The following is a 144,179-nucleotide window of genomic DNA, read 5'->3' on the forward strand; positions in this document are numbered from 1 at the left end:
GCAAAGTCATGCTGTTTTTGCTTCGCCACAGGAAGGGGATATTTTAATCACCCCCTCGCTCGCACAGCATGAAAGTGGATGGGGGGGGGGGGGCACTTCTGCAGTTGCGTATGTGTGACTGTGCCCTGTCTTAAATGTCTAAACCTAGTTTCCTTTAATTATGAACCTTCAGTGTTCAGTGCAGGCTAATGTTTTCAATGAGGTAAATCTACTGTACACCACCGGGTCAGTGCCAAATGGTGGATTGGCAAAATTTAGACTCTTGCTTGTGAAATCACTAATCACTAAGGGCCAATGAATGTGATGAAGTGAATGGTTGTTTCTGCCTGTATGTTAGCGACCTGTCCAGGGTGAACCCCCCCCCCCCCCCCCCACACACACACACCTCTCGCCCGATGTCTGCTGATATCTTCTCCAACCTTCCCATGACCGTCAAAAGAAAACTGGTATAGACGATGTATGGATGGATGTGTACAGGAACCCCAAAACTGCACTTCCACATTTCCACCACACTGAGGAGCTCCTGAACTACAAATGCAGTGCAGCCGATCCTCTGGTGCAACCACATCCCATCGCTCATCTCAGACTGAACATCACAAGAAGGAGAATCACACCTCGTGCACCACACAGACGAGATACCATGACATGATTAAGTGATGGTCAATGTCTATTAATGTTATACAATCTCTAAACATGTCTGTCTTGATGGTGCAGTCTATGCTTCATTGGGGGGGGCAGGTCACCACACACTGACCAGTTTGACTCTTCATAAGAAATCATTATTTTAAGCTCTACTTCCGGTGCCTGTCTCTCTTCTTGCTCCGTCTTTTCTCCCGACCTCTCTTGCTCCTTCCTTGGAAGTTTGCCGGGTCGGCCATCACAGCGAGCAAGCCTCAGCTCGTGTGGAATCCCTGAAGATCTGCACTGTATTGAATGGTAGCTGCCTTGAACAAGACCCGATCTCTTCTCTCTCTATCTGTGTGTGTGTGAGAGTGTGACTGTTTCTTGGCCTGGTAAATAATTCAGCCAGGAGAGGTGTGAGCCAAGAGAAAAAAATACGAGTGCAGGGTGATCTATGCCAGATATCAACTGCAGGTTTTTCAGGGAACAGGAGCTTTGGCAGCGTTGTGACACAAACTGATACAAACCAACGTCTCTCCATCTCTCTCTCTCTTGCTGCTCTTAGACATGCACTGGATTCCGCAGATCCTCTGTATGTTTTTGGAGGAGGTGCAGGTGTGAACGCAAATGTTCGAGTGAGATGCACAACAGATTCTATGGACCTTATCCACCTGACCTCCAAATATAAAGTTTGTTGAAATCCTGGAGAAGCTGGGGGGTTGATGATGCTTCTAACACACGACAAATGAAAAAATGAAAAAACAGAGTAAATTAAACTAATTTCTCCTGATGAAAACACACATTGAACACACAGACTTGGCGATGATGGTGCTGGCAACAAAGTCACGTGATCTCCGCAGTGGAGTTAGAACGTCACTTCCTGCCTCTGGCTGCTGCACCCGGCTACTCCACCTCTCGGCTGAATAATGCGGAGGATTTGTTGCTGTTGTGAATGTGTCTGTGTAGAAAACCTCCAGCTGTGTTGTGCATGTGTGAAAAGCAAACTCAGGGTAAACTCCTAAGCGTAAGCAATTCTCCGGATTGTACCTGGAGGTTGTGTCTGAAAACAGGTTATCTCTTTCTCTCTCTCTCACACACAAACACACACACACACTGTTACAATGCATTCCCTCGCCCCTTACTCTATTTCTAACCATAACCATAGCATCATCTTAAACCCTTAAACTGACCTTTGGAAGTTAGTTATAAAGTAGAAAAAACGCCCAAAATGTCCTCACTCCAATGGATTGAAACCCAAATTGGTCCTCACTATGTAAGGCCATACCCACGTACACACACACATGCATGCGCAGGCACACATAGATCCACCGAGGAAGAAGGAGGGAGTAGCCTGGGCCTCATTAGCCATGATGAGGACAGGGAGCTGCCATCGCCTCTCCATCCCCTGCATGTCCCCCATGGCTAGGAACAAATTGGTGACAGCGCTCCCAGCCACTCTGTCGGGCTACCTGCGATCGGGTTCCTCTCCTTCCACACAACTGTGCATTTGTATATTGGAGTGTGTGTGTGTATGTGTATGTGTCAGTGTGTGTGTCTGTGTGTGTAAGTGGGAATTGTAGATGCACACAGCAGAAAGAAGAGGGGGCGGATCAGGATCAGCTCCTTGGCTACATCCCCCCCTCACCTTTCCTTCCTGTGAACACTTCTGCTCGGCCTTGAGCTTGATGAAGGGCCTCCCCCCCCACCCCGTCCTCCCCCCGACCCTTCAGGTTCAAGGGGGTTCAACTTCCTGCCTCAGCTCCTGACTCGTTCTCGCTGCACCTTTTGTTAACGTCAGATACGTCGTCGGCGTCCCCCACTGTCACTGTGGCGCACACTTCACATCCATTATGGACGTACAATATATTCAGACAGGCTGCGTTTCTGATGCAAGAGTTGGGAAAGCGTGTGTGTGTGTGTGTGTGTGTGTGTGTGGTGGGGGGGGGGGGGGGGTAGTTGCAGAAGTGCTGATGCATGCAATGATATGTAAACATAATATGGCAAGAGCACATACTCTCTCTCACACACACACACACACACACACACACCTCCTGACAAGCTGCACCCCCCCCCCCCCCCCCCCCCATGCACCTTCTTTCATTTAATTTCTTCATTCTAATTATTTCGTACCGTTTCCTCTCCATTATTTTCTGCACCGGCTCATTATCCCTCCTTATTACCTTTCTCCCAACTATCTCCCCATCTCCTGACCCGCTCAGTAAACTTGTTAGCCCTCCTGAGTGACAGTGTCTCGACGGAGAGGCGCCTGTTCCCTCAACCTCGCCGCTTCAAAGACACCCCTGGAGTTTCTTTACAGGAGGAGGCTGGCGTAAAGTTTCAAGGTGCATGCATTGGAACACACTGCGTACACAAACAAACACACCCTCCCTCCCTCTCTCTCTCGTCTGCTTGCAACCCCACCGTCTTCCCCCCATCTTTTCCCCCTGTTAACCCCCTTTTCTTTATAGGTTTTGGCCACTCCTCCCTTCCTCCCTTTTTCCAATCGAGCTTCTTTCTCTCCAGCTCTCTTTCTCTCCCTCTCCACCTCTCTCTCTCTCCTCCTCCTCCTCCTCTCCCTGTCTGAGTTAAGTTTAGCAGAAGCACCTGATGGCGGCATCATCCTGGAGCACCTGTCAGCTGTCTGCCTTCATCATGGCTCCTGCGCTGCCACGGGGGCCACGGGGAAGTAAACCTGGAGACAGTCGCTACTATCAACAGCTGCATCTTATTATTTTAAACACCAGTGCCACTCAATTTCCACCAGAGATGCGTGCTTTTATTTATTTAATTTGTGTGTTTGTGTGTCTGCGCGTGTGCCTCCTCCTCCTCATTGCTCCTCAGGATTCAGAAGCTCAGCTGTTAAATGCGAGCAATTATAATTGAGCAGAGGGGGAGACGGAGAGACAGAGTTTATCCAGCCTGTGACGGAGAAGAGGAGGCAGCAGGGATGAGTTGTCAAAGTGCTCTTGGCAGCGCTGGGATGTTTTTGACTGACTGTAACTGTAACTCCAGCTCAGTGTCTGTCACTCGTCTAACAGGCAGCTTGGTCACTCACAGTTTGCTCTTTGTTAATGTGGATACACTTTAGGATACTTCATGTGGTAGACACAAGAGGTGTAATGATACTGAGATTCATCATCCTGTCTCGAGTTCTCTTAATGCCTCGGCTCCCGTCTTCAGTCCAAATGTCCTCAGTGGAGTCGCACACTGCTTTTTTAAATAGTTCAGACACCATGGGCATGAAGCATTGATTTGGCTGGAGGGTGAAAAGGATTTGTTTCTACAAAAGCAAAGATTTACATACACTTAACATAAAATATATACAGTATTAAGATGCCAGCCGGATATAAAAAGAAATACAAGCGCATTTCCTACCCCATGGGGACTTCACGTGGTTGTGTCTCCATACAGATTGGCACAAACCCTGACCCTAAAGTAGCATTGGATCAATGGTAGTCTGGATGCTAGTTATCATATATCTATGATGATAAGTGCATTATGAAAAGATTCTCATCCACATGCAGCTGTTGTGGATGTTTTGCAGTACGGGGCCTGGTTTATCTCACCGCGTGTTGAATAATGTACACACAGCAGGTGACAGGAGATACAGCAGCAGGGAGGCAGAGCCAGGAGAAGATTTTTCCAGCTTGTTCCACCTCTAAAATCTCCGGAGCACAATAAGGATGTTTTTAACAAGGATGGATTGTGATGTATTGTTGGTGGGAGGCAAAAGTCCATACTACTCCCCCCCCCCCCCCCCCCCCCCCTCCCTCCCTCCCTCTCTTTTCCTCTACACTCTTGAGAACAACTGCAAAAACTGTGATTCATGACAGATTTTTCATTGTCTAAAATGTAATTAGTCATTTCTTTACATTACTTTGAGATGTTGCCCTATTACATACTTTACAGGAAACTGCATTTTTTTTGTCAAAGGGCACAGATGGCATTTTAATATCTGATATTTCCCAACTAACTATGCCAAGGCCCAATAGTCCCCTTTTGAAACCACATTTAAATTTGTTATACCCAGATTGATATTTGGATCCAATGCCAAATTGCAATCACTCAAAGATATCAGTCTCTTAAATGTACTAGATTTTTTCATCAAGGTCCATGAATTATTACCTGAGAAATTGGTGGATATATCATATATAAAGGTAGGTCTCGCAATGTGTGTCAAAAGTTGCTGTTTTTTGTTTATACATGTGCATACAACTATATGGCAAGCATGTTAGGTCAAGTTTAAATTAAAAAGTAGGTCTGTAAGATCTAATAGAGGTGCAGTGTGCAGGGGTCACCACATCTTTAGATCTCATCAATAACACTAAATAAACTTTTAGGGTATAAAAGATGTCTGCCTATTCAGATAAGGGTTACTGAACTGGCAGCAACATCAGTGAAAACAGCCTGTGACCCTCAGATTTCAGGACAAAAGTTTACAATTGCCTCTTATTACTTGGACACCATATAATAATGAAGATCAATATACCAACCACAATACAACTTGCAGTAACTTGCAGCTATAATTCCATGTGGACTTTTATGGGAGATCCTGGTGCGGTACCAGAAACAACACTTCAAAATCAAAGTTGCAAGATGATCGGTCATAATCAGCATGTTGCACTCCAGGAGAGGAGCGAACCAAAATAACAACAAGTACAGACACAGCGTTGTAAGCCATTACTGAGCTGCCATTACCGATCGAAGCCTGTTTGCCTCTGCACACTTCATAATGAATGCATCTCATAAATCCTCCCTAAACGATTCCACCTTAAATGATTCCCACAGCTCCGGGTGCCTGCTCAGTGGAGGGCGCTCATGGATCAAACCATTAAACGGGGAACCAGGGCGAGGTGAGGAATGGGGGGCAGCAAGCTCAGGCCCCAGATCATCACCCCGCCCCGAACCACCACCCTTTACAGACCTAATAGAAAGCAAACAGACAGACAATTTCTTTCAATTAGCCCGAACTGGCCGGCCCAATAAATTTTAGTTTGTTCCTCAAGACGTAAGGGCCCTGTTGCATGTCTTGCTGAAAATGAAGACTAATGGGCTATTGTGGAGCTGCTGAGTGCTTGATTTTGTGCCACTACACCACTGCCACTCGGCGGCTCTTCTTTTCACCACCCCCCCCCCACCCCACCAGCACCAACCCCCCGTCTCTCGCCTTCCCTCCTCCTTCCTTCAGCAAACTGGAATCCGTGCTGACCAGGCACAACACAAATGTTTAATACATTTATTCACGACTTGGATTCATTTTCTGTTATAAGCATTATTCCTGAGTAGTTAGGCGGAGCAATTCATCACAGCATGACAACAGGAATGAATGTAACCATTGTTCACCCCCAGTGTCATGCTGACGTGAGGGACTGAAGAACAAGAGTCAGCCACTCAGCTGTTTGCTGAGATACCTCAAATTCAAATAAGTTTCAAAAGTAACAGAGCTCACTAGGCAGATAAATCCCCACAACAGTGTCATATTAATATATATTATAATCTTTAGTCTTTTCTTTATTCAGGTGAATTTAGCATTTTGCTGTTAATAAATCTGTTTCACTGTCTAATCAACAATTAATAAATGAATATCAGGGGTTAATCCTTTTTAGATGTAGACACGGCAAAGCTCCACACAGTCAAGACCAGTGCTCTGATGACATGTACATTATGTAGGTATTCAGAGAGGTGCTGAACACAGGCATATCAGTCTCTCTCTGAACTTATTGAGCAAAGTGTTTTTAAAGTACTTTGAAGTATCCTGAAATGATCACTTCCACTGTGAAAATGTTGGACTTTACTTTGAAAAATACCTTAATCTAAACAGTAAATTTGTTTGATATTCAATATTTAGGTAGTCAGAGAGGTCCTGAACACAGGCATAATAGTCTCTCTCTGAACTTATTGAGCAAAGTGTTTTATAGTAATTTGAAGTATCCTGAAATGATCACTTCCACTGTGAAAATGTTGGACTTTACTTTGAAAAATATCTTAAACTAAACAGTAAAAATGTTGAATATTCAGCATGTAGGTAGTCAGGGAGGTCCTGAACACAAGCATATCAGTCTCTTTCTGGAATTATTGAGCAAAGTGTTTTTTAAAGTACTTTGAAGTATCCTGAAATGATCACTTCCACTGTGAAAATGTTGGACTTTACTTTGAAAAATATCTTAAACTATACAGTAAAAATGTTGAATATTCTGCATGTAGGTAGTCAGGGAGGTCCTGAAAACAAGCATATCAGTCTCTTTCTGGAATCATTGAGCAAAGTGTTTTTACAGTACTTTGAAGTATCCAGAAATTAGCTACTTGAAGCTAAAAATGTGTGACTTTTATTTAGTAAAATCTCTAAATTGATACATTCAAAATGCTATTCATAAAAATGACACGTGAGATGATATATACTTCTTGTGAATATAATCAAATCCATTTCCTTTTCAATTATACATTTTGTATATGCTCCATGTCAACAGTTTATTTTGAAAAAACGCTTTGGATGTGTTTACCATAAATGTCAGTATATGCGCGCAGTAGAATTTCTGTTTCAGCTGATTTTACCACAGAGACGCGAGTGTCGGCTGGTTTGACCGGAGTGCTTTAGTGGAGAACACGTGATTTACCCTCGACACCCGACATTTAACGGAGCAAACAGCGGAGAAGTTTTTGAAGATGGATGACATTGAATTAATAATTGAAGTGGAGAAGTACAATGAGTTGTATGATCCTCAGCACGTGTTGTATAAAGACAACACCAAAAAAGACAAAAGTTGGGATGCTGTTGCAGTTAATGTTTGAGCAACAAGGAAGTATATGATTAAAAAAAATGATTAAATGCCGTTTTTACTGTAGGTTGATAAGAGCAACAGTATGTGTAGTATTAGTAAATCAATTTGATTGATTGATTAGCGCTGCGCGGTGCTTCATCGTCACTTCCGCTTCCGGTGTGAACCCGGCGTTACCCTGTTATCTATTTAGTTTTTCATAAATATTCTATAATTATCATTTGTGCCCTGGCTTTCCTTTACTGTGTTGGTTTTGTCTTTGTTTGTATATTGGTTTTGTTGTTGCTGATGTTTGTCATTTTTATTTGATAAAATTGTTTGTACATAAAGTGAAATAAAAGTATGAGGTGTTGAGTTATGTGTAGATACTATGGTGTTAACTGTGCAGTTTCAGTTAAAGTGAGATTCGATTAATAAAACTACCAGTGGACGGAACTTTTCCTTTGTAATAGAAGTGACATAACAGCGATGCCGATAACAACAATAAAGAGGAATAGTTTAAGTCATATTTGCCATCAAACGCTGATGTGTCTGAGGTCCTCTGGCCACCTCTGCTTGATGAAGGAAGAATCAAAGTTGCTTCGCCATATGGAGAAATATTAACTACAAGTGAAAAGGAGGCGAGGAGACATTGATTTTACAATTCAGGACTCAATCAAAGAGAATTATGGATGGCGATACGACTGTGATTTGCTTGTGTTGCTCATTAAACTTAGTGTGCGTCTCCCTCACTCCCCCGGCAATAAGATTCACCGGGACAGGTTAAATACAGTTCAGTACCGCAGAGAGGTGAAGTCACGTGATGGTTGGTAAAGGTGGGTGAGCTCGAGGAGGTGGTCGGATGTACAGCGCGGGAGAAGGAAGGAAGGGGGAGAAGAGAGGAGCTGAGAGGAAGAGGAAGTGAGACAGAGAGGGAGACGAAAGGAAAAAAGGAAGGATGCACACAAATACAGAGAGGGGGGGGGGAGTCCATTATTGTAGCCTGAACAGAAACTATGCATCAAAGTGGAGCGTTTATTGAAAAAACATTTTCATGTGTGCTTCGAGGGCATGAAAATGAGAGGCCCCGTATTCAAACACATCAATACTACACTGCAGCAACCTATGTATTCTTTTTCTTTTTTCTCTCCCCCCCCCCCCACCCTTCTTCTTTTCCCCGAGATTCCCAATCAGATCTTGTGGCTCCCTGCAGGCTTTTATGCCAGCCACAAATGGTGCGACTGCCAGACTGACAAACACCCAATCACTCAGAGTGGAGAGAGGAGGGGGGGGGGGAAATACAGCGTCTCTCCCTCAGCCTTCTATCACAAAGGACCTTTTAATAAGGCCTCGAAAAGGAGCAAGTGATCCTGCGATTTCATTAAATGCCCTCATCACACCTGCAGATAATTCCATTATGATTGTGGCAATAAAATGAGGTTTTCATCAAGACGCGCAGGCGGACGGAGGAAAAGCTATTATTCCTCTCATACTCAGAGATGACGCGGCCTCTTATGTTGTGATATGAGGCCATTTGGCAGAATTTATGCCACTCAAGACGATCCATAACGTTGGTGGAGAGAGTTTCTGCACCGGCAAAACCAGACACTTGACATGCTTCCTGCTGGATCCGCCGAGGGGAAATCGTTTGTGGTGTTAATGTGCCAAGAACTACAGCAAAACTAGATTCTGTTTCTTTCTCCTTCACCCTTTAATTGTCACATGTCTATTTTTTGCCTCGTCTTAATACGTCTGAAGCGTTTTAAAAGTGTTTAAAAGTGCTGAATTTGCAAGTTGAAGAAACCCAGCATCTGTAAACTAAAGTTGTAAATTCGTACTTATAAAGTGTGTAAGGTTTTTTTTTAGCACTAAGGGATAATAATACATCATTCCAGTTTTAACACAAGCTAAAGGATTGGGTTGGTTTTAAATTAAAGCTGAAAAACACACACACAGACATTAATTCCCTTTGTCAGGTTGTCGATCAGGTCTATTTATTCAAAATCATATTTCTGACCTCCTGCAGGAATATCAGTTAATAATAAGTTATTATTCACTCTCCCTTCAGCAGATATGGATTCACCTGCTGGTCATTGGCCTTTTGGTTCAAGCCTGGAAAACTGATTAAACTATTTGATCCTTTTGAAATTCAGAGGATAGTTTATTGTACAATGGGTTTATTTCTGCTTTTACCTCCCAAAATACAAGTGAGAATCACAGGTTGTGGGTTAATTTCTTTTTTACATAATGAGTTAAAAATGTTAAAAAGCATAAAGTCAGGGAATGATTACCTCTGCGAAGGAGTTTATGCTTTGAGTGTTGTCCCTCAGCAGGATTAGTCAGAAACCGCTGACCTGATTTTCTTGAAAACAAGAATCCATCAAATCTTTTGGATTCAAATAAAGGGGAAGATCCAGGAAGTGTTTTAAATAATTCTCACATTGTGAGATAGGTTTATTTTTCTATTTTTTTCTATTTAGTTTTTTATTTATCAAGAAATAATGTGGAAATCTTCATGAAAAAAGAAGGCGCAGAGTTCTATGAACAGATCGCATTTGATGCATATCCAAGAAAATTATCACAATGTATCTGATCTCAATACATTATATGGAATATGGTGATAAAGTGGCCAATCAGATGTGGCGGATGTATGCGCTCTCCAAGCGCTCTTCTGGGTTCATCATTTCACATTCCACATAGTCTTTTGATCCATTGTCAATATTAAGTTATTGATTTGTTCAGCTTTGAGTAAATCTCCAAAGCAGTGAAGGGAAATGTATTTAAAATGACAATAAATCGAAAATCCATAGTGTTATTAAAATGTTATGTCGGTCATTGAGGTGAGACAATATTTAGATATTCCAGGTTTATGTATCCTTGAGGGTTGAATGAACACAAACCTAGAGAAAATAAGGTCTAACCTACAAAACATTAAGGTAGAAGGATATAAATAGAAGAAGAGGAGAGAGGAGATAAAGAGTTTTATTACAAAGTGTTACCCAGGCAGAACTTCAGCACTGCCACGATTCTGTCGGCTGGCTCTGTGGATGTACAGTATAGGGGCTCTCCACAGAACTTATATTACTGCAACAAAAATTCCAGCACGGCATGGAATATGTGACAAAGGGGACGTGGCGAGGATTCTGTGTGCTGTCTGGAGGAATTGGAAGCTATGTGTTTTTGGCATTCATGTCACATCCCTTTTGAAAAATGCATCAAAGCAATTGCAGAACTCGCGGGACTGGGTTTGGGCACACAGAGTCGTGACCATCATCCAATCCTCACTGGTGCTGAGGGTGGAGGCGAGCTGCTGCTCATGGTGGAGGGTTTGAAACGCGCTATACTGTGCCACTTAATAATAAAAACTAGTGCCCAGCTAGAGCATGCTAACACAGGTTCCTGTCATTTCTGCGGATGTGCCTGTTTAGATTTTGAGAGAGAGTTTGTGTGTGTGTGCGCTCGTGCCTGCATTTGTGATGCCTGTGATTCCAAAAGTTGGAAACAGATTGTGTTGTTTTTCATGTTTACATTCACACATGGCGATTAGCTGGAATGCCTTCTGCTTTAAGAACAGCTCTCTCTCCCACCTTCTGCTCAGAGAAATCACAAAATAACGACGGCCACAGTCTAACCATGGCTTTCTTACATGTGCACTAACTGTTGAGGACTGAATTTAGAACAGTCGCAGATGGGTAATTACCCACAGATGTCGTACTCTCTTCTCATCTTCTACTTTTTTTTAACTCTTAGCCTAGACTATTCTAAAAAAAATAAAAAAAGTTACGCTCTTTGGGTTGTTGAAGAAAAAAGCCTGTTTCTATTACAGCTAGGTATTGTGTTCCTTGTTTAATAACACTACATTACGCAACTATCAAATAAAAAACTATAGGGCTGCAGCTAAATTACTTTCATTATGATTTAAGCCACCAAATATTTTCTCAATTAATCGATTGCTTCTTAAAAATTAGGTCAAAGAATTGTCTTTAAAAATAGATCAGATATACAGATATAGATAATGAACTGTCTCTCAAACGTGTAGTGCTGACATTTTAACCTACCTCCAAAACATCTCTGAGATCGCTCCACAGCAATATCTTATTACTTAGCAACTGACCTATACGCCAATACCAATATATCATAGATAAAAAAAAAATCCCCTGATAATATCAGACGTGCTGCTTTATCAGTCAGGCTCTAATTTATAATGAAGTCGGTTGTGGCAGGTCAGTATTTCACATTACGCGTCTCGGCCCATCACACCACGCTGCACTCGGTGGTCTATTAAAAGGCCTTCACGCTCACAGTCACTCTGTCTTCAGTAACTGCTGCTGCTAACAAAGCCACAAGGTTCTGCTCTGTTTATATCAAAACCTACACACTCTGTTTTCAAGGTAAATTCACTGGAGGATTTCACAATGCACCCTGCATGTTATTTATCATGTTGTCCTTCCACACACGGTATTTCTAACAACGATCCGTCATACGGTGCGTAGTACATTTCCACAACCATTGTATTGCTCCATCCTATATTACCACAGAAATATGCTGAAATTGATATGTATTGTATCCATCATGCTCTGTGGAAGATTATTGACTTCCTTCTAAACATAAATAAAACATGAAGAGCAAAATAAAATGAAAACAATTTTTTTGCATCTGAGGAAATATGATCAGTTATCCCCCAGATGATCACAGATTTTCAAATACATTTTTAAAGAAGTAAGATCTTTGCAACTGAATCTTTTTTGTTGTTATTAATTATAACTTTTGCACATATTTCAAGGGATGCAGTGCATTATTTTTCAGTGTGTTCCTGTCGTGAGTTGAAAGATAAATATTCCTCTGGGGTCTATGGAAGAAGGTGACACTGCATGATGACACCCAATATCCAAAATCTTGAGAACATTCACTCTTTTCATGAGGCAAGAGCCAATAAAAAGTAATTGTCTCTTACTCAGCACCACAAAAAAAATACTTTAAATTCTGCTTTAAGAAAAGATGTTGCAAGGTGGCCCTGATGGTTTTATATATATATACACAGTGTAGATTTTATGCATTAAGGTAGGAGGTCTATCTCACCTTCTCATAAGGACTAGAATTTAATAGTGGCACCCCTGCTCCTGTGTCCAGGCACTGGAAATAGAGGTCAAAATTCTAAATAAACACAGTAACAGTCAATCTCTGGACGATCATGAGCCACAATCTAAGGGAGAGAAATGAGGAACGGAGCCATCTATTATTTGAAAGCCATCCTGGTGGGATCAGATGTCGCAGTCACCATTTATTTGAACACGGGTGAAGATGTTTGATAAGGCTCCTGTATTCCCTGGATGTATCAGACCTGTGTCACTGAGGGGACACATGAGTACTCACTACTCTCTGAGGAATGAAAGGAAAACATGTTGAGAATTTATGGAAGTTGTGTCTGTGTGTGTCTGTGTGTGTCTGAGCGTGGTGGATTTCTGAAACACAACAGGTTTCATGACCTCATTGTAAAGACTTTAAGAAGAAACCAGATGGACACTCAACACATCACTGAATGGTTTGATGCGAATGGGAAATATGACAATTATATGCTATGACCTTCAGAGTCTCCACATCTCCACCCAAGTGAGGAGCTATGTGAGATTTTGACAACTTCATCATCAACACACAAATGTGCGAATGAGGGAATATAAGCTACACATTTAAGTGTTACTACCCTTCCCTTTAATCATTAACCTGCCTACAGTTTTTCAAGGTACTTGGCAGCTTGTTCCCAGCATCTTGGAGAACTTACCACAATTCTTCTGTGAATTTAAATCGTCTCTGGCTTTGTCCGTAATCACACAGTCACTCAGTAATCCTTACTTCAATGAAAGGTGACTTCTATTCAGATGACAATATAGTGAGCTGATCAGGAGAAGAGAAAAACGTTTTTAAACGCACCGGTCATTGTCACAGGACTCTGAAGAACAACAACAACAATGTGGTCTTCCAGTAAAAAGTCCCACAATCAAATTTAAACGTTAATTTTATACTCAGTATAAAAACGTTCAGGTAAAAAACAAGTAGAATGACTGTTTAAATGTAGAAATAAACGTGTTTGCTGCAGTTTGTGACGTGATGTGCTGATCTGCTTGTATTTAGATTGGTACAGAAGATCAGGTGGTTCCTGAGGCCCTCTGTCGGCCGAAATGCATGATGGTATATAGTGGCAGGTCAGGGACTATCGGTTGTATGCTACTTTTCACGATGCATAGTGTAGGAAACAGAGTCCACCGTATAGGGGCTTAAAAAAGTTGACATTCGGGTAGCACTATATAATATGGCGAACTCACTACATAATTGATTCTGCCGTGATTATGAGTGATTTCTGACAGCCTCTGTGTTTTCTGTACCTTCCTGTAATCTGAGTAGATGGAGGTTGAGATAGTGGCTCTGTGGAGACCACTTGTTCTTCTCCTGGTTCTTTGGAACTGGGGTTTTAAATTTTAAGTAGCTGTCATGTTGCAGAATCGATTAAGTCCGATGCCTCTGTGATGATTTGCATCTTTGATAAACATCATCTGGACATCTTGAGTACCTAAAACTTTTGATCTATACTACAAACTGTATGTGCAATATTGATATAGCTGCTTTAAGAATGAAACAGATGTACATACATATGTGTAGACAGCATGCAAGTGTAGCAACGTTATGGTGCATTGTTCGGAGGTCGGGTCAAGTCTAGACTACTGTATTCATACATACCAAAGAAATCTGATTAAAGCCACATTTGGACATTGCACTCACTGTATTTTCTTTTAAACACTTGGCCAGTTATCTGTTACGGGGAACAATGGAGGAGACTCATGAGGGAGGGGGAGGGGGTGGACATATTGACTTTTTCTCTCCCCTCTTTCGTCTTAATGCATCTCATTTCCCCCCATCCTCTTTTGTTGAAAACCCTTCCCCTCCCATCAACCTTCATCAATCTCTCTATCCTTGCTGGGTGAAGAATTGCACCCATTACCCTTGTCATGTGGTATACAGAAATAGCAATCTTTCCACTGACAAATGTCAGGTAAAACAACTTAGGGTGACTCACAAGACTGCAGGACGCGGGCCGCGCAGCATAAATCACCTCCAAATATTAGACAACTTTGGTACAGTAAACACGTTAAAGTTGATGAAATTGATGCACATCCAAAAATATTGTAGGTTGTGCAGAATGAGCCTCTGCACATGGATGAATGGTTTTATATCCTCCTCATACCCTGAAATATTGATCTCACAAACTGCTAAATAAAAAATAGGTTTTGTATTTGGCCAGTTACACGAGGGGAAACCTACAGTTACAGCAGGGCTCTGTCTTGTGGTCTTGAACCTCTTTAGAAGGTAGGGTTGGGCCAATGCCTGTCAAGCACTTTTATCATACTTGTTCAAATCCTTTCTACATTCCAATAGCCATCAATAAAAATAATAAATAATAAAAAGATGAACATTTTGACCTGCTGCTAGAGGAAAATTCAGGCCATCACCTGAGCTCTTAATAGTCATCCTGCAAGGATCAATAAAATAAAAATCTAAATTCATGCGATTCTTTCTGATTTTCATTGAGAAATTCTATTCAAAACACAGTTTCAAAGTCAGGTTGTACAAAATAGTGAACTAGAGTGAAAACATTGACCCTTTCGGTGGTGTCTGACTGTTTATCAAGATGGATGACATGACAGCTCCCCGGAAGTGAAGCCAAATCATCTGGATAATTCACAAAAAGAACATTCCAGATATTTCAGTCTGGATCAGAGTAAAAGTTGTGGCCCATCAGACTAGGGTTGCCTTCCCTAGAGCCATGACATCAGCATTATTAAAAAATGAAACCACTCTGCCTCGTCCACATAAGCATGATGAATGGTGCAACCAGTACTGTAAGTAAGGAATAGTAATGACCTGTGCCATTTTGCCCAGCGTAGCATTTTGGTGTTAATTACATTAGGTTGCAAACTGTTGTTAAGGAACCTGAAAGGTCTGCAGCTGCTGCACCACAGACCAATCAATTGTCATTACTGGAGACAAAGGTCTCAACCCAAGGGACATGTTGGACACCGCCATTACTTCTCTGCTCTTTACACTGAACGAGATCGGCAGCAACATTGAGTGGCTGCTGGGGGATGATTTAAAGTATCAGAGTGATGTCCATAAAAACAGTCATTTTAGAAATAACAATACAACATGGAACTATCCAACACAATAGCTGCAGTGTGGGTGTGAGGTTTGAATATGAACCCATTATTGGAGCTGGCGGCTCTATTGCTGCAGCACCAGGAGAAAATGTTCGGGGGAAATATCTGTGTGTATCTGTTGTGTCAGTAAAAATGGGACTTTCAGTACCTGCAGTTTTGTTGCTGTCTAACAAAACACTTTAGAGAACCCAGTGAGCCTCAGTGGAAACTTAGTGTCCTCAGCTGACATGATTATAGGGATTAGGACTGTCTCTCCCTCTCTCCCCCCTCCTTCCTCTCGCCTCTGACCCTCTGGTTTATCCGATGGGAGGGAGGGAGCGGTGGCAGAGCAGAGGAGAGAGATTGTCAACAGGTTTCTGGGCACTGGCACGGGCACTGTTCCACATCTAACAATCAGCTCTCTCTCTAAAGCTGCACAGAGTCACTCACTCACATGGAGACATTTGTCAGACTTTAGCTCAGTTTTTGTTTTCATTTGGTGGATTGTATTTTCCGTTGAAGAACAGTCAAAGATGATTAAGACCATGATCCAACAAGTGAAGAAACACCCAGGGGTAGGTTGTGTCACATGTATATTGCTATAATTCTTTGACTATTTATTATAGTTATGTAGGTCTAATAAACTGATGGTATAGTAATAAATGCTATGCTACATTTTACTTTGTGAATAGGTTTTCCGGGACTTTTGGCATAATTTTTTAACCATTTTTCTTTTTCAGTTGTATTAAATTAACGGAGGAAGAACACCTGAGCCCATTCTTATTACTCAAAGTCAATCTTTGAGCTTCTTTTAGATTATAAACAATTAAAATTTCATAAGCACTGTGAAAGCACATCCTTATTTTGGCATGTTAATTTGCTATAATACTTTGTTTGTGATGAAATACGACAGAATGAAAGACACAGAATCTGTCTGTGTTTGTTTTTTTCCCCTCACTGTTGCCTCTGAGCTTTTCTGAGGGTGACCCAAATTTGAGGATTGACAGGGTTGGCTTGGCAGTGCACCAGAAAAGTAATAAGGGCAGCAACAGTGTCGAACTAAGTATACAACACTTTCTAAAGCAGTCAGGCTGAATGGTGAAAAGGTGAAAGCCTCACTTTTGTGTAGGATATGAAGATATCAGCACTGGGGAATGGACAGCTCCCCTCACGCAGGCCTGGGTGTGTTTGTTTGTTTGTGTGTTTGTGTGTTTGTGTGTGAGAGTGAGTGATCAAAGCTGACCTGCTTTTGTGCGGTAGTGTGTGTGTGTGTGGTGGGTTGTGTTTGCCTCGATGATCGAATCTGATCATCTGCAGTCAGTCCACAGTATATGTGCACTTGTGCATGTTTTCACGTTCGTGTGGATGTGAAAGAGAAAGAAAACTTGTATTTTTTTCCATTGGTTTACTTGGAGAAGTTGAGAAGTTTATAGTAAACCTGCACAGAGAAGAACTGAGCAATCATAAACCCCATGCTGGGTGAGCTCAGGGTACGAGACATGACTGAGCAGCTCTGTGTCCTAGAAAGCAACTGGGAATATGGTTTGTATTAACTTGATCTGGTTTGTTAAGTTTTCTGTTAATGTAACGAGAATGACACTTTCATTTATTTGACACTAGATAAATCAGTAAAATAGTCACTATTATTATTATTATATGTAGGTTTTCCACAAATATAACTATGTATAATATCCATTTGTACTGATTGCAGCTTTAATTAAATGTTTTTATGGTTAAGGAATGAAAGTGGTCTGGTTTAATGCAGAAAAGTTCACAGAGACTTAACACACAACCTGCTTCAACAAAAATCACAATCTGTCACTATGACTTTAACCAATCATGAATGTGGATGTGAACAGTTAAACTGTATGTGGTTAGATGAATATCTAAAAGATAGAATTATAATTTATCAATTAATTAGTCAATTAGTTATTCAGAAAAAAAAAATCGGTAACTAGAAAGATACTTGGTTAATAATTTCAGTGATTGCTTCGCCGAGTTCCAAAGCAACACCAACGTCTCAAATTATATATTATTCTGCTGTAAACTGAAAAACCTTTTGAAGTTGTTACACAGTTGTGTCCCGAGTGGTTTTAAGTGTGTGGCAGAGGGAGGGGGGGGGGGGGGTGTTTTCTTTAAGGGAGTGAGTTTTGTCAGCAGACATTCTGCTAATCAAGAAGACGGCAAGTGACAAGGAAATCAGACAGAAGACAGATGTCTAGATACAGCTGAGTAGAGACATCCTTCAGTTCAACCTGATCAAACTGTCATCTCTCCATAGCTCGACTAGATCTGTGTGGGCTGAGAACATCTGTTCACCAGCGGTGTGACTCTGTCTGCCGCTCTGCCGCTCTGCCTCCGTCTCAGACATGAGAGTCTCACAAGGCGGAGCAGGGAGGAAATGTATGGCAATGTGTTGTTGATGAATAGATGCTGCACCGCAAGAGGATTTTCACACTTAAGCCTTGGGTGTTTAAGACGACATATCACATTATCCCCCTGTCCCCCTAATGTGCTTTTCTATTTTAATTCCTGTCATCATCACAACTCAGAACATCAAATTAAACTGTGTCTGCATGTGTGCACACATTGAGCATGCAGCCTAGGTGTGTAGGCTCATTTCTGTGTGTATTTATGCGAGTCTCTCACTCTCAGTGCGTGTGTGTGTGTGTGTGTGTGTGTGTGTGTGTGTAATGCGGTCGCTCAGTCTGACAGGTATACTGTAGTGTTGAGGAGGTAAGGCTGGCACACACTGACATGCGGCAGCTCTCTCTTCCACCGCGTCCTTGCCCGTTCAACCCAGGCTGACAGTGAGCTGCCTTACACATGGCCTGGGCCTCATGCATATGGAGGAGGGCAGCGAGAGGGAAAACAAGAATAACAACTACCCATGTTTGTGTGTGTGTATGTGTGTGTGAATTTCACACAAGTTTGTCTTCCCATATCACAGTCAACCACTTAAAAGAAAATGGTTGTTTACCTTCATATGACTCTTTTTCTGAGATTAATTTGTTCTTGCTCTTCTCTCTCCTCCTCTCTACTCTCCTCTATCCTCTATCATCTATCATCTATCCTCTATCATCTATCATCTATCCTCCTTTCATCTCCTCTCCTTTCCTCTCCTCTCCTCAGTTAATCCCTCAATTTGTCTTCACGACTCTGGGCATCACCGGGGCCATCCTCTATCTGATCCGTCTGTCAAGAGGGCCTCATGTCACGTAAGTCTTTCTGATGTGTAGTTTAGTAATCTTCCACCTATCCTATGGAAATATGTGCATTTACAGAATGTGAGCTGAATCTAAACTCTGGATTATTGTCGTTTGATATTAACATTTTCAATATGGCCCATAGGGTTGGGTCCTGTTAGTCCCATGCTGGACTGCCATGAGTTTAGAGGTAAATTAACTCTTAGAGAATCCCTCTTTTTTTATGTTATTATTAGCAAAGAGCAGCACAAACAATATTAGGGTACAGGAGTTTTACTTTTAGTGAGTATTGTCTATTGTCTATATTTTTCACCAGAAGAAAGGAAATATCAACAGTAAAAGATTATCAGCTGCAAATTTTTAACGTATATTGGGATATTGTCTCTGCAAAATAGTTTGTAATTTTAGAGATGTGCTCTACTTTCTCTTACAAATAAGAAAACCACACCTTCTCATTCAACGTGTCAAGTTTTCATATAATCAACTTTTCATATGATTTAATCGTTGGACTCATTGTAACAAATGTTGAAAGTGAAACTCAGGTGTGATAAAATACTCTCCATCCATACCTGCGCACTGAATTTGATACGAATATCACAACAAAGCTTTTCATGAAGGCTGCATGTTAAATTAAAGTTAACAACTAACGCAGATGGCTGGATTAACCTGTCATGTTTCCGAATGACAATGTGCACCAACCACGGTGAACTCAGCGACTTATTACATGAGGTGTATGTGCACGCTCATGTCCTATTTTGAGCCACACACAACCACTTGTTCTGAGGGTCAGCCATAAAGCCTGACCTCATCATCAGCTGGTGATGAGTGCTGTGGCCAGCCTCTGCTTCCCTCTCTCTCTGAGCCTGTCTAATGTTTGTGATAATGGAGGGGGGGGGGGGGGGGGGTGCTCGCTCTGCCATCAGTCTCTCAGTGTCTTTGTTTGTGCTTTGGCGGTGTGACATGCTACAGCAGGGGGAAGAGGAGGAGGGAAGGGGACAGTCGCTGTGATATCCAGACTTTGGTTAATGAACAGAGGAGCGATGCCAAGTCACTGGGCTGAGTTCACCTCATCTCATAATCAACTCTCTTTTTTCATCATTTGTCTCCATCCGCCATCTACATCTTTATCCCTTTTGTCTCTGACCTCCTGCTCTTTTTTTGCCGTCCTATTTGTTTAAATTTCGGACGGTTTCTCCACATCTCTTCTTTATTCTCCGCGTTCCCTCCTTGCCACGATCAAGTATACCTCTCTCATAATCCTCCTGTCTCTTCTCTTCCCTCTTTCACACCTCTTTTTTCTCCATACCCTGAATCTTTCCACTTTCGCAGCCTCTGGAACAAGAACAAGAACCCAGAGCCCTGGAACGGGCTTGACCCGACCTACCAGTACAAGGTGACCCTTCCCATCACACTCTCATGGCCTCCTGGCTCAAACCAATCAAGTTGGTCAGAAACCTATCTATGCAAACATCTTTTCATTTCATCAACTTAAAAACCTCCCCAAAATAGATTTAAACAAACCAGTGATGGCAAAATGATGTCAGACCAATATAGTTGCTTCCTGGCTTTCAGCACATCTGTTCAAATAAAAGAAAACAACGAAGGAAAACATGTCTTACAAAAGTAAATGAAAGCAAATGGAACAAGGAGCTTTTAGTGGTTGGCTGTAATTTCCCTTACCTCCTGAACTAGGCCTGACCAACTGATGAAAATATTAACAACCCCGACAGAGTAGAAAAACAACCAGCTGACAGAGGACGCGATCTGGATGATGTGTTTTTCAGAGAAAAGAACGTTTTCTGAGGGTTTCAAGGCTGCGTTGCTTGCCAGTGGAATGAAAGACTCTGCAGACAAAAGGTCAAGACATGGCATGTTTAATTCTCCACAGCAAGGCAAAGGTCTCACATCGAAATTCCACTGAAGTCCAAACAACGATCGTAATGAGGACGGGGAAGCGAGAGAGAGGGAAAGGAGAAGGGGATAGGCGAGAGTTTTAATGGCAGTCAGAATAAAGAAAAATACACGGGGAGGAAATAATCACTGCCAGTGGAGAAATGTGTCTTTTTCTTGGTTGGAGAGCTGTAATGTATGCTGACATCCAAGCAGTCACACAATGCATATTATCCATGACCCAAGTATTCATGTTTTCCTAAAAGACTTAGCAAGATAAACATCTGTAAAAAAGCTAGAAAGAATCTTTGATGAGCAAATGCAGGCTTCCGAATCCATATCTGCTCTGTAGATGAGAAGGAAAAACCTTAAGCTCAGTATTTTTTGGCCATTGAAATCTCCAAAAGACAACACTGATTCATTTAATTTAAGCAAAGCAGATTTAAATGTATTCCTCCCGCCTTCCGCAGTTTGTGGCCATTGACACAGACTACAAGAACCTGAAGAAAGAGGGCCCTGACTTCTAAAGGTCCTCCAGCAGGCTCCGGCTGCTCGAGGTTTGGCAGGACCCCCCGCTGGCCCCTCACTGATGTGAAACGTCTTCCTCTACATTTCCTCAGTCCCACACCGTGCTCTGAATTAACACTGTTACCTTGTGAATAAAAATGTTTAAAAACAACACAAGACAGAGAACTGGGTCTTCTGCGTATGAGCATATACATTGTTTAAATGCAACTTGTTTTCATGTCGGGTATTAATCATCACAAAATAATCTACTTTGGGTTTCAGTGAAACAGTATAAATGATGATAATCTGTTGAAGAGCTTTCTTGTGTGAACCATTAACTGTAAATAAAGATGGACAAGACATCTTTACTTCCACCTATTGTCAAAAAACGAAGCTGATTCCAGATATGGGTGCCACCATTTTGTATTTTTTAACATCATTTGGAGCCAGAGTCTGTGCAATAGTTATTGTGGAGTCATGGTTTCAATGTCCCATCGATACACACACACTCAAAAAACATGAATCATGTCAACCGTGACATTACACTTGTTTGTTTAGCATCAAATTACCAATTTTAAACCAAAGTTAACGGACAAACTGACACTTGCATCAATATGATAAGAAAACCGGACATAAAGGTATACCATCTTTGAGAAAAACTATATTGATGGTTACTTTCACTATTTTGTTCCATGTCCCACCCAATAACATGGAGGAGGTGGGGTTTATGACCCACACTCCAGCAAGCCACCACGGAGCAAATGAGATTTATTTGACTTCACTTTGGAGAAACCGTTATGGACGGACATGGAAAAGCAACTTTACAGCTAGTACAGTGACCCTTAGCTTCTCTATTAAAAGGTGCAATAATCAATCTATTTTATAATCGCACAGGATCAAGCCAGAGTATTATTACCAGACTCAGCTGATCCTCTGAGCTATAGATCTATCTACCGTCTTCAAGCTCATTGTATTGTTTTTCGAAACTGACACTATGCTGTTTGGGTTCATGGTCATTCATTTGCAGCAGACAGCTGTTTTCAGACAAAAACAAAACATCTCCATGTAAACTACCTGATGACCAGTAAGTGGCTCACGAACATTAGCTGGTAAACCATAGTGGATCCTTTCACGGCTTGGTTGAGCACAGTGTGTAATCACATCACTTCAAAATATAGAGGACAACAAAAAAAGAGGACAAATAAGAATAACTACCACATCTGCAACAACAAGAGATGGCTTCGTAATATTTTGAAGAGCTGGTGATGCACCACATGTCAAAGTAAAACATAGATCATGAACAAAATAATAGAATAAGGACAACACACAGAGGAAACTAAAGAAAAGAGTTTCCAATCACTTCATATTGTGGCAGAAGAGACAGCAGAGGACACTTTTTCCAGGGACGCCAGGTGAAGGACAACCTCTCTACTTATTATGCCATCCGTGCTGCTAAATTAATAAGCGTGTGACATTATTATGCACACCATGAAAAGCCAATATTTGTGCTTGACTGTGTTAATGAACCCACGCAGCTCCACAAAACCAGACTTTTGCTTTTAATTTCCAAGGGAGAGACATTATTTACTGAGCTCATCACTTCACAAATCCAGCACCGCGGTGACAGGTAAGTCACACATGCACTCACGCTGCGATATGAAGTTGCAGATGAAGAGGACCAAAATAGAAATTAACAATGAGAGATGAATATTCGTGTGGGTCACAGAGCTCTTTTTCAACCAGATATGAGTCCTAGAAAGATGCAGTCCGAGGAGACGACTCGCTCGACTGTTTGATCACTGCCCGTCTGGAAAGAGCAAAACATTTTCACTTTGCTGAGGAGCAGGAAAACGACGAGCTCGGAAAGTGTGCCTCCTACTGGCATAATCTCCCCATGTCGGAGTGCTCATTGAATGATGAATGTTGGGTGTTTGTGCACACCTGTGTGTCTATGTATCCGCTTTCATTCAGTATCACTGTACACCCGACAGCTTAATATCCAGCACTAATGGCACACAAACTGTCTGGATGTCGGACCCCTGAGTTCCCCTAATATACTACTTAATAGACAATCTATGTTCCAGGCCCCCGCATGGGTCCATTTATGTGTGTGCGTGCGCGTCTGCTCCCTTTAAACAGCAATATGCTTCCTGAAGCAGCGTGGTGACCTGCCCAGTGGGTATTGTCTGTTGCTGGGAGGTGATTTGTGTGTGTGTGTTTCAAATGCACGAAACCCGCTGACAGGTAATCAGCCGGGCCAAAGCATCACACTGGGGCATAATCACAAGGTCACACACACACACACACACACAAACACACGCACACAAAGAGGAGGGATAGTTATTATAGAACCTAAACGGCTTTGTTGAGATTGGACTGGCTCGGTGTGTTATATTATCGGTACAAAACTTTAAAGCCGAGAGCGACTCACAGCAGCAAATCGCTGCCAAACAATTTACCAATTAGGATAAATGCTTGTAGAATATGTCAAGATTCTGTTTGTGTTTTTCGGGGTCTCTTTTTTTTTTCATTCCATTCGCATTCTCCCCTTTCATTTTCCAACACTTCGAAACACAATGTGCCTTTTCAGATGTCTAGTCTGAGCTTTCTTTATTCAATAATATGTTGTCCATGCCTGCTTTTAGTCATTTTTCTCAACTCAGGTTACCAATAAAATAGGTCCATAGAGATAAATTACAACATTCGCATGGCTTCGGCTGTTAGAGACTGTGTCAACAAACCCATGCAGTGCTCCTCTATAACAGCAAACACTAAGGCAGACATGCATCCCAATCAGGCCTAAGTAGCATGGCGCTGTGTGATTAAGATCTCCGTTTTACAAACACAGGTCGCGTTTGTTAGTTTTCTACTTCAGAAGTTGAAGTGAGAGCACTTTCTCGACATGCAGACACTTCAGCACTCGTCAGTTAAGAGGCAGAGTGAGGGAGATCGAGAGGGAGAGAGACCATCTCCCCCTAGATTACATCCTCTCTGACGAGCAAGAGCAGATATTTTTAGATGAGGATTAATTTTAATGGGTGAGATAAGGAGTGAGTCGTGGGTGGAGGAAGGGACGAATAAATAAGTAAATAGGACATGCCGCAAAACAGGAGGCAGCGGTGGCAGCGCTCGGGTAGAGTGGCTGTTGTTGCGAGGCCCTGGGCAGATCCACTGATCCAGTGGAGATAGTGAGGCCTTTCATCCTTGAATGTTTTCTCCCACAGCTTGAAAAACAAAATCAAAAGAGTAAACCGGCGCTTGTCCATATCTACAAATGGAGCGACCTTTCACAACAGAGAGGCTGCTAGGTTAGATGGTGCAGGAAAAAAAAGCCTGCTAAGAAAAACTGCTATGATAGTTTTGAAGTTTAACAAAAAAAGACATCTTGGTTAGACATGTTTCAGAACTGAAGACAGAAGCTTTAAGAGTTTATTTGTCAAAAATGGCGGGGGGGATGGTGGGGGGGTTGTACTGACGCAACGGCCCACTGGCATTTGTCTCCGTATGGCTGATGTATAAAACATTATGTATCTATCTGTTTGCATATACTGGATTTTTTCTCATTTCAGCAGATGTAGCCATAATGAAGCATGGTTTAGTATTCACATTTTTCTGTATTTTAAGTTTTACTTAGAAAAGTATACTGCTGGGACCAATACAGATTGTGTTTACAAGTGAACCACTGGTAAGCAGCTGAAGAAAACAAACAGCAGATCCCGCTAAAAATATGACAATGTACAAGGCAACATTCTTCCTCCATATATACACACAGACACTGTATATCTATATATGAGTCCCTAAAAATGCCAGCGGCGAGTTTATGATATACAGCATGAGAATAGCTCATACCGTGTTAAAAGCAGGACAAAGAATTATGCTGCATTGGCAGTCTTGTTGCTTGAATCCCTCCTCGCTTCAGGAGTGAGGAGACTTTCCATTGAGTTAGACCAGGTTGAAAAAAAACAGGTTTCATTCATTATTGGCTGCCTGCTGCAGGTTTGCTGCAGGAGTGGAGGAAATGTTTGTTTGCTGAAGGTATTCTGGTAAAAATAAGAAAATCTGTGTAGAAGAGGTATAAGCGACTCTTTCAGACACAATCTCACAGACCTCATTAACACAGATACAGACACATGCTGGTACACAGTTTCCTGGATTGGAGATCAGGGGCACTTTCTGGACGATTATTTGAGGATGGAAAGATTTCTTTGTCCTCCTGAGTATCATCTGAGTGTCATTAATGCAGCCAATAGCCTGGATACAAAGAGACAAACACTAAAAAGTCTGTTCTGCTTTAGGAGCTCAGAGATAGTGTTTCTGTTTCTTGAAGAAAGTGAAATTTATAATTGAAGTAATCCATTACAGTGACCCAACCCTAATACATTAAAAGTTATAGCCAAAGTTTCCAAAGAGGCCTTTTTCACAGCAGACATTTAACTTTTTTCATTGATGACTCTTCTATTCAAGGGTCAAGGCCATAGCAGAGTGACAGTGAGTCAGCATGAACAACAACTAGGAATCTCAAACATGGAATTCAGCCATCATCTTTTTATTTACACCTTTGACCTACTGAAAACATGTGTTTCATTGTATGGCCACAGTCTCCTGTTTGATTGGTTGATATGCTCTTGTCCAATCAAACCCTCAACAGGAAGTTAACCAGATTTACAATCACAAGGGGAAAAGCGACCACATCACTATCTTTCCAGGATTATCACATTGTTTTTGCGGCAGGAGAAACAGACTACCTGAATCTTTTCATGGAAGAAGATTAAAAAGTTGAATAATAAATTCCTGTTTTTCTGAAACAGATTTACTGGTCTGGTATCCCTACCACTTGTAGGCAGCATTACATTTTCAACAATAACAATTATCTCCTAATTGTCACTTGTGGTCACAGTCAGCGATGTTGAAATTAAGTGACATATTCTACATTTAAATCCCTCTGATCACCTGTGCTAGTCCAGGATATGTGATTTAAATATTGGCAGACAGGTCCTTATTGACATTTCCCCCGAATATTCAGTTAACTTTGTTGTTAGGAATGTATTTGTATTTGCTACATTAGTAGCCACAGCAAGGTGGGTATAAAGGATTAGGAGTATGATCAGGATTATTGTACAGAGGCAATACCTGTGTTTCATTACAGGGTAACTGCAGTCAGTGCATTATAATGGGTTGGATGTCTAATTAAGACTTGGTACATCACTACAGACAGACAGAATCCCCTGTCCTGTGTTTTGGTATCACATAACTTCTGTCAGGACAGGTACATGACAAAAGGACATGAACATTTTATACACACACAAACACACACAAGGGCACTCACACACAAACCAGTTAGGCAGACTGAAGATACTTTTTCTAATTAATTGCTGGCATTGTCATTTATCCCTCTCTTCATTAAACAGACGTGATTTATTGTCAGATCATCTACGATGGGGACTGAATTGTATCATCTTTTTCATTTGTGTGTGTGTGTGTGTGTGTGTGTGTGCGTGTGTGTTCCTGCAAAAACAAGGGGAGGATCAGAGGGGAGTTTGTAAGGCTTTGATATATGACCAGCGTTACGAGGAAATGTACCAGATGGGTAAAACTGTGTACAATTATTACAATTAGAACTGAGGAGTACTTTTTCATCACACTTTTTCTTGCTTACGGACCTATTTATTTTTACAGAATGATTTTACAATCTGCTCTGCTGCTAAAAGATATCGTTCATATGGACAGCTGGTGTAAGACTGGTTGGTCTTGGCAGAGCTATGCGTTCTACTGCGTGTTCGTTACGCTAATAGCACAGTGAGAAGCTGAATCATTCCATAGAAGGCAACACCTCGACCCAGACACCATTAGTCAATTTAAACTTGTCTCTTTAGCTATGGCCTTGTGATACAGTTTTGAATGGTCCATACATTTAAGGCATACAATTTTGACATCATTTCTACAACGGAAACGGCATGTGTTTAATGGAGTCAATTTTTGGTATCGCGGCACAGATTTATTTTTCAACCCCGCTAGCATACACCTACCTGAACAGATCAGGGATTGTTACAGAGCTGGAATGAAAACATGCAAGAATGCCAATAATAAACAGGCATTAGCAATAAGGCCAAATGTCTGCGACCATGTACTACTACCAGTACTACGACAACTAAAACTACAAATCCTACTGCACCAACTCACATGTGGGGAATCTTCAGTATACATAGTATTTATGTGGATACACATATATAAACACATTATTACACCTGATATGTCAATCACAGGTAAAAATCATTGCGGCGGATATTCAATTATTATTAATATGAGTAACATTGATTATAGCTGCAAACCTCTTTAAGAAATGTGATGGAGTGATGAGCAGAGAGAAACAGCAGTGAACTGATCTATGGCTTAAGTTGAGAATGAATGCAGGTGACGCAGCAGCATTAAACTGCAGAGAAATAAGCATCAGATTCAACTACAATTAAAAAAAAAAGAAAAAGAAAATCAGACAATCACATCAACACATAATTGCTTCCAGTTTAAATATTTCTCTAAAGTGTCCCACTAAGGTAGTAGTACAGAGGAATAGTGTATGAATGGGCCATTGCAAAGACAGCATGGGAATTACAGGATAATGTCAGCACCATCCAACCAAAGCAAACAACCATGACAGCAGATCACCATCGATAAAAAGGACGACAGCAAATGAAACCCGGCAGACAAACCCAAACAAAACGGCTAACAGCTTCCCTGGTATCTGACTGGACATTAAATGCTTTGGGAAAAATTAACACAAGTTGTCGAGTGCAGCTATTCCAAATGTTTGTTGAATCAAATAAGCCACGTAAAAATCAGCAGGTGGCCAAAGATAAGAGAAGCTAGCAGACGTTAGCAACAGTTAGCAGAGGTTAAGCTAGCAGCAGATAGCAGCTGGTGGCAGAAGTTTAGAGAAGCTAGAAGCAGTGAGCAAAAGTTAGCAGCAGGTAGCAGAAATTAAGATAAGTTAGCAACAAGTAGTAGAAGCTAGCAGCAGAAGAAGCTAGCAGCAGGGGGCAGAAGTTAAGAGAAGCTAGCAGAAGTAAGTAACAGTTAGCAGAAGTTAGCAACAGTTAGCAGAAGTTAGCAGCAGGTGGCAGAAGTTAGCAGCAGGTGGCAGTAGTTAAGAGAAGCTAGAAACAGCTAGCAGAAGTTATCAGCAGGAAGCAGAAGATAAGAGAAGTTAGCAATAGTTAGCAGAAGTAAAGAGAAGCTAGGAGAAGTTAGCAGCAGGTAACATAAGTTAAGATAAGCTAGCAGCAAGTAGTAGAAGCTAGCAGCAGAAGAAGCTAGCAGCAGGGGGCAGCAGTGTTACACATCCTACACAAAGTCTTTTTTCAACGTTAGACTTTGTTATCAGAATGTTGACGGGTTAGCTTGATTCTAAAATAGTTAATGTGCAGCTAATAGGCATCTGTAGAGCTTCACTGCAGGAGGACAGATGCAGACAGCATGTGGGACCCTGTTTGGGACCACAGAGAGTATATGTGTGGGACACAGGTTTATGTAGCCTGCCAGTGTCAGTGAGGGTTTGTTAGATTTGTGTTACAGCTGATAGAGGAGATCACAACATGTGAGTGAAGGTGTTTCTACTCAGAGCCACAGCAGCTCTGAGCCATAGACTGTATATAAAGAACCTGCTCAGGACACAGATCACTGTTTGGTTCATATATTCACGCTTTATGACCCGATAAGGAAACATAACCTTTAATAGTGGTGTAATAAACCTCTAACCCCTGTCCCTCAAACCATTACTAAATCATCTAAACAGCAGAGGAGGAAATAAAATTTCTTATAATTTTGTTAAAGCCTTTTGATAGTTAAATGTGTAATTAGTACAATGTTTCAAAAATAAAAGTAATTGGTGTATTATACACTGATTATGTTGTTTGTATGTAAAATTGTACTTGTAAAGATACTTGTAAGGTAATGTTAAATAAATATAGTGGAGTAAAAGTTATGTGTTTTATATTAGCATCATAAATGTTAAGTACTTCAAAGTTAATCATACAGTGCTTGAGTGCAGTAAAAAAAGTACTTTGCAACACTTCAGAGCTGAAACCAGGTCTCAGGCTCTAGATCAAACAATTTATAGAAAACTTTCTATGGTTATTATTTCCCTGTATGATTTTCATTTCCAAACTTTAACCAGATGAATCATCAATGAGAAGAACAACCTCATTAAGTGATCCAATTAATCACTTTCACAATTTCAAACAATCTCTAGATAAAGACATATAGGAATGATGGCCTTGTAGTGTAAGTGTATGACAAGAAATGAATAATAACATCACTGAGACATCAGTTACATTTGCGTTATTCGATTTTTATTCGATTTGAACTATTAACATAAAAAGGTTCTGTAAAAGGCAGTTCAAACTTAATGTAGAATCGCTGGCAACACATCAGAGATGAAAACAAACAAATAGTGCATTTATGAACACTAGTAAAATACTTGTTGGTGCATTTTGGCAACATCTACTGTATTGGCTGTCCAGAAAATATCCAGTGATGTTGATAATTCCTTAATTCCGTTGACTTTAGAATCTGGGTTCTGTGCAAAGTAAGAAAGAAACACCCTGTTTCTAATGGCCTCTTTTCAGTTGTGCTGTGAGACCATTGCACAGACAGAAATCTCGCTTCCTCACTGATGCAGTGATAATGACAGCAGTGCCAATCTGAGAACCAGAGACACAACAAAGTACCGTGAAAATCTTTTATCAAATCCAGCTGCTTCACAGTTTTCATGTGGTAAAGTAAATTACACTCAGATCAGAGACTGCACAACAAATCACTTTTCCCTCTGAATCCACAAATCATATTAATACTCAAGGTGAAAAGATAGTTACACAGTTAATTCTATTTAAACAATATATACAAAAGTATATACTCTTTGTAAATGCACTTGAAGGAAATGATCCAGGATGACATCTGTGTTTCATTTGGTTGTTTATGACATAACTAATACATAGAGCAATTATAATCTGACAACTATTATATGAGTGCAGAGAAAAAAGAAGCGTAAAAAAAGTACCTGGTTATTTTCACACCAAGGAGATGTTTCCAAGGCGGGCTTATTATATTGTAACGCAATCTGATACAAACAGAGAACTTTTTTTTTTAACTGTTGGCATTAAATGTATCATAAAATAAACGTGACTAAGTTTGTTGTGATGCTCTATATTAATATTTCATATGAAGATAGGTCCACCTCCTGTGCACTCAGACCTAGACCCTTGAGAGACGGGGGGCTAGACAAATCTTTACAGAGTTAAAGGGCTGTATTTCAGATTTCAAGAAATGTAAACAGTAAATTAGTTAAAAAAAACATGCATGCATCTCCCTGTGAATATAGCAATTTACATTATTGATTTTAGTTAGAACTCCTTACAGCATTAAGACTCTTTAGTATACTTTATTATATTAACCAATTATACATTACTCAGGCCACAGAGGCTGTGTGACCAATAACTGTTGGTTTTATTTGATTCAACATGTTTCTTTAATCCTCGCTCTCACCAATGTTACAGAAATGTGTGTAAAAACAAGTGATAAAGATCTTCTACATATACAATAGAAAATATTTTCTTTGCCCCTAAAAAAACAATAACCCTTCTATAATATTGTATTTTTGTCTTTGCCTCAATATGAAGGCCAGGTCCCCCCCCCCACCCCCCCCACCCCCCCCACCCCCCCAAAGAAATAGTAAAATGATGACTGCAAAGAAGTATAAAAATGAAGTTTCCCAAATCTGACTGATTACAAGGAAACTTACGTTTCATCCCACTTTACTGGCACCAAGCACATTTGACTACCACATGACATTTTCCCCGTCTCAGACATTTCTGCTCAGCCAGCTTTCTATCACCTGGCTCTCAGCATGCTGAGTCCGCACAGACTGGCCTAATGATCGTGGAAGCCTGGCATGGGGAAGGGCCTGGCAAAAGCTTCAACGCGGTGGCGTAGATCAGCGATGCGAGCCACAGTCTCTGGGTCCTGCAGAAGAAAGTTCTTGAAGTCCTGGAGCTTTCCTGGAAAAGACAACAGAAAACGAATGTTCATCTTTTTTGTAAGTAACCTCAGAGCATTCTTTACTCTCATGTTTCTGTATTCAAATATTTAATATGGCATAATATCACTGTATCATGTAATCTTTCTCCCTCCTCACATACGGCTTACCTGTCTTTTTCTTAACATCCAACGCAATCTTAAAGCCCTCGTCCATGAACTCCACCACTTGTACAAAGTCTCCTTCTTTGAACTGCCTGGATGTCAAAGCTGGAGCACCTGGAACAGAGAAGATTCCATATTTAATTTATTTGTCTTTTAATTTAGCCTTTATTTAACTAGGGAGGTCTCATTGAGAAACAATTATCTATTTGGCCAAGTAGTCCTGTTCAAGATGGGCAGCAAATGAATAAAAATAAGTTTCATACATACATACAAGCAGAGACAGATAAAAAAATAAATAAATAAATAAATAAATAAATTTAAAAAAAAAATCACACTAACAAATCCTGCAGTTTGAAATAAAAAGTGAAGACTAGTAATTTCTTCCTTCTACTTTTACAGTTAAACGGTCTGTTTTTCCTTTTTTTTTTAAACTGAGGAGCCATATGGTCTTTGGCAAAGAAAAAAAAAAAAAGAAACCTTGAGCTTCTGGAAATTTTTTAATAGCAGATTCTAGATGTGTAAAAACCAAACAGATGCTGATAATCAATGGGCCACAAAGGTGCAGTCCAAGTTTAAATAATAACAGCAGAGCTTTGGGCTGCTGGTGAAGTATTTGCCTTAAGATGATGCTAAATATGTGACAGTGTAGAAGTGGAGCTCTTGAACTTCCTGGAAGATGATTAAAAAGCCAAACATGCTTAATTAATTATGTTTTGCTCAGTGCTTGTGGCTTAATTGGTGGCTGACTAATTTCCATATGCAAAACTACATTTTAGAAAACTAAGCAAAACAGACCAAGTGGAGTCGACTGCAAAGTTACCATGACAAAAATAAACTCTCTCCGTCTCAGTGTGTTGGTCAGAACAACTGACCACCACAACAGCACTAATTACCTTGAGTAGGAATATCATTTACCGTCTTTTGAGCTATAAAACTTTCTGTTTACACAAATCAGAGCAGTTATTTTTGTTTGCTAATAAGTATGGCATGAACTTGTCTGAGTGGAGCTAAATGTGGTGATGTCTGAAGCTGTCCCTTACCTAGCCTGAGGCCACCAGGTGTCAGGGCGCTCTTGTCCCCAGGGCAGGTGTTCTTATTGGCAGTGATGGAGGCGAGCTCCAGCACCCGTTCGGCTCGAGCTCCGTCAATGCCCTTAGGCCGCAGGTCCACGAGGACCAGGTGGTTCTCGGTCCCGCCTGAAATATTCAGCATTACGAGTTAAAACTTTTGAGGAGGCCATAAGTCCAAAGCTTCATGGTCACATACTTCACCTTAAAGCTTTTGATCAAAACCTCTCAACTTTGAATTAATGTTAATGAGGTAATGTTTCTAGATTTATTAACCTGAGGATATGTAATTGATGAAACCAAATTACTGTCAATGCCCCAAATGTTTTACATCTTCACTTTTCTTATGCATTTGTCTACTCAACGGATCACCGTGTTTCACTTCATCAATGAAAAAATGAGTCTGCTTTTCTTTGGGAGCTCCGACAAGTGAGTAATTGCCAATTCTATTAAAACTACACTTTAATCAACTTTACTGAGAGTAAAGTTGATTGGTATTGTTATTACGAGCAAAGCAAGAAATTCACTACTAAGATATTAAAATTAAAACCATGATCATTTGTAACTGTTTCATATATATACACTTAGTTGACAGCCTCCTGAGAGCACAGGGGTACATTTTGTCCACCCTTTCTCTATCAGTGAGGCTGGGCTAAATAACAGAAACAATCAAGTTTAACAACAGGCCAACTACAGCCTCTGCAAAGACCAAACATTTCAATCTACAGCTCTCTAACAGTTTTATTAAAACGTAAACATGACAACCTTCATGAAGGTAGCATTAAGTGCAGTACTTCTGCATTAGTTTAAAATGGGTGTACCCTAATAAAAGGACATAGCTTAAAATGTCTAAATCATAAGTAAACAGCTTACTTGAGAAAGAGCACAAATTTTTTTTTTTTTAAGTTTCTAATTTAATCAGTAGAAAACACTGCTTTCCTTTTTTTTTTCTTTTCGAAGCGACATCTACAAAAGGGATTAAAAATAAAAAGAGTATGCAGATAATGCAGTGTAAGCACAGGACGAGTCACTGTTTGTTAGGTTTCAAATGAAGTCTTCACATAAAAAAAGAAGCTGAGGCCAGCGTATCGAGTGCAGTACAAGAATCAACTTTTCACTCACAACCACAAATTGACCACTTTCTGGTTTCATTTTCTTGACTGACGAGGTAGTTACTCTGACATAAGTCCATTTGCACATCATGAATTTAAATGCATTTCTGTTTGTTTTTTTTAACAATGTAATTTCGATGCGGTGACAGGACATTTCTCTTTATTGACCTGTGTTTTGGATTTTTCTTTATCGTGTTTGCTGAGCCAGTGTTTAAAAGTAAGAGAATGCTTAAATATAAATTACATTACCTGATACCAGGGTGTAGCCTTTACTGAGAAGAGCTGTGGCCATTGACTTAGCATTCTTCAACACCTGGTCAATATACTCCTTGAACATGGGAGAATTAGCCTGGTCACACAGAAAAGATAAGGCATTAATATATACATGACATAGTATTTTTCTTTATTTTTTTTTAAACTCAAAAGTCTTTCTTATTTGTGTCTTGAGAGATAAACACAGGATACCTTCCTAACATTATCTAATCTAAGTGATAAAAACATGTTGGCAACTTTGGAGAAAGTTCCCTCCAGTGGTTAAAGTAAAATATGCAGCCTGTCTTTCCTCTTTAACATATTCAATTTCAATAACCGTTTATCACATCATTAATGACCACACAGTTCACACTTGGATAAAGAGAACAGACAGATGTCTGCCTGTAGCTCAGGGAACAAGCTCCTGAGGCAGGTGGTGTCAAGCATCTCAGGGGTAAGATTTTGTTTCACTGTAAAATTTGATTCAACAGTTATCAGTGTCTTATTACGAGATAACAGAGCAGCGTAATAAAGCGCTACATCAATACAAAGTTCGTTATGAAACAGGGCATGTGTGTGCAGTACTGACCTGTCTGAGTGCCACAGCCACACCAGCGATAGCGTGGTTGTGAGGTCCACCCTGCAGCGAGGGGAAGACAGAGAAGTTGACCTTGTCCTCGAGGTCATACATGATCTCCTTCCCCTTCTTGTCCACTGAGCGGACGCCCTTACGGTAGAAGATGAGGCCAGCCCTGGACAATACAGAGCAATTTACTAACTGGGCATGTTTAGCATTTTATCTTTCTCAAATCCCAAGTCAAGATTTATCCCTGCTAATGCTCGTGCCTGCCGGTGCGTCCTCTAGCACATTGGCTGTGCTTCTTACCTGGCTCCACGGAGGGATTTGTGTGTGGTAGACGAGACCAGGTCAGCGTATTCAAAGGGAGAGGGGATGGCTCTGGCTGCTACCAGACCGCTGATGTGGGCCATGTCAGCAAGCATGTAGGCCTTGATGTCAGTACACAGCTGAAAGAGAACGGGTGTAAAAGACGAAACAAAGACCAAATTAGGTTTCAAATTTATACCCCACTGCAGGAAATATTCAGTTTTCATCTTTGTTTGTTTGTAAGATAGCTCTACACTTCAGGGAGTTTTCCAGTCTGATCATCAGGATCTCAGGACAAAAACTGCCTGTCAGGTGCCTGACTTGCTTAGCTGACAGTATTCCACTGTTTAGCAAAATAAACATCTTTAATCTTCTTTTCAGTTTAATTTGCCAAATTGGGAGATTAACTACCAAAACGGGTTAGTCGTCTTACCCAAGAGTACAGACTGTTCTCTGTACTGTTTGTTGAAATGTGAGATAAAGAGATATAATCTCTGGGCTCTAATACATTTAAACTCCCCCCCATGGTTAAGATATGATAACGCTACATCTGTTAGCAGTTCCTACCTACTCAAATGGCAGATATTTCAAATGGGAGCTGGTATAATTACACTCTTCAGTTGTCTTCAGAGGCCAGAAATATTACAGTATAATTCAATAAATCCTGGCTGTCTCTTGCCAGTATTTATTGAAAAAGAGACAAACAATAAATAGCTCGCTAACATGCAAATTACTTGCTGGCGAATGATCAGAGTAGTAAACAATCTTTTAGTGCTCCAATTAATATGCATTATCATGACATCCTCCCTTCCCTCATATCTAAACTGGATCAGCGCATGTTTATTAGATTAAAAGGCATGGGAGATGGCAGGGTTACTGGAGGGGGTAAAGAACACAAGAGGGTGATGTGCAGTAGCTGATGAACACAGATAGTGAATCAAATTTTAGATGTGTGTGGTGTGTGTGTGTGTGGGGGGGGGCTGCTTCAATCTAGGTAACAACACTGAAAGTCTGGAGAGGAGCCCGGCCCAGCCGATTCAGTCATAAAACGGAGAACAGTTCCAGAGAGACATGCCAGGGGGGAAATATGGCCTCACTTCAGGCCTAGTGGCAAAGTAGTTATGGTGCTTAATAAAAACACAGCTCTGTAATGGTGGGACACTCTATCTGATGGTGCAGGCTAGAGTGGAGCTCTGCAACAAAAGGGGAGCAGTCATGGAGTGAATGAAGTGAGTCAGCGAGTGGGTATAACAAAACAGATGAAGGGGCCTCTTGTGCACTGTCAAAGAGCAGTGAAGTGTGCGGCTAGAAGTTGCTGCTGCGTATGCGCGAGGCGGTGCCATGTTTAGTTTGGTCGAGTAGGCAAGAGAGGAAGACAGCATCTGTGTTGGTGTGCAAAAGGTTAAAAGAGCCTCAATATCAGTTTGTGTTTGGAAGTCAAAAGTTAAAAAGTGAATATTTAGACCAGTCTCCGTCTCTTTCTCCTCTAGTTTTTAGAACAGACAGAAATATGTTTAGAAATAATCCTAGCCGGGTTTCACAAAGGGAATCAGGTGACAAAGTGACAGGTGAGTTTAAAATAAGATGTCGTTCTTCAGGCAGGATGAGAAGTGGAATAAACAGGCTGCTGGTAGAGGGAAACACAAAAATAGAGAGATGGATGGGGTAAAAGCTGGGGGACTTTCGAATATACAGAGTTCTCCGTGCACCTTCTTGATGCGGGAGTAGTCAATGAGGCGGGCATAGGCGCTGGTGCCAGCGATGATGAGCTTGGGTCGGAACAGCTTGGCCGTCATCTCCAACTGCTCGTAGTCTATGAGTCCTGTTGCAATCTGCAGAGAAACAGAGAGAGAAAGACGGCGTGAGAGGAAAGAATAAAGAGGACGTGGAAGAGGAATATGACAATATTAGAGGGAGAGTAAGGGTAAGGAGAACAAAAAATTAGCCGGAGAGATATCTTGAGGATCCAGAGACAAGATATCAACACAGAGATATTTTTTTTTTCATTTGAAGATTATTTGAAGCAGCAGCAATTGAGGGTACTTTGGCTACCTTAAAAGGGGAAGAAATCTATCTAAGGGAGACATTTCCACCCATCATATCATGGAGGAAGATGGGGCAATTGCAGTAATCCCCTCCTACTTATCCTAATTCAACCTTTCAGGGACCTACTCAACTGGTGTAATGAGGCTGAACAGATTGGAGGTTGGTTTGGAGACTTTTCCTGCTTTTTTCACTGAACTGAGCAATAAAGAGGCATGTTAGACAGTCTATTGTTCAGTGGGTGTACTTCAGAGTCACATGAAATGGAGTCAGGAGCACTCAACTGACCAGTTTGTCTTGTGTCAGAATCTGAGGTTTTAGCCCCAAGCCTTCCCTCCAAGAACCAGAAAAGATAGAAGGGGCAAGATGGAGGAGAGAAACAAAGTGAGAGACAAAAAGGATTGAGAAGAAGGGAGACAAGAAAAAAGAGAGAAAAGAAGAAGGGAAAGCTTTATTTAGACAACCTGATAATCTCCCATCTCCAGAGCACATCTATGGATGCCCCCTCACTCCATCAAGCTGCTCATTGTGAAGACAGAGCCAGTGGTGCTGGCCAGCCTGTCGATTTCCCATTATCTCTCTCGCAGAGGGGTCCTGCCAGCCCATACATCAGCAGGTCTGGACATGCAGACTTGCATGGCTATCCATCAGCCGCTAGCAACACTACCACACAACTATGTCCCAAGGAAATAAAATGCTGCACACTAACACATGATGATGATCTTATCTACATGTTAACTTGAAAAATTACTGGTCACATCTGAGTGGGCCTGTTAGTACAGATCCTCATGGAGGTGGAAAGCAGCACTCCAGTTGTTTTATGTTGTATGCTAATAGGATTGAATGGCTAGATTGGGGAAAGACTGGCCACACATCAAACAACACTCGAGTTTAAGTTGCTCTGTCTGGCAAGCACCAGTGAGTGAGCGAATGTCTGATGGGATAATGATTCCCTGAGTTAGATACTGAGGCTACATCCACACTTACGTTTTTTTTTTTTTTTTTTTTTTAAATAAAACAATCTCCGTTCAGGCCAAATTTCCAGTTCATATAACAAACGCTAATTCCATTCAAATCCCAAACTTGTACAAAGTAATTTACAGAATAACAGGAAGGTAAATCAGGGGTAGCAGTTTTCAATGACTACCAAACTGAGAATATCTGCCTTCTGAGGTGTCTCACTCAGAGCCCAGACCATAACCCAGTGAGGGCAGATGCTGTAGTGTGACCCCAAGAGAGCCGTTCACACCAGACATCCTAAAAATATCACTGAACTAGTTCTATAGATACATTTTTTCCACCAGCAATGTAAGTTTCATGTCTGTGTTGTTATTAGTTATGCTAGGCGTCCATAAATGTGAGTAAGATAAAAGCTCAGATCACATTTTATGACATTTCATTCCAGATGTTTCACATACATTTTCTTGTCTCACGGTCCATTAAATTATTTAGCAAAATAACCACATTAAGTGCAGTTTATCATTAAATACCTTCACAATTTAATAATTAGCAGAGATTACCATGTACAAAGTGCTGCTGCAGAACAAGTCTAGCTTTGCACTGGCAAGTCCAGACATCTGACAAGTCTGTGGCAGCTCTGATAAACTGTACACGTGCTGGTTTATGAGTCAGTCATAGAAAACAACTGTTCCTGAAATCCTGCACACGACTGTCTGCACTTTAAAGGACCAAATTATAGGAATTAAAGTCTTTTCATCTGACAATCCAACATGATCATACATCACATTTATTAATTAATTTAAATATGGTTCATTATAAGCTGTATCAGCTGCACAGCTGTCATGATACTATAACGTGCTTTTATCACCGTTTTATCAATTTGTTTAGCCAAACTTCTTCACCATTTTTAGGAATCTTGTTTATCACTAGTAGAAAACTCCACTTGTTTGTTACTTGATACCAGTAGTAGGGATCTCTACTTACGTTTAGCTTGTATGGCATGGACTCAAAATAGATCGAGGTTGCTGAGATCCTCTTCACGTCAGACATGTAGCCATGGGTCAGACTTGAGTTACAAAAACAAACGTGTAGACAGACAGAAAAACAGACAAACACATCAGTTACAATACTTTGCAAACAACCCGATTTAAGTTTAACAAAAGTTAAACAATTTGCAGCTAAATAAAAATAAATAAAATTCATTCCTCTGGTCCTAAATGTGACGCTGTAGCATTGACATAGAAAATGGGGCAACTTCGAGTGTTGGTAGAGGAGAGAATAAGTGACAGGGTTGTGATATAGTGTGAAAAGGAAACCACAGTAACTACTCACTGTCCTCCGTCGGGCAGGTCCAGGCCCATGATGCGGTCGTGGGGGTTGAGGACGGCCGTGTAGACAGCAAAGTTAGCGGGTGAGCCTGAGTATGGCTGGACGTTCACACCCCACATAGCTGGGTCCAGGTCAAAAGCCTCCAGGGCTCGCTTCTGACACAGAAGCTCAATTTGGTCGACCACTTCTGCTCCGCCATAGTATCTTTGAATGTATGGTCACAGGCGTTTGAGAGAAAGACAGAAAAAGAAACATGATTTGCTTTGAATGAAAAACACACCCTGTACAAACAGATCCTGGAAATCACTTACTAAATGAAGTTAAGATACAAATTCAGTTTAAGCCAATCTACAACAATCCCTGTTACATTCAATGAGTTTGTGACAAATAACAGTGTTGGTCAGCAAATGGTGTCCTGACATTAGATCTGGGACATACCAGGTGAAATTACAGAGAGACACAAATTTGACCTTTTAGCTTCATTCATTTAAATAAGTTAGGAGGGAGATTTACTTTAGGCAAAAGAAAAAATCTAATTAGGAACATTTCAACAGTTCTGTTTGTTGCTGTTAAATGTGAATTATCCAAGGGAAATAATAGAAAACAGAAAATAGAAAACATCCAACTATCCGCCTGGCACCAAATTCTTCCAATGTATCCCCTTAGGAATCTATTTTGGCAAAGCAGAGGCTGTGGATTATTCGCTGTGTGGCTGGCACAGTAATAAGGGGAGAACGCACAGTATAAATCAGTGCGTGCCTATACGTGTGTTTGTGTGCGTGTCTGTGACAAATATCCCGAAGCGAATATCAACGGCGTTAATAATCTGGGGTGTGGCTGGATAAATGCTCACCTTCTCCCTGGGTAGCCTTCAGAGTATTTGTTGTTCAGACAGGAGCCCTGAGCTTCCAGAGCTGCTCGGCTGCAGAAATTCTGTGGTGGTGACACAAGCACAAACACACACAGTCAGATCAATGACGCCATTGGACAAAAGGGACAAGGATGGCAAATTAAAGTCTGTTAAGTGATAGTGAGAAATCCCCCTCCAGCTAAAGGCAATCATTACAATATTGAACCTCTGGCCTTCCATAGACTAACACTCTGCACTTCACAATGCTGCTTGAGGACACAAGATAATGTGAAAAATACTTTTATTTCAGTGAGTGTGGTTTGCAAAGGACAATTATTCCACACACGTATAAAGCATAGTGTCCATGTGCTTGAACATAAGATATGATAAATAAGATTAGTTTAATATACCATTACCAATAACTGATACAGAACTCATTAGATGATATTTATTAACCCAAATTCAGTAAACTCATTCCATTGATTTATTTTACTAAATTACTCTTGAAACATTAAATTGGACAAATAATGATCTTACACCAGAATCATGATCATAATTAGATACAACTTTAGTTTATTAATTAGATCATACTTAGAGGTATTGTGACAAATATTTTAGAAACCTTTGGTTTAAGCCTTGTTTTTAGAAAACCATTCCCACATTTGAGCTTCTCAAAAGGTGAGGATTATCTATCATGATGGAGGGCTTATGATTCAATATGTTGAGATATACAACAATACTGAAAAGGTGATATTTCAATCTAATCTTTTAAAACATAGTTTAAAGAATAAACCACCATATAAATCAAATAATTGTTATTTTTTCCTTTATACAACAGTGGGATCTGCATTTGCATTCATCACAGTCCATGTCACATCCAATATCCTTGAACTAGTTTTTATGTAATCAGCAAAGCAAGAATCTTTTCATAAACATATTATGTAAATAGACTAAATGTGAACTGACAGTTTTACATAGAGTAGTTGAGAGAGATCCACTCATTCCATTTGCTGTGCTCTCAATTTAGTTGTGTCCCCAAAGTGTTTGATGTTGGCACAGTACATTTTGCAGCTTGCAAGGCTCTTGTCAAACGGCTCCTTGATTGTGGAAGCCGACACTTCAGCTCCGTACTCCACGGGAGCATGTATCACTATTTGGTTTCTGCCATTAGTGGTAACATTCGTCACCACCCATCATTAACGCATACCACTTCCTGTCTCGGTTTATGTGGTTGGATATGATGAGTAGAATAGGTTAGTATTACAAATTTAGCTATTGAGGATTTAAATTAAACAACTTTTGTCCTGCCACTACTTCACAAAGGGGCTTCGGCCCTGCTCTGTATGCACGTAACCACCCACAGCTTTTATTGCAACCTCGGTATAAAAAAGTTTCTCCCGTTTGATTTTCCTCCACCGAGTTTTCTTTCTTTTCTTTTTTGGGGATTAAAATGTTTCTGTTGGTTGACATATTATTGGTATTTCAGAGGATGCATTTGTGAATATGTATTCTGGAGATCAGGAGTACTTCCCCAAATCCTGTCAAACCCTTCCTGCCACACAGACACTCTTCCCTCTTATTTATTTCATAAAGTTAAAAGAACAATCTACAAAAATGTTAAACTAAAGCATCAGAGGTATTTATATTAAGTTGCTTTAAACCTTTTTACTATAAGCTTAGCCCTGGCAAAGTGTTGAGCTGCATGTTTATGGGCAAATGCATTATGTAGGAAACTGTCAATTTTATAAAAACAACACATTGCCGTTTTATTCAAGCTGGCCAGTAATACGCTCAAACACAAAGCACACACAAACACCTACAGTCTCCACCTGCTCCGGCGGTGCTCGTGTTGTGTGTGGTTATGCTAATGTTTCACCTGGGAGCCAAGAGAAGATCAAGGGAGATAAGAGCTCCAGTACCAGCTTTCTGCCGCGTCCTTCTGTCATGCTGACAACTGTGCATATATTAGAAAAATAAATTCAGTTGATTTTTGGGGACTTGAATGTGTGCTAGTGCGGCTGTTGTTACATCCCGATGGCGAGTTCAACCTGAATACACAAATCCATAGAGTCCATATAGTCCAGCCCACATTATACAACGGTATTTTTTTTTATAAACGCCACATTTTGGAGGCTCAAGCTAATGACAAGTACTCTAACTGCATTGAAGTAAAAGGCCAATAGGTACCTTATCAGATCAGCTGTTCGTAGAAAGATACTATTTTTTCACAAGACTTGGTTTTAGGGTCAGGGTAGTGTAAGGGTTAGGGTAACAGTTAGCGCTGCAGCATTTAATTAGTTAATGTCAGGGTAAAGGGTTATGGAATGCATTTTGTGTATGAGTGTGTGTGTGGTACTGAGATGCGCCTTTAGAGAAAAGGGTGGGAAAGAGGCAGAATGAAGATATCAGCTTTATCTCACACTTGAGTGGTCAGGCTTTGTGCTGAGAGGGAGCTGATATACTCCACTGAACAACTACTGTGGCAAAGAGACAGGAGCAGAGAGAAAAAGAGCAACGCGGGATAAAACCTAGCCTGCTTTTCTGAAGTAAAACATTTTACATTTCACACCCTGCAGCTTTGGAGTGAAAACAAAAGTGTTACACAAATTTGCTGCGAGTTATTCAAGCCACGTTTGAATGAAGAACAGCAAACTGTGCACAGCTGGTCAGTGGGTGAATAATGAATGAATAGTGAGGTCATTTTGAACTGCACATGTCAAAGTTCATGATATCTGTTTTGTGTATGCCTGAGTAAGAAGGTCACCAATATGCTTGAGAAGCAGTTCACTAAAACGTTTCATTTAGAAGAAAATCGCAGAATCTTGATCACTAAATTGAATCTTAATGTCTGACTCATTCAGCAGACAAACAAACTCATGCATTTCTTTGAAATATTGTGAAATATTAGTTGTGAAATATTATCTGTGGAAATGTATTCCCAACACTGTTGCAGAAGCTCCCACAAATGTTCTGCACTTTGCATTTTCACTTTCTGTCCAGTTCATACCAAACCAGTAGGATCGGGTTTAAGTCCGGACACTGTGCTGCTCTTCCATTATGGGATTCCAGTGAGACAACCAGTGTGTCTTTGTTTTTTGCCTTTTTCTCACTATTCTGATAACAATAGGCACTAACAGTTCCTCCAGGGCAACATTGTCCTGATATTAGAGGTGAAGTAACACAGTTTGTTCTCACACTAAGTTTTTTACACCAAGTTTCTAACCTTGGTTTTCTTGCTTATATTAGCAAGGCTATTTAAGGTTATTCACTTAACATGAACCTATTAAGACTCAATAAAACCAGAAGAATGTGTCTCTTTAAATGTTCTTAACTGTTGTGTGTATATTAGAAAGTTGCCTTACCTCAGACGCAATGAGCTCCAAGCCTCGGCACTGCCTGTCCTTCTCTTTCTGCAGAAGATTCCACATCTCAGGGTCGTCCTGGGCCAGGCTATCCTGGCCTGTCCATGGTGGATCTTCATTCGCGGTATGGGTGGCAGCGTGAGACTGCTGCCCACGTACACTGGCAAGAAGAGGGGCTCTGTGGCACAGAGGCTGTGGACAGAGACAAACGGTTAGGGGCTTTAATAAAAAAAGCGGTGATACAAAGAAAGGAAGAACAATCAACTGACATTATATTAACTTAGTACATATATTATCGATATTGTTCACCAATTTATAAACACTGTCATTGCACAGAAACTGGAGTCCTTAGGACTGTTATTAACTGCTGAATTTTTTTCAAAGAATCCACACTACATCCATGCCTGTCCAGACACATATACAAATATACGGAAAACTGATCAAATTTTATGAAATGTAGTTAGAGTATATTGTCATATTTAGTACAAGAATTATTAGGTGATGACTCATGACCAAATTTGTGTTTTGTGAGGTCACAGTAACATTGACCTTTTACCACTGAGTTCTAATCAGGCCATCCTCCAATCAAAGTTGCCGTTTGTTCCAGATGTAAAGAAGTTCACTCAAGGCCTTCAAAACCATGATGTCCTTAGTGAGGGTGTTGTTGGCACTGAGGTTTAATTTGGACAACTGTAGGGTTTTTGGTGATTACGAAACATTAATCAAGATAAATTATCTTTCTAAAAAATGTGGCCCTGATAAAGGAGGGAAGAATCGATAACAATGTCTCCGATGAGAATGTGCTGATAAAGGGTAGCTGGGGCTCTTCTCTTAAACAGGCACCAACAAATAAGAAGAGACACAGAAACAATTTCTCTGCAGAATGTATCAGATAATTTTACATACTTGAAGTGACACTTTGATTTGTCCTACATAAATACAGAGACATTTGAAGTCTCTAGCCCTCCTCTATTTCTCACAGTCTAATATGTAGCCTGGTATAATTAGAAGCTGGCGTGTTTGCATGATATCAATTATCAGCATGGTTGTTCAATTATGCCTTTATCAGCAGTTCTACAAACCGAAGGACTGACTTTTACAGCCTCAGTGTACCAAAGGAGGCATATAGAGAACAGATTCAGCACTTCCTGCTTATCTAATCTGGACTGGAACTGGCGAGTTTTTCCTCTGCTGCTGCAGCAATGCCTGATCATGTGAGTGAGCACAGTCCATACAATTTTCACTGGCTCTATATCTTTTTTTTAAGTTTCACACGAATACCACTATTTTCTGGGCTAAGTCCTGGTTCTTCCATGTGCTATCCCTGGCTGGATATCACATACTGTAGATGCTTGACTAGATAATAATACAATCTTAAAGCTACATGTGTGTGCCCTTCAGTGCACAGGTCTCCTTTATAAACCATTAAACAACAGGGAAAGCACCGAGTGGAAGAACTCTGAGGTTAACAAAAATCCCAGACAGGTTGATTGCCCTCTGAAAAAATTTGCTCTCTCCTGTCATTTAATCAACAACATGATGATGACTCTGTGATGAGATCAATCCCACCACAACCAACCTATAGTTATCATTTGTGCAGGTGTGCTGGGGTGTGAGGGACAACCTCTCTTTAATAGCAACATTAAAAAGCAATTAACACAATGCTCAGGACTGACTGAGGACCCCCATAAGACAAAAGAAATGGTTGAGCGCTTAATCTTTTGTAGGGGTTGTAGTACACCGTAAATCTAACAAAGACACTAACTATGAGATTTTATACTTAAAAAGAATGAATATTTGTCCAAGGCAGAATGATAAATGCTACGTAAACCAAATGAGGTAAACTTCTCTGCAGGCAAAATGACCAACCATTAGTTTTAAATGGTTTCTAGTGTAGTTTATATTGGATTTTAATAATTGTTATTAAAAAAAGACTATGCACAAATGTCATGTGTACCAACTATGTACTACAACTATATAAACATGTATGCATTTGTGGATACATTTGTACACGTGAAACTGGCTCTGCACTGTTGTCAATCGCTTCCTCTCAGTTTGTGGACAACATGATATTTGGAACCTCCGGCTCATTGGAGAGGCGGTGGACTAGTGGCAGAAACTTGGACTATGGGCAGAAAAGGTCTCTGGTTCATCTCTGGTTCGACTCCACGGAGAAACAACAAAAAGACGAACCTGGATTGATCTGTCCAAAAATCCAAGAGGATTCTCCCTACCCTGTCTAGTGCCCCTGAGCAAGGCACCTTACTCCCCCAACATCTGCTCCCCATGCGCTGTACATGGTTGCTCACTGCTCTGTGTGTCCTTCACCAGATGGGTCTCAAGCATGTTTAATAACCCACTGTTCATATTTCAGGATAGAGTTCATCGTTGTGTGCTGTGCTCATGTATCCTGCATTATCTTCAGTTTTCGAACTGTTATTTTTGTGTTGATAGGAAACTTGGGCTCAAAGCAAAAGGTAATATTTTTTTAGATTTAGCCCAAATGCAAAAACATTAATGAGGCATTCAACACACTTGATGGAGGCTGCAGCTTCTGGAGGAAACATTGGTAATCTCCTGACACACCTCCAAGTGCAGTGCAAGAGTTCAGTCACAACATGGCATCCCTTTCATAACTCTCACACAAACTGACAGGAAGCCACCCACAAATGTGCAAAACCCAATTCATAAATACAAATGGATCCAAAAACATGAAGATGTGCACAGAATAAGTTCAGTGAATTTGCCAAGATTTCAGTATGGAATGATTTTTACACAACAAAAATAAAAAATATATGTGAGTTACAACTATTCAAGTCCAATAAACCATCGTCTTGGAAAACTTTACAAGAGCCCTATTCTCAGAAGCAGCTTGAAGATCGGCTCTTATCTAATCCCTCGCTGTTTGTACAATCCTCTCTACTCCGCTGCTTCCTCTGCTCCCCGGGGTGGCAGAGGGGACACTGGTGACACACCAGGGGAGGCGACAGCCACATTAATGGACGATTTCTAACAATCTCTACCTTGGCCTTCTGTCACCAGTAGCAGTGGTGATGGTGATGGTGGGGAAGGGGAGAGGGCCCCCCCCGGGGGTTCTGGCTGAGATGAGGGCCTGGGGAGACAGGTCAGGCTGCCTCTGAGGACACGTCTCTAGCAGAGAAATCACACGGGTCATTAAATCTTGACGGGAACTGTCCTTTGCTGTCTGGGTTTCTGCTGGTACACACCAGGGCCAGGGTAAGCAGCCAAAGAAAAACCCAACACAAGGCAAAGCTGCCATAGTTATAGCGTAACTGACGACTGCAAAACAGACAAGGGTGCCTCTCCCTCCCCCTCTGCACCTCCACACTTCTCTCTGCTTTCCTTTTCCCCTCCTTCTGTCCCCATCATGTCACCCTACACTGCTAAGCACACTCCCAGTTGCACTCGTGTGGCATTTTTATTAGTTCCTCATGTCAACCGTATCACTGTCATGGTGTCCAAACTGGACAGCTCTGGGCTTACACAAACACACAGGTCAGTCCCAATGGTCTTCCTCTGTGCCTTCCCGCCTCATTTCGCAGTGATGATCATTACAGGAGATTAATTAATAAACACAAGAAACTGATCCAAGAAGTGTGAGATCCAGGAACAAGCACCCATATGTCACAGAAGAACTATTTTTGGCGACAGATTATGCTGTCGTTTGAAGGTGAACTTGATAAACTCTGCTGTGAGTGGAGGGGCAGGATAGGCCACATCAACCTGGGCGTTGAGCACAAAATAATGGCAGAGTCACAGATGTGCTGCATCTGCATGACAATGATAAGGTAATTGTCAGCAGTTTGCCTTTCCTCTCAAACATCTGTGGCCAGATGACAATGGCAGAGGAGGAGTAACAGGAAGACGGAAAATCATTTCTTTCATTAATCCTACTTCTGTGTTATTTTTACCCATTTCCTGATGCAGCCTCCAAAGCAAGGCAATTTTACAGATGACTGCTGTCTATCAGTGGCTGTACCAAACAGCATGGTAACACAAGTAAAACAGAGGGAACTAAAGAGAAGGGGGGAAAAAAAGGTATGTACGGTCAGAGAGTAGAAGTGTCAACAGGGCAACAGCATCCGTCAGTCTGACAAGCAGTTGCTTCTTTCCCTGTCACTGACTAATAGTGGCGCTGTCCGTTACAAATTGCCCTGTGATTCAGTCTAGATGACACCAGACGGAGAGATCGGGATGGGGTGAAGTAGCGTGAAGGGACAAAGGCAGAGTCTGAAGCGACTCCACTCTATTTGGGTCAAAGGGTTGTAAGGGTGACAATCACAGATTTAAGCGATGCCAGAACGACTCAGTTTTGGTGTAATTCTTCCATAACGCTTTGTGCTGTGAAGAAGATGATGGTGAAAGCTCTTCACGGGGCTTCCTGATGCCTTATTGAGTCAAGATACATGTGCATGGCCTTTCTTGAACCTGTGCCCTGTTGAGGAATACCAATACAGACATGTCCTTCTTTGACAAGGAATAAACTTGCTTTGCTTTGCTGTTGACATTTGTCTAGGGGTTCAGATGTGCTTTCATAGGGTGGGTTAGTCGGGCAATACACTACATACATAGTTCTGCAAGTGATTCTGGTCTTACTGAGGAACTTTTGTTACCAGTTTGAGGGATGTAAAAATGGGCACAGTAAGGCCGAAAAATAAGTACCTCCAGTTCATATAAAGTATACTAGTTTAAAAGACAGTTTCTGATGAGTGAACAGATATAGCTGGACAGCAGTCAGTAGCATACACTAACTCAAACCCTGTTTCTTTTTTCCCCTGCATTACATGATCAACGTGTCCTTTTAAATTCAGATGTTATAAGGTTTAAGCTTTTGTCATCAATATGCTGTAGATTGGATCTAAGACTAAGAAACTTCAAAAGCCCTTTTTTGTACCTATGAAATTCAAACATCATCTGTAACAGAAAAGAGAGTATGTTAAAGTCGTACGTTGAAGTCTGAGGTTGTACTTGAGCTCAGCATCGCAATATGAAGGAAAGTTAATCTTATTCAAGCATAGCTCTGACACTGATGTAATGTGAAGCCCCAAGATGTCTCACCCAGTACGATTTGTTGGAAGTGCAGAAACACTCAGTTCGCTCATGGTTGTGCAGTAGTGTTACAGAGTGATGGCTCTTCTAACACAAAATATCCCTGACAAGTACCGACTAAGGTGTGCAGAGACAAACAAGTTTAATTCGAGGACCCATCAGCACCAGGTAAAAATGAAAAGCTGCAGCTGAATGTTTCCTACACTGCATTCATTGCTTATGTTAATGATGTTTCGCAGATTTGAATTGGAGCTTGCTAATCCTGTACAGTCTGAACTGGAATCTAATACCTTCAGCAACTAGCCCAATTCAGAACAAACATGCCGGTGATGAACAATAAACTCTGTTTGTCAGAGAAAATAATATCAACAAAGTTTCCCTGGTAACAAGTAATCTTCATGTGATCAATCCTTAATCTGTTCCCTAAAGAAATCGAGCTGAACCGCAACAAGAAAAAACTGCACCGTGACCTATGAGGACACCACATGATTTCACTTAAAAGGAAGACGGTCTTGTGAGTCCTTCCAAAATTCAATGAAGAGTCACATTTAACCACTTAGCATCAATAGGAAATGTGTGCAAGCATGTGAACCACTTAGTTTAATAGCAACCGTCCAACGATGGTGACTAATAAAATCTAGGTTTGAGTTGGAGCCTTCTCCTGTAAGACATTTCTTGTGAGTGATGGCAATGTGTACCATAGAAAAACAACACTGGTAAAACAAGACTTGTAGCGAATGGATCTGAACTTCAATTTTCTCCCCCCCATAACCATCTGACACTGTAACAGCGTTTGGCCGCTTTCAAAAATCCCTGTTTGACTGGACGTTTGTAGACGGCTCCCGTTTCCAGTGAACGGCTCTACAACCGTATAGTGAAGCAACAGCACAAAACACTCATCTTATGTGCTATTGTGGGAAGTGTAAGAAAACGTCAGATCATTAAGAAACATGGGTGACCACCACAGTCTGGGTAATTAAGGGGACTCTCTCCAGCGTGGTAGAGTACCCAACAATTACTGTCACAGTGAAAAAAGGGATTTAAAAAGGGATTTTTATGGTAGGAATCGCACTGCATATTGTCCGAGGATAATATCCTGTCATTAAATAACAACTTCATGAAGCTTATAACCAACAGTGACAGATGTCGATAGAGTAAATTCCAAAAGGGAGAGAGGAGCTGCTTCACTATTCCAGATATAAAAAAAAACAGGTGAACTCTGGATCCTAAAACAAATCATGACACTAAGAATTGAGAAATCGTGTACTTTGCCTTGTGATAAACAAGGCACAACAAAAAGCATGGTACGCTGCTTTGCAAAAATCTAAAGATCTACGTGTTTCAACTCAAATTCTTCATCACAATGTAAAAACAAGTGGAAGCTAATTATTTAAGGCTAAGTTTGTATTAGGTCAGTGGACCTTGGAGCTTAGACTCTCCATATGAGGATAATATCTATATTGTATCATAATCAAAAATAAGATTACAATACCATGGCAGATACAATGCAGTTATAAATATTCCAGCAGTCAAGAAACTGCTGACACTGCTGAAACGGTAGATATTACTTCCCTTATATGACAAAAAAAGGACTGTGTTATCTGTTTCATAATTTTTTTCAAAGTTGGCAGTTAATATTTGCTTGAAGCTTGCAGAGTACATTTCAGACCTTTATTGAACTTTGGACGTTGTTAGGACCAGCACAACTGATTTCTAGTTAATATATCAGTGTGTGACGCTTCTCTTATATCTGCATTGAGTAACACAGACTGAGGCTTTTAACCCGAGGTGCACTTCAGTTCAAAAACAGCACATGTAATGCTGTAAAATGGCAAAGTGCAGTTCTAGTGTTTTCATAACTGAGACCAAGTTGTAATTGCCGAGAACAAAGTAAAAGATCAAAGTGGCATTTCAGGAACGATTTATGTGGCAATGAATATGTGCAGAGTCAGTTCTGGTAACTGTACGAACAAAGTCAACAAGTAAACAAATGTTAAAATAGCACTTTTTAAAAACAGCCTGTGCTCCACTTTACACAGCAGCAAAAAAGTTTCAGGTGGCATATGATGCAATCAGATTTTTGCTTACGTTTTCCAGGATTGTGTGTGTGGATACCAGCAATGTCTCCAACTGAGGGATTTTATGTATGAATTTATGTTTTGATAAAATGGTGATCTATAGGACTGTAAACTCCTGGTTTCTGAGACACTGGAATAAAATTCTGTAATCTTTTTTAATTTGTATATCTCGGTGGACTTGCAACGTGTGATCATTTTGTTTCTATATTTTTGCTCTCTATTTTGTCATTTATTTATTTCCTTTTCTTTCTTTCTGTATTAGGATCCCCATTAGCACCAGTATAACCTCTTCCTTCTGGGGTCCACCTCACACACAGTCATACACATAACTTAAACATAAGACACAAACACATAAACAATACAAGTTCACAAAAAATGTACAGCTCATCTCATTAAGCTTTTTAAGTTTAGAGAAGAGAAACAAAAGGATCTTTATAAATATTGGGCAAAACACCAGATTTGAGATAATTTTTAATTATTTTAAAACACATGTTCCCTTGTCCTTCACACAGTTTAGTAACACTTCTTAACAAAGACTGATATCTTTATAATAACTTTAAAGTTTTGTTATACCCATCCTGCACAGTTCCAAGGAAACAAGGTTATAATACTTCTACTTTCACTAGAATCCATACATTATCTTACTGATGAGGACCTGTGAGTCTGAAACAAAGTTTAACTCAGTTAGATAAACGTCAGAAACGTGTCCGTCGTGTTGCTGCTGACTTTCCCCCACATGATGAAACTGAGCAGTCGCTGTTGCATCATTACGTGGACTCAGCTGAGCTCTGTACCACGCAGGCACGACTAGCCTGCTAGCTTAGCAGCTAGCTTAAAACTGACAGCGGTTACATTGAGAAACAAGCACAACAACAACAACACGAGCAGAAACACAACTAGCAGCCATGGTCGTTAATGATTCTTCTAGAAGGTGACTGAGCTTACTCAAGCAGAAGTGGACAACTGAACCCCCCCTCACCCCATGGCTGTAGTATTAAGTAACACTGACGTTCATCTTGCTAACAGGTCACAGAGAGCCGCTTACTCCCCCCACCTGGGTAACACCGTGAGAGAGAAGCTGTGTTTATCGATGCACGTACCCGTGTGAGCCGCCTCAGCGTGAAGGAGAGCATGTTCCCAGGTCTCTGTCCAGAGGAAGAAGCAGCGCCGACTGGTTCAGGAAGGACTGCGAGGATGTCACCGTTGAGATTGCCGCGAGGGCTGATGGGAGTTGTAGGCCCCTGAGAGGAAGCCGCCTACACGATCAGATGTCTGTCACACGTTGCGTATACGTGGAAAAGGCTCGTGGGGATTCTGCGCACATGATAGCTAATACCGATATTTATCACAACACACATCACATAATTATTTTATTTAAAAAAGGCTGGTGCTTGCTATAAAGTCATGGTTTTCTTCGATGTCATTGAATGACATCACAGATACTTGATAATCAGCAACAAAATGAACAGGACAATTGATCTTGTCTTATAGCTCCTCACTATACTTACACAATGCATATATATGAATATATATATATTAATGAAGCCTTGTTATATTGCTATTGATTAACATTTTAATTGCCATATATGATTTATATAGTTGTGTTGCCCAGATGTGCATTGGTTGTGCATTTCTAAGGAAAAGGGAAGTGGTCTGAGAACCTACATTTATTTGTCATAAAACATGGTTAAAGAAAAACCAAATACTGGATCCATCCCTTGATCTGCGTCCGCAACAGAATTCAATGACTTCATCCCAGGACCAGGCCCCATCTCTTCCACAGGTTTGGGTTGTGGGCCGTGTAGCTTTCTTTAATAATTGTATTATATAGTATAATCCGGCTAACAAATAAACCCACAAACACAGCAGTGAAAGAACAATATTCCTTGCAGAGGTAATGAGTGGAGGCAGCTTTCAGTGGTTTTATCATCTCATGGAGATGCTGAATAGAAACTGGTTCAATCAAGATAGATTTGTAATCCCACTGAATTGTGCGTAGTCAGGATTGTAGAAGTTAACTAATAAGCAGTTTGAAATGTGGAGATTCAACAATTTTGCAAAAATGTTCACATATTAGGGCTTGGATCTTCTAACTTTTATTATACTCCAGGGTAAACAAACTGCAGGATTTGTACATCATGATCAAAGTGTCAAGAGATCCTAAGTAAGCATCTGAGCATTCGGTTGCTATTGTGTACTTCTTTTTCTCAGTTTATTTATAGGTATGCAAAAAGATTGTGAGGCTCACACCTGCCTACGCAGACATGTAATCACATCTGGTGTCACACACAGAGGCGCACACAAGGATCCACAACAACTTGCCTGGTGGTTCGCCACCTAACGATCGTAGCAGGTCTGTGGGGAGGGGAAGAGAATCTGGGTTGCAGTGACTCCCATCAATCTCTGGGCCCGGACTGTCCTCGCCAACTTGTGTAAGATACATGGACCTCCCCGGACCTCCAGCTCCATGCCATCGATCATGGGCATAATAGGGTATTGAGCCTCAGTGAGATGAAGATTCAATTAGCATTGACTGTGTGTTACCTAATGAAATTCTGAGCACCATTAATGTCGAATCAGAAGTGTTGCAAGCACTCTGTGCCGGGGGAGACATAAAGTAAGTGTGAGATGGGCTGAAGGAAGGTGGGAGTTTCAAGTCGAGTTTCTTTATTTCAATCAACCAGAAGGTGGTGAGCTAATCGAATTGATCGAATATATATTTTTTAAATAGTAGAATTATCCCACAGAGCCCATGTAGGGTTACAGCCAGAAATTTTGAGGATTACTTTGATTTACCTCACAATTCTTTTCTTCTATTCTTTGTGAGCCACATGTAGTAGAGGGCCGCTCTGCACTTTTCTGTCTGAACCCGTCCAAGGCAAGGTTCTGCTTCATTGTCTCCGGACCCGACCCTAATCCTGATGAAGTTAATGTAAAGCTGCACTGACCTTGTTACCTTGCCCCGCCGCCTGTCACATGATTATTGCTTGTTTTTTCCCAAATTACAGACGTGCAGTGTAAAAAATCTACCCAGCCAAAGTAAGAGATAAAACCAGAATTTTCTTCCTTTTTGTCCGTACCCCGCCCGGCCATCTGGTCCCGATGGTTCCCCATACACTCGACTTATGCATGCACACTCTAACATGTGACTCTTTTCTGCTCATCTCCTCCCAATGCAATCCTTCAGTATGGATCAGCTTATTGAATTTTACTCAGTCATTGTTATGTGATCAGTGAAATTAACAAATTCTTAGATCAAGAGGCCTCTCTGAGAGAACCCAGTACAGTGATCTGCAGGATGCTGTCAGATTCATTTGGATCCAGATACTGTTCTTTAGACATGAATACAGACAGACTTGTGTACTTTTAATGAAATGACAATGTGATAACATTTTGCCTGTAACACAAAAGTAATCCTCCAAAATATTCTTGCTGTGACCCTTCAGGGGCTCCGTACTCTCCGGCTTTGGCTTTCCATCAGCTCATATTTTCAGCATAAAGAAAACTAAGGTTTAACTGTATCTGTAATAAAATGTGTGGAAACCAACTGGAGGCTTACGTACACCTGAACATTTTTTTGATCAGGTGTGAACTACTTGATTTGCTTGCATAATCACACAAACAGAAATCTGTCAGTAACATAACTTGCAATATAATTCTTCTTTTTTTTTTCTTCAGTTAGAGAGTGTGCGTAATTAAAAAACCATATCAGATACCTCCCTTGAATTCTATTAGTGCAAATACCAACTCAACCCCAAAAGGAGACACACATTATTGTCGTCATAAGAATGTCTCACAGTTGGTTTTTCATGTTAGAATTAATTCAATATATTTGAGAAAATTAAAATTGCATATCTTCACAGAAGGCTCGGGCGTGCATTTCTAATCAGAGTGAAATGTAACTTAATTTAAAATAGTGTCCTCGCTGAGTTCAGATAATGTGAACACGCGGCTCAGCTTGTGTCCTGCAATTTTTGCTTCTGGCTCAGACAGAACACACTCACTCAGGGAGAGACAGACAGTTTAAGAGATTTTAATGTGCTTTTTCATACAGTATATTGTATGCATATCCAGCATAGCATTTCTCATACATATAACTCTCTTATATCCAGGTTTTGAAACATAGAGCTGAGAGGATGATTAACAGTCAGTCTACCATAACGTTACGCCTGCCATACGGTGACGGCACAACACAGCCGCCTCAGAGGCTCACTCTGTACTCCGAGGGCATAATACTGATTCCAGCTGTTTTCAACCCGAAGTTCTCCAACTGCAAAAAGTAATAACACCTAGAAACAAATATCTAAAAACAATAAGTGTGCTGAGTTTGAGTACATTATTTACAGGGAGGGAGAAAAAAACTAATAAAAACCAAAGTTAACAAATACAAAGTTGGAAAATAATTCAGGGAAATCATCCATATACCAACCATCCATAGCTCTGATTATACGTGTTTTAAATCCACAAGTCACGGCAGTTCAGAGGCAAAAAAACTGTCCCCTGCATCTTCACTGTAATCAATATGACTATCATATCCATCATTATCATTCTTATCATCATCTTTGACATTAACATTGTCTCTTTATGCTCCTCTCAGTTCAGTCTCACTTACTTATCCTAAGTAAGGGTGCTCACTTTGGAAGTTGTAGTCCGGACACACTTTCTGAACCAGCTTGTAGTCGATGCTGAAGAAGGAGATGAAAATGCAGATGACCTTGAAGGGTTTGGCACAGAGCCAGGCAGCGTGGGACTGGGTGTGCTCTGTGAAACAGGTCTGAGACGGGTCGTACAGGCAGGGTTTGGGCTTCTTGGATCTGTTGGTTTTCTCGTACTCCACCCGACAGTTAAAGGTCTTTGTCTCTTTGGGGTCGACGGTGGACTGCCGGGTCTCCTGGAGCTGGACGTTATGCTGGGTGTGAGGATGCAGCTGCTGAGGCTGGAGGACCTCGAACTCCACCACTTTGGATGGCGGCACGATACTGACCGAAACATTCCCCAGGCTGGAAGAGTTGTGGCGGAAGTAAACGGTGAACGTCCCGTTGATGTGGTCCACGATCTTCCCCGTCACCAACAAGCTGAACTTCATGGTCTTTACGTTGAAGTAGAAGTCGCCCCAACCGAAGATCTTCTTGGTCTTGGATGTCTTTAGAGAGGGCTTGCGTTTGGAGCGGTAGCCTGTCTGGTCCAGGAGCAGGGACTGGTTCCGGTTCGGGTCGTACGGGTTGAAGAAACTGTAAGTGGGGGGCTTGGATTTCATGGGTGTCTGGTCGATGGAAGTGGAGAAGATACGGGTTTGGTACGGAGGCTTAACCACCCCTCCTGTCGTTCCTCCAACTGCACCTCCACCCATGCCATATGGAACAGTCTTCATCACAGACCCAACTGGGCCCAGGTCTGAGAAGTCCACTTGCTTCTCCAACCCTTGGACCTGAAGAAAGAAAAAAACAAGCAAAAGAAGAAGAAAACGTTATTGACAATGTCACAAAGGCTATACTTTTTTTTCCTACATATTCTTCAAGTAGTCCATAGTCTGAGTATAAGGATGGTTGACATGACATCTCCCATTAATATGACACATCAGATCAGAAAACGCTTCTATCTGTCATTCTGGAGGGCTTCATTTGGAGGACTACCAACTCAACTCTTTTTAGGGATGAAAACACAAAGTAAAGCTTGGTACTATATTTATATTGATCTATTATTAATCTAATGTGCAATGTATGTACTCATCAAACTCTCTGGAAAAACTAAAGTTGCCTTGTCAAGACTAAAGCCGCAACACATGAAATGGGGCATAATATTAAAACCAAGTCAGTATAGATAAAAATAGATATTCAAACTGTTAGAATTACAACCAACATTTCTGACAAAAATCCACCATTTTGGAGTGTCCAAAATCCATATTATAGATCACATCATTTGGATCCTGCTCAGACTCGAAAACAGCGAGTGGTGGAAATTCTGCCTAATTCAAAAATTAGTTGAGTGTAACCAGTAAAAAGCTGTCTCAATCTGAACAGTGTCTGTCCTGCATCAGCCACAGAGCAGCAACAATGAAGCAATTGTAAGGTTTCAGCACTTTGCTTAAGATCACTTAACAAAATAGCTGTCACCCAACAACAGTAGATTTAATACAAAACATCCAATGCGGATACTGTGGAAGTAGTGCCACCAGTTTGTGGCTGGTTTCTCTAGCTCTAATTATCTGTACTCCAAATACAAGTCTGGACAAACCCAAACATTCGTAAACATTTCCATTATGTCCCTTTAATTTCACACACACGTTTTTTTAATCTCAGATGCTGTATTGTTGATTCTTCTGCCTCAGATTTTTTTGCCTGGCTTACACTTTTTTTTTATCTAAGTGAGCATCCAACTTTTTAGATATTGCAATGATTCATCTCCTGAATCGGAGAAAACAGACCCATCTATTTTTATTAGCACACTTAAATTTTGTTGTCAATGTTGCTCCAGAGAGAACAAAACAACCACTCTGCATGTAAGGTAGTGGATGTGAGCCTTTGTCTGTTCGTCTGACATCTCTCTGCCTCTAATCCGCAGCCTTGGCGGTTATTCACACGGCTGATTGACTGGAGATCTTCCTCTGCTTTCCTTCATGTGTCATCAATCACATTACTGCCACGCTGCCATACATACGCATTCAAACAAACACACACGTTCACACACATGCAAGACTTCACGCTCGAAGCTGTCATGAGGTGACAGGAAGAAGTATTGGGAGAGGTTACATGTGCTTCCCCTGAGGATGCTTTCGGGTGTGGTTTAAAACTGTTCTTCTGGTGAGTAGACAAACCAAACAAAATATTAAAAAATAAATGAAAAAAAAGCCTTTCAAAAACAAGAAGGATCAGACTTTTGATCATGCAAGGACCGTTTCTGTCTCTATTCACTCCTATCCAGGGCAGTGGAACAGACAGGTTTGTGCCAAAGCTCTCCTCTTCGCTCATCAATCACCGCACCTAATAACGACTCCACATCGCTATTTGCAGAGGCAACAGTGCAGCGCTCAATACAGCTCCTAATGTATTCAGTCATTCAATTAACATATCTATTTCTGTCGGCCATTCATTAACATGGCAGCAGTGTTGACTTCTAAGTAGATTGATTGAGGAGAAAATAACTGAAAATGTATTGACCACTGAAGAAATGAATTACCGAAAAGAAAAAAAGAAAAGAAAAAGAAAGGTGTTGATAAATGACCAGTGACTGGGATAATGAACCACTGAAGGTGTTTTTTTTTTTACCCAGACACTGACTCCCTTTGTGGCCGTGGCAGAAGGGTTGTGCAGTGGTCTTGCAATTTTGAGTGGGTGAATCGGTGATGTGATCTGATTCTGACAGGTAGGAATAATATACGGTGGATGGTAGGGAGAGAAAAAAAACACATCAGGATACATACGGCAACAAACAAAGTGTAGAGAGCATGCAGGATGGGGACTTCCTGTGAATGCGCTGTCAGCACTGCTGTCAGCTAGCTCCGTGTGTTGCCATCTGTCAGGCTAACACTCGGCTGGTGCAGTCCTAATCACTTCTCGAGCTGATGGCACAGAGCTCGAACCAGCACCATCATCATAATGCTCATCCCATCTTCAGCAGCAGCATCGCAACACGAACCACAACCCAACCTTCAGGGTCAACTGCATGAAGCTCAAAGATGATTTCATGTTGGGGCCTGAGGTCGGTCTCTCTAAGTGTACACAGTCAGCACCTTTGCCAAACATCGACTGATTGGAAAGAGATGAGTGTGTGGAGAGGGCTTCTTCTTCTGTGGCATGAAAGTAATAAAAAAATGCCAACAGAAACCAATAAATAGATGGACTTTCTATTAGCATAAATATGACTTTTTTTTTGGTGCTTGACAGTAAATCCATTTAAAGGGTGAGGATTTGTTAGAAGAAATATCAGATATTTTCTCTTGACATGAAATCCATAAGCTATAGACTTTTTTGCAAAACAGCGGATGTTTGCTATAAGGTCATATCAGGCTGCCGCAAACCGGCGTCAGGTTGACGGATTGGAAAACACAGCTTCAGCCGTTTTTCTCTCCTCCTCAGCCTCCATTCGGTTCGGTTACAATGAGTGAGAAGTAAGTTTCATAGCAGCAGCCGGAGGGATGTTACTGGGGTGACGAGGAGGTGATAAAGTTAACAAAGGTGCCTTCACACATTCAAACACTGAGTCAATTACAGACGCTCTGGCTCGTGTTTGTTCAGAACTATAACATGCAAAACGAGATGTCATTCGACAGTGAGCCATGAATAAATATTTGTTACTACCAAGAACAGCAGGGATTAACAAGAATAAATACAAGGCTTTTGGTGTATAATGTTTCCTAGTATATTTAAATCCGATACAGGTACTTTAGTTCATATCAGTTACTTTAGTGTAGGTTAAAAGGACTTTGGTCTTATGTTTCATAGTCTTTATATAATAATACACACGTTCACACTGAGGAATAGAGCAGGACTCAGGAGTTTGTAACCTTTGCAGGGACAGTGCTCTGACAGATGAGTAATGCCTTAGACTTTAAGAATGCAAGCCTAATGAAAACAAGTGAGGCCTACTTGCCAAATAGTGTATGAAGTACCCATTTGTCCAGTCTGGAGTCTACAGCCATGCTACAAACTGAATGGGGCTTCACACAGGAACAGCTGTGTTGTGGGCCTGAATGATAATAACATGCTCACACTGACATGCTGATGGTTCACTGTTTGAATTTCTACTATGACCACGTTTGGCGCGATGCAAATATCATTAGTTTCGTGAAGATTTCTCACAAACCAAGCATAACGTTTATCACGTTGTTATTTTAAAAGTCAGGAAAGAGTGTTTGTGCCAAATTTCACCATAATAACCAAAATCTGCAAAATATATCAACATCTGTACAGAAAATTGTACCAGTAATCTAGTTGACGGAGAAGATAGTTGAGATAAATAAAAATGCTGACGGCTCGAAAGAATAGTCATTAGGGTTCATCCCAGAGGGACCATGAACGTCTTTATAAAATTGAGTGCAATCCATCATGGACCAACCAACCGACCTTTCCCGGCCTAAAACCAGTATGCAGTATGGCTAAAAATCTGACTGTGAATATCACAAGGTGAAATTAGCTTTGTGGGAAATCACTGGTAAAAAGACGTACTTGCAGTAAACATGTCATTTTTCATGTTCCACTGAGGTTAGACACCTTTACCTTTCCACTGTTTACGCAGAAAACAAAATTGAATACGTCTTTTCCAACCCGTTCAGCTCACTAGAAATGACCTAACAGTAAATGTCAGTAGAAACCTGACCTGAGGGGCCAGTTTGAGTTTTCACTTGCGGCCAGTTTGGGCTCCCAGCCTGACCACGTTCCCCACAGCGGAGCTTTACACGTGTCAACACAGCATTAATGTTTCCTCCCTTTAGGTATGAGATTCCTGTTTATAGAGGAGGAAATTATAGAGGGAGATGGAATAAGTATTGTGGTGGACTTATACATATGTATGATACAGACAATTCAATAACAGCACAATCACAGAAAGAACAATCAGATTACAGAGCTTGGGAGATAGAGGGAGATAGTGAAGAAAATGTTATTAGTGGAGAAGTGAGACGAGGAGAGGAGAGAGTAAGGAGATCTTGTACATTTTCCAGGAACGGGGAACATTAATCATCTTTAACTTCATTTTGAGGTTTATATGAGCAAAAAGCATCCTTAGATGGAAGGCCCTATAACTATATACCTGGAAGTACATGCAAGTATGAAATGCAGGGATTGTTCAGTGAGTAGAGAGAAGTGACAGAAATAAAAACGACGAGACGCACATGCAGGCGGACGGAAAAGACTTCAGAGAGGGAGTGAGCCTGTGCAGTGAGGGGGCTTCACACTAACTTATTAAGCGAGAGAAGGTCAGATGAGCTGCAGCATTGACTGCTGAAACCTGATATATATCACATGCCACCACAATTAAGATCTCTTTTCATCATTAAGGAATTGGATCAATGGCAGCCCCTCTGCATCTGCTCTCTGTCTTCCACACTCTGTCTATCGGGTGTCCAGCCCTCCGTCTGCAGTTCACTCACTCTCATATTCATCCATAACTTCCACACCTCCTTGATAGCGCGAGTATTCAGAGGAAATGGACCTTGTGCTCCGGCCCACTCCTGCCCCCCCTCCTTTTCCTTCCCCTGGAGGACTGATGAGAAGATGAGAGCCGCTTGTGGAGCTCTCTCCCAGGCTTGTTCCTTTGTTTAATTGGAGTTTTATCGGTGACAATCAATTCATTTCTATCTGCGCTGCAGGCTGCATTGATCTGCTGTCACAGAGAAGAGTCAAATGTACAGTTCCACTCCCCCCGCACTACAAAAGCCACCGGCTTCGACGCCGGCTACAGAGCTTTTTTTCTTCTTTGACTTTCTCTTTCTGCTGCTTTAGAGCTTGTTTTGATTAGAAGTAGTTCAGGCTAACCTGTTTCCTGAGGAAGGATGAGAGTGAAGGATTTGTGAGGAGTCACAGGGTGAGATGTTGTGCAGTTGAATTCACATTATTATGCCCCTTTTCCACTGGTCCAAAAAAACATCACTAACAACCTCTAACATCTGGCTTTTGTTAGGGATGAGAATGGAAGCAATCACCACCATAGTCAAATGACGTGACACCCGGGTGAATGTGCTGATGTCTTCTACCTCTTTATTTGGCCAGTTTAGATGCCGATGCTGCACATTTTCCAGCACAAGGTTATGACGTGCAATGTATTTGTGGGTGTTGCTGTTAAAATGGCCATGAAGGTTATTTTTTATAACATGAACGATTATGTGCTTATTATTTTCTACATCTTTGGAAAAACATGCAACATCAAGTTTTTCTTGCAGATATGATGCAAGCGATTTCAAATTGTTCCTGGATTTCTACAGACATGATACCAGGAGGCCAGGAGCAGAAACTTTTCACACATGCACCTCATCCGGTGAAAATAATAGTTCAGTGTATTTCTGAAAGCAGATTTGGTGTGACATGGATGTGATGAGGGTCACAGCAGTTTGCAGCTAGAAAACAATGGAGCTCAGGTTTGGAGAACGACAGGATCTCGGAGAGCAAGATGTTGACTGAGGTGTTTGTAGTGGAGCAGGGCCTGAGGGTGATTCTATCAGTTCGTCAGGTGAACTACACGTCTGCCCTCACGTGGTTGTTCAGCTCCATAGGCTCTGAATAAGAGGAGAATTTAATTGTCGGTTGTAAAAGTTGTGATAGACAAAGTGCAGACACAGCACACAGAGCAGGTAGTTTTAAGAAAGTTCTGCACGTGGAGATCAGCAAGGAGCAATCAGATTGAGCAGGCAGCTGGACTCTAACAACAGGTCATCAGATCATGGAGGCAGGTTCCAGGCAGGTAACAGGTAAAAACAGCAGGTTGAGAGAGAAAGACTAAAATGAAAAGATACAGAAAATCTGGATAAGACGAACGGCAAGCAGCCCTCACTAGATCGAGTATTTAGACTGATGACAATTTCAGAAGTCAGTCTGTCTGTGGCTTACTGGCTTCACACTTGGAATGTGTATTGTTAAGGGGCCAAGGAAGTGTAGTGTCCTAAACCTTAATTACATAGGTGACAAGTCCTCACTAGCAGGAGCAACTGGGACTCATCAATCTATGTGAGGATTGTGAGTTATAAGTGTGTTCATGGAATCTGCAATGACAACATTCTCCAGTTCAGGGCTGTTCACACTGAGCCGAGCTTCGCAGGACTTTGAATTAACAGGTGAACAGCTCTATGTGCAGCGGGTGGCTTCAGGGTCCAGCAGTCGGTCTTTACTCAGCTCGGCTCAATTGCTGCAGGTCACTGCTGCAATCAGCATCACAACCGACCAGACAAACAGCCCAATCCCAACACACAGGTTTAGGAAGGCCACTGCACTAGTATCCAAAATCAGCCAAGTTCACTGAGTACCTTACTGTAAGGTAACATGGGGCAAAAGCTGAAAACAAACGGTATTAAATGTGGATTTGTCATCTCCAGAGCAGATGCCCAATAAAGTGATTGTCACCCACAAACATCCTCACTAATACCAACGTGATGTGGGACTGTTGTATTCCTGCTGATGCTGATGATGAACATTTCAGGCCAAATACAAATCTCAAATGGGAAAACACAACAGTAAATCACACATCAACACATCAAGTTTTCTTATCTGCTGTTTTGTTTTCCTGACTTCCCATTATATATTTTTATTGGAGTGTTTTCCCATTTTTTTGTTGAGTTGTGCACTTCAGAGTAAGAATGAGCTTTGAGTACAGACACTATTGCCTTCACTGAAAGGATCTAGTTGATGTGCTTTGGGCGTTTGCAGTTGTTGTAGGATCACAGACGCCTCCCTGTGGCACCTCCGGGCAGACCTAAAAGTCGGATCCCAGGGATTACAAATCCCACCTGATTTATGAACACAGCTGGAAAGGACGTGGGCTGAAAAACATCTGGGCTTCTTTTCTTAGCATCCTGCCACTGTGACCCTGGAGCAGAATGAGCAATGAAAACCGATGGATTTGATGTGTGTGGACAGAGCTGTCTACAGACACATTGGATGTGAGAGAACCTTTTTCTGTTTGGTTAAAGGGTATTTTGTGTAATTGTACAAAGTGCATATTTCTACTGTGATAAAGGCACTAATCTGTGAGGCAAATAAGAAAGAGAGCTGTAGTGAACAGATTTAGATGCTATAGTGTGGCTCAGACATTTTGTTCCAGCAGTGACTCCTCTATGTCTCAAGGAAAAAAAACTTTTCTGCCTTCCTCCAAAAAAAGAGAAAAAAATGGAGAACTGAAAATGACATTTAATTACAAAGAGCAAAATAAAGCCAGGAGGAAAAAAGATAAACCAGTAGGGGGGGGAGAAGCAGAGAGAGAGAGAGAGAGAGAGAGACAGAGAGAGAGAAAGAAAGAAAGAAAGAAAGGGGGAGAGAGAGAGAGGGGGGACAGTAAAAGCGATTTCGCAGTCCAGTGGTGTCGCTGGATTATCATGAAAATGAAAGCTACTGAGTCAGGGAGTATCAGGGAGCAAGGAAATGGAGCCGGGACAGATAACACAGTGAGGGAGAAGAAGAAAACGAATAAGAGGACGAGTGCAGAGAAGGCAGACACGTCTGTAAGACAATATGAGGCAAAAGTGCAAGAAAAGAAAAGAAAAGGTAAGAAGACAATATATATACGACACACAGTGAGATTATGAGTGCAATAAGACAAAAAAAATGAGAATCACTTCACCCCATAGAGAATAATCAGAGGTTTCTTGAGAAGTAATATCTGTAATATTGTTTCAAGAAAGACCAGCTCAGCTCTGAAATCATAAAAGTCCCTTTTCCTATGTATCAGGCAGAATTTAAGTAGTCTGGCCGATGATGAGCAAAAGTTGCACTTAAAAGAATCTTTACTTGAACATCTTGTAGCATATACAGCAAATAAAATGATATTAAAGTGTTTGGATCTGGCATTTACTGAGGAAAGAGAAAGACGGAGAGAGAGAGACTGTGAGAGAGTACTCTTTTGCCATTTGATGTCTACATAAGAGGATTTATGAAGGTATTGTGCGCTGGCTTAAGTGTTGTATGCTGACAATATTGCAAAATGTTGCAGATGCCACTAAGATTGGACTTGACAGAGAAATGTGGAGCTCCTCGGTCGTGGCGTGCGAAAAAAATAAAAAGGATTTCTTCAAGGTTCTTTAGGGTTTTATTATTTTCTGCATTATATCAACCCATGAGTTTTGGAGAAAATAGTGCATTTATTGTTAAGATAGATTCACTTATTTAAAAATTATTATCATCAACACTGATTAATTCACAGGAGACAGTTAGGTGACCGTCTCTGTGATATTGCTGCAGTGTGTTGGGTGGAGAGGAAATCAGACAGAATAATATTGTCTTTTATTAAACAGGGTTTCTTTTACCTTTATCCTTAATATCACGAAGCAAATCCCCCCCCCCCCCCCTCTGTAAATGTTGAATATAACACTCCTTTAGACATTTTCTTGTACTGAATATTAGAGCAACAATTTAAATCATATCCAGGGAATTTCCCACTTTTACGAGTGCGTGCATGTGGACTTTTTAAAGTATTCCTCCCTCTGTGATTCTGTAGGTTTTCTAACACTGTAGCGTAAAGGAAAAAAGGCCCTACACTTGTAAATGCAGCTGCAATATACGAAATACTGCATTTGTATACTCCAGCATTATAAATCAATGTTAGATGTGAACCCAGATGAGGCTGCAAAATCACCCAGTGAGTTCAAAATCATAATGAAAATAGGTGGGCTGCCAAGAGCCCACACAAATATAATCTTTCAGACGATAAAATGTATCAACAATCATTTTAAATCAGCTATGGTGTTTACAGGTATCCTGCATTGTGAAAATATGATAAAGTGATGAAAGTAAAAACAGCAGCTGACAGAAAAAAAGAGCTGGTGAGCCGTTAATCTCACAAATGTCTCAGTGGTGACGACCATGTTGGGATTACTGGAGATAGGTATTTGACTTTCAACCCTGGTAGTGGTATGGATTACTCTTAATATAATGAGATCTGCAGTGGAGCGACCCAACAGCTACAAAACAACAGAACTTGGATAAACCAGTAAAAAACAATCAGTGTTATTAATCCATGTTAAGCCATCATAACACTTACATGTCAGCAAGTGTAATATAACAAAAGAGCTTTGCAGAACTGCCAGAGGAAACATTTGTAATGGTAAACTCTGAGGTTAATAATAATGAGGTTTTATAAATATAATTCTCCTGGAGATTACATAGAACATATCTATACCTTCATCTATATTGCTTTCCTTTAAGTGCTGCATGTGTTTGGACTGTGGGAGGAAGCCAGAGTACCGAGACCAAACAGAAACTTTACAAAGAACATTGTTGACTGAACTTGAATCTCATTAATAGCCATTTTAAAACTAATGTCCCATGACCTGACAAACAACTTTTTATAAAATCTTGTTGTGCCGCTCAGAGGGACAAAGTTAATACAAACACCGCTGTGCTTTATCTATAAAGCCATTAGAAGCTTTTGCTCCCAGGAGCCTGACTTCAGTGACCATAGATCAACTGTGTGCACTCGTCCTCCTCTTTTAGTTCTCCCTATCTTACCGCTCACGACGGATCAGCATGCCGCTGTCTTTTTTGGGGCTCGGCTGGCAGGGTGGGCAGACTTTTCCCTGCATGTCTCCGGTGAGGCCACGGCAGCAACTGATCAATCACCAGCGACAAGTCTTTGGGGACCCACTGGAGAGAGGAAGGAGGTGCAAGGGGGGGGAGGCGTCGGTGGTCCGATGATGTCTGGTTTGCATGCAGGGTGGCAGGCAATGCATCAAAAGATGACAACTCTCCCATTCCTGCTTAAATAAGGGTGGTGTGACTCTTGCTTGCTGCGGCTTAACTTTAATCATTCATCTAAATAGCTGTTGCAGAAGTCTGGCAGCAGCAGACGGGCCGGCATGGATGTGGGGGAATATGAGAAGTGACATGGCACTCTTGGCTTTCTCATTTGTAAAACGTGTAAACATATATTTGACTCGGATGGCGAGAAGCACATCACCGCCACACCCTCCCCTCCCCTCACGTTTCTCCCTCTCACAGATTTATGTATTGAAAGAGTTTGGGATTGGTCGAGGTTTAGACCAAGCGAGGAAGGTTCGGAGGAGGTTCTGGGTATCCGGGCTCCGGCGCCACGAGCGACGTGTTAAGCAGCTAAGTGACAGTGATTGATGCCCTCGGCGTTTTGCAACTTATCAAGCGTATATACCCAAACTCGCTTCGCAAACAGCAGAAGCATTTGATATAAATGAGGAATCAAATAAACACAAGGGACCGGCGAAGAAGAAGCAGAAGAGGGGGAAAGAATCTGCATAATGAATAGATGTGATGGAGGAGGAGGAGGAGGGAGAATAGTGGAAGAGAATCCCAGTGGGTGAAGCTGAGCTTGAGAGACGTCAGTCAGGGAGGGATACTGGGAGACATGGGCCTGTGACGACTCCGACAAGTCACCCAGGCGGGAAAATAAAGCCCGGCTTCCTCAGATTTGTTTCCAGTGCTCATCAGTAGGAGAGCTGCATGACAGATGGACTGGCACTGAGCGCAACGCGAGCATGTCAGTTACTCACCATAATAAAGACCTGCTCTTTTCCCTCCATCGCTCCCTTTTTATTCCTCCAGCCACCTGCAGTCCCTCAGCCCACAGCCCATTTCATCTCATTTCAATCTGCCTTCATCTGCATCCTGAGCTTCCTCCTAACAAACTCGTTTTACACACAAGAGGTCGTAAACTGAGGTTTGTACATTTGAATCATTACTTGTATATATTTCAGTATAAATACTGGAAACTTTTTTATTTTGTCATATTTTCTAATCCATTCCCTGGTCGTTCTTATGTTCATTCATTCGTTCCTTCCTTGTTTATTTCCTACTTCGTTTTTGTCATTCAGTACCTCAATACCTTCCTTCCTTTCTCCTTCCCTTCCTCCCTCCATTACTGCCTTCATTTCCTACTTCTTTTTGTCATTCAGTACCTCAGTACCTTCCTTCCTTCCTCCATCCCTCCCCTTCCTACTTTTTTGTCATTAGTTCCTCATCCATTCCATTTATCAGTCCATCGATGAGAAGACTTCCTTCCTTCCTTCCTTTCTTCTAATTTCTAATTTATTTTTGTCATTCAGTCCCTCAGCCATTCCACACATGAGGGACAGGGTTCCTCCCTTCCTTCCTTCCTAACTTCCTTCCTTATTTCCTTGCCTAATTTGCATCTTTCCTCTTATATTTTCCTCCTTGCTGATATCCTTTCATTTCTCCACCTTATCCCTTTACATTACATACATAATGTGTACATATAACAACGTCCAGATGGCTTCCTCCATCTCTACCATTCCATCCCTTCGTTTTTCCTCATCTTCTCATTCTTCTTTCTTTTCCAGCCTCCATATCCATGCACACATTAACCTCCAGGAAACTTAAACCAGCTCCTGATACTTCCTGTGTTTATTTCCCCCACCCCTCATTCAGTCAACTCCGTTCACCCATTCATATTTCCACTTTCCTCTCCTCCTCCTGTCAGAGCCCTGACCTCCCACCTTCTCTCCCTGGTTCGGGAGTCAGCAGACTTTGGGGATGTGTCGAGATGATTAGACAAAAGAGGAAAAGACTAAGCGTTTCCGTGTCTGCTCCTCCCCTGCTATGAAGGATGCTCTCCATGTGTCCGCGGCAGCTTGCGAGCCCGGGCGAGGCTGAGTGGGTTATTCATATCGTCTTCACCGGGGCTGATGGCACAGTTAATTGGAGAGAAAACGGTGGGAGGTGCCAATGAATAAAACCCCTCGGAGAGGCTGGCAGCAGGGCACGACGACATTCCCCTGTTCACGTCAAGGTCGCGCACACACACAAAAACACACACCTGCTACTGAGGCTGAAGTGACAAGGTCGCTGCAGCTTTATTAGCATAGAAAGCACAAGATTATCTCCAGTGAGACTTGATTCTTTAAGAGTGATTTGATAAAAAAAAAGCACAAGGGAATTATATATTATATTGTAGATTTGAAGATGAGCTATAACATACTCATGTGAGAACATAATGTACAGTAACTTTTCTCCTCTCTTGCCTTTTGGATGCCTTTGCCAGTGTATAAATCACCCAGCTTCAAGGGCGCAGCGTTGGGACCCCTAACTGGGATCTTTCACATCCACCATCTGGACACAGAAAACCAGAGTGCTGACCAGCGGACCTGCTCTCATTCTGTTCCTCAGGACGCAAGATGAGGGTGTGTATGGATATTATAAATCCATCGACTGCCTTAGTGTGTACGGGACTTCATTTAAAATCCTGGCTGGAGAGGAATAGAATTGGAATATAGCAGGGGTGATACTTTGAGAGAGAATGAGAGATAGAGATAGAGAGCGAGGGAGGGAGAGACATGTACAGACAAACAGAGAGCCAGAGAAGCTGTCAAATGTCTCTGCTCATCCAGAACTGTCCGAAGCGTTCGTTCACACTCTCCCTCCCTCGCTCGCTCTTTTCCCCCTTTGCTCGGCCTCCCCCCCCCCCGAGACAGCAGTCCTCCATCATTCGACTTGGTTTCACACTCCAAGACCCAATATCAGAGCAGATATGAACAGAGATGAGAAACCCGAGGATTGTCTTTCCACGGAGAGCTGGTGTCCACTCACTGCTGTTCTATTTGTGTCATGCTATCCACTGGTGTTAGTAGAGCTATATCTCTGTGTCTGTCTGACCGCCCGTCGTCTCTCCACCAGGCTGAGGAGATCACAGAGGACAGCAGTGTCCCTCTTTTTCTCCAGTCCCAGCTCACTGTCCACAGCCAGAAGCTCATCCCAAAAACCAACACACTCACTCAGTCAAGTAAACAAATCTGTGTGGAAGAATGGAATAAACCAAAATATCCAAATCCTCCCACAGCTCAGAGCTTGTAGGGAGGAAGGCACTTTTATTCACTGGATCAACACAGAATTTGTTGAATATTTTCCTTCTTGGATCAATGGAGACTTTATTAATAATTTTCGAAAAACAATCAATAAAATCTGTCTGTCTATCTAACTGCCCACAGAGAGTGATCAGATTATTAAAATGACTAGAACTGTTAACTGTTAATGTTGAATATATGAAAAAAATCCAGATCTAGTCTTTTAAATATGTTTTCCTACGGGGACGGTTGGGTCAGAACTCTACTGAGTGTAATAGTAGTCAAAGAAAATAGGTGTGCCTAAAACAGTGACTTATTGTAATTCAATTAGATTAAAAATGTCCATGTAACTTTATTTAAACTTTAAGTTCAACTCAAAGAGTCAATGCATTCACCCTTTACATTAAAAGTAGGTAATACAGTTACATGGAAATAGTTTTTGTCTTTATGCAGAGAAATCATATTTTACTTTTGTATATTCATTATGTAAAAAGTCATTTAAAAATTCGACTCAGTCTATTTCTCTTCATTATCACCCTGTGTTTTATTACTTACTTAACTACTTTATTTGACGACTTTTCACACGAATAACCACTGCGTTGATAAACATCAAAGAGTAAAGTTGGTGGAAAGTGAAGCAAGAGGTTGGTCCATCATGTTGATATTATTATAATGAACCATTACAATCTTTTAAAGGAACTGCGAATCACAAACACTGAAGCTACATCTCTGTTGCAGTTTCATCACTATGTTTGCTGATCTGAGATCTGTGCAACCTCCTCAGAGGAGTTTACTCAGGTAGCAAGAAACTCTGAAGATTTGTAAATAAGAAAATGAAAATGTGGCTCTGCTATGATAGCTACATTTGTATTACTGCGCTGCTCTTATTCACACGGCTGATGTTGATTTAACAGCGATATAAAAGGTTGTGGACAGACCAGGACTTGTGACTAATAGTCCGGCAGGATCTGTGGTTCAATTACCGCGTGGGGCAGCTCTCCTCTGTCCCTGGGCAAGACACTTTGCTGGAATAGCTTCAGTAAAACACACACACAAACACACACACACACACACACACACAAGCACACAAACACCGCACAACCTTTATAAATGTGATGTCACTGACCAAAGGATATCAACACTGATACATTTCTCCTTCTGTTTATTTTCCCCTTAAAGATACGTCCAGAAGAAACATATTGGAGGACTGGATATTGGCACTATCTAAATGAATGTGTGAGGCCGGAGGGAGGCGCGGCTCTACTCACCGTCTGGGTCTTTAAAAATCGGGGGACAGCTGATGAAAAGCTCGGCCGAAGCAGCCTATCCACAATGAGTGAGACAACACAGGAAATGAACAGTGACCTGTGAATTCAATTCCAGCTCTTTCTCTGAACTCTTTTGAAAGTTAGTCGGTGGGAATTTTAACCGTCTTCATCTGAATTCAGATTTTCACTCAACTGGCAAATCTGCTCCTTTGTGATTCTGAATCCAAGGACTCGTAATGTGCATCTGGAGCAAACTAACTTGATTTACCGAGAGCTGTCAATGACATTTTTTTTCTGTTTAGCGCAGCCTCGGTTCGGACAATATGTGCTTTAAAAGGCAAAACAGCTCATATCATCAGAGCCGTCTCAGCCTTGGAATTCACAGGGAGATAAATGATGGATGCAACAAAAGCATGACAAGAATTTACCGACGGGGTCCAACCAGTCTTTCAATGACAAAAGTGAACTGACTTGAAACGTTTGCACACACACACACACACACACACACACACACACACACACACACACACACACACACACACACAGTGTAAATACAACATGGTTCTAAAGATCTGGCATGCTTCCAGAGCAGATGGGTGAGTGGGGTGGGAGGGTAAGGTTGAGGCTGGTGGGTAGGGGGTGCAGGAGAGCGTCAATCTGTCATTTCTAACAAGCCGGGAGACTTGGAGCCAGGGCAGGTCACAGACACGGGAGACTCACGCTCACACACACGCACACGCACACACACACACACACACACACACACACACACACACACACACACACACACACACACACACACACACACACACATGCCCGTTCCACGTCCTTACGTATGCGTCACATTCCAACTGTGGCATTCCTGCTAATTAGAATACAAATTAATGATCCAAGCAAAGCAGACAGGCTGCCTCTCCCTCCCTCCAGTCAACATTTAGCCTTCCTCACGGCTGCGTCTTCCTCCGGGCTTCATCGCTTTTAACTATTTAGCTCTTTCTCCTTTTCTCTTTTGCTTTAAAAAAAAAAAATCCCTTTCCCCCTTTTTGTTTTCATTCCCACATTCTCCTCCTCCAAGACAGGTGAAAGAAACACTCCAGACTTCATCAATAGGTCACTTAAGAAAACAATTAGCTATCTATTGTTGTTTTTCTTACGATCACACCATAGCTGAAGCTGGGATGTAGGTGCGATGTCACCTTAACTGCATAAAATGCCGTGTTCAAGGTACATGATATTTTGCCTGATTTTCCAGTGTCCAATGATTTTGGAAGTCGCCCAAATTGGATCCAAGGCGGCGTTCGATCAACAGTCGCTAACCGCTTCTGTGTGAATTCTTTACAGACACGAAATTCAGCCAAATCACGACAACTACAGTAAACCTGGGTGCAGGATGCTTTTATTTGAAGAAGGATATAAATATAGTTAGCAATAGGCTAAGTTAGAGTATGAGCCACACAAAGTAAAACATGTCCATGTGTAATTATCAAACATTAAATAACGACCAATCATGAGCCAGTCTCAGCTGTCAATCATGAACTTTGACACCATTAAAAAAAATACAAATAACTTCCAAAATGAACATTTGAACAAACAGAGTGATAGGAACTTACTAAAAAGACAGAAATCATCTTTGAGAGAAATCTATTTACTTTTGAGTTTGGTCCATGTCCCATCAGCTAACATGGAGGTGGTGGAATTAATGAGTTATAGTGCAGCAAGTGGCCATTTCTGCTTAGTTAAACTTGGTTGTCGCAGGAACAGGCTGAAATATAGTAAGCTGCCAGATGAACCTTCGAAAAAAATCTTCATGAACGAATATTTAGGAATATTTGTGAAAAAGCTGTGGCATTGAACTACATCTTCACCTGTATCTTAGGAAACGTTGCATCCTTTGTTTCTCTTATATCATCCCCCATTAGCATTAGCATGAAATCCGACCGTGCGTACAGTAACATGAAGAAACGGTGGATAATTGGGTGTGTAACTCGAAACAGAAGGAGCGCTGGTAGTTCCCTCGGAGCTGTGCCGCTGAATAAATTGCTTGTTTCTGTGATTGTATCTGTTATTCTTTCAGGAGGAGCAGTGATAGATTCTGGGGCAAAGTCAAAGAAAACAACAACAGCAGCAGCAGCAAACTCAATCTGGCAGTGCTCCTCGGCAGTCCAGGACACCTTGCCCACGATGCATCAGCGGAGGGCTGACCTTGAGTGCTCGGCATTAAGGTCAGGAAGCATCATTAGTCCTGCTTCCCCGCTGCAAGGCTAAGAATAGGAGCACGAACACAATCACTCACTCATCATCTCCATATATCTCTCTGTTCTCACTTTGTTCTCACTCTGGTTCATTATTTTTTACATGTCGGGGATTTGCTGGAAAGACTGAAACAATTAAATCTCCAATTGTAACACATGTGGGCCTAAGTGGGATTAAATAAGCAGCAGCAGAGCAGCTCTGCATCGGGTATCATTATCTCCGCTGCCAAATCGATACGCAACATGAATCCTATTGCCTCTCCCTTATTTAACACTCTCTGATCGAATAACACAAAAAAAATGTAAGTATTCTTTTTGTAGGTTTTTTACTCTGTCTGCTTCTTACTGATGATATTACATAGGTAAGAAGCAGGTCATATATTGACACGTGCACCATATACCTGCCGTTTGCCGGTAGAATAGCACCACTTTCCATTATTCATATAAATAATTGCGCATTTTGTGTAAAATGCGCTGCAAAATAACTTCTCTCTTGACGGGAGCAAAGACCGTGTGGTTTTTTTTAAGCACATACAAATCACCTGCCAGTAAAAGCCCACACCCTGCACCTCTGTTTCCCTCTCTTCAGTCCCTGCTGGGGCTCTGGCTCACAATCAATACCTTTCACCGCTAAGCCAATCTGCAATAATAAAGGCATTACAGACAGGGGGAAAAGAACACCAAATCTTATTAAATATAGGGAATTGGTCTCTTCCGTTCTACGTCTTCCTGTCTCTTGTTGCCTAGGTGAACAGGAAGCCGCTCCATTGGACGGGCTGGCAGCGGCTGGATTGCTTCCTAAATGTTCCGGGACGATCAACAGGCTGAGGACGGGCGCCGGCGGGTTACAGGTACAGTTTGGAGCTCAGCATTCTGCTCACCTCTCCTGCCGGCCATGTATATTTCACAGGATTGTCTTTCATATTCAGTCTGGGGCTCGGCGGTGCACTCATCTTTATTTCATTTCGTGGCATTTTTTAATTTCAGCTGAGATTTTTTGTTTTTTCTTCTCTCTTTTGCCTCTTCCCCCTTCCTCCCCTCCTCCTCCTCCACCACCACTGCCTCCACCCTTCCTGACAAACCCCTTCTGCCGACTGAATCAGTAATGGCATTATGCATCTAGGAAGCTTTTAGCAAAAACAAACTCTAAGTCCGAGTCTGAATAGAGGGGAAGTCACATCGTGAGCATCAACGTGACACGTGCCAATTATTTTGTCTCACAATGAGTAGTGATTTGCCAACGAGCCACTGCAGCAACTCTGACACGTTGGTTTACACTCAGAGAAATTATGTTTCATGGGAAAATTACAGGAAAGGAAGGTCAATTATTAAAGGCTCCGGCCTCAAAAAAAACAAAACAATCCAACCAATTTTACCTTCATATTCCTACTGGTGATAAAGTCCCAATTTTACGAGAGTAGAGTTCTAATTCTAGTCTACGTGACATGTTAGAGGGGGAGTATTGGAGGATCAGTGTTGCATACGTTACAACAGGGAATGTGGAGCATCTTGTTCAGTTACACTTTAGTACAGATTTTACAAATATCAAAATACTTCATCTTTTGTAACATCAGGAATCTGGAAAGATTGAGCAGGAAACTGGGAGGGTGAGATATAGGTGTGGCAAGGTTTTGGAGCAGTAGGTAGTATACAGATGAATAAAGTTATTTTGAAGGTTATTCCCTCACATTCTATGTCAAAACATTATGACTGATGATTTATTACTTTATTCTAATGACACAAACATTTGACTCTTTTTGGAGATCCATGTCTGTTCCATGTCTGTAGAACACTGATGGCAATGCTCACCACCTGCTCATCACCTGCTCAGACATGTCATACATCAGCAGCAGGGACAGGGAGACTGATCAGAAGGAAGAACGCAGTAAAATACAAAGAGGTCCTTGAAGAAAGTCTGCTTCAGGGTGTATGTGACCTGAGACTGAGGCGACGATCCACCTTTCAGCACGACAGTGACCCGAAGCAAACGGCCAAAACAAAGCCGAGGTGGCTCCGGGACAAGTTTCTGCCCCGACTTTAACCCCACAGAACATCTGTGGACAACATGGGGGGACTTGCTCCAGTAGAAACGAAGCTGTATTATCTGCCAACGGTGCTTCTACAAAGTACTGAAATAAGTACTCTGATTATTTTTCTAAATGACAGATTTCAGTGTCTGAGTTTTGATAAATTTGCTGACATTTCTTGAGATATCTTGTTACAAAGTGTTTGGGGGTTGTGCATGTAGACCACTCGGCAATGATGTCCATTTTATTGATTTAAAATTGAATCTACAACACATAGAAAAATTGCAAATGTTACAGGAGCTGAACACTTTATGAAGCTGGTAATACAGTAAATAAAGTAACTATAGCTGTCAGATATTATAATATAGTCAAGTAAAAAGTATATTATTTCTAAATGTAGTGGAATACTCGTTTAAAGTATTCACATTAAGTGTTGACAGAAAACTTGAGAGAGGAAATAAAAAAATCAAAGCTATGTTGTTACCTCAGCCCCTTTTACCAAAGCGATAACTCCAGCACACGATGTGAACATCATTCTCTCAGTTTCCCTGAACATCTTCTTCTCCAGGAGCTTCAGAACGACGACAGAGCTCCTCAGATCCGCTCATTACAGTTGGCTCGCTCTCCAGGCGACAATTATCCCACAAACACAACAATCTAAACACACTCTGTTAGTTCTGCCAATACGCCCTCAAGTCAATGCAGCTCACTCGTGATTTTAGACACTTGTTTGTGGTCTTGGTGAAGCTGCTCACGGGCTCTCTAGACAATCCCAATTAGCCGCTAATTAAAAACTATAATGGAGACGTTTTGATCGCACCAAGTCAATTTGGAGAAGGTTAGCCAAAATTAGATACATAACATACTGTGTGTACAAGGTGAGGCATTGATGATCACATAATAGAGATTGGAGAATTTTACTAAAGAAAATGCAGAGTGGACTTTTCTGTACAGTGACTTCTGGCTCCTGCACAACCGCGATCATTCACCCAAACGTTATTGAATTTCTCCCAGGTTTTTTATTTTCCTTTTTTAAATACAAAGTTTGTTTCTCGTTTCTCATTGGGTTGTTTTAAGTAGCTTACCTGGTAAAGTAAATTTTCTTTGAACATAAAAAAGCCCCCCCCCCATTAAATACTAAGTACTAAAAATGTGCATCATTACTGGCCGTGTGTTCCTTCCTGTACGAAGCACACATTCAAACAGTGAACAGACAATGTGAGCAGGTAGGAGTTCCTCTACTGACCCGAAAATAGATGTTTTCCTTTAATATGCTGTATTTCCGTGACTATTTTAAATTTTTTCCTGCATAGTTCTTTTTTAACAAGCTATGAATGACAAAAAAGCAATGACCTCATCCACAGCGACTCCTTCAGATGACAAAATGCATCAATAAAACCAACTGAGAGAAAGAAGTAGACGACTTGACTTGAATTAATGTCACATAACACAGATTAAACTGTCAAACCAGCTGGTCACTGCATGATACCAGCAAAACCACAGGGGATCATTTTACACAATCTTATTCTCGGAGGAGCCACACAGGATCGTTTCTCTCAATCTTCTTAAACAACAGTTAATGGAAAGCTTGTAAAACAACAACCTTGATTGAACGAATCAATTATTTAAAGCACTGGTGGACACCACAAACCATTATATACATCAGCTTGCATTGCCTAACAAAAGTCAAACTATAATATAAATGCATGTAGCCTAAAAATACATAAGTACTAATTTAGAATTGTGAAATTGCCCAGTGCATTAAAAATAAGTAAATGTTTTTCAAATTGTGGAAATTGGTCAATGATGAGACATTTTCAACTTTTTCATGTCATGCAGACATCAAACCCATTGCACGGACCATAGGGTTTGTATTGCACATATACATATTTAATTAGCTGTGTGTCAAATAACGGCCTTTTGTGATGCCTAAAAATAGAAATAAATTTGTTACACAAAGACATAGTGTAACACAAATCCATTATTGCTTATACATATGAAAGAAACATCTGGCTTAGAGGATTGACACGTCTTTATCAGACCTGACATTCAGTCTAATCTATGAAACAAGTATGAAATTATTTGGCTCAGAATGTAATCTCCACAACACTGGGATCGTGAATGGGAAGGAGACACTGGGATTTGATATCGCAATAAAAAACAGGAATGAAATCATGAACTAAACCATTTGGCAACAGAATCTAATCTTTGCTACATCAGACGAAGCAAAAGAAAGCGGGAGGGTGGTATCTCAACAAAGAGGAATTGTTATTACAGAGGAAAATCAATTCAAAACACCGCACACACCAGCAGTGTTGTACTGTGGGTAATATTAATTTGGTCTAAAACACACATCCATGGTTAAAAACACAAATTAAATCCCAAAGCCTTTTTTAATCCATGTCCTGTAAAAAGATAATAACTGGAGCAGGTAGTGCATCTCATATAAAATTTAAATAAAGGAAACGTGGGGGAGGAATGTGATTTGCGGAATTGATATGGTCGACACGAGGGGGCTTGGATTAAACATCGGAGAAAATTACAAAAAACATTTATCAGCAACATTCATTTGTAAATCTCATTTTAATCTCCATTTAGTGGATGTGGCAATCTCCAAATAATGCACATCCAGTTAAATAGGAATAGCTTTGCCTGATGGGATTTTGTAAGACGTGATAAACCTTGAGACACACAATTAGGTGGGAACAAAATTTGTGGACAAGTCATTTTTGATATTACTCTAAGGTTAAGTCCTCAAGTCAATCACAAGAATGATGTCCAGGCTTGTAAACTACACCATAAATCCTGGGTGTGAGTCATTTCTCCGAGTGAGGTTTTACACATTCAAGGTCCACACAGGGAATTTTGATACCAACCCACTGCATAGGTATGTATATACAGAAGTACGTTTTCCTTTTTTTTAAGTTCTTGGCAGTTCTACAAGGCAACAGAGGGATCAATCTTTCACGGATATCTTTTTAATCTTTTTCTTTCTGTCCTTGTGTGTGCATGCGTTTGATTTATGAGACTCAGCAGGCCGACACGATGGACACGAGGGTCTCTCTCAACACCGCCGGTCTCTAAATACTCGGCTGTCTGATGCAGAGAGACACACAAGATCACGCTGGCCTCCTTATCTTCCGGGACGAGAAAACATCCAACCACACAGGGCGAAGGAAAAGAAATGAAAAGGAAATGAACACAGAGAAAACAAAAAGAGTTGAAGGAGGAGAACGGTGTAAGTGGTGGAGGACGGAGAGGGGAAATGAAGTGAAGTCTGTGCAAGCTGCTCTAACGCACTGTACCTTGTGGAACGGTATAATGCAAATGTCTGTCACCATCTCGGGGCGTTTTCACACCAGAGTCCAGAACAAGTTTCACGTCTTTATTACATTTCACAATTAGACCTGGTTAGTTGTAGTTTCCCATTGAAATTCAGGGAGTGGATTTAAGACTTTGTGTGAGGTATGTACATTCTGTCAATATCCTCTACTTGGGCTGCTTCTACCGATAAATGAAATTGATTGGTTAATAGACGAGAATGTGTTTGTTATTCATCTGTAATCAACTAGGGCAGTAGCGTTTCTGGTAGAATGGAGAAAACGAATGAACCACTAGTTCGAATGCACCAAATGAATGTCCTCGTCATCAAACTTTCCACCTTCAGAGGCAATGTCTGAAAGCAGTGCTGCGAACCTGTTCCACTCAAACTCTGGTTCTTCTTCTATAGCTTAATGCTGTCTCAACAATTGGTCAAAAAGTCCAAACTGTCCAGTTGTGTTTTCACACTGCAAACAAATTGAAACATGTTTCAGTTTCATCTAAACCGAGATCACCTCTTTGAGTTGAACGCAATTTTGGTCCATTGGTTCAGACCATGGTCCGAGGCACCTGTTATTTTGGTTTGAGGTAAAATTAAAAGTCAGAAGATCCAGGCTAATGTTGGGACCTACAGCCACAGAGAACCATAAAATGAGGACTGGTGGAACATTCCACTCCAGCCTAAAGTACGGGGGGGAGCAGGCTACAGTTGAAACTGTCAATGACCCCTGCTGTGTCTCTAGCCGCGCCTCAGATTTTGAACTCTGACCCTCCTATTGGCCTAAGACCCTTAACCCTGCTAGAAGGCGGGAGTTACCTCTAAGGTGCTATTTAAGGGCAAACACACCGAAAATATTTCTTTCCAGTTCCACTCACATTAGAGCTAGCATCTCCAGTTTAGTTCTCAGTGATTCACAGGACACAAAGGAAACAAACTTAACAGCTGTTTGATTTTTCATAAGTTTATTTTAAACTTATCTTTTCGTAGTTTCACTTTTAGTTTAAAGCTACTTTTTCTAATCCAGTTTAAGCTTAACTTATCCTTTTTTAGTACATCGTAAGCTTATTTTTCCTATTTTTACTTAAAGCTTTTAATCTGAATAGCGCGCGGCAGAAACTCCCCCTCACTCGCTGGCCGAGAACAGAGACACTTTCCCCGCTATCCACGGACAATCCGGCGACGGTTGTTCCTTCCTGCAGACGGGCAAAGACCTTGCCAAGGAGAACGAGAAGCATTCTCTCCGAGACGGGCAAAGACCTTGCCAAGGAGAACGAGAAGAATCCTCTCCGATTCGGCCCAGCGCAATCTCGCCGTCGCCCCCAGCGGCTCCGCGATCAGCGGCCCGAGGCCAGGACATCATCCACTTCCTCCTTCCGGGATTCGCGCTACTCCGGTCGTGCACGAAACCCCGCGAAGCAACACGAAGTAAGAGACATATGTCTGGGCAGAGTCTAGTTTAATAATTAGCGTGTTTTTGTATATGATTGTACTTTTATAGAAAGACCGCCGTGTCGATCTTATTGTGAAAAGCGCGCGGTGACGATCCGGCGCTTCCTGTTTGATTCGTGTTTCCGTCAGGCCGATCTCACAGAAGACGTGCATCTGTTAAAAGACACCTCTTACGTAGCTGGATTGCCGGCCTCACTGTGTGATCGCCTCTGACGGCGTTTTTAAGATCATCTCCGATCTGTGTTACTATATGTTTCTCTCTTTCTCTCTATTGTATTCTCTCACATCCGCCGACATACACATCCTCGCCCACGCACACACACATAGTCGCATTACATATAGTCATTCTGATATCAAGGAGGGCCTGAACGCACCTCGACGCCATTCGGCGCTAAAGCTAAGCTAAGACAAAGAATCCCTTTGTCCTCCCTCGACCTTTGTCCCACGTGTGTTTAAGTCGGCCATCTTTGACCATCTTGACTCTAAGTTACGTGGTCCTTCGACCATTGATTGCAATACACATCGAGGCCCGCCCTCCATTCGGACTCTAAATTCCTTAGGCGACTCCGCCATTTTGAGTTGTAGTCCTGGTGTATATTACATCACCAATTTTGTAGTCAAACCCCCAGGGTTAAGCCGGCCCTCTTAAACTTCGTGAGTCATCGACCCCCCTTTTTCCCTCTCTCTCTCACACACACATACACTTCCCCCCACTCACACACACACACACACGAACACACACACAGCCCTATCAGAAGGATGGCAGTGTGATCAATTGTGCTAAATGTGCTGCGACTGTATTGGATATAGCGGATTGTGTTAAATGAAGAATCATTTGGAACAACTTTGACTTTTATATCTTTTTAATAAACCCCTTTTATACTTAAAGTATTCGAATCTTGTGATTATTGGTGCATATTTATGTGAACACAGTTGGATAACGATAGCCAGTGCTTGAACTCAAACCCTTCATCGTTTATTATATAATCCCTAATATTAACTATTGAGATTATTAATTTAACTTTATCAGATGAGACTGATACTTATAGACTTATTCGTTGGTCCCTGTAACCAGGGTGGTGCCCCTTCTCGAGTATTAATATAGATAGTAGCATTCTTAAATTGACGATTTTATTGTTGTGACTAATTATTTCATTATTCTTGGTTGATAACCTTATCATTATTAATTGATAGCTTGTACTTTCTAAATTGATAATTACTTGTTTTTCATTAGTAGTTGTTATTCATTGATTGATTATTCTTAAAGTTTACATTAATTATTTAATTATTCTTAATCAATAAACTTTATCATTCTCAAATTAGTGATTTAATAATTCTTAATTGTTGAACTTCCTTATTTACTCATTAATGGTTTTATTGTTATTTGATTACTGATCATCTTCAATTAATAATCTAATTATTTTGTTTAATAAATAATCTTTATTGTTTCAATAATCATATTCCATGATTATTGATAATTAGCCAACGTCGAGTCCCCCTACTATTGCACAACATAAATGGTGCCCCTGCGTGAGGCTATCTTATTCCAACTGTGTCATAATATCTATGTACAATAATCCAACTTAGTTTTCAATAAATTGATTTTTCAATAAGTTGATTTTCAAGAGATTAATTTGTTTCAATAAATAGATTTTTCAATAAATTAACTTTTCAATAAGTTTAATTTTTCGATAAATTGATTTTCCAATAAATTAACCTTTCAATGAATTTAATTTTTTCGATAAGTTGATTTTTCAATAAATTAATTTTTCAATAAATTTAATTTTTCGATAAATTGATTTTTCAATAAGTTAATTTTTCAATAAATTAATTTTTCAATAGTTAAATTTTTTTAATAAATTTAATTTTCGATAAATTGATTTTTTTTTCAATAAATTATTTTTTTCAATAAATTTAGTTTTTCGATAAATTGATTTTTCAATAAGTTGATTTTTTTTTCAATAAATTAATTTTTCGATAAATAAATTTTTCAATAGTTAAATTTTTCAATAAATTTAATTTTCGATAGATTTATTTTTCGATAAACTTAATTTTTTTTTATTAAATTTAAATTTTATTAATTTTTTTTCTTCTTCCAAAATTAATAATTTTTATTTTTCTTCTTTTTCCGAAATTTCAAAATTGATCATAATTGATTGTTAAGAAAAAATATTCGAGAGATTTATTTTTCTTTTCAAAATTTTATTTTTGATTCCCTTAAACCTTTGCCAAGCAGGTATATTAGGGCTTTGCGTAACCGTGGTTGGTTGCTGACCGCATTTTCAGTTGTTAGTAACTTTGATTGGAGATTTTCTGCATGTTAGTTTTGATTTTGAGATTAATTGTTGCTTACTAGGTCTAGAGGATTGAGCCGCCGAGCTATCCTGCCTAAAGTTACGTGATAGACACAGGGTAGAGCTCACCCGTGTTTCTGATCGTATAGTGCAATTTAAGATTGTTACCCGCTGGTATCCCAGCGAGTTTAAGTAATCCACTGATTGTCTTATAATACTTAGACAATGAGTAACTCTGACCAAAGTGGGGCGCAGGCCTCTCCAAGGCCAGACGACATGCCACATTTGGTCGCAGATCTGGTGAAGCTGTCGGTTGATGAGGTGAGTGAGTTCAGTGGTTACGATGTCAGTGCCTGCGATGACAAGATAAAGGAAATAGTCACGTACATGGAAGACCCTTTTGGCCCCCAACGCTCAGTAACCAAACTTCTGGGCCAACTGGCCATCCTGTACGACCGCCGATCCCAGATGAAAGCCAAACAACACTCTGACGAGATCAGTGCCATGGAAGCAGTACATCAGGCAGAGCTTAATGAAAAGTCCCATTTGCAAGGGAGGAATTCCTCTTTACAACAGGAAGTTGATAGGTCCCGTGAAGAATGGGACCAGACACTGCAGGAGTGCGAAAACCTGCGCGAGCAGGTCAAACGTCAGAGTGAAAGAGAGGCAAGATATATAGGAAACGGTCTGTGGCCCTCTGGAATGGAAACAAGGTCAAGAATTGACACCTTATCCGGAGAAGCCAGTGAAGTAGAGACACCAGAAGAGCAACTGCAAGCACGGCCACGCCAACGTCAGGTGGCCGAAACTGATTCACCCTGGCTTATCAATAACGTTGATCAGAGATCCACCCCGGCCAACGCGAGGACGGAGCCAGCAGAAACCCCTAGGAGCACAGTGACTCTTGACCATCAGGCAACACCGAACGCCCGTCCAGCTGACGTTGGAAATCAACTCACCTTAGAAAGGGCTCCCCCTGTACGAAACTTACCTGCTCCATATCAGGACGACGGAAGAACGCCGCCCTGGATGGCTGAAGGATATTCACAATCAGGGAGGAACCCGTCTAACAACCATCCTCCACCTACCACGCAGGCGGCTGCACGATCTGGTTCTGGGTCACATCCGAACTGGTCCACCAATCCGAAGGCACGCCAAGAAGATGGTTTCTATGACCAGCACCAGGAAGAACCGGATTCGGATGACTCTGAGCACCATGAAGCACCAGTGGTACAGGGAATTCGCACCCGACAGATCGAGTCCCTGTCTAAAGACATCGATCGGTTCGATCCCGACGTCCGAGGGTCCAACGTAGACGATTATCTTCGTGAGGTAGAACGCTGCCTCTTGGACATAACCAACCCCTCATCCAGAGAAAAGCTGAAGCTAGTCTGGAAGACGACAGCCAGAAACGTCCACGCCTTCATGGAAACTCTGTCACATAAGGTCAGAGACAATTATTTCGACCTATGTCAGGCCCTGCGCGAAGAGTACTCACTCTTCACCGACCAGGCCTCCGCAACCCTCGGTGCCTTCGCTGTCCTGCAGAGGAAGAATGAATCTCCGAGGGAATATTACAGACGTCTGAGAACGGCGTACTTCCAAGGGCGTAACGCCCCCGGGCTGGAAAACGACACAGCTTTCAAATCCTTGTTCCTGCACAATCTCCACGATAGTGTGCGATATGATGTTACCATGCACTGCAGAGCTGGTGACCACTCGATGCAAGAGATGAGAAGGTACTCTCAACTAGCCTGGGAGACGCGAACACGCCAAAACAAAGGACAAGAACAGGACGTCAGGGTTCTGGGGATCCAAGCTCAACCCCACATGGATCTGGCGCTGGAGGGTAACGAGATACCTCTGGCCAAAACACACCACAGGAGAGAGGATCGTGAACGTCGACCCGTCCAACAGGATCCTAGAAGGAACCAAGAAAGGGAGGGGTCAACCCAGCCCCGCAACCAGAGGTCACAGCACCTAACAACCTCTCAACAGAGAGGCAGGGATTGGGCTGAGCGAGGACGCCACGAGAAGTATGACAACAAATATCCCAAACAAGGGAGGTCACAAGAACATGGGAAGAAACAGGACCCATGGAATCCGCAGGATAATTGGAAGAAACAGGACCCATGGAATCCGCAGGATAATTGGAAGAAACAAGAACATGGGAGGAGACAGGGACCCATGAATCAACAGGAACGCTGGAATCAACAGGAGCTCCCTCCACAAAGGCATCAACAGATGCATCCACAAATGGAAGATCTGATACGCCGATGGGTGTCAGAGGCAGTAGGGAAACAAGATGCCTCTAAGATCCCCACTGCACCGCCGGGTCCCCCAAAGAATCCAGACGGTGGTCCCCCATCAATGTGACTAGAACAGGTGTCCGCCATCCCCACCTCCAGAGTGTACTTTGTCGGTTGGGGAAACTCAAGCACCACTAGACCACACCCTGAAATCTTCACTACAGACACTGCTCCCTTCTTAACTTTCTTGGGCGACCTTGTCCGGAAAGGCAACGCACAGCGCATATATACCTCAGTGGTAATAGGAGGCTGCTTCAGCTCCCTGGCCCTACTTGATTCAGGCTCGGAAATCAGCCTGATGTGTGCTAACACTTTCTCCCAAGTCGAAACAACCATGTTATCCCTTGGAAAACCCCTGCAAATTGAAACCTGCAACATTAATATCACCAGCTACACTCAGGACCAGTCACCCATCACAAAACGTGCCTGGATCGATATCACCTTCCAAGAGATGAGTCTGGCACATCCCATCTACATCTGTTCCATCGACACAGAACCACTGCTCATCGGTCAGGACCTGCTGGATCGATTGGCCCCGCTCATCGACTGTCATCAGGGACGCATTTGGGCTCAAGTCGATAACCCAAAACCTCTCGAGCCTAACGCCAGTCCTCCAATTCAAGTCACTGCCATCCAGACACCCAGCAGCATCTCCCCGATGTACCTGCCCCTTCCAGAAACGGACTCCAGCCCGAATCCCATCAGGACCACGGCAAGTGGGCCCGGGCCACCACATGATTCAGGAAACACTTTCAGAACCCATGATTCATTCCTATGTTCCTTAAACAATGAGAACCCGTCATTATACGTTCCCCGCATCAAAGAAGACGTTTTCCTAAACGGCATCCTGACCTCCAAAACCCTAGTAGCACTCTGGTCCGAGAAATCCGCAATCAGTATGGAAACGTACACTGATCTGTGCAGACTGGAACCCCCACCTCTTTTTGTGCGACGCTGCCACCGACTTCTCTCAGCAGAGATACCACAGACCCCTATCAAAGCGACTGGAGTGTGCGCTATCTCCGTGCGAATCGGAAAACGACAGATCTGGCACTTCGTGAGCGTAGTAGCCCAACTTCCCTTCTCATTCTTGGTAGGAGCAGATCTCCTCATCAGACTTGGAACACAAGTGGACACCATAAACCAAGTTTTGTGGTCACAAGTCAACGCCGAGAGCTACTGCCTGTCCAACGACCTAGTCCAGATGCTCTCTGGACAAACGATTCCCCAAGCCTGCCAGGTCGCCAGTGAGGTTGACATGGTCATTCCTCCACGAACCGCCGGGGCCCCGATCCGACTTGAAATCCTCAAGGGACAAAGGTTACCGGGTCCGCAGGCCTTCTTCCAACCGCTGCCCTCCTTCCAGGAACTCAACCTGGCAGTCTGTGGCACGCCACTGCTGGAAGTGAACCACCGAACGACGTATGTGCTTGTGAAAAACCTCACGCACTGCCCCGTTCAATTAAAAGCACACCAAGTGATAGGAATGTTGATTGACAGCTCATTCCACGATTTCGAGCTGACGATACCGGTCATTGGGGAACTTCCCCCTTCTCTAGCCAAAGACGACGCCGTGGATCAAGTCCTTCACACATTCCCAACCAACATGATCACGGTTATGCGTCATGAGTCACTGCAAGATGAAGCCATTTGTGGAGCCTCCCTGACGACAGAAGGGGACATGATGGTGTATGCTCTAGCAACTCAACCAGGGCAGGACAGCCCAGGGGATGCACAGGCTGCAGAACTATATCCCGGGTTCGAGGCTGAGATCAGACAACAACTAGAGAAAGCAGATGCCCTGACAACAGACGCACAGAGGAAAGTGCTCCGGGATCTGTTCTTTGACTTCCAGTCAATTTTCTCCAAAGACTCTACCGATTGTGGAGTCACTGACCTCCACATGGTGCGTATCCCCACGGATCCAAACGCACCTCCGACCTTCGTACGTCAGTACAAAATCCCATTGGCAGCCTACGAGTCCATTCAAGACATCCTCGACACCCTGTTAGAGAAACGTATAATCAGGGAATGTAATTCAACTTACAATTCACCCATTTGGCCAGTGCTAAAACCAACCGGAAAATGGCGTCTCACCATCGATTACCGTCCTCTGAACAAACAAGTCCCCCTGTCCCGCTGGCCCATGATTCACCTTGATCAAGAGCTAGCCAAAGTAAAAGGAGCCACGTTCTTCTCCACCGTAGACGTGGCAAATGGATTCTGGACTATGAAGGTAGACCAAGCCGACCAGTATAAACTAGCTTTCTCTTTCGGAGGTAGCCAGTACACCTGGAACCGGTGTCCTTTCGGATATTCAAACTCTCCATCCGAGTTCAACATCTTTCTCCACAAAGCCATGAGTGACGCCGCAACACGTGGAAATCTCATTTATGTGGATGACATCCTCATGAGGAGCCAAACCTTTGAGGAACACATAACTGAGATCCGACATGTCCTCAAGCAACTGTCCAATGCAGGAGCCAAGCTGGCTCTCACCAAAGGCCAGTGGTGTCGCACCAAGGTGAAATATGTTGGCCTGATAGTCGGCGCTGATGGCATCGAACCCCAAGCAGGGCGGATACAAGCCATCAAAGACATCAAGGCCCCCAGTCGCCTAACAGAACTCAGAAGTTTCCTCGGGGTCTGTAACTACTCCCGCCAGTTCATTGAAGACTACGCAGAGATAGCCAGACCTCTCACCGAACTCCTGCGCAAAGACAAGCCCTTCGAGTGGGAAGAATCCCAAGAACAATCTTTCCGTCAGATGAAAGAAAAACTCTGTTCGGCACCCTGTCTGGCCTACCCAGACAAAGACAAAGAGTTCCACCTCGAGGCGAGCTTCTCCTCCCACTGTCTCAGTGCGGCCCTGGCACAGAAGTACGACACCGACAAGCGTGTTGTGGCCTACGCCAGTCGACCCCTTAGCGGTGTGGAAATCAAATTTTCAGACTGTGAGAAAGCACTCCTGTCCACAGTCTGGGCTGTAGAACACTTCCGCAGCTACATCGGAGGACAGAAGGTCATCATAGAGACGTGCCACCAACCCGTAGCCTTCCTGAACAGCCAAAGACTTAGAGAAGGACGGGTCACAAACAGCCGCATAGCCACATGGATGATGGCACTGCAAGGCTACGACATCGAAGTGAAATACGCCCAAAACAACAAGATGGCCCTGGGTAAAGGCTTGGCGGAGTGCCACCATTGTGATGAAAATGAACAATCAGACCCCATCTCTCTCCCAACAACCACTCCATCACTGCCTTCCAACCACCGTTATTATGAAGAAAACGTCTGCGAAGATCTTCCCAAGGTCTATGTTGATGGCTGCTCGTTCCACCACGAGAGCCAGCTCCGGGCAGGAGCTGGCATTGCCTGGGCCAACTACAGCAGCAGCGAACCAACTCACTACAAGCTAGGGCCCAAGACCAGCCAGTACGCAGAGATCGCTGCTATACTCATCGTCCTTCAACAAGCAGTCAAGCTGGCTATAACGCAGTTGGTGATCTGTTCAGATTCAAACTATGCCCGTCACAGTTTCATCTCCCATTTTCCCTTATGGAAGGAAAAAGGAATGAAAAATGCCAGGAACAAGGAAGTCAAGCACTCAGAACTCTTCCTGACCTGTGATCAGTTGGTAACAGACCAAGGGCTGATAGTTTACTGGAAGAAAGTCAAAGGTCACTCCCAACTAGCTGGACCAGACAAAGACGGCAACGACGAAGCAGACCGACTAGCCAAGCTAGGAGCAGACGAAGGCGTGCACTGGGAACTACAGGGCGATGGACTTCAAAGTCCCCAAAACTGCGTAGTGAACGCGATCACCCGACGACAGGCAAGGGAGCGACAAGAGAACCCCCAAGCCTGCGACCAGATCCTGCATCTGGGTCGTAAACCTGAAGATACAGACTTGGTTGCAATGCAGGAACAGGATCCCGTCATCAGTGCCATCCGCCAGATAGTCGCGACACCTCCCCCGCAAGACTCCCAACCATTCACTGACCAACCCAAGGAGGTACGGGCATATCAAACGGCACTACCCCACCTGAAGATGGAAAAGGATCTGCTCATCTACACCCGTAATGGCCAAGGACCAAACCGGTGGGTCGTTCCGACCAACCACCGGGGGGTAATGTTGTCCCACGCTCACGATTCCCTTGTCGGTGGCCATAGAGGTTACAAGGCTACTCTAAGCACCCTGCAGCAAGTCGGGTACTGGCCATCAATGGCCCATGACACCCAATCATACGTCCGAGGGTGCCTTACCTGTTGCCAGTTTCAACCGTCATCACCACTGAGTCGCGCCCCACTTCAAGGAAGGGGGGTCTCATTTCCATGGTCCCACCTTCAGATCGATTGGATTGGACCGGTCCCAAAGTCATCACGAGGCAACAAGTACCTGCTCACCGTTACTTGTGCCTTCACCAAATGGGTGGAATGCCTCCCAGCGTCCAATGACACAGCCGTCATCACAGCAGTCCTACTGCTAAATCATGTGTTCAGTCGCTGGGGCCTACCACTTTCAATTGATTCGGACCGGGGAACCCATTTCACATCTCACGTCATGACCTCCCTCTGCGACATACTTGGAGTTGAAGTCAGATTCCACATCTCCCATCACCCCCAATCGTCAGGCCAAGTAGAACGTGCCAACCGGACCATTATCCACATGCTGAAGAAGTACGTAGGAAGCAATGGAAAGGACTGGGACGTAAAACTTCCCCTGGTGCTGATGGCAATCAGGTCCACCCCGCACCGCTCCACAGGTGTCACCCCCTTTGAGATGATGACAGGAAGACAAATGACTCTCCCCCTGCATCTGTTGTACCATGCGGAAGACCTCAGCGTTGTGACCGCATACACTGCACATCAGTACGTGGCAGAGCTACGTGACCATCTGAAGACGACCTTTGCACTGGCACAAGAAACTCTGGAGGCCAGTGTGAAAGCTTCAAAAGCCTACTATGACAAGAAAACCTCCCACCATGAATACGAAGTGGGTGACAAGGTTTTCTATTTCAAGTTCATAAGACCAGTGGGGGTCTCCAAGAAATTCCTCCCCAGCTGGATAGGTCCCTTTGAGATCGTGGGGAAACTCTCACCGGTAGCATACCGAATCAGGATCCCGAAACAGAGAAGACCCCCCACGTACAAATGGGTCCATTCAAACCAGATTAAGCCATACCATCCTTCCCCAATCTCAGGAGCAGAGGCCTACCCCACGTCAGAAAGGGGGGAGGCAGCCCAACTCCTAGATGAAAACCACTGAACCACTCACAGCATCAATAGTCGCATGCGTAAAATTCAACCCACCAGCATGCATTAATATAAATCTTCATTCCATTTTCAGTATTAACTAGGGTTTATTTGTTTCAGGATGATGCTCCTTTGGATCCTTGGCATATTCCTCAGTCCCCAAATGGTTCAACCGGTTCAGGTGGTTGAGCAAGGCCCGCCAACCGGGATTGTTCTCCAAAACACACCTGGACTCCTCATCACGCGTTGCGGACTTTATACTCAAAGAGTCTACGTACGACTGGACCCCTGGGATGTGTATAGACTTCACATCCGTTACCCCCCACAGGCGACTGAGGGGAGGTTAAGTTCAATCCAAACGCATGATACAGTGGGACATGCCAAGCAGACCACTAGGCATATGCTCGAGCAACTGCAAAAGTTGTTGGTCACTGAGAAAGACTTCAGTAACCAAAAGAGACCAAAAAGGTTCCTAGGGGCCCTAGTTCTCGCCGCATCCGCGATCGGATCACTTTTCTCTATTGGCCTATCAGCAGCCAACTCGATCAGCGTCGGTGCACTCCAAAGGCATATGAGTGAACTAGACGACGAAATGCCAGAAATCCAACAGAGACTTAACCTCCAACAAGACCAGTTACAGGACCTGGGAAAAACGCTCCAGGGTACTGTACTGGCTGTCAACCTCCACTCTGCTCTCCTAAATAATACCCGACATGCCTTAGACACTCTGTCAGTTATCGTGAGGGACGATATAACATATGTTCAGGTAGTGAAAGACTTAATGCAGGACCTCTTAAGAGAAGTTGGCTCCACTATCAACAGCTTAAGTGCCGGTAGGATCCCCACCTATCTAGTGTCTTTAGATCTTGTTGAAGAAATCTTGCAGTCAGCCACCACTGCGATCGTGCAGCCCTCTCAGGTACACCTGGCATTTAGTCTTGGCAGTGCAATCCCTATATCAGTAGATCCACAGAACCTCGAAATAGGATTCATAGTCAACCTACCCATCATTGAACAACAGAACGTGTACCACCTAAAGTCCGTTCTCAATGTAGGATTCTGGCAGGGAAATACACATGTTAACCTTAAAACACCACCATTACTCGCCTACCATGACGAAAACCCCTCGCTCTATCTCATCCCAAATTTAAGTTTGTGCACAAAAACGAAGGACATACATTGGATTTGTCCCAGCACACCCTTTATCAGGGATGTTACTAATTACCTCTGTGGTCTGCGAGCCAATGCCCCAGAACAAAAGTGCCAAGGCAGCATGTCCACCAGGAATGAGGAAACTCCTACAAGAGTAGAGCGAGCTGGTGACAAATGGTTGGTTAACACACCCGCCACTGAAGCCATAATGGCCTATGACCGTCATGATTCATCCACTAAACTAAAGCTGTTAAACCAGACGATGTTCTTGGTGGTTCCTCAAGGAGCCACTGTACATATTGGTGACATTGTCCTCCATCATCTCAACTCCGACAGACACGACACAGAGATTGAGATCATGGACGCCTTTCAGGGTCACAACCTCACAATTGACACCGCTATCCAACAACAGCTTTTAGCTGAAGGAACAAGGGAGGTAAAGTTCCACGTTAGATCAACTGGACTTACCACCGAATTTGGTAGACACTTTCATCGGACAGCAGGAATTACAGAGCATCCCATTAGCATGGTCGCGCTGGTACTGCTCCTTAGTGGATGGGTTATTACGATAGGTGTGGTTTTCTTTCTGCACAGATACATTCAGAAACTCCAAGCGAAATTGGACTCACTCCTTTTCATTCCCAAAAGAAAGGCTAAGATAGCTCCCCGGGCTACCCAAGACATCCCACTAATTTAAGAAATTTCTGTCTGTCTCTCTTGCGCCGTTTTTCCTTTCCTTTCTTTTCATTTCACCTTTCGTATCAATTCATAGGTATGTTACAATTACTGCCGAGAAGAGGGTGTGAAACTGAAATCGTGTGCTGTGTTTTAGGAATAGTAGATAGTCTCTCTGCCTAGATTTTGCCTCTGTCTGCCCAGACATAAATGTCTCACTCTGTCAAGATCATGCCTCCGTCTGCCCAGACATATATGCTCTCTCTCTGCCGAGGACACACACCTCATGTAAAATGAACTGACTTTCACTTTTCCCACTTCACTCAAGGATTATCCCATGGATTGTAATTGGACTGTTGACCCTTGTTTGCTCTGAAAACCGCGACTAACGTCCCACTCTCCAGACCAAAGGGGGGATGTTGGGACCTACAGCCACAGAGAACCATAAAATGAGGACTGGTGGAACATTCCACTCCAGCCTAAAGTACGGGGGGGAGCAGGCTACAGTTGAAACTGTCAATGACCCCTGCTGTGTCTCTAGCCGCGCCTCAGATTTTGAACTCTGACCCTCCTATTGGCCTAAGACCCTTAACCCTGCTAGAAGGCGGGAGTTACCTCTAAGGTGCTATTTAAGGGCAAACACACCGAAAATATTTCTTTCCAGTTCCACTCACATTAGAGCTAGCATCTCCAGTTTAGTTCTCAGTGATTCACAGGACACAAAGGAAACAAACTTAACAGCTGTTTGATTTTTCATAAGTTTATTTTAAACTTATCTTTTCGTAGTTTCACTTTTAGTTTAAAGCTACTTTTTCTAATCCAGTTTAAGCTTAACTTATCCTTTTTTAGTACATCGTAAGCTTATTTTTCCTATTTTTACTTAAAGCTTTTAATCTGAATAGCGCGCGGCAGAAACTCCCCCTCACTCGCTGGCCGAGAACAGAGACACTTTCCCCGCTATCCACGGACAATCCGGCGACGGTTGTTCCTTCCTGCAGACGGGCAAAGACCTTGCCAAGGAGAACGAGAAGCATTCTCTCCGAGACGGGCAAAGACCTTGCCAAGGAGAACGAGAAGAATCCTCTCCGATTCGGCCCAGCGCAATCTCGCCGTCGCCCCCAGCGGCTCCGCGATCAGCGGCCCGAGGCCAGGACATCATCCACTTCCTCCTTCCGGGATTCGCGCTACTCCGGTCGTGCACGAAACCCCGCGAAGCAACACGAAGTAAGAGACATATGTCTGGGCAGAGTCTAGTTTAATAATTAGCGTGTTTTTGTATATGATTGTACTTTTATAGAAAGACCGCCGTGTCGATCTTATTGTGAAAAGCGCGCGGTGACGATCCGGCGCTTCCTGTTTGATTCGTGTTTCCGTCAGGCCGATCTCACAGAAGACGTGCATCTGTTAAAAGACACCTCTTACGTAGCTGGATTGCCGGCCTCACTGTGTGATCGCCTCTGACGGCGTTTTTAAGATCATCTCCGATCTGTGTTACTATATGTTTCTCTCTTTCTCTCTATTGTATTCTCTCACATCCGCCGACATACACATCCTCGCCCACGCACACACACATAGTCGCATTACATATAGTCATTCTGATATCAAGGAGGGCCTGAACGCACCTCGACGCCATTCGGCGCTAAAGCTAAGCTAAGACAAAGAATCCCTTTGTCCTCCCTCGACCTTTGTCCCACGTGTGTTTAAGTCGGCCATCTTTGACCATCTTGACTCTAAGTTACGTGGTCCTTCGACCATTGATTGCAATACACATCGAGGCCCGCCCTCCATTCGGACTCTAAATTCCTTAGGCGACTCCGCCATTTTGAGTTGTAGTCCTGGTGTATATTACATCACCAATTTTGTAGTCAAACCCCCAGGGTTAAGCCGGCCCTCTTAAACTTCGTGAGTCATCGACCCCCCTTTTTCCCTCTCTCTCTCACACACACATACACTTCCCCCCACTCACACACACACACACACGAACACACACACAGCCCTATCAGAAGGATGGCAGTGTGATCAATTGTGCTAAATGTGCTGCGACTGTATTGGATATAGCGGATTGTGTTAAATGAAGAATCATTTGGAACAACTTTGACTTTTATATCTTTTTAATAAACCCCTTTTATACTTAAAGTATTCGAATCTTGTGATTATTGGTGCATATTTATGTGAACACAGTTGGATAACGATAGCCAGTGCTTGAACTCAAACCCTTCATCGTTTATTATATAATCCCTAATATTAACTATTGAGATTATTAATTTAACTTTATCAGATGAGACTGATACTTATAGACTTATTCGTTGGTCCCTGTAACCAGGGTGGTGCCCCTTCTCGAGTATTAATATAGATAGTAGCATTCTTAAATTGACGATTTTATTGTTGTGACTAATTATTTCATTATTCTTGGTTGATAACCTTATCATTATTAATTGATAGCTTGTACTTTCTAAATTGATAATTACTTGTTTTTCATTAGTAGTTGTTATTCATTGATTGATTATTCTTAAAGTTTACATTAATTATTTAATTATTCTTAATCAATAAACTTTATCATTCTCAAATTAGTGATTTAATAATTCTTAATTGTTGAACTTCCTTATTTACTCATTAATGGTTTTATTGTTATTTGATTACTGATCATCTTCAATTAATAATCTAATTATTTTGTTTAATAAATAATCTTTATTGTTTCAATAATCATATTCCATGATTATTGATAATTAGCCAACGTCGAGTCCCCCTACTATTGCACAACACTAAACAATGTAGGCATGAACAATGTCCTTAGTTTAACATGAATGATTACAATCCGTCAAAAGAACACAGAAACTTGTGGTGGTGCTAACCCTAGAGGATCAACACTTATGACAAGATCACAATGGATCATAGACACAACGTGAATGGTGAATATATCCACCATATTACTGTTAAGACACCAACATACCCGTCTTTGTCATTATGCTACATCTATGCCACAGTATTTACAGGTAAGATTTAAATCTTCTCAATCGGCTACATCCAAACCAAGTAGCTTGCTGAAAAAATTGACTGCTAGCAAGATCTTTTTAATCTGAATCTTAGTTCAAAGTCTGACTTTTTGGAGTTGTTGATATTTGTATTAAATAAGTGGTTTGTTGGGTTTTTGTTGTATTTTGGTAATTGACCAAATAGAACTTCAGTGTTCCCTTCTCTTCACCTCTGCTCAGGGACGTTTTCTGATTATTGACGTTCATTGTGCGAAAGTACAACTTTGTACCATATTCAGGCTTGTTGTTATTTGTCTTGTAAAATGCTGACAGGAGGTCACTTGACTGCACAGTGGTTATTCAGTAAATAAGTAAATAAATACTTGGACTCAATTCACTCTCTGTGTCACTGATTGAACAGCAACCATCACTTCTCTCTTAAAATGTGTTTCAATAGAGAATATTTTTGGGGATGTAGACAATCTCTGGAAATCATCTCTCACTGTGTAATAAGCAGAGAAGATATGTATCCTGTGGCATAAAAACCCAATTTATTTCAATATCAAGTGTCAAATTCGGTTAACGTAAAAAAATAAAAAAACTAGGGCATTGTGTTTATAATTGATGTGTTTGTTACACAGAAGGGAACCAAAGAAACGTGGCAGTTAGTGCAGGATTGGTCATCTGGATCACAGAGCTCACAAATGAACTGGATTCGCTCAAGCAACAACTCTTCACCGCCTGAACTATGGTTGCTGAACTTCATGCACTCATGCAACATATTTCTCTCAAGCAGACATGCACTGGGCGTCTGAGGTTATGCTGTGGCCAAATCCTCTGCTCAAAGTCCTGAGGAGACGAGGAAGAGTATAATCAGCATTCCCTGGCTGGTCCTGCAGGGATAACACCGCTCTGCTGTTTCCCCTCCTTGTTTATGCTGCATTACATTGTTCACACTCTCCTCAGCAGAACATGCTGAACACGGCCCTCTGCAGCGAGATGTCCAGCCTCCTCGCTGGAGGAACATATGTGTCTATTTCTCTGTCTGTCGCTCTGTCTGCCACTTCCTACCCCCTCATTCTCCGCCGGTCTGTTTCTCGAGGTTCCACATTATGTCCCAGTCACTGGCTGGTCATGTCGTTACATGCGGTTTGGGGCCTGGTCCAAGTGTTTGCCAAGGGGAGGGTGACATCTGGTGAGCAAAGTGAACTGAGGCTTCAGGAACCTGGTTCCATCTGCGGGCGTCCGACACAAAGAAACCGCTTTTTCTTTTTTTGGATACGAGCATGTGTGACCCAACTGTGACTCTCAAAGAGTGAAGAGGACTGCAGTTCCAGTTATCTTTAGAAAGGTCAAAGTCAGTCAGAACTTTGAGACATAATGAGATAATGAGGTGGGATTTTGGTATTACCTAAATTTCTCTCATGTAGCATCAATATTCATTTTTAACCTTTCCTCAATCTTAATTCTTGCAAAGAACCATTTATTCTGCATTGTAGATCTAACTATGAACATTATTCAGCATCTGCATTCCCTGTAGTTCAATCCCCATAAAGTTACTGCATCAAGGAAAAACTTCTAGGAGATAATTTTGCTAAAATGTGACAAAACTTTCAGCTTGAGTAAAAATCAATGCATTTTCCTATCTTTCCTATCCAATATTTGTACAGTGAAATTGTGTGTTGGTGTCTTCCAAGAATAATTCCAACAAAATCTGTATGAGCTTTATCTAAGGATAAGGTTTGGATAGTTGTTACTTAAATTCATATTTAACTGTATAATATGATTATATAGAACAAACAGCCAGTTGAGTGACATGACCCTCCATTCGTATTATAATGATCTGTCCATGTTGTGGGGGTGACACCTCATCAAATGTAGATTTAAAGTGGATCCGATCCTCAGCAGCGAGGGGATGTTGTTCTACACCAGCTGAAAGTGCTTCACTATTTGCAAACAGCAAACACCTCGCCGGCCTTGTCAGAACCGAGTGAGTGAACAAAATTTGTGGGCTGGTTCTACAAGGCTACTCACTTATTAGAAACCTCCACTTTGACAGCTACAGCCCGTAAATATTATTCTCACGATCCGAATCTGTAATAACATCCAAAAGCGCAAAGTGGTAAAATGCATGTCAAGGTCCTCTAACACACACTGACAGCTAAGCTCTGCATGAGGAGCGTAATGAAATTTGCCAATGTGAGGGATATAGATGTGAGATGATTTTCTCAAGTTCAGTTCGCGATGTACTCCTCTCCCTCCTCAGCACTTGGCCTAGACTCCCTCCCCAGCAGCCTCCTCTGGGCCAACTTGGACCAAGTTAAAGGAGAGAAAGTTTACCCTCACCGCCTCCTCACACACGCCATTGCTTCCCTCCTGCCATCTATCGCCTCGCCCCCCCCCCCCCCCCCCCCCCCCTTGCTTCTTCAATACTCAGGCTAATTAACTAAAACCCAAGCAGAGATTTTATATAATTCAGCAGTGAACTGCCATGTCTCGATCCAGAGACACCCAGAGAGAAACATGGTGACGGGAGCCAGAAACCACCAGGACAGGAAAATGGAAAAATAAACCTCTTCTCCACCAGTGCACGAGGAGCTGGAAGCTGAAACTATGAAATTCTCCTCACATATTTTATTTCTTCAAGGGCTACATTTTAATCAGACAGACTGCGGGCCGGGCATGACCAGTATGAAGACAGGGCAGCAGGGTAGAGAGGAGGAAACGAAAAGAGCAATGCAAGAGGAGGAGAAAGGGAGCAAGGTAATGAAAGATAGAGGCTCGATTGTGAAGGTTTTGACAGGCAGGTGGCGGGTGAGAGAGGTGCAAGATGAGAGACAGTGAGAGAGAAAGACGGAGGGAATAGACTGAGAGGTGCAGGAGATCTGTGACCAAATGGCTGTGCCGAGTCTCCTGACCGCTCTGCATTAAGCTCAAGTCCGGCAAACAATATATAAGGAAAGTTTTGACATGTGGAAACATCAGGAAAAAACCCAGCTTCAACAGGCATATTGTCTTGCTTTCATCTGAATAATGCATCCCATGTAACTCCTGAAATCCTGAAAGGACAGAACAGGATGCAAACAAGACTCCATTATTACATGTCTGAAAAAGAAGAAAAAAACAACAGCATCAAATCCTTGACATTCTGATATGTCCAGTGGATTTACACCGGATTTTGTATTTATTAAGATTGTGTGATTCCGAGGTGGCTTAGTGTACGAAGGTGGTAGCCAGCCTCACCAGGTTACTTATGTCTTCTCATTCCCTCTAACGCTGTCGCTGTTTTCCAATAAATTCAATGCATGTCTGAATTAATGCATTACAAGCCACACTGGAGATATTAAAAAATGATAAAAAACTAATCCCTCCTCCACAGTCCCATCTGTGGCAGCAGGGTCTTCACGCTGAGCTGACCCTGAGCATTCTCTGCCGTCTGCACCGTGAGTTATGATATTTGGTGTCGCTCGGATTACACTTTAATATTTCATACATGCACACAATCCTCTTCTACACTCTCCGCCATGCGTGTCACTATTCATCACACGGTGTTGTGAAAGCATAGAGCTAACTATGTATATAACAGGGTACATGTGTGGAAACCATGAAAAAGAAAGTCAAGCCGGTGCAGTATATATATGGAGGTAATTACAAACTGTGCACATACCAACTCACGCACATACACACCCTGCCGATTCTTTGGATTGTGCAACAATACAGTTCTCCATTGAGTCCGTCTCTCACACCAGTAAACGCATGTGAACGCATCAGAATACAGATCGCTCGCAGCAAATAGCAAAAGTATGAGGCGCAGCGTGCTGTCTCCCAGAGGGGGCTGAGACTAGGCAACACATTGACCACGGGCAGCGGCGCCGTGCCATAACTGGTGGCCCCCGCCGAGAGCCGAGCTACTCATCATGCATGTATGAAACAAACACGTTGCCCGTCATCAGGAGCCAAACGTCCCTTCTGATCTGATCTATTTCCAATGCTCGACTCTGCTCCTCGCAGCCAGGAAAAGAGAGAGAGAGAGAGAGAGAGAGAGAGAGAGAGAGGAAGAGCGAGAGAGGGGTCGGGAGAAAGAGGGAGGGAGAGAGAGAGAGACACTGCTCACATCGTGATGATGACTGGGGACCTCTCAAAGTGGAGCAACATCAGTAGAGCGATCCAAAGTAGGGCTGACCACTTCTCACCCAGAATCCCCCTCTGCTGCTTTGTTTAGGTCTCGCAAAACGAGGGCAACAACAACCAAACCCACAGAGTGAAGATTCAGAAAAACTAATAATTGAATACATTACTGAACGAAATAAACAAAAACAAAAAAACAACTCCCCCACAAAAAGAGAAGAAAATGGCAATAGAGTTTTCAATGTGATAGACACCTGCAAGTTTTTATCCTAATACCAAAAGGACTCCTGGACTTCGGGATATGACCCAATCTGCATGACGACTGACAGATACAGACTTTTCTGTGACTCGCTCACTAAATACTTTGGCCAGCCAATCAAGTCATTCAGTCCAAATGAAATGATTGGCCGTGTTTCTCACAGTCATGCGAGGGCCACAGACACCAGCTTTATTAGTATTTAGACAACTTTATTTATTAATGGCTCTGGAAGTTAGAAAGTTTTCAACTAATAATACAGACACTGCCTTTAATCTAGCTAGTGTTTAGCTTAGTAATGTTAAGTTAAAGCCAGGATGCCATCTTAGTTCATCATGCTGCCTTGCTAAAATTTGCAAATTAGCACTGAAGACAAGGTACAGCTGAGCCTGATGGGACTTTTCCAAAATCATTAACAATTGGACCAAATGACTTTTTTTAAAGGTAACAAATCAGACCAGACATTTCAGTACCAAAGCACTGGGGTTCGTTACTCACTCCTGTAAAATAAATCTCAGGCTCCTGATTCAAAATAGTTCACTGAGATATTTTTTGGTTAAAATCAACAGTAAAAATGAGGGATGAAAAGTGGATTTGGTTGTGGAGCTTCTCTCTGCTCTTCCCTCTTGTTCGGGACAGTCTGCACACGATGGCTGTCTGCCCTTTTGACTGGCAGCGTACCGGGGCCATCCGCTGGAATGTCCCTTTATCAGCTTCAGCTAAGTGTTCATGTTCTCGCCCTGCCATCATGACTGTAATACCTCAATGGCAATGTTGTCCTTTGTTTATCACACCTCTGTTACGACGACATAGAACAATACATGTACCGCATGTTTCTTTTTTTTACCTCTCGGTTGTAAACATGTGTTTCTGTTTGTGCTTGCAGATAATTCACTCCATCTCCATTCCATGCATGCATGTCTGTGTCACATATATTTATGGCAAACACATTACAAGGGATATTTTCAAACTGATTCCTTTTCAGGCGTTATCGCCTCCTCAGACAATCCCTGTTTTTGCCCCCAACAGCTCGTCTCAGAGAGCAATTTCCCACAGTCTCTCCATAAGGCCTGGTGAGTCATACACAATACCATTGTAATAATGGTAGCCCATTCATTGGGGTAGGCATGGAGCATTAAAATGCTGTGCGAGTTTGTGTTCTGCACAGTGGAGCTCAGTTCGTGACAGAAATCAGGCCCAAGAGGAAAAATCATAGAAACGGATAATATCCCAAACACTAGAACAACACAAACACAGAGTTTTACACAATTAGAGTTCCTGCTTGTTCTCTAACATCCCAGAAACAATTCAAAGATCTCTGACAATCGCTATCATCAACACCTCCTGAGCTGGCAGTTACACAGAGAGCTTTGATGGGGGCTCCGACCAGGAGACGTGAGACCCTCTCGGGGCCGAGGCAGCAGCTGTCCACAGGCCTTCTCCTCCAGATGATCCTGGCAGGGAAATTCACGTGGTCTGATGTGGAGCCCAATGTTCTGCTCGTGTCTGACTAACCATGGATTTCCCTGTCGCCCTAGAAATAACTTCTCCAACAACATGTCAGGCATATTTTGTGCTCGTGTTGAAAACGGCTCCCTTGACTGTTTCCTTCCACTGCGCTCCAGTGAATGAATGAGCTCAGCCTCTCATCATATGGTTTGAAATGATCTGTGCTTCCTAGATGCCAAGAACAGAGCAGTTGTGTGGCTGAGGTGTGATGTTAGTTATATGTATACAAACAGTTTAACTGTTGTGTTATCCCCTGACACTCAGACAGACTTTATACTGCTCCTACATTCGGATACATCATCTAAACTGCTGCCTGTGCACAATCCATCCATTCAGTAGCAGTGTAGCCTGAAGCAAAAAGAGTGGGAGTATTCACACCACCATTTTTGCATTTGCGTGCTTTTGATATTTTCATTTAAATATTACAGTTTAAAGTGAATGCAATGTTAAATTACTGTCTTTATTATATTTATTTTATTGTCATCACTATCTTTTAGCGGTGATGGAAGTTACAAATACCAGTTGCTAGTACAGTTTTGATATAATTGGGCTTTACATTATATATCTTACTTAATTACCTTTTACTTTCACTTTGTTTTATGGGAAAACACTCAAGTCTATTATGTTTGACAGCTCCAGTTACTAGAGCTGCTATTGTTGTGATTTGCTGAGTAAACGGTTTTGTTTTTCGTAATTATACCACAAAGCACCTCCACCACTCCCACGGGTTATTTTAGCACAATAAAAAAGATGGTGAAGATAATTAGAACTAAATATGAAACCAATGGTTATAAAGAATAAAAAATAGACAATAAAATACACAGGTACATTTAAAATGACAAAACAAAAGCAGTACATGAATACTGAGTAATTGCAGTGGGATCATCAACGGTAAGAGCACAACAGAATATATTGAGTATATACAACCGTGGCTATAACCATCCGTCCATTCTCCATAATGAGTACTTTAAATACTTGAAGTACATTTAGGTGATAATACTTTTTCAAGAATCCAAATGTAAGGAGTTTTACTATACTTTCATTTTAAAGTTCCTGAGTACTTCTTCCACCACTGCCTTTTAATTATTATCGGTTGGAACAAGCTGCGCCAATGCAACAGTTATAGGATTCTGACATGTTGTGAGGGGTGTGGCTGTAACCTGACGAGCCAGATGGTTTGTTACACGGAACCATCTGGGAAGACTCTGTTTATAAAAAAAAATAGTTTGGGAAAAATGACAGGCGCTCTTAAAAAAAACAAGCACTTGGCAGGTGATTGGACGAGCCATCTGTCTATCACTGTCCATCGCAGCGGCTGCAGCGAAAAAACATCCCTTCCAACAAGAGAAGCTTTCGGGGCTGTTCTCCACTCTTCCCCTGACAACTGATGCAACAGCAGCATCCCAGTAACCTGGTTAGGAGCCGATGTCGTCGTTTAATGTTATTTCTCGCCACCATCACACCTGAGACCGGCTCCAAACCGCAGGTCCCTCGCTCACCGGAAGACGATTTGTCCGATCTACTGTGGTTTGGCCATGAGCGAATAGCTGGGGGCCTGACAAGATGGATTCTCCCTCCTCACCCTCCCGAGGTTAGGGTGCAGCAGTTCACTCAAGAAAATGTTTTAAAGAAAGCATTATTCATCCTGCTGAGGGTCGTGCTTTTTTTTTAAAGTCAAATAGAAAGTTCAGCCTTCCATCCTCAATTACTTTCACACAGTGCTTTAGCGCTACACATCGTTTTTGTATTCAGATTTATTTGGTTGGGCAGTCAAGCACCGCATAATACCAGCATTCCACTAATCTGTCCAGAGAATGTGAAAATTGTCAGTATTACATGTGACATGTTTCATATGCAGGCACCACACCGAGTCGTGTGTCTGTGGCTAGAGCTTCCAGTCCTGTTCCTTCACAATGATTTGATTTAACAAATTCAGTGTGTAAAAGGAGTGAACAAAAAAACAACACATTTCGTAGTTTCTGAACACCGCTGTGGTGTGTTTCACATCTTATATTAGCTCGACCTTTCTACAGCACAACAGAAGCAAGTCAAGACAAGGAGGGGTTTATCTTATTTAAATGATCAGCTTCTGTTTCTCTGATTTACATGATTTTTTCTTTTCCATCATAAAAGCTTCAACCAATCGCCCGTGTTGTTTGCAAAAAAAACAACCATCTGGTATTTACACCCCTGTCAATATGAACCAAAGCAAAACTCCTCTGGCAGCTGGAGACTAGTTTATTCAATTAATTAGAAAAAATAAACTTTAACAGTGCACACTCATATGTTACCATCTATATTTACATTTGTATTTGTTTAAAAGTAGTTTGACAGCTAAGAAATGGTGTAATGTAAATGGGGGGGTGGGGGGGGGGCTGGTCTAGATGGAGGATAAATGGAGGAATGTCTGTCTGTCCATCCTTTGATTCACTTCAGTTGTCTAATCGACTTCAAACTTTATGGCTGTTTTGCTAAGGACACGAGGGGCTGTGGCTCAGGAGGTAGTGCGGGTCGTCCTCTAACCAGAAGGTCTGCAATTCGATCCCCATTTGGTACATTGGGCTTGATACTGAACCCCAACTTGTCCATGATGGCTGTGCCGGCAGTGTATAGGATGTGTGATGGATAAAAGTGAAGCACTGTATGAATGTGTGTGTGATTAAATGGATGACAAATCTGTTCTGAAAAGCTCTTTGAATGGAATCAAGACTTGAAAAGAATACAGAATTTATATTTACCATTTAAAAGAACAATCTTGAGTTTTTCAGGAGAATGATCAACAGACAACATGGTATCCAGTGCTGCCAGTGCCAGAAGTTTAGAGACCTCATCCTCAAACTGGTTCCACAACAGTGAGAACACCTTAGTTTCTCGGTTTCCTGTTCCTGCCCGAAGCCGGAGCTCCACCTCAGCTTTTCAACATGACACATCTGCTCTGCTTCAGACTGGCTGCATAAAAGTAAGTAAATGAGGTCATGTGATATATTTACTTTCAAGTGGCCGCTGGATGACTCCGCTCTTTTCCTCGACTTATCATCATGCTCCTCTCAGCTTTAGGTGGAAACTTTGCTTTTTAAAAGCACTTTGAGACACCGACTCACGAAACAAACACGAACCTATATACCCCTGATTCACTCTTCTCTCGACTTTCAACAACCTCTGGTTATTTACAGTGAGGCTCCATAGGACCAGAAGAGGGGGAGGAGTGGAGTGTAGATGATAAAATGCAGCTACCTACACTCCCCCTACCTGTGCATGATGTGGTTGTTTCCTCTGCACTGAAGATGACAGAATATATACAATATTGAAAAAGGTTGTGTTATACAGTTGGAATGCAAAGTGGATGTAGAAACATGGTCACATAAAAAAACACACCTATAAAAGTAAATGTGCATACAAACTGATGATCTGATAATAGTAAGACTAACTTTAATTTTCTTGCAATACCAATACATCAATTTTTTGAAGTAGTTTGCAAATAATACTTATGGTACTTATGGACTTTAATTTTTGTATTTAAAAATTGCTATTTTCTAAACATTTCTTCAACCATTAATAACTTTATGCACACACACACACACACACACACACACACACACACACACATACACACACACACACACACACACACACACACACACACACACACACACACACACACACACACACACACACACACACACACACACACACACACACACAGCTGCTCTGTTCATGCACCTCACAGGTTCCGGATTCTCTTCTTTTGTGTGCTAAAATAAAACCTTGAATTTATCAATAGTTCCAGACATAATTCTCCCTCTCTAAGAACTTCAGGTGCAGTCAAGCTGTCAGTCAAACAAAAGGTGTTTGGAGATGGCACCACCAAAATATTGGCTCCGTAGTATTCATTTCTGAGCCTGCTGTTTGCCTCCATTATTATAACTGGATACCTATTGTAGAAAAGTAGAGGGATTATGATGCAATTATTGCACACCCCTTACTTTATCCTCTTTAAGTTTGAAAAAGAACAATTTAATTCAATCGCCGGATAATGCAATTATATATGTTATATATTAATGTCGGCTGTCGACGCTCGTGCAAAGCAGAAGCCATGAGTCTGTAATGATGTTTTATTTCACATTAGTCTGAAACATAGGACATGCTCGCACATTAAAATTAAATTCTCTTCTCTCCTCAAGGCCGATACAAAGCCTGGGGTGGAACTATTCGCTGAACCGAGCAAGTGATGGCTTATTTTAAAAGTAATGGCTTGTCAAAAGTGGAGCAGAGAGCCCTTGAAAGGGGGAGAAAGCAAATTAATAAAAATGGATCGTTGCTTAACCTTAAGCAAACCATGTTAGAATTCATTAAAATACTGTATGATTCTGTGCCATTTTTTTTTTTTACGGTTAAAGAACGCTTTGATCTGCGGGGAACAATTTCAGAGGCAACAGATATAGCAGTAATGTGATTGCTTCTGTCATCATGATTCAACAGATTACATATCTAATCGGTTTGTGAGGGGAGAATATAATTTTGCTCAGATTACAGACCAGTGGGGCCTCCTGCCTGTTGGAACTGGGCTGCCTGGCGGTTCGGATGATCCACAGACGTACAAATGGACGGATGGAAAAGACGCAGCGAGTGGGAGGGAAACCACCAACCAGCTTGTCTAATCCGTGCTGGAAAAACATCTGATCCTGCTCTTCTGCTGGTTCATAGATTTATTTTTCGCTTTTCCCCCCCTACAATGGCATTGAATACGTGCGTAACATGTGGGCACAGGCACGAGGACACACAACAACTGGGTTTCACATACACACTTTCCCGGGACTAATACAAAGACTGCCGAAACGCAAAGCTATGCAGAATATGAGAGACGTGATTGCAAGGGAAGTAGGACTATATATATAATGAAATTAAAGTGACTCAGTTGCTGTAATATCCCGGGGGTATACAGCTAGTTGTTTTATGGGGGGAGATAAGAGGATTTCGTCAGGTTGAGATGCCGGCTAATGCTATTGTTCCTACTGGGAGCATAAAACAGTAAAGAAGCTTTTCACACATCCTTTTTTTCTTTTGTGGTGCTGTTACTGTAGATATCACTTCAAAGTACGAGGTGTGAGGAATCACGATGTTGCAGCATTAGACGTCATAGGCAGGAAACAAAATTCGTTTTTCGGTCTGAATGTAAGAGCCCACCCACAAATTGTTCTCATCCAAGTATGTCCACACAAATTCATTTTTTGGGAAATTATCTATAAATTATATTTCCGAATTTTTAAAGCGTTTACAAAATATAAACGAGTCTCATCCTTTTCTCCCCTCGTCTCCTCGTCTTCACTTTGCAAAAACTCACTTATGCACTCACACATGTGCTTCAACCGGCCTCTTAATGACTCCAAATGACCACTAAAGGTGGGTTTGTTCACAGAGACCACCAGATTCAGTTAGAGACACAGTTAATGTTTCCTTCTCCTCTTTCACCCTCCGCTTACTTCTACTGCTATCCCTCTTATCTATCCTTTCTTTCCTTCTGTCCGTCTTTCCCTGTCTTCACTGCGTCCATTACCTCTTGACTTCCTAATCCCTCGAGCTAATGGTGCCTCCACGTCAGATTATGTCAGCGAAACCACTGAGTCATCTACACCAACGGGCTCTTTGAAAACAAACCAGATTCTTATCCTCCCTCACGCTCCAGGAAATAAAAGGGAAAAAAGATCTAGCTTAAATCCAAATGGAGGATTGCTGGAGAGCGTGGCTGATATGATCTGATACCGGGTTGAGCCTGGTGCTTGAACCTGAGTTGCACTCTCGTGTGGACGGCGCACGGCAGCTCTACTTTTGCAGGAGACATGATTTGCATTCAATCTTCAGGAGACGTGAGGGTGTTATTACCTGTCACAATACAACCTAACCCCAATCTGCCAGCAGCCTGTTTTAAAAAACCACACGTCACCAGTATGTTTCACCAGTATGTCGACTACTGTTGGCCACTAACCAGTAAGGCTCCCCACCCGTCCGCCCCCTGAGCTCTTTAAATCCTTACACTGCACGGTGTGACGACTGCATTAAGTTCTTGTTTTACACTTCAGGGCTGATTTTTTTTAAAGCTTTGTAAAAATAGCAGATTACAGAAATCGTGTCATAACCGCAACCAGATTTTACAGTGTCAGCTTCTTCTTTTTTTTTTTTTTAAAGCAATATTTGTATAGATAGAGTCGGTGGTTTCTAATGAATACCAGTCGGGGTAAAGTTATCCATAATGGAAGAGGAGCAGAGAAAGGGAGGAAAGGAAGAGGAAGGAGGAGGGAAATGAGGGAGTCAGAGGTGAAGAAGAGGGAGGAGATGGGGAACATGGTGAAAGGTCATGTTTTTATTCCCTTTCATTTCTGGCTGAGGCCAAAGACACACTGAGTACAGATGCTGTCTCCTGGGACAGACAGACTCCCACAGTATTCGGTTGTATTGTGTTGCATTGTGTTGGGTGGTATTGAATTGTATTGTGCTCTGCTGTGTGTTGAGGTCCAGATATAATATCTCGGCTACATTATTACTGTCCAGTGTAAAGCAATCAGGAAAACACTAGTGCACAGCAGTCTAAAACGAGTGAACGCGCACGTCCCCGCGCACACGCACGCCTTTAACCACAAATGATCAGCAGCTGCAGCAGCCAAACTACAGTTCGTGCGTAAAAAAAGTATTCGTCACAACGATGCCGAGATAATAAAACAAGCCACGGGCGAGTTTGACTTCTGAAGAAAAATTAGAGGAAGTCGCTGCGAGCGCAAGAAGATAAATAGATAAGGAGCAGTGCGTAAAGTGGGAGTGAAAGAGAAACAGCAGAAATCCGCGCGTCTGCAGATCGGGCAAAAGTGGCTCATGCGTTTCTATTTAAAATAATAAGACAACATAGAGCCAAAACCCCCCCTTTACAGGTTGCTGTATTTTAAACAGCTGTTATGGGTGTGTACAACTTTAAATTAAGTTCCATAGAGGAAAGATTTAAAGGAGATTCTGAAGACACAGTTAGAATAAAGCGATATAAAAAACAAACTACAAAATAAGCAGGTCCCTCTGGATGTGGTAAAATGGATCAAATGTGTGAAACAATAGAAACATTATCTTGTTTTTCAGTGAACTGATTTCTGGCAAACTGACCCCTCTGACCGAAGAGGACAGGTGCTTCTCTCCAAACGCTTGAATACCCAACATCACCGGATGTGAAAAGATATTTTTAAGTTTCTTCTTTTTTAAGGATGAGAATAAACTCACCTTCCGTAGGATCCACTGGCAGAGGAGAACTATGGTCCAACCGAGGACCTGCATGTCACCTTCCTTTACAGCGGACCACCCCGACAACAACAAAAAAAACTACACGTCTCCCTGGATGGACATAAAAAAAGACACAACGCCGAATCCAAGCAATCCCAGGAGGCAGGCGACGCGTAAAAAGTGTTGGAAACGGAGAGAAAACAAGCGTAAAGTGTGTTTGTTCAGTCAGTGTCACAGTGGATTTCTGCGGACAAACTTTACGCGGTGGCCTCAGTTGTTCGGGTCCGGCTCATGTGGCGCATCCATGGCGCTCGTCTCCGCTCATGCTGGACGTGTGGTTGGAAGTTTGCGCGCAGACAGTTTGGGAGGTGGAGGCGCAGAGCGGCTCTCACTGAAGATCACCAGTGTTTTGGGAAGCTGACTGGTGGATTTGGAGAGATGAGATCTCGCTCTCACCCCCTTCTCTCTCTCCCTCCTTCATTTCCCTACCACCCTCTCTCTCTCTCTCTCTCTCTCTCTCTCTCTTTCTCCCTCCATGCGCGCGTCACGGCGCACAGCGGCTCACGTTCACTGGCATCAACACTGACCAACACTGCGTGGAGATGATTTAGTCCTGTCGGTGATTTGATGAGGTGGTGACTCTCCATCTGGTTTTGAATCACAGAGGAAGCTGTGCACCAACCTCGTGGAAGTTAGAGCAGTGTAACTACAGAAAGAAAGAACGTGGTAGACTTAGAAATAAAACAAGGTCAGTCAGATCATCTGCTAGAGGATTGACAGAAAACGTGTTGGCTAATATTTTATTATCGACATATTTTGAAGTAATGGTTTAGACAAAGATGCCCAAAATTATCAGGTCCCATCTTGACAAATGTGGGTTTTCCTTTGTCATACAAGATAATAAGATGAGTATGTTTGTGTGGTTGGTTGTGTTTGTTTGTATGAAAATAGTTCATAATATTGTATGGACTTAACAGCTACAGTCCTATTTCATAACACTTTCCCGACATTTTAATCTGAAAAGGTTGATGTAATAATTCCATATTTTCATTGAGAATTCCGATCTGTAGCTTTACATGTGTCTGTTTCTTTGAACAAAAACATCCATTCATCCATTCATGCATTCATCCATCCGTCCATCCATCCATCCATCCATCTGTCCATCCATCCATCCATCCATGCATTTTAGTTATTATCCTCTGAGGTTCACAGTTGGAGCTGGAGAGAATCCAAGCTGACATTGGGCGAAAGGCAAAGTACACTCTGGACAGGTCACCAGCGAAACCAATCAGACTAACCTCAATCTGCATGTCTTCGGACTGTGGGAGGAAGAATGGAGAAAACCCACACAGACACAGGGGAGAGTATGCAAACCGTGACCCCTTCTTGCATCAGCAATAGTAATAACCCTTTCCCAATTGTATACAATATAAATAACTACACTTTTTGAGCTGACTACACAGCAGCAGGTAGAATTCATATATTGGGCTGCGTCATCTTTACCTTCACAATTCGGGACTCTGTGGCTCAGTGGCAGCTACATGTCTCCTATCCACCAGCGAATGGAAAATAATCATCATCTTACAGAAACATGAACCTTGACTGCTGCTCAGAAGTGACTGCGTGTGATGGAGGCCAACAGCGCCATGCTAGCCAGACTATAAATTCCCAGAAAAACAATTTTGAAATATTAATGCTGCAAGGATATATTGGGGCAGCGTGGCCCCACATCTCTCCCTGATGGCCGGCCCCAGCTGCCGCCTGCCCGACTGTGCCACCTTCAAAATGAACTGATCTGGGATGTGTGGCGTTTTTTTTTTTTTTTTGCTCGCTCGTCTCGCAAGTTTTGTCTGTGCGGAGATCAGCGCTTCTGTCTCTGCGCATCTGTTTGAATCTGTGAATCTGCCGTACATCATCGGGCTGAGTGACTGACAGACCTCTCCTCTATCAGCATAATGTCCGTCTCGACTTTCTGTCAGTGCATGAGGAAGGGTGTCCCTTCTTCATAAGCGTCTGTCTGAATGAGTGACTGACCAGCCCATTTGTTCCTCATCCCAATGCCACTTCCAAGTCTGTGGCTTTTACCAGATATTTCCGGCAAATATTATATTCAGTACACCAACTGCTCTTCTCTGCCACCACAGAGAATTCAATTTCCAACTGCATGAGTGTCTCTTTTTTGTTCTTTTCTTCCTTTAAACATCTGCTGTAGACTTCATCTGTCCTGTGAATATAAACAACCCTGTTTGGCCTGTAACCCTGAGATATGGATCCGCACATCGAACACAAACATCGCCACGCTCTCTACTTCAGACAGGGGGCGTTCTCGCTCACTTTTGGCATCTCCTCATTCTTCCGCTCTTGCACCGATGAGGTCAGTTTTAGTGACTGCTGGTCAAAGTGCACATCACGTCGATGTGCTCAGAGCTGCTGGAGTCCAGACTGGTAGCCACGCCACAGATGGAGATGAGCGTCAGTGCTACTGTGTGGTTTTGTGTGACTGTGTATATTGTATGGTAGCAAACTGTTATCGCTCTTTGAAATGCAGAGTCTCTGCAGTCTGTCCGAGGCTCTCATGTGAGTGAGAGTGACACAGCACTGCCTCCCTGAGAGACAAAGAGTCACTGCAGGCGGAGGCCAACCGCACCGAGGAGAGCTGAACACCAGGCACTGTGTTTCTACAAGGGAGGGAGTGCAGTGATAGGAGGATACAAATATAATCATAGTTCAGGCTGAGCTACAGTATGATGCTCAGTACGCCTGCTGAGGACTGGATGACCACGACGGTAGAGCACAAACAGCTGGTCAGCCAGATGTTTCTGATGAAATACCTGCCGAAGCAGGATTTCAAGTGTGAACCCTTCTTACCATCGTTCAGCTGATTTAAACATTTACATTATCTATCAATAAAAATAGGAGAAGATACACAACGATATTAACTTACATTTCAAGTGTTCAGAGTGACGTCTCTGAGGACAAACTAATCCTCCTGGAGTCTCCTGGGAAGAATGTTTACATGTAAATTCCAACATAATGACGAAATGTTTGAAAATAATTTGTTGAGTTGCAAAATGTGACTTAACTCTTCCTACATTATTCATTTTTCAATACCGTCTATAACCACAGACTGCATATAAAGATGATCATCGTGTCCCACCTCCTCCAACTGTTCAGAAATTGAACCAAAATATCCCGGACACGAAAGTCTTCATCTTGGGAAGTTGGAAGCAGAGTTTGCACAGAAGGGATCATGGAGTGGAGTCACTGTAGCGAGGTCCCTTTGATAAACCCGCTCAACCAACCGCCCGTCACTCTCAGCTGTCAATCATGTCTGTTTGCCCTGATTTTATAACATCAAATAACTGTTAAAAACCAAACTTTTACGAACACTTGGACAAACATCAGTGTGATAACAACTACCCCAAATGACAGAAGCCTTCATCAAAATTGTAATTGACGTCGTCTTTTAGTTGGGTCCATTAACCTGGAGGGGATGGGGTTTATGACCTATACTGTAGCCAGCCACCAGGTGGCAACGGAGACGCTTTGGCTTCACTTTTAAGGACCTGTCATGTCGTCCATCTTTATTTACTGTCTATGGGAGAAACCAAAGCATCATTCAAAGTTCAAGGATAAAGATTAGAGACAGTCAGCAGTGACCTGAAGCCTAGAATATTTCCCTTCCTCAAACTCAAGTTTGTTCTTCCATATTTGCGGATCCTGATCTCCAGTGTCCTTTGCTTCAATGTCCAGCATCCATCACAACCACCTCCACACAATTAGGGAGCGGCACAAAAATGTAGCCCTTTCTTTCAAACCCACAAAACTGTTGCATCTAAACTAGAAATTACAATTCCCTCAAAGCACATTTGGCTTAATGCAGAACTTTGGTTTATTATAGCACATGCTACATAACCCCAGTGTCCATGGTTTCTGTCTGTAGACCAAAGCTGCACGTCCCACTCCTTCATTTCTCCTTGCTTCCTGTCTGCCTCCTCACAGTCGACTGTCAAATTAAAGGCCAGAAAAAAAAGATATTTGGCTAAAGAAATGAGAGGTTTTTCAAGGCAGAGCAGGTTGTAATAAATCTGTCACAATATTTTGAGACATAAAAAACGTCACTAAGATGAATATAAACTCACACTACTTAATGTCTCCCTGATTATAAAGAACAAAACACTTCAGAGTAAGCTACCATTTTGGTTTCTGTCAATCTTACAGCTGCTGTAAATCAGTGCGTTACACCCAGTGCTTCGTCTCCAGCCGACCATGAAACCCTGTCTATCAAACACAGCGGGTCTCAAAGAATGTGACCATTTCCCGTTCCCATCACGGCCCTGCGTTCAATCTGCTGTCTGTGATTTGTATGGCCACAGCTTTCCTCCCACTGCTGGAGAAGGGATGCTGAGTGCAATTTCTGATCCACATTGGAAGTGGCAGGTGAATTTTGCCCAGCTGCTCCCCTTCTCTGTTCCACTTAGCGGCGACGCTGTTGTTCCGAGTCTCCCGGTCGCCAAATGGTTATAGTAAATGAATGAACATGCTCCGAGCAAGAGCCGAATGCATCTACTTTAAAAAATATTATCCTCACATCACGATCCCCTCTTTTTCCTTCCAATACGTCGAGGGAAAGTTTCATCATTTACAAAAGTGCACGCTGACGCGATTCTTCGTGATCATCACCTTCATGTTTGAGAAAAAAATTACAAGCATCTACCATTAATGACGATAAATTACAGTCAAGACCGAGGGCCACAAGTCGTCCACACACACCTAGCCATTAAACAGCCTTAAAGCACTTTACACCATTAATTCCATTTGATAAATTAGGCGAAAAGCAGGTGGAGGAGAAGGAAAGCAAGGAGGTAAAGAAGGATGTGTGAGGAGGACAACACCGTGAGTGTGATGGAGGAGGAAAAAGCAGATAGTTGAAACAGGAAAATGAGAAAATGAGGAAGAGTAGAAAGGGAATGGAGAGGACAAATAGGCTGTGGTGCTGGAGGAGAGGAGGGTGGTGGTAAAGAGAGACCAATACTGAGGAGAAAGAGGAGAAGCAGAGAAGAGGAGGAGGTATAGTAGGGAGGAAGATAAGGCAGTGAAAATATTAGGAAGCGGGATTTACACAGAAAACAACCAGAGGAGATGTGTATTTGATGTGTAGATTTTACAGAATATCTACAGTATATATGTAATAATTACTGTTAATGTTATTTATTTATTTATTTATTGATAACAACCACTGAGGTTTGCACTAGAAGTAACATTGCCTGTATCACAGAGATAAAAAAACAACTTCCTGTCAATAATCAAAGGCCAGTAGGTCAGAAACTGACCCAGCGCAGTATTTACAGTGTCCATGTGGTATCTATGTAGCCAAGGTAGACGTGAGCAGTAGTTTTTGTGGGAGACACATAACCAGTGAGGTACCAACCCTGTGCTGCTGCAACCCCTTAAAAGGTCTCATGTGTAGGATTTAGTGGAACCCTTAGTGAAACGATAGAGTGAGCAAACACAGAAGAGGAAGGAGCGATGTAATGCAAAATCAGCCTGAAAAGGTGGAAATAAATCAAATGTATTAGAGCACGTCAACCCAAGCAGGATGACACACTGGTGCAATGGATAGCACTGTCCACCATCCACTGTCCAGGTCCTGGGTTTGAACCTCATGGGTTAAGGATCAGCTGTATATAGATGATGGAATAAAATCAACACAATCTCAGAGCTCATAAAACAAGCTCACACATGTCGGGTAACAGTGTCTGTGGAAGATATGATGCACGATCGGTTGCAATTGAACAGTTGAAAAAGAAATGAAATTCGCCATCACTACAGAATTAAGTCCCTTATCTTCTTAATGAGGTAAAACATTTGCACAGGATCGTTATTAGTAATTATAAGCATGCCAATCGACAAAGGGAAAATATAATTAGCCTAGCCTTTGACACTTTGTGAAAGCTGGAATATTTATTGCTAAAAATAGACGGCTGTGCAAACATGACAGCAAAAAGAGAGGAGGGAAAAAAGTGTGGATGAATGACAGATTCCTTGCCACTGCATGAAGAGCTCTGGTACATGCACAATTACACACACACACACACAGACACACACCTGCTAACGCATACATGGAAACGCCGATCCTGGGGGTGTCTCACTCGGAGGTTAAGGAACACAATGACGAGAGGTCACCTGGCAGTAATGGAGCTTTTTGTGTGTGGAAATAGTAATTTCCCTGTGTAGTCTCGGGGTTTCACAGATATGATATGAAACCCCCGTCATTTTGTTTTCCTTTCTATCGATTTCAGGAAAGGAGAACGTGTGGAAGGCATAGAGGATGAGAGGGGAGCAGGAGCGGAGCATGGGCGGCGTGTCAGTTGTGGGTGTCAGGACTGAGCCATTGTCATTCAAATGTTTTGTTGCAGGAAGGGAATTTGTGAGGGGAATAGGAGATGAGCGCTAATGGGGAGCAAAGGGAGAAGTGGAATAATTGGATTTGATTACGTCTGTCTGTCAGTGCAGGACAGGACATAATATGCGGCTGGAATCATTTTCACCGTGTCACGAGGTACATGTCTCATTGTGAAGTTGGTCCAATGTGAAGAACTTTAGATTTTTAGCAGTGTGGCTCTGAGGATGTCTATCGGTCATTCACCTTCTTTGGTCCGGACACAACTACTGGTGAAATCGCCATGATAGTGTGAACCTATAAAATAAGGTAAGGTCCCCACAGGATGACTTTTCCTTCAGTCGCACCACCAGCTTTGTGGCGGCTGGGACTCATTCTCAATTACAGCACCGTCAAAGACAACTGATTCCCCAGTTCTAGGTTCTGTGAGTCCAACTTGACTGAACGGTGAATAAACAGGTGAACAGCTCTTTGTGCAGCGGCGGTGGTGCAGCGTCAGGGCTCTGCGGACTGAGTCCAGCAGCTGGTCTTTATTTGCCGCAGCTCAATTACTGCAGGTCACTTTTAAAGTTTCAGAAAGAAAACTGCAACCGGCATCAACACAGCCCCCCCCCCCCCCCCCCCCCCCCAAAAAAAACACCCATAATAAACAATCAGGACTGGAAGGGCCGCTGCACTAGTTCAAATAGATAAGAGGACTACATTTCAGTTAGTGAGAAAAGCCTGTGTTTATTCACAGGCTTGGGCTGTGACTCCAACTATTGAAAATGTTCACAAGTTAGTTTTTTTTTAAATGTTCCAATGAACCATGGCTGTTTTCTTCTGAAATAAAAAAAAGAAAACTCGGAAAACAAAATGTGTTTCCTTTTCTATTTACCTTATTTGCAACTGATACCATCAGAAATTGTACAAAAGGCCTAAGGACGGCCGTGAATAATGAAGGCTAATGCTTGGACTACAGATAAAACTGGGATACAAGCTGGGAACTGATTGTGTTTGGCCTGAAGGCATCTGTGAATGTGTTGAATGCTGAAAGCACTCTCTGAACACTCAGGTGACCTCAGGTTACATCGATGATGTGTCCAAATGCATCAGATGACAAACAACATCAAACTCATCTGTCAACACATCCATCATTTCAGACACAGCCCGGCTGCAGAAAGAAAAGGTGGAGTGTAAATACATCTAAACATCGCATTGATCAAACATAATCACATTCCTCTGTCTGACTCCACCACACACCACAGCTTCTACACAGCTTATATTTGATTTCAGCTGTTTTAGGTTCATGTTGTACTGTGTGACATTATGGATAAAATGTCTGGTGCTACAGGATCCTTATAATGGAATCACTTTACACTAACTGAACTCACACATACACACAGTATCGTTAGCATCAAACTTTAAAACTCTACAACAAGAGCATTAAGGTCATCCAACAGTAAGGTAAGATCAGGACACATTTCACATACCAAAGATAAGTCAAATTTTGACCCACGATCATTAATGAGACGTGACGTTGCCACCAATTGTACGTTGCATGTTAGCAGCGAGAGTTCCCAACCCGGACCTGACAGGAATGTTTAGTTTCCCTGTCCGAAGCAGCCCTGGGCCTGATGCAGTTAGTGTAAGCTGCACTGAGTTTGTGTTACCCTGCCTCTGACACACATGGTTATTTCTTATTTTGCCTGTTTACAGACACGTGCTGTGTCAAAACAATCCACCCAGCAAAAGTGACTGATGAATTTTATTTCAAAATATTTGTCCAAACCCGGCCATGCCCTGATTAGAATGTGGAGACCAGGCCCAAGCTGGTTGCGACCCATGGGGCATTCAGGACCTGTTGGATCCTCGGGTATATTTACACTTAAATTAGGGCCGGGCCAATCTGTGACAAGACACAACATGGTATAGAAATATGTCAGAGTTTTCAAGTAAGGATTAGGTAGAACTCTAATGTGGCCAGAATATCAATGAAGTAGCTGCAACATTAAGAACACATGACCATCACAAACGTGAAGGTAAAACGATAAACTGTGACAATAGGGTCGGCAATTCAATGTGTCTATGTTTACGTCTACGTGCTTCTGTTATGGCATATGTTCACAGTTTGCCATATGTTTCATTAGAAGGTGAACTAACATAGCATGGAGGGAGCTACAAACAAAAGGTTTGGAAGTATTTCATGCTTATTGCACCGACATGTTTTACAGCTAACATCTGCAAAACCAAGGTTTTCTTCACATTTTAAATGGATTTATTTGTTTATAACAATGTTTAAAGTTAAGCCGGATGTTGCCTTCCACATAAAAGGATCTTTCCACACAGTGAAGCACACACCTTGTTAATCAAATTGGTATTGGAGCATCGGTATTAGGACTGACCATTGGATTCCTAGTTTTTATAACTGCATTGCACAACTGCATGAATATGAACAGAGGTTGATAGTCGGCTGGTAGCCAAACAAGCTAAAGAATGACCCAGTGATGCTAATGCACTAATGAAGCAGCTGGTGACATGAAAGTAACTAAATCCAAGCTCCATAATTGCTGTGATGACAAGCGAACATGTCAGTGGACTTTACATTGGACACACTACACATTTTCATTTCCTCTGTTTATCTGCGAAGCTCCGCACAAAGACTAGTTTCTATGAGTGAGAGCACCTCCTGCCCTCAGCGCTCTACCGCACACAAAAACAAACACGAGCACACAAACGCACAGGACGCACAAAGACACAAATAAATGGGGACAGTCGACTGGAGCCAGTTGCACCGCTGCTGCTGTTGGAGTGTTGTTATATCAGTAACCGTTGGAGATAAAAGCCCCTTTAAGCAACAATGGTTATAAATGACCAAAAATAATCTGGCAGCCAGGAAAGCATAGAGGGCCTGTCAGCACTCCGCAGCTCCCCATCTGTCACACACACACACACACACACACACACACACACACACACACACACACACACACACACACACACACACACACTGTAACAGCGGCAGCGTGCATCTGCTTCCACCCCCCCCCCCTCCACCACCCCCACCTTATTAAGATTCATATCCCCCGAAAGGTGACTTCTTAGTCGGGCACAGTGACAACCCCGCACTCCTCACCACCTTGCCCCACAAGTTTCCTGGAGGTGTAGGCACAGTGACAGGTAGCTCTTCACTCCCCTGGGCCCTGGGTAGGGGTGTAGAGGTGTGTGTGTGTGTGTGTGTGTGTGTGTGTGTGTGTGTGTGTGTGTGTGTGTGTGTGTGTGGCTCGGAGGGTGCGGGGTGGGGGGGCGTACCTGAGCGGTATAGGTGATATGCAGTAGGATTATCAAGTCAAAGATGCCCCCTGTAGATAAGGAGTCTCTGGGGAGAAGTGGCTGTCTGAGAGCGCTGGGAGCTGAAGTCTCTCTTTCGCTCTCACTCATCCTCTTACTACCTGTGTTGCGCTTGCTCTCTTTCTGTCTGTCCTGTCTGTCTGTCATGCCGGTCTCCTGTCTCTCCGGGCTTATCTGCCTCTCACCTCCTACGGACTTGCCATTCTCTTTATTCTCTGATACACATTCCCCCTCCTCCAGAGCACTCCGTCTGCACTCCAACGACTGAATCAAGCCACTTGACTCCTGATCCGCTGTGCTGTTAAAGCTAATTCTCAGTTCCCCGCAGCAGCCATACGAGGACGGGGGGGGGGGAGCAAAGATTCCACTTAGCTTGCTCCCCCTTTTGATTGTTCCATTTTTGAAGAGGTTGTAAGTTCCCTCGTGGTTTGTCCTGCTCGGCGGCCGCTGTGTTTGCTTTGTTCTTTCCCACCATATTCACTGTGGACACTTTAATCAATATATTTACATCCCTTTCCAAACCCAAAAGATAAATAATTAGCACAGAAGTTGTTAAATCTTACCTTTAATTCAAGAGCCTGGACTGAACATTCAGTGTCTCTCTCAGCTTATCCAACAGCAATATTGACAGAGGCAGATCTTTCTCAATCAGGGGCCAGGAAAGGGCCACAATTTATACAGAGGGCCCAATTATACGTCCAACTTCCTGAATAGGGTGCACATTAGTTAATTCCTTATTTACTGTTAGCTTTATAGCTTTGAGCAAAGACACACATCAATGTATATATTTTTTCAAGCATATTATTTCAGAAAAGCATAGAAAATACACAGTTTTCATACATTGTTGTGTTTGTGCACTTCAGGGGCCAACCAGGTTTCAATTGGGGCCAGTGGGGCTTTGGCTCTTGGATCTGCCCCCTCGGTTGAGACATTCTTGCATTCAGGAAGCAGGGACATTAAAGAGCAAGACTAGACAAGTGAGATTGACTAAAATGAACAAGTACCCCATTCAGACCTGGTATTGATTAGAGATATCACTCAAGATGATGTTAATAGTTTGATTAACTTAGATTTTCCTTGTAACTTGTAAAAGTTCTCTAATTGTCTGGTGTGGTCAATTGTCTCTGTCTAGTTGAGCCTCCTCCACTCTAATTAACACTGTATTCATCCCAGTGGTAAAATTGTATTATCAGCAGCTGTAACGATCGACAAAACTACAATAAAACTATGAAAATTATTTCATCCCTTTTCTTAATTGGTTCTTCCTGTCTGGTGAGTCAGCAGACTCTTGTTATCTTTATCGGCGATGCACTGCCAGACCTGCTATTACTAAATATTGTTCATATTCACCTCTTGCCTCGATCAAGTTGACCAGAGTTTCTTTGAGCCGCCGCTGCTGACATCTTCTCAAGTGGAAATATTCCCACCACTGAAGATGAGCATTTAATAGTCTGTGAGGCTGGAGATTATTAGCAGTGACAAGAACAAAATGACAGAAGAAGTATAAATGTGTCCGGGTGAGACTCTCACACAGACTTTTTAAATCGCTGAGTTTTAAAATCACATGACGGCAGATCTCTGACATTTTAATTAAACCTCTTCACCAGAACAGACAGTTTCACACAGCTCATATTATTGTGTTCACCATCAGGTGATCTCGGTCTGGGGATTTGACTGTGTCACATGCTACAAAGAACGATGACCAAGAAGCTTTGTTGAAGCCAATTTGCCCGACTAATCGCAATTCGGTCTCAGCTGTCAATCATGACGATTTAGTACATCAAACAACAATTCAAGAACTAAACTCACTGGAAAAATGAACACTAGTACAAACATCAGTGTTATAACAATCTTTGAGAAATCTTATTTTAATGTGCAGGCCTACTTGGCGGAGGCAGGGTTTATGACCTATACTGCAGCCAGCCACCAGGGGGGTGCTCGAGATGATTTGGCTTCACTTTTTGTCTTCTATCTTTTGAGACAGTCAATGATGGAAACCCATCTTTAATCAGTTGTTTTCACTGTAAACCTTGCATAAAGCAACTAGCAAAGAAAAGTATGTTGAAAAACATGGACCTGCATGTATAAACAATCTGTATAGTTCTGTACAAGGGCCCTCAGAGACATGTGTCCCTCCACTGCAGAGACACCGAATCCTTGGGACTAGAGAGACGTTCAGAATCGAGGGAAACCGAGATGAGAGACTGAAGGTTGGTTGGTTGGTGAACCAATCGGATGGGGTGTTTAATGAGGCGGTCCAAGCGCACAGGCAAGGCTAATACCTTCACACCAGGCTGATTAGTGTGAACCTCCCCTAGGCTGCCAGCTAGAAGCAGGTCTAGGTGTCAACCTGGTCCTCATTATTACTCTTCATGGAGAGAGGAGAGAAACTATCTTATAAAGTCTTTTTCCTGCAGTTTAAATGCACTACTCTTAGGTTATTTCAGTTTACTTTGCTGTGGATGCTACGCTTGCAAAAAAATCTTTAGTATTAAAAGACCAACATGTTATAAAATATATGATTAACAAAATAACACAATAAAAGTCGAAAACTGATGTGGTCAAATCGTTTGTTTGAAACCTTTCGATGATTTGGTATATTTGCTGCTGTTCGACCTAGTTTAACTTTCGGATAATTTCAGTGTAAACTTATGCGAAGCGTAACTCTTTCTTTACCAAGCTATGGTTTTATATATATATGCTGTGTTACAATACAATACAACAAATCAATAAAAGGGCAGAAATTTATATAATATATATTATGTAAGTATCACATAAATAGCCTAAATGAAATCAAGTAAGGCTTTCTGGTAGGAGTACAGTTTAAGAAGTTCAGTTTTGCTTGAGTGAAAAGGTCAATATTTAGCTTTATTCATTTTAAACAGCAGTTGTCTATGTTGTTTCAATCATTGTATGATATTCTATTATTTGCATATTTCCATAGAGTCGTGATGGGAATTTTCTAACGGAGGTGGACTTTTGATCTTCCAGTGTTGGACTACAGCCCTACAGCATTTATATAGATTACTGACAATGGCTACAAGCTATCATTACACTTGAAGAAGGATCAAATAAACAACAGGAAAGTGGAAGAGACTAAAGTTAAGAGTCCGTGTGAGAATAGCTGGTCACTACTCCGCTCCAACTAATTAACAGCTCAGGAGCAGCAGCGTTGACCTCTGCGTGACAGCGTACCGCCTGAAAGGTCCACATGGTAACAGCTCCTTTATAAGGAAGGCTGCCTGATGTATTGTGGTTGGAAAAGGAGCAAAAAAAAACCACCCACTGCACATTCACCACAGAAAGTGCAGCTAACGACGGTATAGCGGTTGGCTCCTTACTATTTGCAAAAAAGCTTTTGAGCCCTCAACAAGAAATGGCACAACCAATTAAATGTGTTAGCAAGCCATGAGAGGAAAGACGCCTTTGACTAGAGAGGACTTTTTTTCTAACAGCACGAACTGTTCACCTCACAGAACAACCAAAGACGGAAAGTAAAGCAGGACGAGAAAGGGGAGGAAAACTGTTCTTTGCAATTACAATGAAACGTGGTATTTGTTCGTCAGCTACAGTCAGTTGTCAGCATCTAGGTGAGAAACTGACATGTCCTGGTTATTATTAGGTTTTTGAAGTACACCGTTTTAAGTGTTTTCTGCATTTAGACGTCAAATCCACATTTCAGTATCCTGGATAAACCTTTATCTTGGTTTTGAGGCAAAACAGATCTGACCGCAACCCGATGTTGGCAATTAATAAGCCCACTAGAGATGGCGTCATTTTCAATAGCAACCAAAGAAGAATCACAAGTATCGGTCTGGGCCGTGTTGTTGCTAGCTTTGAGTAAGCAGGATACTTGTATTTACATGTAGGCTATGGGAATATGAATAACCTGACATGTTCAATGTTAACAACCTATCCTGGATTCAAGTGCACATCTAAAGGCTGTCACTGTCGTCAGTGCAAAGTTTCACAGCACAAGGACCGTAAATGTATCATAATCGACCCGAAATGGAAGCTCAGTTAAAATGTCAAAGCTTTCCTTTTCTAAGTACCAGCAGGACAACCTTTGTACAGAGAAAGCAATTACACATTGAGCCACAAGCAACCGTCTTGCCAAACACTCCCTCACTGCACGCACACACACTTCATTAGCATGCCGCGTCCAAAGTGGGATGCAACGCTCAGGTTCTGTCCTTCATTTTGAGATGTGGATGTTACAAGGAAGGGCAGGAGATGGCAGCTTGGCAGGGACGGGGCTGTGGCTCCTAATGAGCTCCTGGTTGGCGTCCCGTCAGCGCAGAGCTGGGTTTTCTCCTCTTACATTGCCTTATGGGAGCTTGTTAAGAGACATTACCTTAAAAAACAGTCATCCAGCAACAGCCATCTCCTCCCTGTTACCTATGTCTATATTATATATTGTTGGTATTATAGGTCATGCCTTCTGTTTCTCTCTGCCTCGGCCTTACTCTGGTTTCTCTCCCCCTCCACACAAGCCTCTTTCCCTGCTCGTCTTACTACATCTCCCCTCCACCCACCTGTTGCTCAGGCATTTTGCTCAGAATTCGGATTCCCCTGGAGTAGAGTTCCCTGGGGAGCAGATCCACAGCCTGCCATGTTTAAAAGGGGTCAGAATGGCAGGAAGTAAGGGAGGAGGACAGAAGGCTGAAATACAGGAAGTGGAGCACATGCAGAACGCATATCTAATAATGTATTGGCCAATGAGAATAAAGGGGAAAGGGGAAAGGGGAGGTCTTTGTCTTGAAAATGTCTCAAAAAACATATTAAAGCAGCACTATGTAACTTCCTTCTACCTCTGCAGCCTCTCCTCCCTTTCTTAATCCATCATCCATCATCCATCATCAATCATCCATTCATTCATCCATACATCATTCATTCATTCATTCATTTATTCATCCATCCATCCAATCATCATCCATCATATCGTTTGGAGTTGAGAACCTTTTTATCCCAGCAGATTTTATTTTATTTTATTTTTCCTATTGGTATTTGATGTACTGCGTGTTGCTGTCTTCTTGTTGTACCTTTTACTCTGTGAAGCACTTTGATCAATCAAGTTTATTTAAATGTGCTTTATAATATAATAATGTTGATTCTTGCATCATGGGAGAATTGAGTTATGCAGTTCTGTTGTAGTCTCTTTAAAAAGGTCCAGACACAACTGGAACTAAGCTCCCACAGATGTTCACGCTTCACCTGTGTCCATATTTCAACAAATCTACTCACAAACTCGTTTATAGTCCCAGTTTATGATTGTTCAAACATTCCCAACCTGGTATATTGTGACTTCTTTTATTGGATTTATAACAATTCTCACATACAGTATATCAGTATTGGATTTATCATAATTGTTGAATAATAAATCCAGTGTTTATTGAACTTGTACTAATTTATAAAATAAATACTTCCACCGACTGGTTTTACTGCACATGCTGCTGTCAGAAGTGGGTATTTTTTTCTCTATTTTCAGTCTCTGTGCTCTCCACAGTACTTTTGGAGAGTTTTTTCTAAATAGCTCAGGTTTGGTTGGAAGCTGTGGTGGATGTTTGCCAGTGAAAACTAGTGAAACCCTGGATGTGATGTTGAGCAAGAGAGACAAACCTGACTGGTTTATATGGTTTAACCCCAGGAAACCACACAGCAAACTGAACAATGCAGTCAAAAGACCGCAAAAGAGAAAACTAAACAGGAAAATATATGTTTTTTACTTTTGTTTAATTTAGTTGGTTTAGTTTTGGTTTCACATCTTTGTTGTACCAGGACTTGCATGAGATTAATATACATTTAACTACTTGGAAACTGAAGTCTTACATGTGATACACATCACCATTTCTCTTGCTCCAGTGTGTACTAAGACCAAACTGCTGATATTGGAACTTGCTCTGGCTAATGCTACACAACCGGAAATCACTTCCTCTTCACCGTTGCAAAACAGCAGTTGTGCTGTACTGGCAAGTTCTGCTTTTAGAGAGAGAGCGATTTCCCAGGAAGGAAAAAGGACAGTTTTCTTTGGTGAAACTAATTATCCGTTTATAGATTTACGTACATGTCGATGACCAACGCTGCATTTTCAGAAGTGACAGAGGCTGTTCTGATTCTGGTGTCATTATGAGAACATCTTTTTTTATCTGATGTATAATTAAAGGAGCATCACTACTCCACACAGGTCTAATGTGTTTCATCTGTTATTCTAATGCTTCATATGCTTCATGATTTATTCCCCAACTCGGTTTCCACTGCACTTTCTCACGTGTGTTGTTTTTGTCCAAGATGATCATTCAGGTTTTCTGCAACATGTCGCATTTCATCTCCGGTTGTGGGTAATTATAATTTCTCTATCGTCTGACTTTTTAAAGTTAACTGGGACAATATTCAACAGATTACAGAACAATGAATATAATTGTCGGTTGTAGCTGTGATTCATTGTGTTTATTATAGAGCATCAGTTTGGGTTGTTGTGGTTGATGCTGATTCATTTGTTTAGTTGAATTTAAGTCTTGCAATTGATTTGCTTCTGACTTCGTAATGGCTGGACTCTGATCTCTAAAGAAACCAAAAATAAAGAAGGAGAAGCAGAAAACAGAATGAGAGACGAACTATGTACAGAGCTTATCTGTGATATATATATATATATATATATATATATACTGGGACATTTCCAAGTGGTCTCCTATGTAGCGACAGCACACCTGTTTAATTAGCCGATAATGGTCGCACTAATTGAAGCTGGCTAATTTCAAGTCATCATGAACTCGTCATATACGGCACCGGAGGGGTTGGATCCACGGAGCAGGAGATATTCACTGATAGCTGCGTGCTGGATGGAAGAGAGGCTGCCCCTGATCAAACCCACCGAATCACACCAGCCTCTCTGAGGCCTCAGATTAGAAACGCGGTATCCTGTCGATTACTATCAAGCAACGTATCATTTATTAACACTGGGCAAGAGAAGACACTGTTTAAAATGATCGCAGCAACACTCGAGTGAGCAGCTGCTGTGTAGATACAAAGGGAGATTAAATAAATAGATTTATTTTTATGTCAGCGTTGTTATTCCCCCCCCCCCCTACCCCACTGTAATGAGCAGTGTTTTGAAGCTTGGCTGAAGGTTTCAGTGGAGGGGTCTGAAGGATTGTGAGGCACTGGACAGTGGAGAGTTGTAGCTGGGGAGAAGACACAATCCTCTCACACCCCCAGGCTTTTCCATTATCCCACTCTTTCTGGATCATATAACACAGGCTGTGTGTGTGTGTGTGTGTGTGTTTGTGTGTGTGTGTGTGTTTGTGTGTGTGTGTATGTGTGTATTTGGCTGTGATTGCGCTCATGTGTGTATATATATCGATGTGTGCACGTTCACATCCATCTCACAAAGTCTCTCTTCATTTTTTTTGCTCTTCCCGTTGCTGCTCTCTCTTCCAGCTCCGGTCTGTTGAAGCTTTCCTTTTTTCTCTTCTTTTTTTTTTACTACTGGTAATATCTGGTTTGTTCTTCCAACTGGGCGTGTGTCTGATATTAATTTGCCAAGTGCTTGGGGTCCTGAGAACGTTGTGGGAGGAGCAGAGAGGGGACACAAGAGGAGTGAGGTGAAAACGGCACGATGAGGAGGAGAATCTTTTTTCATTCACTGTCTGATGCTACGCTGCCGCACCACAGATGTTTCCTTATTCACTCCGCAGACACACACACTGTTACGCACAGGGGAAAACAGACAGCAGACATGAGACAGATGTGCAGGAAAACCCACTTGAATGACTGGTTCCACATTTTCCATAACACAACATTCACAATATGTAAATTGGAAATTAACAGTCACTTTGTTGTCGCTGACAATTATTGTTGGTTTATTACTTTAAACTTTAAACTAGTGACATTCCCATCAGCCTTAATTGGACTCTGTGTGGAGCATTATATTTTAGCATGCTAACACAATAAACTAAGCTGCTGAGGATGATGTACTTTACATTTAGCTCAAATTAAAATCTACCAACCAATCAATGCCAGTTGTATGTAGAAGCAGCCCAGGTAGGCGAAGTCATGTCCTGCGATGTGAAACCAAAACTAACAAGATCAAATAGACACGATGGAACAATGACACAGACCTTGGTTTGGACAATGGTCTGGACCTTCAGGTGTGAGAACACCACAGGCACATCCCTTTGAAACACGTAGCTGAGGCAGTGTTTCACGCTTACACCTAACATAAACTCATGTCCTGTGCTTAAAACTTGATTATTAATAAATCGCCCCCTTGTCTTGCTGCAAAACTCAGTGAAAACGTATTTTATCACTACAGTGCAATTCCACTGCAAGGGAACTATAAGGAAGGAAACACAGAGGTTTTACTTTTGAAGATAACTTCTTAATTTGACTTAATCTGACTGATGAAGACTCATTTTAGCTTTGGCAGAATTTATAACAGAATTACGACTGTGGACTAAGATTTGAATAACATATGTTTGAGCATAAAATCATACTGCTCCTGTGGTGTGATCCAACTGCCTGTTAGGCCCAATAATCAAATTTGACTCGAAACAGCATCATTTACACCATGGAGTCGAATTCACGTTAGCATACATACACTGAACACAAGCTGTTGTCCAAGGGTGGGTGCAGGGTGCCCGGTAGCATCGAGACTTCCGGTACATTTAGGCTAAAAATATTTTAAATTGAATTTAAATGTTGGGGCTTACGGACACTCTGATGACCCCACAGGAGCAGTATGGAGGCTGCAGCTCTGTTTACCCCTGAAACTCCAAAAGTGTTTTGTGGTCACAAACACTTCACAAACCCCTCCATTGGTATAGTGGTGAATAGATAAAGAGTGAATTTCCTTTTTTGGTGAACTATCCCTTTAAGTGAACAAAAAATGTAAGTCAATCCTTCAATATTGTCCATCTCCCAATCTCCTCTACAACATGTCCACAGGCTGTAGACAGCACGGAGTCCGGCAGGGCCCTGAGCTGCTGGTCGACTCTCCGTGCTCCTCTTCTACCTCTGAACCTCCCTCAGTGCGGTCAAACCCTGTGTTCTCTACGTGTGTGTTGATGGACAATCTTTGTCAGTACCTGTGCCCCGGGTCAGCGAACGCCTTCTCTCTCTTACCCACCGCAGAGCTGCGCGACTGTCTGCAGCCTCACAAAGCAATGGAGTAATGAGTCCCATGACAGTCGGGTGGGAATCGGCACTGAATAGGTAATGATGGAGTCTGAAGGTGCTGGAAACACTGGCAGTGTCTGATTGGAGGTTATAATGTAGTCTAGGAGCATTCCTCCCTCTGCTTGTCAGTGAGAGTTGTGCCGGCACAATACACGCTATCCAAACTGTATTGTATAATACCTGCATACCTGTGTTAGCATTGTGTTCCCCGAACACTGCCCATCAAATCATATTCTGATCCCTATGCCTGGTTAATGGTCTATGCATACAGCCCTCTCCTATATGCATGTAGGCTATACGTGCTGCTGGGCTCATAATAGATAGATGTTTGCCAAGACAGACGGCGACTCGGACGCTTTATATTCAGAGGCGGTGGAGGCCAGACAACCAGTAGCTCACTGGCTGGAGCAAGGGACCATGGGACTTCCGCTGACTTCAGCTTGCATTACATTCAAATGACTTGTGTTACTAGTGTTAATGTGCCACTCTTCACGGCAAAACATATATCGCAATTCTGGATCTGTGAAGAATATCAGGTTGTGTGTGTGTTTGTGTGTGTGTAACATGACACAGTGTCTTCCTGTGCACCTCTCTGTATGTTTTCCTGTCAGTACTCATGTATTTAGGTATTTATGCTCAGAGAGAGGCTGCCTCGTAGCGCCTGAAGCGTAATTAAAGCCCGGGGGTCTGTGCACAGGAGAAGTTGTGCGAGATGAATCTGACACAGCAACGACCGGCAGACAGTGAGAGACAGGAGTGGACAGTCATCTCTGTACCTTGCAGCTCCGGGGTGGGGGGGGGGGGACTGGGCCCATAATGCTCTATTCCTCCCATCTCATCTGCAGCACTAAACAGAGAGATAGGCCACATATTCCAATTGAAGGCTTATCTCATCATGATCGTTCTGCTGCCCTTGAGATTTCAACCTTGTCATCCAACTGGTAATCAGAGTAGTATTTATCACTGTACAATCACATGTCTGTGATTGGCTGCTCAGTGCCTACGGCTGCTTCCTCTTCTACTTCAGGTGGTGTACTCTGTTACCTTTTTTGATCAATCTACAATCCACAAGCAACACACCTATCACTTAAACCAAAGTAATAATTACTATATGAAATCCTCAGAAAAATATCACCTCAGGTACATTGGTACATTTGGAGTTCGACTGGACTGGAAAAAAAGGCACAATTGTGCTTGACTCTTAAATTTGTTATCATGCCAGTAGCATGTTTCAGGAAATCTGCACCCTTCAAAATAAAGTTTTTGTTTTACTAACATAAATCCTAAATGAAGTCACAAGATATCGCAAATTTTGCACTTCTGCGGTACCAACGATTGTATAGTTATAAATTATATGATTTCACTGGGGAACACTTTTTCATGATTGCAAAAATGTGAACACAGTTATGCTTGGCCAAGATAGCTCCATTCTTTGGACTTTGCCTGGATTAGCCACGCAGCATGCTAACATAAAACAGGGAACCAGGTGCACTTGCACTTTGCTGTCTTCCTGTGAGTTTGCCACATATGAGAGAGAAGCCTTCTCTGTGTCTGTGAGCAGCATGTTTGCATGTTGTGTACCCACCTCTATAGGTGCATTTTACTAAAATGAGAAAAAAATTCAAACACAGTGGAAAAACTACAGAACCGACTACAGACCAGGTTGTTTTGGTGAATCATGCATTCGCTTCCCGCTGCTTCAAAAGAGCGAAGCACCTGACAAGACCTCATTTTACAACCAACACGTCCACGAGCGCTCAGATGGCCGCAAATGCATTTTCTATTCCAACAACGTGGGCGTTGTATGGGGAAAATTACAAGTGCATGTGAAACTATAGCAAAGACAAAGGTGTTGCACTTGGCACCGCTTTGTGCTGAATGAAAGATTGAGCCCTATGTATTATGTATGTAATTATAGCTATAGCTTTTTTTTTATTGTATCACGTTTCTCCCAAACAGTTACATGCTTTTCTTTAATGCTCATCAAGTGCATAGACACCTGCTGGAGCTGGGACTGCAGGGCGGAGATGCCGGCCAGATGAATATCACAGTTGTTCATCATCAGGAAATATCTTCAACTATACGTGCCTCCTGCATAAACCACCATGCCTCATTTTTTATTTCCTCAAATATTAAAAACATTACTAAAACAGCTCCTCGACGCACCTTTCCTCTTCCCACATAAGTTTCCGTGGAGGTCACAAGCGTCTTGAGACGGGGACTTTAATCAGGACGCCGACATGGAGCGCCGAGAAGCCTGAACACCACGATGAGGTTTTTCAGCTTATGTCAGCAAGGAGCAACAAAAGCTATGGCAAGTGAGGGAAAGGAGAAGTGGAGAGAGAGGGAGAAGGAATGCATAAAAAATACTTAGAGCTTGTCATCCATTCATCTTAAGAGTCCTTCCTCGATCGAGTGGCCGCAGAATGGTTGCAGGGGGCTTTACCTCTTTCTACCCATCTGTTTAACACCCGTCTGGTGAGAGTGGCAATGTGTGCATGGAGGTAAATACACACATGCACATGCACGTGTCCTGCTAGTGTTTGTCTATCCCTCATACTGGTGAGGTTACGAGGGCCAGCTGGTGGGGACGAAGACCGGCCCCCCAACACTCTGGGCAGGGACCCATTCAGTCACCTCGTGCTATTAAGCATGGAGCTCACTAACAGGAGAAATTCAGCGTGCAAGGTCTTTACATCAAACTGTTTAGGCAACTTAGTTATAGGCTTATGCATACACACTGGTTCTCTTTATCCACTAACCCCTCCACTACCACCTCTTTATCTCTCTCTCTCTCTCTCTCTCTCTCTCTCTCTCTCTCTCTCTCTCTCTCTCTCTCTCTCTCTCTCTCTCTCTCTCTCTCTCTCTCTCTCTCTCTCTCTCTCTCTCTCTCTCTCTCTCTCTCTCTCTCTCTCATATACATGCACACACTCTTTTACACACTCGCTCCCTCAGTCTGAACTTGAGAACAGGGACATTTTTCATTGTCAGGAACCTGCTTGAGGAAAAAACACCCGTGGTAAAGTAAAGTCTGCTGATTTCAGCAGGATAGCACTAACATGGCATTGTTAATGCAAGAGCCTCTTCACTCTGCTCGATAAAGTCATCCATAAAAAACTGTATTATTCCTTTTTCTGGATTCTGGCAGCTGGCATTTGGCTCGGGTGGTGAAGACGTCAAAGAGGAAGCAGAGCCCAAATCCCCTCGGTGGACGGACCGGGCATTAAACACACTGACCCTGTTACAGTTGGAGATAAGACTCTGGTCAAACACAAGCAGCAGCCACAAAAAAAAGATGAATGGAGAGTCAAACTTGAACCCCTGAGGATTCACCCTCTCTGTGGGGGGTGGCTGTCTTTTTACGCTGGGGAGTTACTCACGGGGAGTTGCTTTTAAAACATACATAAATACTTGACTCTAACTACTATTTTGTGTCTTATATGCTTTCCTGCGCCTATTCTTTCATGAGGTAATTACTAATGTACAATATTCTAATATTCATTTATATAATAAGTCCATATTCAGTGCGTATATGTACAGGAGATTTCAAGCTTCCAAATAAGAGCTCTAAGATGTACACTGAATAATAGTTGTTAATTTAACTCAGATTAAAGCTGAAATATCATAGTTTGGGCTTCAATAAAAAGAGGACCTTTGTTATCATGACCATTATAACAAAATTTAGTATTTACATATATTTATATGGCCATTAAATGTTGCACGTAAATGTAAATATAAGATGGTTGTACAAATAGTATTTTTACAGGAGGAACCTTTCAATCTATCAACTGCTTCATACTGTAAAATGTGCATTCTGAAGTAAAACATTGAAGAATAATCCAGACACATTATTGATCGGAGGGGAGATCAGAGAAGCAGAATCCCTGCATCGATGAATATTCTTCATGAAGTTTTCCGAACTAAATGCTAAACTGACATTTACAATACGTGCTCTCTAGTTTCTAAATATTGGCATTTTTCAGATAATGTGAACCCTCCATGCAGTAGCACTTTGAAAATCAAACTCAATGAGTTCCTACTTTCTCCACCACCTCTCCTCACCTGCTGGGCGGCGATCCCTCCGCACACCTCTTATCGGTTGAACCCTCGTTCATGAGTGCTGACCTTCCTGTGAGGACATGTGATGAGAAGAGAGGGAAGAGGAGTTAGCCCAGTATCTCCTCAGGACTTTCATGTCATGATGTCTTAATAAACCTGTTTATCTCAAGGTAGGTTCCTCTGTGAGTCAGGCTCAGCTGCTGAGATTGAATACTTGATTTGAACCTCTTCATTGTGAGATTTAAACCCCCTGCACAGCTACTTCCATATGTCCTCTCATGGGCCCATTGTCTGAAGAGAGTTCTGTCCTTTAACCTTTACCCAGTGATATACAAGCTCAGAGCTATGGCTGCAGGCCCGAGCATCCGAGAGGAGAAGAGAATGGCACAGGAGGAGTGAAAACAGCCCTAAACTCAACTGTTATCTTTTTTAATTAGGTTTGTATCATTTAAAAAAGACATTTTGAAATGTGCGATATCTAATTCATTTCATTGAAGCATCTCAAATGTGAGAATTTGCTGCTTTTTAATATCTTTTATTTAAACTGTTGATCAGACAAAATAGACAATTGGAAAATGTCACACTGGGCTGAGGGAACCTGCGACAGGCACTTCATTCATTCTGAAAAATGAAGTCAACAGATTTATTAATAATTAAAGCGGATTCTAAAGGCTCAGACAATTTATGTCTTATCGTCATTTTAACTATTGGCTGCACTGCCCCCTACAATTTCTTGTGGTACTGCTTTATTCCATCTGTTTCATCCGTATCTGTAAGGCTTCAGAATACGTGCACTAACACGTACAAAATAAATGCAGAGACAGAAGGATCCGTCCATTTCCATATCTATCGCTGAGAATAAATGACACAGTTCTCGGTCTGTTACATAATCAACTTGATTCAATTAGGCAGGATTTCATTTACAAGGGTTGTTAGACTGCATTGAATTTTCCTGGGTTTACCGAAAAAAACTGGGAACAGGGAGTTATTTTACAAAAAGCATATCCTCACTCCAGACCCTCTGCAGTAAGATAAAGAACTGAGTTCTTCACACTCACTAAATGATGTGTGCATCTCCCTCATTTCCTGACTTTGGACTGTGTCAAAATCCATAACGTTTGCGTTGTCATGATCATAAAGATGCATTTTATGGATGCCGACCAGATTTGTGTTTTTTCCCCCTCTTTTGCTGAGATACATAACTACTCACCTACAAGGCAAGTACACATCCACAGCTATAATGGAGGCTTATCATTTGGAGGCAATTTCACACCATTCCGCCCCTAATTGAACAGTCTGTTTGTTACACTTCCATTTTCCCCTCTCCGCCCTCTCGGCGATCCTGTGGGACAGTCCTGAGAAATGACACTCTCCGCGTCTCATTGAGCATCCTGGAGCTCAAACAAAGCTCAGGGAGCCGCACGCAGGAGCCACGCATGGCCGCCTTGACTCATTGCCTCTACTTAGTCGTCATGTGAAGTAACGCGGCAGACAAAGCGAGGGACGGGGAGAGGGAGAGGCTGGATGGGGGTTGGCTTGGGAAGAGCATCTTCGCATCGGTCATCAAGGCTAATTGCGGTTCTTGTGAATTTTGCGGTGATAAATGAGAAAAAGACAATATAATGAACACGTGCACCTTTCACCCTCCCTCCGCCATTTGGTTTGTCTCACTTTAGGTTAACAATTCTATTTCATAAGGAAGACGCTCCCACACGTACCAATACAAAGACTGAGTGACGATGAGCCTGCAGCCAGTGACCCCTTCTTCGTTAAACTAATTAATATCCCTCTAATTGGGAGATGCTTGAGTGTTCATCAGCATGTGAAGAGAGAGGCAAAAAGTCACAGAAACACTTAATTGGGCTACTGATTGGCTGGTGCTAATTGATGGCGAGCGGAGAGGGAGCAAAGAATTGGAGAAAGCTGTGGACGGGCAGCCACGGAGGGAGTGTGTGTGGGGGGGGGGGGGGGCTGCTGCTGATGTTAACAGTACGACACATCTGAATAGTGTGCGATATTCCAATTAAAGCCACGGAGGATCCGTCTGTCTGTTTGCCTCTCGTTCGCACTACGTCGCCGCTTGTTAATTACTGGTGGGAGTTTTGAACAATCTGCTTCCAAACACAAAAACTAATTTCTTGTATGTGTTGCATTTTGTGGCTGAGGCGACGGCGGAGAGGGAGAGGGATGGAAATGTGCAGATGTGAGCTCAAACTGTTTTTATTGTAGCCGAGAGGTGATGATGCTGATATTGGCGGTGATGATGAGCGGGAGGGGGGGGGGGTGCTGTTAGAATGCCCTGCGTCTTCAGTCACGACTGCAACAGATTGTCTCTCTGGTTATTGCCACAGAAAACCAGAATAGAACTAACCCTGCAACAAATGTTTAAAAGGAGCCTAAGAGCTAAAGACAACCTGTCTGGTTATTTTATTCTAACACTGCTTTGTCAACCTGGGCCGATAACAGTGTAATTACTTTCATGCAGCATATTTTAAATTTCATGCTGTACCTGAATCTACAAAAACAAAGTCCAGTCTTTTTATTTATAAGGCATTAAATACTTTTTGGCTGCTTGACGGCAGCAAAACAAGCAAAAAACACTCGCATATAATGAACACTGGCATTATATGTGTGTGTGTGTGTGTATGTGTGTGTGTGTGCAGAACAAGGCTTGTGTTAAGCTGAGGTAAAAGCATAAAACAATTTTTTGTTTCTTTATGAAATGGGACAAACGTAGTTGATATAGTGTGTATGCATGTATAACCTGTAACGCACACACAGGTCATCCATCACCCCTAGATAGTAACCATGTTATTTTAATCTGACATCTTAATATTTGAATAAAGTACAAAGGTTCCAGTCTCTTGAAAAATATGAAGATAGGATGAGAAAGAAAAATGTTGTGATAACAAACACAGAGATAAATGTGTGTGTGCTTCATCCTTGGCACCTGTTTTTTTTTTTTTTTAACTCTTCTCTCGATGTGTTTGTGTTGACTGGTAAACAACATCCACTGGTCCATTTCCAACCAGTCTGGATCTCTTCTGAGAATCCCATCTGCCTCTTTGCCCCAACTTGTCCCACTCCTCCCTTCCTCCTTCCAGCTAACCCAGCCACACTCTGACCTCACACCTCTTCCACCTCGTTTCGCTCCCATCTCTCACTCTCTTCATCTCCTTACACTCCTCCCTCGCTCCTTCCTTCCTCCGTGTTCCCTCTCCCCTTGTTTCAGATGCTGTCTGGTGTATGATGAAGTGCACATATTGAGAGACTCTGGTTCCCATCTTCATTTCCTTTTATCTCCCCTGTTTGGAGTGTCAGTGTTATTAATGCAGGCCCAGGGTCCACAAAAGAAGGAGAGACCAAGCGAAGTGAAAGAATGAGAGAGAGAGAGAGAGAGAGAGAGAGAGAGAGAGACTAGGAGAAGACAGAAAGGTGGCACTTGGACTTCCAGCAGCAGTAAATACACAAGTAGCAGTATAGGATAGAGAGGAGAGTGTCACTGTGTGATTTATTACATGTGTTTCATTAGGCAGCAAACAAAAGGTCAGGGAACCTTAAGGTGGGCCTCTGCAAATGATGGAAAATGCAAACAGTCGTCAGTATTCTTAGATACAATTAACCTTTTCCTTCTCTCCTGGTTCCTCTTTGTGCTTCTCCCGGTTCCTTCCTCCCACTCTGCAGCCTGGGTGCAGCAGGTTTCTCTGACCAGGGCTGTCACCAGCTGCTGCTCTCACACACTTATTGGGCTGTAATCTTTTTTTTTTCTTTTTTTCGCAACCATGCTTGGCACTGTGAGGTGACCTGTGCTTTGGCACTGAATATTTTTCTCATGCTAATTTGCAGTCAAATCATGAGCTGTCCATTGTTTCTGCGCCACAAGACGTCTTTTTAAAAGTATAGTGTAAAGTCTCTCTCGTTAAGTTCAACTTGTACTTAGTCACACTCAGACGCGATCACGGTCCATTCTCTTGCAGGTTTTTATTTCCTTTCAATATGTCAAAGTCGGATTTTTGTCCGAAATATATTCAATTATAGCCCGCTGCACTGACTTCAGGCTTTTTGAGACAAATGTGCAACCATTAAGTTTTTAATAAAGGTATATTCACTCTATATCAGACCTGAATCAGTCACTAAATCAAATATTATTCTTATAGCATCTTTGAAACTATTGAAATGCTTTGCATGTGATGACTAAGATATAGGATGTTAAAAAAAATGTTAAAAAGTTAATAACCTTCAGTTTTAGAGACTAATGAGTACCTACAGATTACAATTAAAGAAAGTTAAGATTATAAGATATATCTTATCAACACTAAAACTTTAGTCAAACTACAGAGAATGAGATAAATAAAAATGACAAAATGTATTTTTTATAGAATTATAACACTACATAAAAGCCAGAAGAAATAGATGGGTTTTTAATTCATGATAAAAATGGCATTACATCTATTTTAACAAAGATTACTCCTCCTATTACTGCATAACTAAATGTTCTGATGGTAAATTATGCTCAATGGATTGAGTCTGTTTAACAGGTGTGAACCCAATGACTGAGAATCCTTTGCTGTTGCTCAAACTTAACTTTAAAAGTAATCTACCAGCGCTCACAGGCAATCTACCAAGACCTTGAGGTTTGGAATGCAAGATGGAGTCCTCCTCACTGCCCCATCCTCCCCGGAGGCCGGGTAACAAGTTAAAGGCCTCGTAATACATCAAGCGGGGAAGTCACATGCCTGCACAAACAGTTACAGGATGAAACAACCACAGGGCAGTAAACAGGCTGCAGGGAAGTGTACTGGTACCATTCACAGATTATAATTCAGCCAGTGATTGTGTTTTGTGCTAAATACTTGGACACTTTATTTATTGAGGTGCAGGGAAGCAGGTTTTTATGGCGTACATGCAGGGCAAACAATCAAGATTTCAAGGATATCACATTTCATTTCAGGGCAGTTTAGTGCACTTGGAATTTTTATGTTGACAAGACGGTTGGTGGGGACAGGGTGGTTTATGGATACTTATGATAGAGAGATATAATTGAGTGGCTTTGGCAAAGCGGTGGAGCTGGTGGTGATGGCACCAGATAATTTGTCCCCTGATGTCGGATTCTGGAGTTGAAATCATTAATGTCAGGGACTGGTTGAGTTATGCTGTTGAGTCGTTACAAACAGCTCAAGTGCAGACAAATGGTCTCTCTCTCTGTACATGTATAAATATCTATTTATATTTTTCAGGGCCAAGATAAGAGGGTTAGACTTCAGATTATTCTTTACTTTAATGTTGGAGAAAGAAAAAACGACTTTTGTTTAAGCGAGAAGAATAGCAATGCCGTTCGGATCAGGAATGTATGTGATTAAAGAAAGAATTTGCTAATGGGAAATCTTCTTCAATTACTCACAGTTTACATCCATTGGCCAACATTCATTGCCAGTGCAGTATGTTCTGTTCCCTGTAGAAAATGTGAAGGTCATGTTGTCGAATTCTGATCATGTCTGTAGTTATTCAGACACAGGAGTTTTCATCCTGTTACACAGCTTCAATAAACTTGTGTGTCTATTACTCTAACTTCAACAACATGGTTTACACCTCACTAAACTAAACTGTTTGTAAAGATTAAATCACTGACAGTATTGAATCCTTTTACAGAATGAAGGAGAAAGCTACTGTGGCTGTATAAAAAAATCAACAACATAAAGTATTGTTAAATAAATCCACCATTACAAACAATCAGGAAAAAAAAGCCTTATTTCAATGATACAAGTTCTAGTCTTATTGAACCATACACAGACACATCAGATACAAAATAATGAATTAAATAATACATGAATTTACTGTTTCCATTGTTTATGTTGTGTTAGTGTACAGAGCCCATTTTCACACTTTTAATCATCATCTACAAGTAGATTTTAAAATAGACAGGGCCTGCAGAGACACTATGTGCATTCAAACCCACTCATAACCAGGTTTGCAAAAGGTTTAATTTTCCATGAATGCACACAATTTTACCGAAGCATTTCAAAGTCGACTCCAATTGTGATGTGAGTTTCTATAAGGCCAAAGTTATTGTTTTCCATGGCTGATGTTAATTTATGGAGATAATCGGTGATGTGTTATCTTTGCAGAAGAGCTCAAAGTGTTGCGTTAAGAAGATTCAACACCCTCGGCAGCATTTTCTGTTACTGTGGATAATTAATGACGCTGATGGGGAAAAAAACCTGTCAGGACTTCAGACCTATTGATCACCGTCTGGAGCACATTATGAATCGTTGATGCAGCTTACCAGAGAGCTATGGCATTAATCAGGGGAAAGAAAATAAAGTCATTGGTGATGAACATTCCTCTCACTGATGTTAAACAGTAAAATACTGCTGGGGACTGAGTTGTGGTTTTTTATGTCTGGAAGTCAAGGACAAAAAACGTGTCCTGTAGAAGTGGTATCATCCTAGATGCACATTATGAACAGATCCACAATGTGTTTCATGGCAATACACCTCGAATAGAACCTGACTTTGTTGCATTCTTAGACATCTGAAACAGGGTAAACTAAAATTACCGCCCTGCAGTTGTATGATTCCACCAACAAGTGCAGTTTCAGTCTGCGTAGGGACATCTGCTCAAAGTTTGCAGAGATTCCCAAAAGGCAGACACAGAAATATCACGTTCAAGAGGCTGGAAATGTGTTTTATGAGGCCACTGTGACCTTTGACCACCCAAATCTTTGCAGTTCATTTTTTTAGTCAATAAATGTGTTTCTGAGATGTTTAGTTCAAAAGTTAAAAGGGATAGGGACCGCCACATTCTGATCAGTTCAAATGTGATTTCAGGTGAACGTTTGCACCAAATTTGAGCAGATCCACTGAAGGTGTTTTTAAGATATCGTGTCCACAAGACAAAAATGTGATTTGTGAGGTCAGGGTCACCTAAACCTTTGAGCACCAAAGTTCATCCTTAAATCAGTCAATAATTGTAACAAAGTTGAGGGAATTCCCTGGAGGTATTCTGGAGATATCATGTTCAGGAGAATGGGACAGACATACGACCACAAGGACGGACAGAGGGACAACTCGAAAATTTGCCCGAAAATAGCTTTCGCCAGCAAAAAGGCATACAAAATTGATATCCTCATAATTAAAGAGCAACAAACGCACAACATCCAGGCAATCAAACCATTGGAATCCTCCTTATTCATGAAAACAGTACTGATCATGTACTGTTTTCCACTGATCTAGGACCGTAAGAGGCAGTGGGCTGAACTCCATGCTGCAGGGAGCCTGCAGGTTTACTGGGTTATGGATGGTCTTAAACGTCCTGCTGAGAGGCTGTTCTCAGCGAGCAGATGCCAAGGTAACCGCTAACTGGCCGCTTAGATGAACATTTGTGCTAGGCAGCCTCTGAAGCACCGCACTGATATCATAACACCACCTGTTCTCTCCAGATCCTAAAGAAGCAGAGGAGACTCCCTCTCCCCCCCCCCCCCCCTCTCTGACTCACTCACATGCCTCCAGTCCTTTTTTCCCCCCCTCCAACTCAGTTCACTCTCTCTACTTCCCTTTCTAATGTTCTCTGAGAGTGAGTGAGACACAGAGGCGATAATGTCCCTCTGTTTGCTCAGTCTATCTCTCCAACAAATGATGGCTGCGATCTCTCCTCTCAACCAGTCAAACGATGGCTTGTTGTTTGCGCTGGTTTATTAGGAACCTTCTCCGTGACCTTCATTTGCACTTCACCAGTTCATGCCGATGGCGGACATATGGCAAAATAACTTAAGCATCGATGTCTCTAAAAAGCATTTGAAACAGATTGTAGCTCTGACTAAGAAGCCTGAAGTTCATAAATACAGATCAGTTGTGTTAGTTAACAGGTGGATAAGCTTGATTTTTTACATTAGCTTCAGGTCAGGTTGTGACACAAAATAACAGACGGCTGATTTTGAAACGAATGTTTATTAAAGCTCATGGTGGGGCCTTCGTTTTGCTATTTGGAGGAGATGCAACCGCCAGACACGACTTTATACAGAGCAGTAAAAACTCACTGACACACACACACACACACACAGTTGTGCACCTTACAATTGAATGATTTACATTATGGTGTATCCCGCCTCTCGCCCAACATCTACTGGGATTGGCTCCACCGCCCCCAATGACCCTTAAAGGATAAGCAGTATAGAAAATGAAAGGATGATTATGTCCTCATAAAGAAACAAGTTCCTATAAGGAGTAAACAGACATAAGTCCCCACAACGTGAGCAACACCTGGACCACACATATATTAATTCCGTTTAATTCATAGTAGTTAACACCAGGTTATAGTTGAACATCACTTAAATTAATTAACACCTTTACCCCTGTTACACTTTGATTTAATTTACACCTCTTGGTCGTGTTGTCTCGACAGCATTTTACAGATAAGTGTGTTTTTGGCGTAAGCATCTTTTTTAAACTGCTGTGATCTTTCAGTGAGAACAACTAAGCAAAAATCAAAAAAGGGAAAATTTATTATTTAAAAGTTAACAGAAAAGTTGGCCTGGTGCTGCAGAGCTGTGAGGTACAATTTGCTGTGGAAACGCTGCCTAATGAGGAATTGCAATACGTTTCTGAAGTGTCCACTCATCAATAATCATAAGTTATCACATTTCTTACCACTCTTTCTCACACAGGATTAATATTACGTAGTTTCAGCACTTCTTTAATTTTGTGCTTTGACACATACTCAAGTAAATGTCGCATCGTGATTGAATCCACATTATTTTGATTTGCGAACGAAACACATGTTCTTCAGGATTTGTCTTTGACCTTTGATGAGTCTGGGACAACAGATCCGGCCTTTTGTTTTCACCACAGTTGACAGCCGGAGACGACGTGTCGTCCTTTGTGATCAGTTTGGTTATGTGCCTGTTGATTTATCCAAACAAAAGACATTTCACTGTGTGAAATAACACGGTGTCACTGTCCACCAGCCTTCTGTCAAGTCTCCGGAGTCTGTGTCTTGTTGTCCTTGTTTAGGCTAATGTGACATTTCACTGTGGAAGATAGTCATTCCTTGTGATGGTTGTCTAATTAAAGCTGCTTGCATCTAGTTATTATGCACAGAGGAGGAGGAGGCTGTTACTTATAGGAAAATAACACAGAATGTGCATTTCAGTGCTTTTAGTCAAAACAGAAATGTAAACTTGAAACACTTGAGTTTTAAATGGCTTTTTTCAGAGTCACAGACGCAGCGACTTACAGGAACACACTTGAGCTGTGTCATTGTTCCTGCTGATGTAGTCGTTACAAATACCAAACATAGTTGTTTTCATAAGGTTTCTTTGTTTGAAAGATCACAAAAGAATTCCAGAACCGATTTCCTTGAAACTTGGTGGAAGGGAGATGATCGGCTGTTATCACACAGGTTTGTGAATTCCTCTCTAGAAAAAAATGCAGAGATCTTTATGAAAAAACCCAGATCAGGTTTACTTAGAGGACTGAAATCTATGTGCAATTTGCAATTTGCTGATGATGGATTGATTTGCACAGACTGTTTGGCCTTGGTGCCATTCTAAGTTTTTTCCTATCTGTTTACTCCAAAGCGAAAAGAATGTTAAAGGTCACTGTACAATGTGAATTCACAAACAAGCCCGTTAACCATATCTTTTTTTGATCGGATTTTCTAAATGTTTCACATGCTCCACATTCCAGATGTAATAACCGGCACAAACAGAGAAAAGTGATCTGAGAGCAAACCATTCACAACTAGATATAATTCATAGTGAATCAAATCACAGAAACAAAATAGTGGCAACAAAAGGAGGGAACTAAGGAATTGTGAGTAAACTATGGATCCAGAGACAATCTCTTACACAATGTTTGTCTTTTTATTTGATTTGATCTTATATTTAAAGATGACTGTTGAAATATCACATTGCTCTCACATATACTGGAAAGTAGGTGTATGTATCTATTCTTATTTTGTCTGTGTGGGAGCAGCAATGACTTGTCAGCGATAGGGCGACAGATGGGAGAGTGTCCATCCGCGTTGTTGTCAATGCAAAAACGGTGTGTGTGTGTGTGTGTGTGTGTGTGTGTGTGTGTGTGTGCTTTTAGTGTGTGTATTTTGTGTTTGAAGCAGTGAAGTGCTAGGTGACCTTTCGGGTGGTGTAGAGGTGGCATCACTGTGACAGTGTGACAGAGCGGGCCTCAGTCTTCCTGTAATGGATGAGCACTCTCAAGGTGAACACCTCTCCTTCCTCTCTTTTCTCTCCCCCCTTCATCCCACGTGTCCCCTGGTTTCCACTGGGACTTGCCGCACGGGGCCGATCACCTTTGGTTGTTTTTGAGCCGCCGTGTGTGAGCGATACTCTCCTGTTCCTCGCCGTTATGGGTTAGTGTGTGTGTGTGTGTGTGTGTGTGTGTGTGTGTGTGTGTCTGAGAGTGTGTTTCAGTAGAGTTTCTTTTGTATCATAAAAAGATCTGAGTAATACCAAGTGGTTTCAAAAATGTTGTTTAATAGATCGCAGTCTTTACCTAATATCAAAAAAATTTAAGCAAATGTTCACATTAAATCTCTTTCACGATTGTTCCGTATCAGTTACAGTAAATTACAACCTATTCCGTTAAATTCCAGAGTGCTTATCCTGTCAATTGAGTTCCTGTAGCGCTCCGACAATCCAGCTGACACTGCCCTTTCAAAGAGCGTATTTATGATAATGATGTCGAGGCAGCATACACTAATCCCTCAGAGAGTGGAGGTACAGATTGGGGTTTGGGGCGGATGTACAATCTGTCCGTGTTATTGATCTAAGTTGAGGGGACACAGATGGCAGGTCACAGCTACATACTTGCATGATATTGATGAGCGGGTATAAGCAGCCGGCCACCCACGTCTCTGAGAAATGGACCCTGCTGTTCGTCCTTTACAGCCGACTGCGGGAGACACAGTTCTTCTGTCCAGGAGACGCGGGAGAAAAGACGACATCGCCTCACACGCGCCAACAGACGCCGACCAGACCAAGCCTTTCAAACTAAATTTTTACATTAAAACTTGCTTATGTATTTTAACTACTACAGTCAAGTCCATGAGAGTAGCAAAAATATGTCTAACTTCTAGAACAGGGCCAAAGTAAATATTTAGCAGAGAGACATTCAAGTCCTTTTCAAGAACTATGCAGATTACAGCAACATTTAGCATAGTACTGGTATTTTGATTTATTAGTATATTAACGTAGTTGGTCATTTAATATGTGAATACTTGAATACTATTCAGGTTTAACAAACATCATTTTCTGTCCCCATACAGATTCTCATATCACGGTATCACTCCAACACCGATGCCGTCACCTCACTGTGTAAAACTCAATGTGATCATTTCCATTGATAGAACATAATTTGGAGATGCAGTCTTTTGGTATTTCAGATGTGGGCCGATTCAATTTGAAACAAAAAGACTTTGAAATGAATTTACCTTTGTGTACTTGTTATGTGCATGAAGAGAGAGAAAGAAGAGCAAGGACATGACCTCTGTGTCCTCGGCAGCAGACGCACAACATGTCTCCTCTTTCTCCAAACTGTACAAAAATGAAGCTAAAATATCCGGACGAATATTTGATTTCTATTAGTGCAATGCAACCGGACATATAAAGTTGTGTTAGCAGTATTTGATTAAAAAAGTGTGTAAAAGTGTTTTGTCTGCTCTGCGGTGAACCTTCCAGGTGGTTCTGCCTGAACCGACCGGGTCACTGCCTAAACCCCCGTGAGCTCGGTCCAGCTGTGAGCCTCCATCTCACGAGCGCCATGTCACCCCCCCGCTCCGTCGCTACCACACATCACTCAAACGTAATTGAACGAGCAACCGCTTTGCCTTAATTGTCCAATATGTTACTGTACACAAGTCTAACGAGATTAACATTTACACACACCGATAAGAGAAATTAGTTACACATATGAGCTCCGCAGTCGTTGAGTTAATTGTCAGATCATTAAACGTTAATGACGTGATTAGGGCGACACTCTCTCGCTGGTTCAGAGCAGCGCTCCAGCCCCTCGCCCTGAACAGGGGAAACAGCAGAATGATTCAAAGAAGATTGCATTTGTGACAAACACCATTCCTGACTCATCCATCATGCTTGCCAAACTTAGACATTCATTATAAAGTTTGCCGATGGATGCAGCCCGTTCTACTCGGCCATTCATTTTTTAAGCCCCTCTCTTTCTCCGTCGCTCCATCCCCCCTTTCCATCTCCATCTTTTAACCTCTCACTCTCTCTCTCTCTCTCTCTCTCTCTCTCTCTCTTTGTACAATCTCAGTGTGAATGTGTTTCACTTGTTCCTTCTCTCTCAGACTGTGGACGGAAAGATGCTGAGCAGCAGTGTAACAAAGGAGGCAGTGCATTAATTAAACACAGCAATTTGCTTTCCTCTCCTTTTTGTTGTGGGGACAGCGCCGCCAAGATTGATGGGGCACTGTCTGAAACACAAGGAGCCCACTACATCTACATCTGAGGCCGATTGTGATGGAACACCCATTAACTTGCCAGTATGTATTAAGATGTCAACTTTCATATTATAAACCGGGTTGGTCTGTTTATTCTTATTTTATTAATCTTTCTTCCCCCCCCCCCCCACACTTTTGCATGTAAGCATATTTGTTTGCCAAGCAGCAGTCATGCTAATATTGGCTTTGTAAGCAGCGCAAATGTCTGTGGAGCAGAATTAAAGCGAAGAAAGAAGAGTTGACAGAAGCAATCACTTAAAAATGTCTTGGTGAAAATCTGATTCAATGGTAAATGTTAAAGAACGAGATCTTTGCTTTCTGTCTTTTTTTATTTTATTGTAAATTTGACACGGCTGTCTTTTTTGTAAAAGTTCACTTGTTACTCAGCAGAGCTCCAAACCTCCACCAACGCCCAACAGGCCCCTTCTGAAACCACATTAACATTCACTAGATCTGCACAAAGCTGCAAACACTCATAAATATCAGTCCCTATAAGCCAGTGGTTCTCAAATGGGGGTTGGAGAAACCCAGGGGTCTGAGGCACACTGCCAGGGGACGATGATAGGTTTTCAGATTATTCCATAAAGAATATCAAGACATATGGGTTTTGTGTGTTGAATACATGTCTAATATCTTGTCTGGAATATTTATTTCTTGAGGGGTCGCTGACTGAGAAATAAATCGAAAACGACTACCTTAAACATACGATTTTAGGGTAGTCGTTATCGAGGGTAAAACTTCAACGATTTAAGACTAAATAACTACCAGGAAGAAAAGCTGTGTGCCATTGTGTCTCTGTTTGACAGATATCAGAGGAGTCTTTAATTTGATATCACTTTCCACTCAATAAAATGATGTCACATTAATTTCTTTAAAATTGTATTTAATGTTTTCCAGATAAGTTGGATTTCCTTTTTAAATTGGCTAAGCTATTATATTGAATGCTTATAAATTAGAGCTCAACAGGCTTCACCTGCAGCAGTCGCAGCAAGTTGCGTGTATCATTGTTCCTGTGTCACAACATTAGTTTGTGGCCGTTTGTATCATGTGTTTGGTCACATCCCTTAGAAGATGAATTGATTTGAAAGATATTGTTTCATTCAAGACAGACAGATTTAGCTTAAGAGTGAGACTTTTACAATAATGAATGGAGCTACTGGCAAAAAAAAACATGCCATCCAAGACACTATTTCTTGTGCATATCAGCACATATCTTACATATCTTACATATTCATCTCTAATTTATATAATTGAGTTTTTATAGTAAATATTTCTTTCTAAATAGTTAACGAAAGTGTAATTACCCAGCGAGTGAACAACTGCAGAGGTGATTTAATCAATGATTCAAATAACTCTGAGAAGTGTCTGTAGATCCCAGTGTATCTGGATTATCTGTGCAGCCACACTCAGCCGTGCTCCCCCCTCCTCCAAGTCACCGGAGTCACACTTTTAATTCCAATGAAATCAACTCTGAGACTCAGCCGGCACCCACGTCTTTCTGTGTAGTGTCGCGCCTTGACCCCTCACTCGCTCGTATTTCTCCCCTGTTCCTCCCTCACCTCTGCACCCCCCCCCCCCCCCCCCTCACACTCTCGCTTCTTCACTCTAATTTATCTGAGCAGCCTTAGTTAGGTTGTCACCTGAACCCGTCCACAGCCCTCAGCCCAGCGTCCACCGCCCACCACATGCCACACACGGACTAACTGACGGTTAAATTGGTATTGTAGGAGGGTCAGGAGAGCCCGTGGGCCTCGGGGAACGTTTGACCCTTCCTGTCGCACA

The 144,179-nt window shown here is 42.2% G+C and overlaps 3 protein-coding genes across 3 annotated transcripts; 1 reads left to right on the top strand and 2 right to left on the bottom strand.

The window, feature by feature from the left end:
- Nucleotides 1-15,925: 15,925 nt before the first annotated feature.
- Nucleotides 15,926-21,326, top strand: LOC128458619 (cytochrome c oxidase subunit NDUFA4). The gene is made up of 4 exons (XM_053443521.1): nucleotides 15,926-16,137; nucleotides 18,695-18,780; nucleotides 20,098-20,161; nucleotides 21,129-21,326. Exons 1-4 carry the CDS (start codon nucleotides 16,096-16,098, stop codon nucleotides 21,183-21,185), a joined length of 249 nt encoding a protein of 82 aa, XP_053299496.1. The 5' UTR covers nucleotides 15,926-16,095; the 3' UTR covers nucleotides 21,186-21,326.
- Nucleotides 21,327-30,935: 9,609 nt separating this feature from the next.
- shmt2 (serine hydroxymethyltransferase 2 (mitochondrial)) lies at nucleotides 30,936-51,619 on the bottom strand. Its single transcript, XM_053435724.1, has 12 exons — nucleotides 51,466-51,619; nucleotides 43,218-43,409; nucleotides 39,859-39,938; nucleotides 39,009-39,209; nucleotides 38,661-38,742; nucleotides 36,383-36,505; nucleotides 34,674-34,813; nucleotides 34,377-34,539; nucleotides 33,785-33,884; nucleotides 32,397-32,552; nucleotides 31,363-31,470; nucleotides 30,936-31,214 (listed from the first exon to the last, which is right to left on the bottom strand). The coding sequence occupies exons 1-12, from the start codon at nucleotides 51,496-51,498 to the stop codon at nucleotides 31,087-31,089; spliced, it is 1,506 nt and encodes a 501-aa protein (XP_053291699.1). The 5' UTR covers nucleotides 51,499-51,619; the 3' UTR covers nucleotides 30,936-31,086.
- Nucleotides 51,620-54,382: 2,763 nt separating this feature from the next.
- LOC128461305 (neurexophilin-2) lies at nucleotides 54,383-107,331 on the bottom strand. The gene is made up of 2 exons (XM_053446154.1): nucleotides 106,958-107,331; nucleotides 54,383-55,793 (listed from the first exon to the last, which is right to left on the bottom strand). Exons 1-2 carry the CDS (start codon nucleotides 107,009-107,011, stop codon nucleotides 54,978-54,980), a joined length of 870 nt encoding a protein of 289 aa, XP_053302129.1. The 5' UTR covers nucleotides 107,012-107,331; the 3' UTR covers nucleotides 54,383-54,977.
- Nucleotides 107,332-144,179: the final 36,848 nt, after the last annotated feature.

Source organism: Pleuronectes platessa, chromosome 2 (assembly GCF_947347685.1).
Source record: "Pleuronectes platessa chromosome 2, fPlePla1.1, whole genome shotgun sequence".
In the NCBI taxonomy this organism is placed as follows: domain Eukaryota; kingdom Metazoa; phylum Chordata; class Actinopteri; order Pleuronectiformes; family Pleuronectidae; genus Pleuronectes; species Pleuronectes platessa.

What these genes read in the sequence shown, in the direction of transcription:
- LOC128458619 (XM_053443521.1), top strand. Translation starts at nt 16,096, where the DNA reads ATGATTAAGACCATGATCCAACAAGTGAAGAAACACCCAGGG. An exon ending in AAGTGAAGAAACACCCAGGG is followed by an intron (nt 16,138 to 18,694) that starts GTAGGTTGTGTC and finishes TCCTCTCCTCAG; the next exon opens with TTAATCCCTCAATTTGTCTT. An exon ending in TCAAGAGGGCCTCATGTCAC is followed by an intron (nt 18,781 to 20,097) that starts GTAAGTCTTTCT and finishes CCACTTTCGCAG; the next exon opens with CCTCTGGAACAAGAACAAGA.
- shmt2 (XM_053435724.1), bottom strand. Translation starts at nt 51,498, where the DNA reads ATGCTCTCCTTCACGCTGAGGCGGCTCACACGG. An exon ending in CCATGCCATACAAGCTAAAC is followed by an intron (nt 36,506 to 38,660) that starts GTAAGTAGAGAT and finishes GTTTCTCTGCAG; the next exon opens with ATTGCAACAGGACTCATAGA. An exon ending in TGGCTGTGGCACTCAGACAG is followed by an intron (nt 33,885 to 34,376) that starts GTCAGTACTGCA and finishes CTGTGTGACCAG; the next exon opens with GCTAATTCTCCCATGTTCAA.
- LOC128461305 (XM_053446154.1), bottom strand. Translation starts at nt 107,011, where the DNA reads ATGCAGGTCCTCGGTTGGACCATAGTTCTCCTCTGCCAGTGGATCCTA. An exon ending in GCCAGTGGATCCTACGGAAG is followed by an intron (nt 55,794 to 106,957) that starts GTGAGTTTATTC and finishes TTCTTTCTTCAG; the next exon opens with GTCCAAGGGTTGGAGAAGCA.